This window comes from Amphiura filiformis, chromosome 2 (genome assembly GCF_039555335.1).
Source record: "Amphiura filiformis chromosome 2, Afil_fr2py, whole genome shotgun sequence".
Classification (NCBI taxonomy): Eukaryota; Metazoa; Echinodermata; class Ophiuroidea; order Amphilepidida; family Amphiuridae; genus Amphiura; species Amphiura filiformis.
In genome coordinates this window covers 80978183-81122361 of record NC_092629.1, presented here as the reverse complement: position 1 = coordinate 81122361, position 144179 = coordinate 80978183, and the positions used below count along the sequence as shown (strand labels likewise).

General features: G+C 37.2%; 6 protein-coding genes across 9 annotated transcripts in view; 4 read left to right on the top strand and 2 right to left on the bottom strand.

The window, feature by feature from the left end:
* Positions 1-1133, bottom strand: part of LOC140146683 (uncharacterized) — a 30510-nt gene extending 29377 nt beyond the window's left edge. Inside the window, exon 1 of one of the 2 annotated variants that reach the window (XM_072168556.1) lies at positions 1014-1133. The gene's annotated coding sequence lies outside the window, so the exon portion shown is untranslated. The remainder of the gene's footprint in view (positions 1-1013) is intronic. The other variant, XM_072168555.1, reaches the window with a different exon arrangement.
* A 163-nt stretch (positions 1134-1296) lies between these two features.
* Positions 1297-38662, top strand: LOC140146682 (AFG2-interacting ribosome maturation factor-like). Of its 3 annotated transcripts, XM_072168553.1 has the most exons (6): positions 1297-1422; positions 4960-5242; positions 6638-6817; positions 7708-7820; positions 8665-8762; positions 38256-38662. In XM_072168553.1, exons 2-5 carry the CDS (start codon positions 4971-4973, stop codon positions 8715-8717), a joined length of 618 nt encoding a protein of 205 aa, XP_072024654.1. In that variant the 5' UTR covers positions 1297-1422; positions 4960-4970; the 3' UTR covers positions 8718-8762; positions 38256-38662. The 3 variants fall into 3 exon arrangements, with proteins under 3 accessions (XP_072024654.1, XP_072024653.1, XP_072024655.1); XM_072168552.1 differs by lacking the exon at positions 38256-38662 and having other exon boundaries at positions 8665-9350; XM_072168554.1 differs by lacking the exons at positions 1297-1422; positions 38256-38662 and adding an exon at positions 1510-1609 and having other exon boundaries at positions 8665-9350.
* On the top strand, positions 38273-45192 carry LOC140143837 (uncharacterized). The gene is made up of 2 exons (XM_072165649.1): positions 38273-39179; positions 42531-45192. Exons 1-2 carry the CDS (start codon positions 38273-38275, stop codon positions 45185-45187), a joined length of 3564 nt encoding a protein of 1187 aa, XP_072021750.1. The 3' UTR covers positions 45188-45192.
* A 12755-nt stretch (positions 45193-57947) lies between these two features.
* LOC140146681 (L-methionine gamma-lyase-like) lies at positions 57948-119399 on the bottom strand. Its single transcript, XM_072168551.1, has 10 exons — positions 119326-119399; positions 115383-115655; positions 114130-114288; positions 111706-111840; positions 110157-110332; positions 108787-108898; positions 63833-63946; positions 63106-63240; positions 61312-61460; positions 57948-58166 (listed from the first exon to the last, which is right to left on the bottom strand). Exons 2-10 carry the CDS (start codon positions 115605-115607, stop codon positions 58088-58090), a joined length of 1284 nt encoding a protein of 427 aa, XP_072024652.1. The 5' UTR covers positions 115608-115655; positions 119326-119399; the 3' UTR covers positions 57948-58087.
* LOC140172012 (kelch-like protein 7) lies at positions 69123-103205 on the top strand. The gene is made up of 5 exons (XM_072195363.1): positions 69123-69791; positions 71921-72187; positions 74208-74487; positions 76740-76846; positions 102504-103205. Exons 1-5 carry the CDS (start codon positions 69123-69125, stop codon positions 103059-103061), a joined length of 1881 nt encoding a protein of 626 aa, XP_072051464.1. The 3' UTR covers positions 103062-103205.
* Positions 119400-119460: 61 nt separating the features above from the next.
* On the top strand, positions 119461-139418 carry LOC140146680 (L-methionine gamma-lyase-like). Its single transcript, XM_072168550.1, has 10 exons — positions 119461-119523; positions 120643-120911; positions 123436-123594; positions 124098-124232; positions 125286-125458; positions 127143-127254; positions 131351-131464; positions 133121-133255; positions 134552-134697; positions 136654-139418. The coding sequence occupies exons 2-10, from the start codon at positions 120666-120668 to the stop codon at positions 136715-136717; spliced, it is 1284 nt and encodes a 427-aa protein (XP_072024651.1). The 5' UTR covers positions 119461-119523; positions 120643-120665; the 3' UTR covers positions 136718-139418.
* Positions 139419-144179: the final 4761 nt, after the last annotated feature.

Genomic DNA, 144179 nt, shown 5'->3' with positions numbered 1-144179 from the left:
ATCGCTAGCGCTAAAATCGTACATGCACGCGTGCAGGCAGGTAGTGAAAAGCTGCATGCACAAAGGGAATGTTACATGCACTGGTGCAGGTATGCAGGCGGTAAATCGAACACTGTTTATGTACATGCGTGGGGAGGCTTGTACGTCAGCTGACGTGTTTTGGACATGTTCCGGCGTTAAAAAAGTGTCGTTTTTCTTCATGAAAAATACCAGCGATGACCAGTTTTTTGTGGGCTATTTGATTTACAGGTATGTCGGTTCGTCATAGGGTAGAAATGATAGCTGTACAAATTGTATAACATACAGTTTAACATAGGCCTAAACATTTATGGGCACAAATCGACCTTCCGTATTATGCACAAGTATGTGGAAGTGGCAGGCATACCCTGGGCCTTGTTGGCTGGCCTAAATTAAAAATCATCATGATCATGATCTTGCAATAAGCCCAATCGGCATTGGAAGTTTGCAATGCATTGTGGGACAGTTTTTGCAGTTTTAGGACACTTTGTCCTTTGACCTATCGGGAAAATTGCTGTAATTATTAATAATTTATTTATTATTGTCATAATGTTATCATTAAAAAAATATTTAAATAATTAATTCATTTAATAATAATGTTTTTTAAGTTTGTTTTTATTCTAGTAACAAGTTTTAAATTATATTTTGTACGCACAAAACCCGAATTTTCCAGATAGGCAAAGGGCAAAGTGTCCTAAAAAAACCGGAAGTTACAATAGCGATTTGATGATCAGGTAATGATGATAATTTTGTGAATATAGCAGTTTGTAAGTAAGGAATAAATTAATTCCTTAAATCAGAGAATCACAATCATGCAATAAAGCGAAAATGGGTCAAAATTCGGCACCCGTCAGTCCCGTTTACATGGTGTACAATGGTATGATAAGCTTACCTCCCGACAACACCAAATTAAATTGCAAAATTTGATCTCTTGTCATTACAATTGGCGTGATCGATGCAATTACCAAGTAAAACACATATTTGACTTCACGTACTTACGTATAAAATAAATCAAAGTAATTCCTATGAACGAATAAATGCCAAATTTCTATTACTTTTTCGAGCTGTAAAAAATTAAGATTTGTTTTCACCGCTCAGGCCAAGATAAAGGTTACTGCACATGCGCCAAATTTCCAGCTGATCTTTAAAGCAGCCAATCAGAATGCGAGTTTATGGTTTGCCCAAAAGTGATTATCAACCTCGATTTTACAGCACAGTTCAATAATACTCACAAAATCAATGTAAATCAACGGAGGTCACGTACACATCGCGAACTATGGTCAAAGGTTAACATGTGCAATGTCGATAAACAAAACATGATTTGCTGTTTACTCTGATCTGAGCTACTTTTTTGGCATGTTTATAGTCTGAAAACTGCAATTCAGTGCAACTTCACAGGTGCAGGTATGACACACACTAATGTCTTTTATCATCCATGGCAATGACCATCCATGGCATGACATGGTACACTCAAGACTGAGTGTGAGAGAGGGTTTGTGTACATAGGCATTTGTCATGTTTGCTGTTTGTAGGGCTTGATGGGCTTGAATTATATAGGCATGAGTGAATGATGATGATAATGATAGTCTTGGTAGGTATCTAGGCTATTATGAATGTTGTGTCAGAGCATTAAATCATAGGCCTATCCATTTTAATATTTTTTATTTGTGCACTTTTTCAAATGAAAATTTTGGGTTGGGTTATTTTTTAGTTTTTACTCAAGAATAGGACTACATTGTACATTGTAGACCTGTATATAAACTACGCAAAAAAAGTTTCTTTATGGATACGAAATTTACCCACTTTTAAAATCTAGCGACCAATTGTGTACGTTTGCTAAATAATCGCATGCTGGAGATTGTCCTGCGCATTTTGACACCTCAATCACTACCCTACGACACTCCTGAGAAAAGATATGAATGTTTAAGTAACACGAGGTCGCAAAATGAAAATTGCAAAGAAGCCTATTCAATGGTTTTAGAGCTGATTCACTGATCCAAGACGGTTTCATTATTCCCAATTTTAATTTAAAGCATTTTAATTGATGCATGTTGGATCATCCTTTGCTTATTGTGCAGATGAATGATCAAAGACAAAGGTGAGTGGGTACTAAGACATTTACCTTTTCAGAGATGGATTTGGAAAAGGGATTGAAAACAGGTCATGATTACAGCTGCATTCCTGGAAGCAGAAGGAATTGAGACACTTGAGTGGCCCTCCAGAAGCCCTGATCTTAACCCCTTGGAGAACCTTTGGGATCAGCACAAGAGACGAGTCAACAAGAAGATAAAGGCAGATACAATTCTGGTGGGATTGCGTCGCGTTGTTATCAACAAGTGGAACGGGGTTGAGCAAGGTAACATTCGAAGCCTCATTAGGAGCATGAGACGCCACGTGGCTGCTGTAAGGGAAGCCAACGGTGGACACACAAAGTATTGAAAGACTGGTAAAGAAAGAGATTAATCTCAAGTGAAGTTGGAAGCGGCAGTATGATGCCTGAAATGTGCTCAGCAATTAAACAACAAATGTTAACTGCATGTTTGTTGTTTTTAGTGTTCTTTTATGCTGAAAACTTGAATAGGCCTTTTTGCAATTTTCATTTTTCGACCTCGTGTTACTTTTACATTCATATCATTTCTCAGGAGTGTCGTAGAGTAGTGATTGAGGTGTCAAAATGCGCAGGACACTCACCCGCATGCAATTATTTAGCACACGTACAAAATTATTCGCTAGATTGTAATAGTGGGTAAATTTCCTAACCATAAAGAAACTTTTTTTGCGCAGTGTAGTAGGATATACAGTGCAGTGTAGTAGGCCAGTTCCAATAATTGAAACTCCCAGCTCCGACCAATAAGTGTCTGAACCAGACAGGGTCTAATTCTGCATAAAACCGGGCAACGTTATTTCTATAGATCTGCTGCGCATTCAAATTGCATTGTATTGCATCGTAATTTCATTTGTGTCTATGCTAATTATGTTTACACAACATGAACTCACGTGTTTTCAAGTAAATTCGCCGATAATACATGTAGGTGATCAAAAGCGATCGGAATGTTACAAAAGTACAGATCGCATTCAGCTTACTTCATATGAGATGATCTTTGGAAAAATACGGCATAATTTGTCTTGGTGTTTGCGGAATGCCATGCAGTAAAATATTAATACGTTGCGGCAATTCATGATTGACAGCTAACAATCGGCGTGTCCTTCGTATCCTCCACTGTCAATTTCTTATCCACTCACTAATCCTCACAAAAGCTTTGTGTTGATTACGTAATGTGTGGAGGCAAATTGCAATAAGTACAATGAAATAATGAGTAGGGCGGGCTCGAGGTGGGTTTCTTCTTCATCTTACGTAACAGTATTGTTCTCCAAAAAAACCCGGAAGCTTGTCGTTTGGAGCTCTAGCTGAAATACAGCAAGATAATGTAAGATAGTAAATGTAAACCTGTAGTTTAGCTAGAGTATCTCGAGCTAGTCTGAACTGTTTCCATATATGAAATATTGATGGCAAATTGGACAAATAGAAGCACATGGTTCTACGTGACAGCTTTTTAATGTCTATTCATGGTACGTGAATCACGCTATTGTGGACCATCCTTCTGATACTTGAGTGTTTGGACAAGCGGGACGGTCTTTTGTCTACCTTTGTAAACAAACCAGGAGGTCGAAATCGTCCTCCTCGCCGAATACGAAAGTCAGCGTAATAGTACGGCACTAGGTCGATGCGTACAAAGCAGGGGATGTGACTGTGCCACAGGTCTTGTCCTCAGAATCGGTATAGGCAATTTGTACAGAGTACCGCTAACCTGTTTGTAATACTGCAAATTACACATTTGTAATAATTTTTCACCACGAAATATGAAAACAGGTTAATTGTTATAATTATTGTCAATATTAATATTTTGCGACATTTTCATGTATAATGAAAACGATTAATACTGGAGACACCATATGGCACTTTCTACTGTCACAAACCCCTCACGGAAACATCCTGAACCCACGACCCTGGGATTAAGGCGAGCGCACTAGCGTATAGACCAAAAGAGGACTTCCCTGTCAGGTCTATAACACTAACGCACTTATACCTCTGTGACAATGCTCCCCCTCCTCGTAAGGCGCGTCCCCGGACTTCCTGGACTCACTGCCAGCCACTATATGAACGCCTAACCCTTTCCGATGGCTGGATCCGCCTGGTGTTTAAAGAAACACCAGGGACCACCGCTGCCACCATTTTTGTCACAAACCCTTCACAGAATTATCTTGTGCCTCCTCGAGCCACTTCCGGTCCTGCCGGGACTCAAACCCCCATGGCAACTTGAGAATAAGTCCTCAAACGTTCGAAATTTGTAGAACTACTAGTACAACTGGGTCCAGGCAGCTTAGAATTTGCACACAATAGTTTAATTTTTATATGCGCATTCGAGGCTTGACTGCGTGCAGCTGTCATTTTTTCGGTACATATGAAAAATTGTAACATTGTCATTTAATTTTTTGCAACACATGTTAAATAATCTGTGGATACAATGTATTTTAGTTTGTTGAGTCAACTACATGTATGATCTTTTGAAGCAAAGCTAGGTTTCTATATTTTGAACAGACTGAAATTGAGTTGAAGTGCAATTTTAACAACATTTTTGGTGTGATCTCCCGGCCGTCGCTCTTCGTGATCAGCTGTTACTAACTTCCATTGGTTTTACACAGTGTCATGCTTGATCAATCTACTAGATTTAGCTAGCTTTCTATGGACTCAAGCCTCGAAATGCAAAAATAGACACAAATTTATCGAGGGGTGTAGTACCCCCTTAAACAACATTTAATCTTTTTCCATAACATTTTGTGTTTGCTGGGAAGATGTACCCACAAATAGAATTTAATTTCAAGTGTTCTATCGAAACAGTTCAACCTAATTTCCGATTATGTTTTTGTTTCTCATTTCAGAATATTTTGCCATGCCGGCCGAGGACACCATTTATAAGCAGATGCTCAAAGCATACAAGTCTGCAGAGCAACAAATCTCACTCCTACAGGAGTCTATTCAGGAATGCCAATCATTAGTTGAGTCTCTCAGCAACTTAGCTGAACAACTCCAGTGCTGTCGCTGCGCTGCTGCTGATCATGAGAGTGTGCTTCTGCTTACGGCATACCCAGACCTCCCAGGGAGGATGGAAGTGAAACTGGTTCAGTCAATGGAAGGTATCCTGTGTAAACTGCAGGGGAAATTGTAAGCAAAAATATGTGGCCATCTTAATTTAATACATATCTCAAAGCATCCGTGCACATTAGTAAAATTACCGCTAATTTTTGTGCATTGAGTAAAATTCTTTTTTCCAATTTGTTTATCTCCAAAAGCACACTTCACATTCATAGAGTCACCAATTAAGGCTCATTTTTAATGATACTTGCAATTATAGGGACTGTCTTTTGGAATGTGCAAGGAGAGTGTTAAATAGCTCTTCTAGAGCCTTCAAGGAGAGCTGTTTAGAGCATTTACAATAGAATGCAAGGAGAGAATGGTCAGCTAAGGAGTGTCACTCTCCTCGATCAGATTTAAGGAGAGCAGTAGCAGATCACTGATTGCTCTCACTCTCCTCAAAAGACAGTCCCTGCATACATGTATGCCATGGCCAGTGGGCTATTCCAGTTGTCCCATACACCCCCTTTGGAAGACATGACCTTTATTTTCCACACAGGGAGTGTGAATTTCAAATGTAGTCACCCATCCCATTTGAAATTCACACTCCCTGTGTGGGAGATTCAAGTCATGGTCTTCCATAAGGGCTAGAGAGTGTATGGATTTCAAATGGAAAAATGTGTTTTAAGCATTTAAGGGGGTAACTACACCCCTCGATAAATTTGTGTCTATTTTTGAATTTTTCTCAAAAACTAATAACACAGTGGTAACAAAAGTTGGGTATAGGGGCAAGGAATCCAATTACTACACTGGAATTTTAGTGACCCAAAACACACGGTTCGTTATTTATGATAAGAAATAAGGTACCGCTAGGATGTACATGTACCTCATTTCCTATCATATATACTGAACCGCTTGTCTTGAGTCACTGAAATTACAGTGTAGTTATTGGATTCTTTGCCCCAATAATATACATAACCTTTGTTACCAGTAGGCAGTATGTTATTATTTTTTGAGAAAAATGCAAAAACACATTTATTACCACAGGGGTGTAGTACCCCCTTAATGGTAGAATTGTGTGATTTGAGCTTAGATTATTAATACACAGATTGGAATTTTCCATGCCTGTGCCCTCTAAGCGTACTCGAATTCAGCTGACGCCGGTACAGCGTACAGACCTGGCGACATTGCTTATCTTACGCGTGAAGTTTCTTTTGTGTACGCTCGCGCTGTTTGTGCTATTTTTGAGTTTGCTCACGCGGTACCTGACTTAGCGTTGATCCCCTGAGGCAACATGCCATGTTTCCGCGGTATGGTTTTGAGCATAGACAGGCTTATTTTGACTGAGTTTGAACCTGGGGGAGGGAAGAGAGGGAACACATTCCACATCAAATTGGAAATTTGTGTTTGCCTTACAAATCTCTTCCTACATGATCTGCATTCCTGATATATATTTTTTCTTTTAAAAATGAAAACTATTTCTAGAGAAACCCTGCAGTCTGCAAGAACCAAGTTATACTACCAGTACACACATGCCCTATCATCATATCAGAAGATAAGTCAGGAGTTTGGGGTGCAGAAGGCAACACAGAGGACTGCCACCTGGCCATCTATTGTTGATATGCTGCAGTGGCTTTGGGAAATAGACAGGCAGTATGCATCTATGTATCCTTGTTATAAATTGTATGGAAGAAAAACAAAAACCAGCAACATCAAAAAGTGAAAACAAACAATTTAAAGGAATATTTCATGATCCTAGCATTATCTTTTTATGACATATTTCATGTCGTAGATATCCACGTAAAAAGCTTTTCCGCAAAATTTCAGTTGATTGTGATTTTGCGTTTGAGAGTTATGCATGATTATGTGTACTACACTGCTCCATAGACAATGTGTTATAATTTTCTTCTGGTATATTTCACGATATCTTTGCTAAATGATTTAATCTGCAAGAAATTTTTTGTACATAAACATTATGTAGCCAGAGGTTTCCAGTGATATAAAAACTCAACTTTTTTTGAGAAAAGTGGGGGGGGGGATGATGCTGTGGATCACGAAATGCCCTTTTAAGATAAAATGCAAACAATACGAATAAAAACAAAATAAAATGAGGCAAGAACAAAGAAACATGGGGCAAAACAAGTACTTATAAACATTAAAACAATATTGAGAGCAATTAAAAGGACAAAAAAAACAGACCAGAGGTCAGAAATCCCTGGCATGTGTGACAAAGTTGGAATGGGGATACAGTTCCGGCAACCTCTTCAATTTGCATGCAATACTAATAACTTTATTTATTAATAAATAATTTATTTATTTCTTATGAAATTATTACTTATGTTTGTGAGTGCATCTAATTTCAAACTGTCCAACATCAAAAATGTTTTTAAAAATAATAGGCATTATTTACGTTTCTACTGCCTCGGATACATAATTTGGGTGTAAAGGATAGGGCATCACCCTTTTATTTCTTAAATACAATGTAGGTGCATATTTCCTATTCAACAATCACTTGTCACTTGATCCTGATTCCCTTAACCAGTTCTCCTCATCAGATGTGCCAATAGACAATGGATCCTAGATACATTATCATACGACAGGTTAGGTGAGATCCAGGCTTTACCCAGCAGGTGGAAACTTAACAGTTCAGACAAAAATTTCTTCCAAGGTATGTAAACATCTACCAAAAAGTAATTACCCCCCCCCCTTTATTACGAGACAAAACTCAAAATCTATTCATTAAATTTTAAAACTGAAATAGCAAACACAAACCCAGGTTAATTCTGCAAATTTTGATACCTCATTTGTCTTGATAGCTCAACATTTGTAGCCATGGTGACTCTTTAAAATGAATGAAAAAGATGCATTATCAAAAGTTGCACTAAAAAGCTACTCAAGTCAGTGTGCCGTTACATTCTCTACATGACTGGTCAGATGACCAGCGTTGACCAGTGACGACCAGGCACTCTCAACATTCTCAATGGGTTTCGGCAGGGCCGTAGCAAGCCATGGCATCCCCAGCCGCTCCACTTTTTGAGAAATTTGTTATGTTTTTCTTTATATCTTCATTTCAATTTGGGCATATATTTGTATTTTGGCCGCTCCACATTTGAGTTGGCCGCCCCACATTTTTCAACCTTGCTACGGCCCTGGGTTTCGGTACAACTTTTAAGTAGGCATCTTTTACATTCAAAGGGTCACCATGGCAACAAATGTTGGGCTATTAAGACAAATGAGGCATCAAAATTTGCAAAACAAAACTGGGTTTCCTTTTGCTATTTCAGTTTTAAAATTTGATGCATAGATTTTGAGTTATTCGCATCAACATCAGCGCAAGACTTCTAGGCTACTCAAATTTGGTACACTCACCACAGCACTCAAATTTGGTACACTCAAAGCGCTGCAGTGAGTGTACCCAATTTGAGTAGCGTGGAAGTCTAATTTTGCTATTTATGTGTACTGCTATGTATATATGAATATACATCAAGTATTTGTTTGCTTGCTTTTCTCAGATATTCTTGCGCATGTGTCTTTCTTCATGGCAGATGTTGCTGGTCATTCATGATTGGTGTTGGATTAACTGACAGGGAATCTATTTGCCCTCTGCACGGTACGTCATCGCAAAATGAGGTTCTACAACCTTACACACACATGCTTAATTATGGGTCAAAAAGGCGGTCTCAATTCTTATCTTTTTTATTTGACACAATTTGATATATATGTCAAATGCTAGCAAGAGTTTGCTAAATATTTTGTTAACTCTTTAATAACATTATCATACTGTAAGTGTAAAGATTCACTGATGGCACACTTGGGCTCCTTTACCATTGGGTAAATTCTGCAAACTTGTATTGCTGTATACCTTCCACTAAAAAAACATAGATGCTATTTTACCCACTTAATTTGTTACAGACATGGCCTCAGTAAGCCTTCCACAAGGCAGTAAAGTAAATCAAATTTTGTAATTTTCTCAAAAACGGCTCATTTTTGCAAGAATCTGTATACTAATTGGATTCCCTGCATCATTTCCTTTCTGAAAATATATACTTTTATATACTTATCAAGTTATCATCATTCCATTTAGCAATACAATGAAAAACAATAACTAAATTACTGCCTTAAGGGGGTACTACACCCCTCGATAAATTTGTGTCTAATTTTGCATTTTTCTCAAAAACTAATAACACGCTGGTAACAAAAATTGTGTATATTATAGGGCAAGGAATCAATTACTACACTGGAATTTCAGTGACCCAAGACAAGTGGTTCGTTATTTATGATAAGAAATAAGGTACCGCTAGGATGTACCTCTTTTCTTATCATAAATAACGAACCGCTTGTCTCGAGTCACTGAAATTCCATTTTAGTAATTGGATTCCTTGCCCCAATAATATACATAACTTTTGTTACCAGTGTGTTATTATTTTTTGAGAAAAATGCAAAAATAGTCACAAATTTACCACATGGGTGTAGTACCCCCTTAAGGAAGGCATACAGATATAATGTAGTTATATTTGCAGCAATTTATCAGTCTTTTGGTTTGTACCCCAAAATTTGCAGAATCTTACAAAAATACATGCTTTAATTAAATCCACTCCAATTGGTTCCATGCACATAGATCTGAATTGAATATGAATTCAGAGCAGTTATGTGTAATAATTTGTAGTACTCTATACATAAATTCATGCATGAATGTTCATGTATTATTTTATTATATTTTATATGTTTGTACCCATTCCAGCAAAATACTATATACTAGTCAGCCTGGCATGTTCTGTGAAATAGGTAAACCAAGCTTGAAAGATATAAAGAAAAACATAAGAAAATATAGGCTAAATTCATTGTAAAGTTCAAAACCACACCTTCAATTTTTAAAAACAAGGTTTCATAAAAAAGCAACTTTTTGTCCCTTTCTGCACATAAGTAAATCTCACCTTTTTGGAAAAATACACTTAAGGTATATTTTGCTGGAACAAGTCCAATTTCCACAATGGTTTTAACCATGGTTGAATGCAGGCTATTCTACTTGAAATCCATTCTCCTACTACAGAAGACATGACCTTAATCTTCCATACAGGGAGTGTGAATTTCAAATGGAGTTACTTAAACTTCATTTGAAATCTATACCCCCTATGTGGGAGATTAAGGCCATGTCTTCCATAGGGGGGTAGATTTCAATGGGAACAGCCCAAGATAGGGTGTAGGTGTAGTATTGAAGTGACGCACTAGACCAGCAGGATCTAATAGAACAAGCTATACTTGTTGATAGCGTCTCCACCCAAAGTCCACAGAACTATGTTGTGTGCATGGTGTGTTAAACAGCGCTGACGGATTCTCTAGCAATGGGCGTGGTCAAAGATAGCTAAATATACGCTTGGCTTGCCTTGTGGGTGTAGGTTCGTAGTTTACTGAGAGTGTGGTTTACATCGTATACCTATATAGTTAGTTGCCTTATGCACCACAATTTGAGTGGTTGGTATAGAACTATAGAGCATTTCTCATCTTCGCTGATAGAACATGATTGTGGTCTGTGTTCAAAAAATAGGCTAACAAAGCGCCACTACGGGCTGGGGAGAGCAGCTGGCCTTCATACTAAGAGAGCATTAAACAAGAGTACAAGAGTAGCAAGTTGACCACAAATATTGGAATTGGAATGAACATCATACATACATGTGATTGGCTGTATTAAAACCAATTTGATTGAATTCTTGCCCCTGCATGGTGGGGAGATGCATATAACATCTGAATTGCCAATGTTGAAGTTTTTGTTGATTATTGAATCAATCTGGATATCTAAAGACACTTAGTATCATACTACCGGACTGCATGCAGCACTTTGATCCAAGCAACATATTGGCCTTTGGTATTTTCTTGGAACTTTACTTGTTATCGTGAGATATATCCTTGCCCATTGAAAGGTAACATTGCATATATTTAATATACACTTGTATATAATAGTAAAATGATAATAAAAGTTGTAATTTTGTGCAATTCATTTCTGTGTTAAATTTTCTAAAATATATTTGCTTGTTTTCAGTCATTTCACTTTCAAGTTTTCTACTATTAAAACAACCCTTTTATGTGCATTTTTAGTTTTGCTCAAATGTTTATGCAAAAAGCATGTAATGAAAAAAAAAGTTTGTGTGATTTTAACATATTCGGGCTACAACAATTTCCAAGATTATTATTCACTTTTCCCCCAAGTTTCTATGATACAAGATGATACAAGAGGAAACAGATAATATATATATAAACATAATTGGGTTTATCCTTTGTGTATTAAGAGGGCACAAAATAATAACAGAGTTAGGACTAGGGTTAAGATTTAGGGTTAGGATAAGGGTTAGGATTTGTTTCATGCTTTATATCTCCATGATATGCGGGTGTCAACTGCAGACAAGTTTCAAAATTTGTTTTGAAAATTCAAATATTTCAGAAATGTAAATTTTCATGACCATATTCAACATGGAAAATGCATTAAAATGAGTACAAACAAGCCTAGTAATTGGTTCAGTGGCTCTTAAGATAGCGCTTGAGAATATGTATCAAAACCTGGACTTTTTATGTTGAAGCCTAAGGCTGGCATGCAGAGCATATGTACATTGTAAACATAAGTCAAAGTATAAAGAATTGAGCAGGATAATGGATGATTTTATTTTATGATTTAAAACACTATGAGCCAAAATGATAACCAATGACAAAGTTCAGTGACCTCCATTCAACAGGCATAGCATAAAAGTTGACCTCAAGTTGTTGGGTATGAGTTTTAATACCCAACATATTCAAAGGTCATTAAGTGAATGTGCAAGTATAATGGGGGTTAAAGAACTGTGTTCTGACAGATGAGCATGTTATCTAAGTGTAACTTAAATTTTCACACCATTGTCACTATGGACCACAATAGCCTCATCCCAATGGCATAGTTCAATAACCTCAATTACATAATCACAGTGCAAAATTTGACCTCAAGTTGCAGATTATGAGTTTTTGTACCCAAATTTTCAAAGGTTATTCAATGAATGTATAAATGTATTGGGGTTTAAGAACTGTGCCCCTCCCCTGATAGATGAGCATGCTGTGGATCCTAGTGTGTGCTCCAGGCAAAACTTTATTTTTCAAGGTCTCATATTGTGTTCTGCAAATGAATAGATATAAGCTTACCTCCATAGATCATCTTCAAGATATGACTGACCTCACTCTATAGAAACCACCAGGTTGAAACCCTGGGAATTTTTGAAACTATTGTCAAATTATCGGATCATTGGTTTGCAGAGAATCTTGGCTTTCTTTGCCAATATTGTGACGAACTATTATTATTCCACAAGACAAAAATGGACCCTATAGATAGTCCCAAAAGCAAGTTATATAATACCATAAGTTTTTTTTCACGATTGTCAAAATTTAGGAAATAATTATGATGTATGTGCCATTTACATCAAAGACTAACAAAATTATATATGACTATCCCATATTCAAGCAGACACAAAGTTTTTAAAATGTTAATAATATTAAATGTTGGGGTTATATAAACATCACAAAAATGTTTCAAAAACGTTCTGACATAAAAAAAAAATAAAAAAATAAAAAAAACACCACCACAAGAACAGTGTTAAACTGTCAAAACATGTTATTGCTAAATATTTTTGGAAACATTTTGTCCATACATAAAAAACATTATGTTAGAATTTTTTGCAGGAATTTTTCCAAAATGATTATATATATTTAAAAACATTCTATACGGTACTGTTTTATATACCCTTAACCCAACATTTTAAATATTTTCTGGGAACCTTCTGGGAATGTTTTCAAAAGGGTTTTTTGTTTGCTGGGATGGTACTACATGTACTTTATCCGTAACTCTCTCAGAGGACTATTGGGCTACTCCATTTTTAATCCTTAAATCTCCTATGAAAGACATGACTTCCCACACATGGAATGTAAACTCAACCCAGAAAGTATCAAAACGATTATAGATGGTCAGATATATCGGGAACTGAAATATATAGCAAAAACTTATTTAATGAACATAAGGCGCAGCTATCTCCTGCGCATTTTGATACCTCTTTTGTTGCTCTACGATATCATTTGGTCGAGTTACGGGCGCTTGAGTGGCTTCAAGTCGGATTTTGAAAGTTGCACTTAGCTCCTATTCAAGCCAAATGCGTTTGTCATGTACACACACAAACACCCCCCACACACACACAAAATCAAGACAAAGGACACCGATGTGCTCGGTTTACTTAACCATGAACTTTACTTTATATTACTCCTTCGACTTCCAACTTCAATACTTGCTACCCTTTACTTATCTCTGACTTATCTCATGAACTCTTTCTGCTGACATCTCAATACTTGGTGTGCCCACCATCCACTGTCTATCACTGCCTGTTCATTTATTGGTCACAGTACAACGCATTTGGCTTGAATAGGAACTAAGTGCAACTTTCAAAATCCGAATTGAAGCCACTCAAGCGCCCATAACTCCACCAAATGATATCGTAGAGCAACAAAAGAGGTTTCAAAATGCGCAGGAGAAAGCTGCGCTTTATATACATTAAATAAGTCTTTGCTATATATATATATTTCAGTTCCCGATATAACTGACCATCTATAATCGTTTCGATACTTTCTGGGTTGAGTTTAGATTTAAATGGAGTCACCCATTAAGGTAACCCCAATTGAAATTCACACTCCCTGTGTGGAAGATTAAGGATACGTCTTCCATAGGGGGTTTATGGATTTTACCTGGAATAGCCCAACTTGATTCACCAAAGGACTAAGTAAATTATATTGTACCTTTCCCATTAAACACATTTATGTTTTCAAAACGTTTATGGGAATAATTGCCTTAATCTGTAACTCTCCAAAGGACTAAAGTAACTAGACTTTGTCTGCAGGGGCTGGTAACCTGCCTCACTGCAGTGGGTAACTTGCTTTTTATAACTCACCATTTTTTTACTCACCATAAATTCACCCGATGAATCTGTTATTTAAGAAATGGGTAATACATTATTCTTTTCTCCCAATTAAAGTGTCCCAGACACTAAAAACATAAATAATGGGTGAGGCGTAGACAGACCTATTGTTTTAATGTTTTTAGTGCCAAGGCCCAGTGCCAAGGACACATTATTTGGGTGTAATGCTACACCCTTTATCTCTCTTCTGTTACCACAAAATTGTGGAATTTAAAGCAAAATATTGTACGCATAACGCTATGTGAATAGAGACCTCTCACATGATGTGTTTTATGAAATCACAGTCTGCGATTTTGAATAATGGGTTGCGAACTTGCGAGGGTAATAGAATTAGTAATATAGATCATTCAATGAAATTAAAATATACCTAGCCTGCATGGTAATGGGCCATATCCATGGTTCATTTGAGGACAAGAGCCTAGCTATAAGCTATAAGCATTATATTGTTGGGTACATACAAAAGCCAATAATTCCAATATTGTTAATGTGAATCAATGCTTTCCTTTGTGCTTACTCATCGGTGAAATAAGTTTGACACATCAAAAGAATATTTAGTCTAGCACAAAAGACATATTAAAAGATAAAAACAAAATTGCAACCAAATTATTAAATTTCAGTCAAAAATGATCCCAAATCTCTCTATTAGGCCCCATGACACAAGGGGAAAAGCGGTAAAACGAGCAAAATCGCTCAAAAACGCTAAGATCGCCAAAATTTTCCACAATTTCTGTTAAGTAAGCTTATAATGTGAAAAAAGAGGAGAGATTCTGCAAATAATGTGCAAATAATGTGAAATAATGTGCGATTTACCGCTTTTTCCCTTGTGACATGGGGGCTTCTTACTTGCAGATGATTTTACATGCAGAACTCAAACAGGTGATTAAACCATTGGGCTATTCCAGTTAAAATCCATACACCCCTATGGAAGACATGCCCTTAATCTTCCACACAGGGAGTGTGAATTTCAAATGAAGTTACCTGAATAGGCGATTCCATTTGATATCTACACCCTGTGTGCGTGATTGAGGTCATGACCTCCATCTAGGGGGTGTATGCATGTCAAATGGAATAGCCCATTGGCTGCAAGAGTGTGGCAGTCAAATTTCACTGTATCAGCTACACATTGTGTATGTACAGTACACAGCCAGCCTGTGGAGCAAAATATCGATTTCAATTTTTTTTTTGCGGCTTTTTTTTTTTTTTTCTCGAAAGCCCTAAGTAATATGCGCGTTCTCGTTGCGAAACTTTGATCCGAACCAATTCTAATTTTTTTGACGCCAGAGGAAAAAAAGCACTTGGAATTCAGAAAAATGCATTTGAAGTTTTAATTTTACATGGAACCCTATGCAAAATATACAAGTTGGAGTCCAAATTGAGCTATATGCTACACATTGGCTGCCTTAAGATTCCAGTGGTTAAGAATATGAGTGATTTTGAACGTTTCAAATTTCAGCCCCCACCTACCCCCCCTGCAGATTTTTTTTTTTTTTTTTTTAAAGGCGAGTGATTTCAAATGTAAAATCATGATCTGGAACAGACTTAAATATTGAAATCCTTCAAATCCTACAAAAGAAGAAATGCTGGGCTATTCCATTTGAATTCCATACTCCCCACCCGGCAAGACATCTTCCACACAGGGAGTGTGAATATCAAATGGAGTTGCCTGAATGGGTGACCATATTTGATATCTACACTCCTGTGTGCAAGATTGACGTCATGACCTCCATCTAGAGGGTGTAAGGATTTTAACTGGAACAGCCCATTAAGCATTGGCTGCATTTAACACATCGGACATACAAGGTAGGCTGGTAAATCACTGAGTGTAAGCACATTGTGTACTTTGGAACCTGTGGAGCAAATTTGATTTAAATTTCCGCTTCTTTCGAAAGCCCTAAGTAATCGCGCGTTCTCGTTATGAAACTTTGATCCGAATCAATTCTAATTTTTTGACGCCAGAGGAAAAAAGCACTTGAAATTCGGAAAAAGCCATTTAAAGTTTGAATTCTCCCATTGAACCCTGTGGTAAAGCCACATTTTGGAATTCAAATTTGGCAATATCCTATATATTGACTGCCTTAAAATTGCAGGGGTTGAAAGTATGGGCAATTTCAAACATTTTATTTTTTGACCCCCCCCCCAACCCCCCCCCCCCACCCACCCACAATGCATTTTTTCCCCTTCAAAAAATTTGGTGTATGGCGGGTGATACAGGCCCCATGACACAAGGAAAAAGCGGTAAAACGAGCAAAATCGCTCAAAAACGCTAAGATCGCCAAAATTTTCCACAATTTCTGTTAAGTAAGCTTATAATGTGAAAAAAGAGGAGAGATTCTGCAAATAATGTGCAAATAATGTGAAATAATGTGCGATTTACCGCTTTTTCCTTTGTGACATGGGGGCTTCTTACTTGCAGATGATTTTACATGCAGAACTCAAACAGGTGATTAAACCATTGGGCTATTCCAGTTAAAATCCATACACCCCTATGGAAGACATGCCTTAATCTTCCACACAGGGAGTGTGAATTTCAAATGAAGTTACCTGAATAGGCGATTCCATTTGATATCTACACCCCTGTGTGCTTGCGATTGAGGTCATGACCTCCATCTAGGGGTGTATGCATGTCAAATGGAATAGCCCATTGGCTGCAAGAGTGTGGCAGTCAAATTTCACTGTATCAGCTACACATTGTGTATGTACAGTACACAGCCAGCCTGTGGAGCAAAATATCGATTTCAATTTTTTGCGGCTTTTTTTTTTTTTTTTTTTTTTTTTATCTCGAAAGCCCTAAGTAATATGCGCGTTCTCGTTATGAAACTTTGATCCGAACCAATTCTAATTTTTTGACGCCAGAGGAAAAAAGCACTTGGAATTCCAGAAAAATGCATTTGAAGTTTTAATTTTACATGGAACCCTATGCAAAATATACAAGTTGGAGTCCAAATTGAGCTATATGCTACACATTGGCTGCCTTAAGATTCCAGTGGTTAAAAATATGAGTGATTTTGAACGTTTCAAATTTTCAGCCCCCCACCTACCCCCCTGCAGATTTTTTTTTTTTTTAAAGGCGAGTGATTTCAAATGTAAAATCATGATCTGGAACAGACTTAAATATTGAAATCCTTCAAATCCTACAAAAGAAGAAATGCTGGGCTATTCCATTTGAATTCCATACTCCCCACCGGCAAGACATCTTCCACACAGGAGTGTGAATATCAAATGGAGTTGCCTGAATGGGTGACCATATTTGATATCTACACTCCTGTGTGCAAGATTGACGCCATGACCTCCATCTAGAGGGTGTAAGGATTTTAACTGGAACAGCCCATTAAGCATTGGCTGCATTTAACACATCGGACATACAAGGTAGGCTGGTAAATCACTGAGTGTAAGCACATTGTGTACTTTGGAACCTGTGGAGCAAATTTGATTTAAATTTCCGCTTCTTTCGAAAAGCCCTAAGTAATATGCGTTCTCGTTATGAAACTTTGATCCGAATCAATTCTAATTTTTTGACGCCAGAGGAAAAAAGCACTTGAAATTCGGAAAAAGCCATTTAAAGTTTGAATTCTCCCATTGAACCCTGTGGTAAAGCCACATTTTGGAATTCAAATTTGGCAATATCCTATATATTGACTGCCTTAAAATTGCAGGGGTTGAAAGTATGGGCAATTTCAAACATTTTATTTTTTTTGACCCCCCAACACCCCCCCCCAATGCATTTTTTTCCCTTCAAAAAATTTGGTGTATGGCGGGTGATACAGGCCCCATGACACAAGGGAAAAAGCGGTAAAACGAGCAAAATCGCTCAAAAACGCTAAGATCACCAAAATTTTCCACAATTTCTGTTAAGTAAGCTTATAATGTGAAAAAAGAGGAGAGATTCTGCAAATAATGTGCAAATAATGTGAAATAATGTGCGAGTCACCGCTTATTCCGTCGGGACATGGGGGCTTCTTACTTGCAGATGATTTTACATGCAGAACTCAAACAGGTGATTAAACCATTGGGCTATTCCAGTTAAAATCCATACACCCCTATGGAAGACATGCCTTAATCTTCCACACAGGAGTGTGAATTTCAAATGAAGTTACCTGAATAGGCGATTCCATTTGATATCTACACCCTGTGTGCTTGTGATTGAGGTCATGACCTCCATCTAGGGGGTGTATGCATGTCAAATGGAATAGCCCATTGGCTGCAAGAGTGTGGCAGTCAAATTTCACTGTATCAGCTACACATTGTGTATGTACAGTACACAGCCAGCCTGTGGAGCAAAATATCGATTTCAATTTTTTATGGCTTTTTTTTTTTTTTTTTTATCTCGAAAGCCCTAAGTAATATGCGTTCTCGTTCGCTATGAAACTTTGATCCGAACCAATTCTAATTTTTTGACGCCAGAGGAAAAAAGCACTTGGAATTCCAGAAAAATGCATTTGAAGTTTTAATTTTACATGGAACCCTATGCAAAATATACAAGTTGGAGTCCAAATTGAGCTATATGCTACACATTGGCTGCCTTAAGATTCCAGTGGTTAAAAATATGAGTGATTTTGAACGTTTCAAATTTTCAGCCCCCCCACCTACCCCCCCCCTGCAGATTTTTTTTTTTTTTTTTTTTTTTTTTTAAAGGCGAGTGATTTCAAATGTAAAATCATGATCTGGAACAGACTTAAATATTGAAATCCTTCAAATCCTACAAAAGAAGAAATGCTGGGCTATTCCATTTGAATTCCATTCTCCCCTCCGGGCAGGACATCTTCCACACAGGGAGTGTGAATATCAAATGGAGTTGCCTGAATGGGTGACCATATTTGATATCTACACTCCTGTGTGCAAGATTGACGTCATGACCTCCATCTAGAGGGTGTAAGGATTTTAACTGGAACAGCCCATTAAGCATTGGCTGCATTTAACACATCGGACATACAAGGTAGGCTGGTAAATCACTGAGTGTAAGCACATTGTGTACTTTGGAACCTGTGGAGCAAATTTGATTTAAATTTCCCGCTTCTTTCGAGAGCCCTAAGTAATATGCGCGTTCTCGTTGCAATACTGTGATCCGGAATCAATTCTAATTTTTTGACGCCAGAGGAAAAAAGCACTTGAAATTCCGTTTAAAGCCATTTAAAGTTTGAATTCTCCCATTGAACCCTGTGGTAAAGCCACATTTTGGAATTCAAATTTGGCAATATCCTATATATTGACTGCCTTAAAATTGCAGGGGTTGAAAGTATGGGCAATTTCAAACATTTTATTTTTTTTTTTGACCCCCCCCCCCAACCCCCCCCCCCCCAATGCATTTTTTCCCCTTCAAAAAATTTGGTGTATGGCGGGTGATACAGCTTCTTACTTGCAGATGATTTTACATGCAGAACTCAAACAGGTGATTAAACCATTGGGCTATTCCAGTTAAAATCCATACACCCCTATGGAAGACATGCCCTTAATCTTCCACACAGGAGTGTGAATTTCAAATGAAGTTACCTGAATAGGCGATTCCATTTGATATCTACACCCCTGTGTGCGCGATTGAGGTCATGACCTCCATCTAGGGGGAGTATGCATGTCAAATGGAATAGCCCATTGGCTGCAAGAGTGTGGCAGTCAAATTTCACTGTATCAGCTACACATTGTGTATGTACAGTACACAGCCAGCCTGTGGAGCAAAATATCGATTTCAATTTTTTTTGGTTTTTTTTTTTTTTTTTTTTTTTTATCTCGAAAGCCCTAAGTAATATGCGCGTTCTTGTTGCGAAACTTTGATCTGGAACCAATTCTAATTTTTTGACGAAAGAGGAAAAAAGCACTTGGAATTCCAGAAAATGCATTTGAAGTTTTAATTTTACATGGAACCCTATGCAAAATATACAAGTTGGAGTCCAAATTGAGCTATATGCTACACATTGGCTGCCTTAAGATTCCAGTGGTTAAAAATATGAGTGATTTTGAACGTTTCAAATTTTCAGCCCCACCTACCCCCCCTGCAGATTTTTTTTTTTTTTTTTTAAAGGCGTAGTGATTTCAAATGTAAAATCATGATCTGGAACAGACTTAAATATTGAAATCCTTCAAATCCTACAAAAGAAGAAATGCTGGGCTATTCCATTTGAATTCCATACTCCCCACCCGGCAAGACATCTTCCACACAGGGAGTGTGAATATCAAATGGAGTTGCCTGAATGGGTGACCATATTTGATATCTACACTCCTGTGTGCAAGATTGACGTCATGACCTCCATCTAGAGGGTGTAAGGATTTTAACTGGAACAGCCCATTAAGCATTGGCTGCATTTAACACATCGGACATACAAGGTAGGCTGGTAAATCACTGAGTGTAAGCACATTGTGTACTTTGGAACCTGTGGAGCAAATTTGATTTAAATTTCCGCTTCTTTCGAAAGCCCTAAGTAATATCGCAGCGTTCTCGTTATGAAACTTTGATCCGAATCAATTCTAATTTTTTGACGCCAGAGGAAAAAAGCACATGAAAAACAGGAAAAAGCCATTTAAAGTTTGAATTCTCCCATTGAACCCTGTGGTAAAGCCACATTTTGGAATTCAAATTTGGCAATATCCTATATATTGACTGCCTTAAAATTGCAGGGTTGAAAGTATGGGCAATTTCAAACATTTTATTTTTTTTTGAACACCCCCCAATGCATTTTTTTCCCTTCAAAAATTTGGTGTATGGCGGTGATACAGGCCCCATGACACAAGGGAAAAAGCGGTAAAACGAGCAAAATCGCTCAAAAACGCTAAGATCGCCAAAATTTTCCACAATTTCTGTTAAGTAAGCTTATAATGTGAAAAAAGAGGAGAGATTCTGCAAATAATGTGCAAATAATGTGAAATAATATGCGATTTACCGCTTTTTCCCTTGTGACATGGGGGCTTCTTACTTGCAGATGATTTTACATGCAGAACTCAAACAGGTGATTAAACCATTGGGCTATTCCAGTTAAAATCCATACACCCCTATGGAAGACATGCCCTTAATCTTCCACACAGGGAGTGTGAATTTCAAATGAAGTTACCTGAATAGGCGATTCCATTTGATATCTACACCCCTGTGTGTGATTGAGGTCATGACCTCCATCTAGGGGTGTATGCATGTCAAATGGAATAGCCCATTGGCTGCAAGAGTGTGGCAGTCAAATTTCACTGTATCAGCTACACATTGTGTATGTACAGTACACAGCCAGCCTGTGGAGCAAAATATCGATTTCAATTTTTTGCGGCTTTTTTTTTTTTTTTTTTTTATCTCGAAAGCCCTAAGTAATATATGCGTTCTCGTTCTTAAACTTTGATCCGAACCAATTCTAATTTTTTGACGCCAGAGGAAAAAAGCACTTGGAATTCCAGAAAATGCATTTGAAGTTTTAATTTTACATGGAACCCTATGCAAAATATACAAGTTGGAGTCCAAATTGAGCTATATGCTACACATTGGCTGCCTTAAGATTCCAGTGGTTAAAAATATGAGTGATTTTGAACGTTTCAAATTTTCAGCCCCCCACCTACCCCCCTGCAGATTTTTTTTTTTTTTTTTTTTTTTAAGGCGAGTGATTTCAAATGTAAAATCATGATCTGGAACAGACTTAAATATTGAAATCCTTCAAATCCTACAAAAGAAGAAATGCTGGGCTATTCCATTTGAATTCCATACTCCCCACCCGGCAAGACATCTTCCACACAGGGAGTGTGAATATCAAATGGAGTTGCCTGAATGGGTGACCATATTTGATATCTACACTCCTGTGTGCAAGATTGACGTCATGACCTCCATCTAGAGGGTGTAAGGATTTTAACTGGAACAGCCCATTAAGCATTGGCTGCATTTAACACATCGGACATACAAGGTAGGCTGGTAAATCACTGAGTGTAAGCACATTGTGTACTTTGGAACCTGTGGAGCAAATTTGATTTAAATTTCCGCTTCTTTCAAAGCCCTAAGTAATATGCTGCGTTCTCGTATGTAAACTTTGATCCGAATCAATTCTAATTTTTTGACGCCAGAGGAAAAAAGCACTTGAAATAAAAGAAAAAGCCATTTAAAGTTTGAATTCTCCCATTGAACCCTGTGGTAAAGCCACATTTTGGAATTCAAATTTGGCAATATCCTATATATTGACTGCCTTAAAATTGCAGGGGTTGAAAGTATGGGCAATTTCAAACATTTTATTTTTTTGACCCCTCAACACCCCCCAATGCATTTTTTTTCCCTTCAAAAATTTGGTGTATGGCGGGTGATACAGCTTCTTACTTGCAGATGATTTTACATGCAGAACTCAAACAGGTGATTAAACCATTGGGCTATTCCAGTTAAAATCCATACACCCCTATGGAAGACATGCCTTAATCTTCCACACAGGGAGTGTGAATTTCAAATGAAGTTACCTGAATAGGCGATTCCATTTGATATCTACACCCCTGTGTGCGTGATTGAGGTCATGACCTCCATCTAGGGGTGTATGCATGTCAAATGGAATAGCCCATTGGCTGCAAGAGTGTGGCAGTCAAATTTCACTGTATCAGCTACACATTGTGTATGTACAGTACACAGCCAGCCTGTGGAGCAAAATATCGATTTCAATTTTTTATGGCTTTTTTTTTTTTTTTTTATCTCGAAAGCCCTAAGTAATATGCTGCGTTCTCGTTGCGAAACTTTGATCCGAACCAATTCTAATTTTTTGACGCCAGAGGAAAAAAGCACTTGGAATTCCAGAAAATGCATTTGAAGTTTTAATTTTACATGGAACCCTATGCAAAATATACAAGTTGGAGTCCAAATTGAGCTATATGCTACACATTGGCTGCCTTGAGATTCCAGTGGTTAAAAATATGAGTGATTTTGAACGTTTCAAATTTTCACCCCCCCCACCTACCCCCCTGCAGATTTTTTTTTTTTTTTTTTTAAAGGCGAGTGATTTCAAATGTAAAATCATGATCTGGAACAGACTTAAATATTGAAATCCTTCAAATCCTACAAAAAAGAAGAAATGCTGGGCTATTCCATTTGAATTCCATACTCCCAACCCGGCAAGACATCTTCCACACAGGAGTGTGAATATCAAATGGAGTTGCCTGAATGGGTGACCATATTTGATATCTACACTCCTGTGTGCAAGATTGACGTCATGACCTCCATCTAGAGGGTGTAAGGATTTTAACTGGAACAGCCATTAAGCATTGGCTGCATTTAACACATCGGACATACAAGGTAGGCTGGTAAATCACTGAGTGTAAGCACATTGTGTACTTTGGAACCTGTGGAGCAAATTTGATTTAAATTTCCGCTTCTTTCGAAAGCCCTAAGTAATATGCTGGCGTTCTCGCTATGAAACTTTGATCCGGAATCAATTCTAATTTTTTGACGCCAGAGAAAAAAAGCACTTGAAATTCCGGAAAAAGCCATTTAAAGTTTGAATTCTCCCATTGAACCCTGTGGTAAAGCCACATTTTGGAATTCAAATTTGGCAATATCCTATATATTGACTGCCTTAAAATTGCAGGGGTTGAAAGTATGGGCAATTTCAAACATTTTATTTTTTTTTGACCCCCCCAAAACCCCCCCCCCCCCAATGCATTTTTTCCCCTTCAAAAAATTTGGTGTATGGCGGGTGATACAGCTTCTTACTTGCAGATGATTTTACATGCAGAACTCAAACAGGTGATTAAACCATTGGGCTATTCCAGTTAAAATCCATACACCCCTATGGAAGACATGCCTTAATCTTCCACACAGGGAGTGTGAATTTCAAATGAAGTTACCTGAATAGGCGATTCCATTTGATATCTACACCCCTGTGTGCGTGATTGAGGTCATGACCTCCATCTAGGGGGTGTATGCATGTCAAATGGAATAGCCCATTGGCTGCAAGAGTGTGGCAGTCAAATTTCACTGTATCAGCTACACATTGTGTATGTACAGTACACAGCCAGCCTGTGGAGCAAAATATCGATTTCAATTTTTTGCGGCTTTTTTTTTTTTTTTTTTTATCTCGAAAGCCCTAAGTAATATGCGCGTTCTCGTATGAAACTTTGATCCGGAACCAATTCTAATTTTTTTTGACGCCAGAGGAAAAAAGCACTTGGAATTCCAGAAAATGCATTTGAAGTTTTAATTTTACATGGAACCCTATGCAAAATATACAAGTTGGAGTCCAAATTGAGCTATATGCTACACATTGGCTGCCTTAAGATTCCAGTGGTTAAAAATATGAGTGATTTTGAACGTTTCAAATTTTCAGCCCCCCCACCTACCCCCCTGCAGATTTTTTTTTTTTTTTTTAAGGCGAGTGATTTCAAATGTAAAATCATGATCTGGAACAGACTTAAATATTGAAATCCTTCAAATCCTACAAAAGAAGAAATGCTGGGCTATTCCATTTGAATTCCATACTCCCAACCCGGCAAGACATCTTCCACACAGGGAGTGTGAATATCAAATGGAGTTGCCTGAATGGGTGACCATATTTGATATCTACACTCCTGTGTGCAAGATTGACGTCATGACCTCCATCTAGAGGGTGTAAGGATTTTAACTGGAACAGCCCATTAAGCATTGGCTGCATTTAACACATCGGACATACAAGGTAGGCTGGTAAATCACTGAGTGTAAGCACATTGTGTACTTTGGAACCTGTGGAGCAAATTTGATTTAAATTTCCGCTTCTTTCGAAAAGCCCTAAGTAATATGCGCGTTCTCGTTGAAACTTTGATCCGAATCAATTCTAATTTTTGACGCCAGAGGAAAAAAGCACTTGAAATTCGGAAAAGCCATTTAAAGTTTGAATTCTCCCATTGAACCCTGTGGTAAAGCCACATTTTGGAATTCAAATTTGGCAATATCCTATATATTGACTGCCTTAAAATTGCAGGGGTTGAAAGTATGGGCAATTTCAAACATTTTATTTTTTTTTGACCCCCAACACCCCCCCAATGCATTTTTTCCCTTCAAAAAATTTGGTGTATGGCGGGTGATACAGCTTCTTACTTGCAGATGATTTTACATGCAGAACTCAAACAGGTGATTAAACCATTGGGCTATTCCAGTTAAAATCCATACACCCCTATGGAAGACATGCCCTTAATCTTCCACACAGGGAGTGTGAATTTCAAATGAAGTTACCTGAATAGGCGATTCCATTTGATATCTACACCCCTGTGTGCGCGCGATTGAGGTCATGACCTCCATCTAGGGGTGTATGCATGTCAAATGGAATAGCCCATTGGCAGAAAGAGTGTGGCAGTCAAATTTCACTGTATCACCTACACATTGTGTATGTACAGTACACAGCCAGCCTGTGGAGCAAAATATCGATTTCAATTTTTTGCGCTTTTTTTTTTTTTTTTTTTATCTCGAAAGCCCTAAGTAATATGCGCGTTCTCGTTATGAAACTTTGATCCGAACCAATTCTAATTTTTTGACGCCAGAGGAAAAAAAAGCACTTGGAATTCAGAAAATGCATTTGAAGTTTTAATTTTACATGGAACCCTATGCAAAATATACAAGTTGGAGTCCAAATTGAGCTATATGCTACACATTGGCTGCCTTAAGATTCCAGTGGTTAAAAATATGAGTGATTTTGAACGTTTCAAATTTTCAGCCCCCCCACCTACCCCCCCCCTGCAGATTTTTTTTTTTTTTTTTTTTTTTTAAAGGCGAGTGATTTCAAATGTAAAATCATGATCTGGAACAGACTTAAATATTGAAATCCTTCAAATCCTACAAAAGAAGAAATGCTGGGCTATTCCATTTGAATTCCATACTCCCCACCCGGCAAGACATCTTCCACACAGGGAGTGTGAATATCAAATGGAGTTGCCTGAATGGGTGACCATATTTGATATCTACACTCCTGTGTGCAAGATTGACGTCATGACCTCCATCTAGAGGGTGTAAGGATTTTAACTGGAACAGCCCATTAAGCATTGGCTGCATTTAACACATCGGACATACAAGGTAGGCTGGTAAATCACTGAGTGTAAGCACATTGTGTACTTTGGAACCTGTGGAGCAAATTTGATTTAAATTTCCGCTTCTTTCGAAAGCCCTAAGTAATATCGCGCGTTCTCGTTATGAAACTTTGATCGGAATCAATTCTAATTTTTTGACGCCAGAGGAAAAAAGCACTTGAAATTCGGAAAAAGCCATTTAAAGTTTGAATTCTCCCATTGAACCCTGTGGTAAAGCCACATTTTGGAATTCAAATTTGGCAATATCCTATATATTGACTGCCTTAAAATTGCAGGGGTTGAAAGTATGGGCAATTTCAAACATTTTATTTTTTTGCCCCCCCCCCCCAACACCCCCCCCCCCCCCCAATGCATTTTTTCCCTTCAAAAATTTGGTGTATGGCGGGTGATACAGCTTCTTACTTGCAGATGATTTTACATGCAGAACTCAAACAGGTGATTAAACCATTGGGCTATTCAGTTAAAATCCATACACCCCTATGGAAGACATGCCTTAATCTTCCACACAGGGAGTGTGAATTTCAAATGAAGTTACCTGAATAGGCGATTCCATTTGATATCTACACCCCTGTGTGTGTGATTGAGGTCATGACCTCCATCTAGGGGTGTATGCATGTCAAATGGAATAGCCCATTGGCTGCAAGAGTGTGGCAGTCAAATTTCACTGTATCAGCTACACATTGTGTATGTACAGTACACAGCCAGCCTGTGGAGCAAAATATCGATTTCAATTTTTTGCGGCTTTTTTTTTTTTTTTTTTATCTCGAAAGCCCTAAGTAATATGCGCGTTCTCGTATGAAACTTTGATCCGGAACCAATTCTAATTTTTGACGCCAGAGGAAAAAAAGCACTTGGAATTCAGAAAAATGCATTTGAAGTTTTAATTTTACATGGAACCCTATGCAAAATATACAAGTTGGAGTCTAAATTGAGCTATATGCTACACATTGGCTGCCTTAAGATTCCAGTGGTTAAAAATATGAGTGATTTTGAACGTTTCAAATTTTCAGCCCCCCCACCTACCCCCCCCCTGCAGATTTTTTTTTTTTTTTTTTTAAAGGCGAGTGATTTCAAATGTAAAATCATGATCTGGAACAGACTTAAATATTGAAATCCTTCAAATCCTACAAAAGAAGAAATGCTGGGCTATTCCATTTGAATTCCATACTCCCCACCCGGCAAGACATCTTCCACACAGGGAGTGTGAATATCAAATGGAGTTGCCTGAATGGGTGACCATATTTGATATCTACACTCCTGTGTGCAAGATTGACATCATGACCTCCATCTAGAGGGTGTAAGGATTTTAACTGGAACAGCCCATTAAGCATTGGCTGCATTTAACACATCGGACATACAAGGTAGGCTGGTAAATCACTGAGTGTAAGCACATTGTGTACTTTGGAACCTGTGGAGCAAATTTGATTTAAATTTCCGCTTCTTTCGAAAGCCCTAAGTAATATGCGCGTTCTCGCTATGAAACTTTGATCGGAATCAATTCTAATTTTTTTGACGCCAGAGGAAAAAAGCACTTGAAATTCGGAAAAAGCCATTTAAAGTTTGAATTCTCCCATTGAACCCTGTGGTAAAGCCACATTTTGGAATTCAAATTTGGCAATATCCTATATATTGACTGCCTTAAAATTGCAGGGGTTGAAAGTATGGGCAATTTCAAACATTTTATTTTTTGACCCCCCCCCAACACCCCCCCCCCCCAATGCATTTTTTCCCCTTCAAAAAATTTGGTGTATGGCGGGTGATACAGCTTCTTACTTGCAGATGATTTTACATGCAGAACTCAAACAGGTGATTAAACCATTGGGCTATTCAGTTAAAATCCATACACCCCTATGGAAGACATGCCCTTAATCTTCCACACAGGGAGTGTGAATTTCAAATGAAGTTACCTGAATAGGCGATTCCATTTGATATCTACACCCCTGTGTGTGTGATTGAGGTCATGACCTCCATCTAGGGGGTGTATGCATGTCAAATGGAATAGCCCATTGGCTGCAAGAGTGTGGCAGTCAAATTTCACTGTATCAGCTACACATTGTGTATGTACAGTACACAGCCAGCCTGTGGAGCAAAATATCGATTTCAATTTTTTGCTTTTTTTTTTTTTTTTTTTATCTCGAAAGCCCTAAGTAATATGCAGCGTTCTCGTTCGCTATGAAACTTTGATCCGAACCAATTCTAATTTTTGACGCCAGAGGAAAAAAGCACTTGGAATTCAGAAAATGCATTTGAAGTTTTAATTTTACATGGAACCCTATGCAAAATATACAAGTTGGAGTCCAAATTGAGCTATATGCTACACATTGGCTGCCTTAAGATTCCAGTGGTTAAAAATATGAGTGATTTTGAACGTTTCAAATTTTCAGCCCCCCCCACCTACCCCCCCCCCCTGCAGATTTTTTTTTTTTTTTAAAGGCGAGTGATTTCAAATGTAAAATCATGATCTGGAACAGACTTAAATATTGAAATCCTTCAAATCCTACAAAGAAGAAATGCTGGGCTATTCCATTTGAATTCCATACTCCCCACCCGGCAAGACATCTTCCACACAGGAGTGTGAATATCAAATGGAGTTGCCTGAATGGGTGACCATATTTGATATCTACACTCCTGTGTGCAAGATTGACGTCATGACCTCCATCTAGAGGGTGTAAGGATTTTAACTGGAACAGCCCATTAAGCATTGGCTGCATTTAACACATCGGACATACAAGGTAGGCTGGTAAATCACTGAGTGTAAGCACATTGTGTACTTTGGAACCTGTGGAGCAAATTTGATTTAAATTTCCCGCTTCTTTCGAAAGCCCTAAGTAATATGCGCGTGCTCGTTGCGAAACTTTGAGCCGGAATCAATTCTAATTGTTTGACGTCAGAGGAAAAAAGCACATGAAATTCAGGAAAAAAGCCATTTAAAGTTTGAATTCTCCCATTGAACCCTGTGGTAAAGCCACATTTTGGAATTCAAATTTGGCAATATCCTATATATTGACTGCCTTAAAATTGCAGGGGTTGAAAGTATGGGCAATTTCAAACATTTTATTTTTTTTGACCCCCCAACACCCCCCAATGCATTTTTTTCCCTTCAAAAAATTTGGTGTATGGCGGGTGATACAGGCCCCATGACACAAGGGAAAAAGCGGTAAAATGAGCAAAATCGCTCAAAAACGCTAAGATCGCCAAAATTTTCCACAATTTCTGTTAAGTAAGCTTATAATGTGAAAAAAGAGGAGAGATTCTGCAAATAATGTGCAAATAATGTGAAATAATGTGCGATTTACCGCTTTTTCCCTTGTGACATGGGGGCTTCTTACTTGCAGATGATTTTACATGCAGAACTCAAACAGGTGATTAAACCATTGGGCTATTCCAGTTAAAATCCATACACCCCTATGGAAGACATGCCCTTAATCTTCCACACAGGGAGTGTGAATTTCAAATGAAGTTACCTGAATAGGCGATTCCATTTGATATCTACACCCTGTAATGCGCTGATTGAGGTCATGACCTCCATCTAGGGGTGTATGCATGTCAAATGGAATAGCCCATTGGCTGCAAGAGTGTGGCAGTCAAATTTCACTGTATCAGCTACACATTGTGTATGTACAGTACACAGCCAGCCTGTGGAGCAAAATATCGATTTCAATTTTTTGCGGCTTTTTTTTTTTTTTTTTTTTTTTTTTATCTCGACAGCCCTTTGTAATATGCGCGTTCTCGTTGTGAAACTTTGATCCGGAACCAATTCTAATTTTTTGACGCCAGAGGAAAAAAGCACTTGGAATTCCAGAAAAATGCATTTGAAGTTTTAATTTTACATGGAACCCTATGCAAAATATACAAGTTGGAGTCCAAATTGAGCTATATGCTACACATTGGCTGCCTTAAGATTCCAGTGGTTAAAAATATGAGTGATTTTGAACGTTTCAAATTTTCAGCCCCCCCCACCTACCCCCCTGCAGATTTTTTTTTTTTTTTTTTAAAGGCGAGTGATTTCAAATGTAAAATCATGATCTGGAACAGACTTAAATATTGAAATCCTTCAAATCCTACAAAAGAAGAAATGCTGGGCTATTCCATTTGAATTCCATACTCCCCACCCGGCAAGACATCTTCCACACAGGGGGGTTGAACACCAAATGGAGTTGCCTGAATGGGTGACCATATTTGATATCTACACTCCTGTGTGCAAGATTGACGTCATGACCTCCATCTAGAGGGTGTAAGGATTTTAACTGGAACAGCCCATTAAGCATTGGCTGCATTTAACACATCGGACATACAAGGTAGGCTGGTAAATCACTGAGTGTAAGCACATTGTGTACTTTGGAACCTGTGGAGCAAATTTGATTTAAATTTCCGCTTCTTTCGAAAGCCCTAAGTAATATGCGCGTTCTCGTTATGAAACTTTGATCCGAATCAATTCTAATTTTTTGACGCCAGAGGAAAAAAGCACTTGAAATTCGGAAAAAGCCATTTAAAGTTTGAATTCTCCCATTGAACCCTGTGGTAAAGCCACATTTTGGAATTCAAATTTGGCAATATCCTATATATTGACTGCCTTAAAATTGCAGGGGTTGAAAGTATGGGCAATTTCAAACATTTTATTTTTTTGACCCCCCAACACCCCCCAATGCATTTTTTTCCCCTTCAAAAAATTTGGTGTATGGCGGGTGATACAGCTTCTTACTTGCAGATGATTTTACATGCAGAACTCAAACAGGTGATTAAACCATTGGGCTATTCCAGTTAAAATCCATACACCCCTATGGAAGACATGCCCTTAATCTTCCACACAGGGAGTGTGAATTTCAAATGAAGTTACCTGAATAGGCGATTCCATTTGATATCTACACCCCTGTGTGCGTGATTGAGGTCATGACCTCCATCTAGGGGTGTATGCATGTCAAATGGAATAGCCCATTGGCTGCAAGAGTGTGGCAGTCAAATTTCACTGTATCAGCTACACATTGTGTATGTACAGTACACAGCCAGCCTGTGGAGCAAAATATCGATTTCAATTTTTTGCGGCTTTTTTTTTTTTTTTTTTTTATCTCGAAAGCCCTAAGTAATATGCGCGTTCTCGTTGCTAAACTTTGTTCCGTAACCAATTCTAATTTTTTGACGCCAGAGGAAAAAAGCACTTGGAATTCAGAAAATGCATTTGAAGTTTTAATTTTACATGGAACCCTATGCAAAATATACAAGTTGGAGTCCAAATTGAGCTATATGCTACACATTGGCTGCCTTAAGATTCCAGTGGTTAAAAATATGAGTGATTTTGAGCGTTTCAAATTTTCAGCCCCCCCACCTACCCCCCCTGCAGATTTTTTTTTTTTTTTTTTTTAAAGGCGAGTGATTTCAAATGTAAAATCATGATCTGGAACAGACTTAAATATTGAAATCCTTCAAATCCTACAAAAGAAGAAATGCTGGGCTATTCCATTTGAATTCCATACTCCCAACCCGGCAAGACATCTTCTACACAGGAGTGTGAATATCAAATGGAGTTGCCTGAATGGGTGACCATATTTGATATCTACACTCCTGTGTGCAAGATTGACGTCATGACCTCCATCTAGAGGGTGTAAGGATTTTAACTGGAACAGCCCATTAAGCATTGGCTGCATTTAACACATCGGACATACAAGGTAGGCTGGTAAATCACTGAGTGTAAGCACATTGTGTACTTTGGAACCTGTGGAGCAAATTTGATTTAAATTTCCGCTTCTTTCGAAAGCCCTAAGTAATATCTTGGCGTTCTCGTTCATGAAACTTTGATCCGAATCAATTCTAATTTTTTGACGCCAGAGGAAAAAAGCACTTGAAATTCGGAAAAAGCCATTTAAAGTTTGAATTCTCCCATTGAACCCTGTGGTAAAGCCACATTTTGGAATTCAAATTTGGCATTATCCTATATATTGACTGCCTTAAAATTGCAGGGGTTGAAAGTATGGGCAATTTCAAACATTTTATTTTTTTGACCCCCCCCAACACCCCCCCAATGCATTTTTTCCCCTTCAAAAAATTTGGTGTATGGCGGGTGATACAGGCCCCATGACACAAGGGAAAAAGCGGTAAACGAGCAAAATCGCTCAAAAACGCTAAGATCGCCAAAATTTTCCACAATTTCTGTTAAGTAAGCTTATAATGTGAAAAAAGAGGAGAGATTCTGCAAATAATGTGCAAATAATGTGAAATAATGTGCGATTTACCGCTTTTTCCCTTGTGACATGGGGGCTTCTATTGCAAATCAGGATAACTGTTGAAACTTAAAATTATAGTATACAAATATTAACTGCTATGAGGGGCATGGTTAAAATTATAGGCCCTATAATTTTAACCATACCCCGAATAAAAAGTCAGTCAATATTTGTTTATATACCAAATCTTAAGATTCTTGTTATCTGTTTGGTTAAAAGCATCAATTTTGGAAAAGAAAGTAATAGTTTCAATGCGAGCGTCACAGACGATTTCTGCATAATTGTAGAACGCGAAAACATTAACGCATGCGTAATATCATTTTACGCTCTTTTAACCAATCAGATGGCGGGAATCTTTAGATGAGGTATATCAGTAGGGATCACTGTGGGTAGGGACACACAAAAGGGTTTTCAAAGGGAGGGAACTAAGGGAGGGCACATCTATACAGGTATGATAATATGGAGATAAGGAAGCAGACTCATGTTTTTTTTATGTGGGCACAAATTGGAGTGTATATTGGAATTGAAAGGTATGCTAATTAATTTCTTGTCCCCCCTCCCTCAATGTTAACCTCCCATGCTCCCACCAGGGCTCATAATTATTGCTCAGCCCCTGAAAAGTTAGTAATTTTACACATTTTCAAAAACTTGGAATTCACCATTTTTATGCTTCTATTAGAAACATCCAATTTTTAAAATCTAAAATTCCTAAGAAAGCTAAATATATAAACTCAACCCAGAAAGTATCGAAACGATTATAGATGGTCAGATATATCAGGAACTGAAATATATAGCAAAAACTTATTTAATGTATATAAAGTGCAGCTTTCTCCTGCACATTTTGATACCTCTTTTGTTGCTCTATGATATCATTTGGTCGAGTTATGGGCGCTTGAGTGTAAAGTCGGATTTTGAAAGTTGCACTTAGCTCCTATTCAAGCCAAATGCGTTTGTCATGTACACACACAAACACCCCCCACACACACACAAAATCAAGACAAAGGACACCGATGTGCTCGGTTTACTTAACCATGAACTTTACTTTATATTACTCCTTCGACTTCCAACTTCAATACTTGCTACCCTTTACTTATCTCTGACTTATCTCATGAACTCTTTCTGCTGACATCTCAATACTTGGTGTGCCCACCATCACTGTCTATCACTGCCTGGATTCGTCGTCACATGCTCTGAACAAGATGTCTTATCTTTCCTTGGTCAATGTCTCACCATTTCCTGAGCAGGATGCGCCGAAGGCTTTCTAAGGTGGTGTCAGGCTTGATTGCCTTGTTAGATTTCCTCTTAAGGCCAGTGTAATGGGAGAGAACACGGACCTTTTCGAGCATCGTTCTTTCTGAATTGTATGTCAAAAGTATATAAAACTATACATTTTTGGAAAGGAAATGAGTCAAGGAATCCCATGGTGGACGTCAGATTTGTTCAAAATCTCAAGTTTTTGAAAAAATCACAAAAATTCACTTTTTTACCCCAATTTTTTTGTGAAAACTTAAAAAAAATCTGTTCGGAGTAAAAACAATTCAGTTAGCTTTTCATTAAGAAGAGACATGAACTTAGGGAAGGTTTTTTGAAATTTGTCTCTTTTTAGAAATATTGAAAAAACATGTGAAAAAGCAATTTTGTAAGCTAAAATTGCACAGAATGGTGTATATTTTTGTTTAAAACAAATATTTAAAAATGAGAAAACCTTCCCTAGGCTTTTTGGTGTACTCTAAACGATAGTGCAAAAAGTTTACCTTTTGCTTGCATATTTTTCGAGTTATCTTGTCACAAAAATTGTGCAATATTGTCAAAAGTGAACTCTGAGAAATCGTTGTTTTAGTAAAAAAATTTCAAATTTATGCACAAAACGTCCTTATATTTTAAAACGGTAAGACTTTCACGTTTGTAAAAGCTGTATCTGGTACATGGTCTAAATATGCATCTTTTTGCACCAATAAATCTATAATGTCTGCTTTCAGTGCGCCAAAATTCAAAATAATTAAAAAATCTAAGTGGCATTTTGACTGCAAATTTTTGTTTTGTTTACACCACATTTGCTGGCGTGAACAACAAACCGAATCGCGCCTAGACTGCGTTGGACATACGGCAGCAGAGTTGCGCCGCATCACGCTAAGCGAATCGCTAGCGTAATCAAAATATTTCGCATTCGCGCATACTAAGCTGTCTTGAGCCAAATGTGACTTTTTAGAGTTGAAAAGAGTGAAACAAATCAAGCAAAAATACGAGTAAATATTAACAAGTTGTTTTTTATCAGTTTCAAGTGAAAGAATACATCTTAGTGTTGATAAATATCAAGAAATCTCAAATTCGGGCGTAAACGAATGTGTCTTCCATTACTCTGGCCTTAAGAGTATCCCACAAGTGTTCTAGTGGATTAAGGTCAGGGCTCTTTGCAGGCCAGACGAGAGTATCCACCCCCTCTGTTTCCAAGAACTCTCTGGTTAGGGCTGCAACATGTGGCGTTGTCATGCATTATGTGGAATCCATCGCCTATCTAGCTACAGCTGCAGCGTATGGTACAACTATCGGACGCAGAACTTCATTGATGTATACCTGCGCTGTTATGCCACCTCTGAGAATGATCAAGTCCGTCTTTCCATTAGCACTTATCCCAGCCCACACCATCAAGCTTCCACCTCCATAAGGTTCTTGCTCTTGAATGCACTCCTCGTCTAGCCGCTCCCCTGTATCTCTCCAGACTCTAATGCTACCATCCACCATTCGCAGGCACATTCTGCTTTCGTCAGTGAAGAGGACCTAAGCTTAGACCAAGCTCGACGATTCCATCTGCGATGTGATCTGGCGAAGGCTAGGCAGTCTTACTTGTGTCGTGGAAGTAGGCGGCTCTTCTTGACCATTCTTCTTGAGCGTAGACCCGCTGCATGCAGCCTGTTGTGTGTGACTTGATCATTCCAGTCGTTCGGCCTTTGCTGGCCTCTTCGTCTATGGACTCGGCATTTGATCTGCGGAGCTGTATCAGAAAAGAAGAAAGAAAGATGAATAAAAAAATTGTTTAATGCCATGATCATATCAATGTTAGATATTGTAAATTAACATTTAGCTGTTTCATTGCTGTTAAGATTATTGTAAATTTTCGCTGCTTGACTACAGTATTTTGGGAAAAAAGTTTGTTTGAAAGTAACCTTGTCTCACCTGTCAATGTCCTGTTTTGCATGGTGTGGTTAACGATAGACGTATCCTGGGCTGCTGAAATCACTCTCGAGCGTCGACTCCTTTGCTTGTCGTTAACATGACCCAGGGGCTATTTTAACGTGCCTCACTGTCACGTACGTGACGAGATAAAATATTCGTGCAGTGACAATTAACAATCCGAGTAGATATGCTTTAATAGTAGACAATGGTAGAGCCTTTCTTACGATCACATTCAGGTAAAAATGTCAATATTTTTATTTTTGAAACGCACTCTACTTCATCAACACTTTTATCTCATTGCACGAACGTGACAGTGAGACATGTTAAAATAGCCCCTGATATGACCATTGGTTCGGTGACAGTTATGACTGTGGACTTTACTGTTCCAACTTGCTCAGCTGTAGCTTGCACCGAAAAGCCTGCCTCTACCAAACCAACAATTCTCCCTCTTTGCATTTGACTCAATTCAGCCATCGTTGGTTACTCGGGACACCTTTCCCTGTCCTACCCTGTCAGGTAATCTGACTTCAACCTCCCATTGTTGACCATTGAGTACAATTGATGGTCATCGCAATCAATTTAGCCAACACGCGACACACATACTCATTTGAATTTGGGGGACAAAAGCAATGGTCATTTATTGGTCACAGTACAACGCATTTGGCTTGAATAGGAGCTAAGTGCAACTTTCAAAATCCAACTTGAAGCCACTCAAGTGCCCATAACTCGACCAAATGATATCGTAGAGCAACAAAAGAGGTATCAAAATGCGCAGGAGAAAGCTGCACTTTATATACATTAAATAAGTTTTTGCTATATATATATCAGTTCCCGATATATCTGACCATAAATCGTTTTGATACTTTCTGGGTTAAGTTTATGTAGAAGTTAGAACGACCAATAGCAATAGTCATACTAATACCTAATACCATATAGCAGCTTTCTGGCTTTTACAATTTGCAATTTAACATTTTGATATTAAGATAATCTCACTCATCAAGAATAACATATTTAATACTACAGGGTGTCCCAAAAAAAAGAGGCCCCTCATTGCGCCCTCTTTTTCTCCTATTTCTGACAATTTAATCAAATATATTTTGGTATGTAAAAAAAAACTTGAGTGGTTAGCTTTAATAAACCAAAACCATTTTATCAATCGGTTCATAACTTTTGAAGATATGCTCTTTTAAAGAAATGTACCCTTTTTTCACTCTGTCCACGGAGAAGGTTTGGCTACTTCAAAGATTGAAAAGGAGTACATTATACCATGCATGAATATCAAACATTCCTCAATGATAACTTTATAAAATAACTTTATTTATGGAATAGGCTTTACCGGTGGGTTTATGGGCAATGGATTTTGTTAATAGTGTCATTAATTTGTGGGTAAAATGGATGCGAATGGGACTTCTTTTGCTTTACTTGCAATTACTTATTTTTTCTTGGTTATTTATGCCTTTTTGTTTTATTATGTTTCTTACTTTCTTACTTTGTTGTTTCTTGGGTTTTTTTTTTATTTACAATATAAGTCATTTCTCTTTTTAGGATAAAAGGTAGCCCTAAAAGGCTGTTTGATTTGTCTTTGGTTCTTCTGAACTGAGTTTACTGTGCTGCTCTGCCCTCTACCTGGTTGCCTCCTTGGCGAATACAGGTTTCAGCCCCGATCCTCATTGCATCAATTGTGTTTGCGTACCGTCCTTTTTCGCCGGATACTTGCGATTGCACTCAGTAATACGTTTACGAAGATCTTAGTTTTTGTCACAAAGGAGTGTGAGGTCTGGTGATCGTGCAGGCCACTCCACAGCATGAGCCATCCCAACCACTCTGTTTGCTATCCGTGGACAGAGTGATAAACGGGTACTTTTATTCAAAAGGGCATATCTTCAAAAGTTGTGAGCCGATTGAAATAATTGTTTTGGTTTATTAAAGCTAACGATTTAAGGTTTCTTTACATACCAAAATATATTTAATCAACTTTTCAGAAATAGGAGAAAAAGAGGGCGCAATGAGGGGCCTCTTTTTTTGGGACACCCTGTAGTACTTGATTTTGATATTTCAAACCGAGACAGAAAGAAGTTGCAATGTTTTGTTGAAAAAATGGCTTGATAATCCTGATAAAATAGGGACGATGCAGTACAATTGTGACACGATCTGGTCCATGGGGGCCAAAAGAGGCATTTTTGAAAATTGAGTTACTGTAATTGTTACATTATACATACAATAGGCTATCATTTACTGAAAACACCAAAGGTCTAGCATACTTGGTTTTAAAGTTCTGAAGTTTTTTGATATCTATTTTCTTATGTATTTTATTGTTTTTTACTCCATATTTTTACCTTTATCTCAGTTTCAAATTTGCCGCCTTTGGCCCCCATGGACCAGATTGTGTCACAATTAAATCATCATGTTTATGTACCCTTTATACTTTGTTTTTATGCATGTGTTTTACTATTGCGATACTTGCAGTGGCAATTTTGCAGTATTTCTGGTGCGGCTAAATGGGCCACTCACTGCGACAAAATGTTTGAAACAAAGCTTCATAGAAATAGGCTATATGGCACCAGTATGCTGCCATATTTCCATATTTGGCTCTTAAAATTTGCCTGCCAAAAAGGCTTGATGAACTTACATTTTGACCTACTTTAAAAAGTATTATTGCTGCTCCCTATGCCCTGCCAAAAACACACATTTTACCATAGCCCCACCAAATTCTGATTCAAACTTGCATAATAATGATATTTCTTGTTTTGTATTCAGAACATACAGGTCTCATGATGATGGCAGTCCAATCATATCAGTGCCTTGTATTGTTTACGTTTGGGATGATCTTTGTAGTAGTCGCAACATCTGAGGTAAGCCGTGATACTATCGCATGTCCACAGCGGGACTTCATTCTCAGGCAGAATGATACAATTACAATTCAAACATTTGAGAATGAAACTTGTAACTTTACTGTATCCTCGTCCAATGACCAAGGAATTACTGTAAATGTTCTTCGTTTGTCCTCATGGTCTATTTATGACTACTTCAAACTACATGAAGAAGGAGCAGAATGCTTCAATCGATCTTTTGGCTGGATTGGATCTTCTGAAGAGCCATGCACGATAGTTCTTACTTGTAGCACCATGCATATCAACATGAGAGCTTCATCTATATTGGAAATAGAGGAGAGTATTTCTCCTGCAAATGGCAATGTCTTGCTTCATGATCCAACTAATCTCCATGAATCCCAAAATATAAGGTTCCATCAGTGTAAAAATGTCCAGATCTTCGATGATATTTCTCAAATTCCATATTATCTACTTAGATATTTAGAACTAGAAGAGTACAATCCATCTCTTAAGATAACTTTAACAGGTGACCCAAACTTCAATCCAGATGAACTACCTGGATTTGACCTTGGACTTCCAGGTGAAATACTTTTGGCTGAATTCCCACTATGTCCGATTGGCTGCTTTTGTTCCCTGAACTTTCAGTTATTTCTCACCGACTGCTCAGATATACCTGCCAATAAAAACACTCTGTTAGTGTATCAACCTCCTGATATGATTCTCGCGAACTCAACGGCAATAGATCTCTCCAATAGACAAGTTACTCAAGTGGAATCAAACACCTTCTCCAATCTCACAGATGTGAAGTTTTTGTTGCTGAGTGAAAACTACATTAGCACCATTGGACCAGGTATTTTTCATGGTTTACGAAACATTCATACAGTGGATTTGTCTTTTAACAAAATCTCAAGTATTGAAGCGGACTCATTCTCACAATTGTATACATTAAAACGTTTACTCTTAAATGTAAATAAGTTGATGTATATCTCACATAGCTGGTTAGATGGTCTATTCAATGTACAAGTACTGTATTTAGGCAGTAATACTATTGATGAAGTAGAAGCAAACATATTTTCTGACATGGAGAGATTACAAGTCTTGTCAATAAATGATTCTCATTTATCCCAGATTGAAAACATTCCCAATGAACTGCTTTTATTGGACCTTTCCTCAAACAATTTCACAAGTTTTCCGATGGATCTCCCAAAGAATTTGACTCACGTGTCATTTTGTAACAATCAGCTTTCTCTCCTGAACCCAACAATATTTGAGGACATGTCCACATTGACATCACTAGTCTTCTCAAACAATGATATAGTGTTCGTTCCAAATGACCCATTCAGTCATCTCTATAGCTTAAAACGCCTAAGCATATATTATAATATGATAGAGAAAATACATATCCATCTGTTCCAGAATTTGACAAAGTTAGAGATATTAGCCTTGAGTTACAATAGCATTGAATCATTGCCATCAGTGGTATTCCAAAATCTGCATTTATTGAAGGAGCTTGATCTGAATAATAATGAACTGAAGATGATTCAAATTAACCTTTTCTATGGGTTGACAAAGTTAGAGATATTACATTTGCATTACAATAGTATTGAATTATTACCATCAGGTGTATTCAGAGATTTGCAATTATTGCAAAAGCTTACCCTTACCAAACATGAATGCCTATTTGGCATTCTGTAGGTATTCGCCAAGCCCTCGAGTGCCAAGGATAGCGGTACTAGGTGGTCACTAGCACTCAGCAGCTAATGAATGCCTATAGAGCTGGTTCACAGGCATTCTGAATGCCTCACAAGAATGCTACCGAATGCCTATTTACTCATTAAGCCCTCGTTAAAGCTCAATACTATTAACTTAGGCATTCCTAAGCATTCGTAACTTAGGCATTCCGTTAATTAGGCGGTTTGCTATAGGCACTCAGTGGCATTCGGATAAGTCATAGGCATTCGGTTAAAAAAATTCTTAAGTAATAGGCATTCCACTGAAAAATTTCTAAGTATTAGGCATTCGGTTAAAAAAATTCTTAAGTAATAGTCATTCCACTGAAAAATTTCTAAGTATTAGGCATTCGGTTAAAAAATTTCTAAGTAATAGGCATTCCATTCAATTAGGCATTCTGCTAATAGCCTTGACTAGCATTCCTTAGTGGTTGACCCAAGGGTCAAGCAGGTGCATGATGGGAATATATTTCTAACTGCCATTTTGAACTGGTGTGAATGCAGAGATGATGGTTTCTTTATCCTTTCATGTTCCCAGCTTTATTATAGGCCTTATTTTTCACTCTTTACATTTGGGATGTTACATGACAATGCATATTATTTGGACAACATCATACATGTATGGGATCCATGTAGTTATCTTTGTGTACAATAATTATGCCACAATATGGATGGTGTAAGTATAGGTAAGCTTAAATATGACTAGATGTAACTTTGAATATAGGTTTTTATGCAGGCAGTTTCTTGAAATATGGAATGGTCTAGTGTTAGGAAAGAGGAGCTTAGTTAGTATTGGGGCATTATTGTTAACATTAATAACAATAGTGTACAGTTATGCCATGCACTAATCCACTAAAAAATGCACTCATATGGCGCAAGAAGAGCTCAAGCAAAGAGCAATGAAACCTCAAACAATGAAACCAAACAACAACGACAAATTACATAATTATGACGTAGCTATAATTATTTTGTGTATTTATAAAACACACTGATCCCAGTGGGCACACCTAACGTTGAAATCAGGTTGAAATTTCGACGTCGACTAGTTGAAATCGGGTTGAAATCAGGTTGTATTTGCAAATGGACTTCAACCTGATTTCAACCTCCTTAAATTTTGCATTGAAAGTTGGTTGAAACCAGGTTGAAATTTCAATGTGATTTCAACTAACCGTAAGGTTAAAATCAGGTTAGGTTGAAACTTCGATGTTGTTTCAACGTTGATACAACATCAAAATCCTAACCTGTGCCCACTGGGATGTACTCAATTTATCAGTTATCAATTTGATCATGCAATTTATGCTCTTGCTGATGCACATGGCTATATTTGAGTTAAATTTGTGCATATTTTTAATCCTTACTCTCCTAGAATTCCTACAGCAATCCCTATAGGGGTTCAAGTGCTATCTCGGGAAAATATGGGAAATCATATGGAAAAATATTTATCATGAGCCTCATTTGATCAGGAAAATGGGAAAATTAGCGGAAATTGTCTTTTTTCACTTTTGACCTAAAAATATCATAGACTCGAAAAAGACATACGCTGTACTGAACTAAAATGCCTCTGCATCTGTCACAATGGATAAAAAATGGTTCTGGGCTATTACCATGTGCGATTTTCTGCAGTGCATTATATTCCTATTTGTCACTCTCGTAGAATAATTGCTTAGCCAGCATATAGCTATATAATTATATAGTGGTTCGAGTGCCTCACCTGTAAGTGGTTGGAATACCTATAGGCGGTTGAAATGCCTATAGGCGGTTGGAATGCTTCTGAGGCGATTGGAAATTTCTTTGGCGGTTGGAGTGCTTCATAGGCAGTTGGAATGCCACTAAGTGGTTCGAGGGCCTAGCTCATTTACATATTTCGCCTCTGAGGAGGGCTTATGAACCACTTACGAACCGCTTATAGCGGTTGAGGGCTAAATAAGTGGTTCGAGTGCTAACGGTAGACGGTTGGAATGCTTCTGAGGCAGTTGGTATGCTTCCTAGCGGTTGGAATGCTTCCTAGCGGTTGGAATGCTTCCTAGGCGGTTGGAATGCTTCCCAAGCGGTTCGAATGCTTCCTAGGTGGTTTAAATGCTAGGCGGTTTGAATGCCTCCTTAGTGGTTGAATGCCTCCTTAGTGGTTCGAGTGCTTAGCTCATTTACATATTTCGCCTCTGAGGAGGGCTTATGAACCACTTATGAACCGCTATAAGCGGTTGAGGGCTAGCAAACAGGCGGTTGAGTGCTAATAACCGCCTATTAACTCAATGTTATAGTATTGGAGGCATTCACCATTTAGGCATTCATTAACGGTTCTTTACCATTCAATGGAATGCCTAGTGAGTGCTTAGGGAATGCTAGTTTTTTAGGTAAGGGTAGGCTTCACAACAACAAACTGAAGATGATTCAAACTGACCTTTTCTATGGGTTGATAAAGTTAGAGATATTAACTTTGGATTACAATAGCATTGAATCATTACCGTCAGGTGTGTTCAGAGACCTGCAATTATTGCAAGGGCTCGGTCTGAATAACAACAAACTGAAGATGATTCAAATTGACCTTTTCTATAGGCTGATTAAGTTAGAGATATTAGCTTTGGATTACAATAGCATTATATCATTACCATCAGGTGTATTCAGAGATCTGCAATTATTGCAAAACCTTGGTCTGAGTAATAACAAACTGAAGATGATTCAAACTGACCTATTCTATGGATTAAACAAGTTAGATTATATTACTTTGGCTTACAATGGCATTGAATCATTGCCATCCGGTGTATTCAGAGATCTGCAATTATTGCAAGAACTTAGGCTACACAACAACAAACTGAAGATGATTCAAATTGACCTGTTCTATGGGTTAAAGAAGTTACAGATATTAACTTTGAATCACAATAGCATTGAATCATTACCATCAGGTGTATTTAGAGATCTGCAATTATTGCAAGAGCTTCAGCTACACAACAACAAACTGAAGATGATTCAAATTGACCTATTCTATGGGTTAAAAAAGTTACAGATATTAACTTTGCATTACAATAGCATTGAATCATTACCGTCAGGTGTGTTCAGAGACCTGCAATTATTGCAAGGGCTCGGTCTGAATAACAACAAACTGAATATGATTCAAACTGACCTGTTCTATAGGTTGACAAAGTTAGAGATATTAGCTTTGGCTTACAATGGTATTGAATCATTACCATTAGGTGTGTTTAGAGATCTGCAATTATTGCAAGAGCTTGGTCTGGATAACAACAAACTGAATATGATTCAAACTGACCTTTTCTATGGGTTGATAGAGTTAGAGATATTAACTTTGGATAACAATAGCATTGAATCATTACCGTCAGGTGTGTTCCAAGATCTGCAATTATTGCAAAAGCTTTTTCTGAATAACAACAAACTGAAGATAATTCAAACTGACCTTTTTTATGGGTTGACAAAGTTACAGATATTAGATCTGAGTATCAATAGTATTGAATCATTATCATCAGGTGTATTTCAAGATCTGCAATCATTGCTGGAGCTTGGGCTGAATAACAACAGATTGAAGATGATTCAAATTGACCTTTTCTATGGGTTGACAAAGTTACAAAGACTATATCTGACTAACAATAGTATTGAAGCATTACCATCAGCTCACACATTGGGCGATCTATTCTTAAATTATCAGATGTTTAACACATCACCTCCTACTTTATTTAAAGACCTCACAAGCTTAACGGAGCTCTTCATTAGTGACAATAGTTTGACTGAAATACCATTAGAGATTTTTTACCCATCTAATGGATTACCTTTACAGATATTAGCAATAGCTTCAAACAAAATTAACAAATTGTATCCATATCAGTTTGCAAATTTGACAGATTTGAAAGTTCTGGACTTTCAGGTTAATAAATTGAATCAAATCCACAGTAAATCCCTGTTTGGTCTAACCAAATTGAAATTTCTAGGCCTTTCTAAAAATGATTTAACAAGGGTAACTAAAGCCTCTTTCACAGGAATGACTCTGCAGAATGACAGTGTCCTTGTAGTGGACAACCCTGCCACATGCTGCTTTCTTGATCCATCAAATCGATCTCAGTGTGTTCCAACAAATGAAAAATCTCCTTACTTGACATGTAAGCAGCTTCTCCCCTCTACAGGAGTTAAGTGCTGTACATGGATTTTTGGCTTTTCTGCTTTGTTTGCAAACACATTCGTTTTTATGTGGGGTTATCAGAAGATAAAGTCTAACTCACCAGGTGAAAAAGAAGTGATGCAAATTGTTTTCATCACAAATTTGGCTATAGCAGACTTACTTATAGGTTTGTATTTGTTAGTTATTGCATCAGTTGATCAATACTACAATGAATATTTTCCTTCCTATGCTAAACTTTGGAGAAACAGTTTGCTTTGCAAAGTAGCCGGGTTTCTATCTGTCTTATCAAGTGAAGCGTCCCTCCTTTTTTTAACCCTTTTAGCTGTGGATAGACTTTGGGCATTTAGAAAAATCTTCATAACACATAAGCTTTTCGGTAAAAGGACACAGGTAATGATGGCAACATTTGCTTGGATTATTGCTCTTACATTAAGCATTGTACCTGCAATATTGAATGATGATGAATTATATCAACTTTCAGATGTATGCATTGGGTTACCATTAGTAAGAAGAAAAATATACAGAATAAACTATGAAAACTTTACCACAACCTACAACACTGGTAGACTAGATGACCATTTAAAATTACGAAAAATTACAGAAATTGGCTCAAAAATAGGAAACTATTTCTCAATTGGTCTTTTTCTTGGGCTTAATTTTCTGTTATGTTTGATGATTGCAATATGTTACATACTCTTATTCTTGAAAATCTGGAAATCAGGATTTGCACTGCTTAAAACTGATATCAAAATGGCTATAAAGATGGGTGCCATCGCATTGACTGACCTCATATGTTGGTTTCCCATTGTCATCTTGGGTATTCTAGCCCAGACAGGAGTAAAGGAACTCCCCCCTGAATGGATCCCATGGATTACAGCATTTGCTCTGCCGATCAACTCCGTACTCAATCCATTTCTGTATGCTACTGTAGATCGTGTGTCAAAACATTATGTGGAACGAATACACCCAAATTGGTACAATGAAATGGAGACAATGATGTAGAGCTTGTACATTTTGTTTTATCAATATTACTTTGATGACAATGTACATTTAACCTACTAAATGTTTGTCACCTAAAGAATGAACATAATTTAGATATTGGGATTCTGTTATAGACTCCCATTTTACAACTTGAACTCAAATGACCTCTGACCTCAATATGTGACCTTCAACATTCACCATTATGAAGATCCCATAGTGCAGCTATGAACCAAGTGTGGTTGCAATGAAATTTGAACTGCTCATGTGAGCATGTTTTTCTGTTTCAGCCTATTTTACAAGTTGACCTCAAATGACCTATGACCTCAGTATACAACATTAAACACAACATTCAATGAATGTTTCCATGGTGGAGCTATGACCTATAATTGTGATATAAAATTGGATGATTTAAATCCAAATGCACAATTTATTGGTCAAGCTATGAGTTCCCATGCATAGAGTCCAGATGTGAAAGACGTTTGTTTGCAATGAGATTTGAACTGCTCATGTGAGCATGTTTTTCTGTTACAGCCTATTTTACAAGTTGACCTCAAATGACCTATGAACTCAGTATACGACATTAAACACCAACATTGAATGAAGGTTTCCATGGTGGAGCTACCGTATTGTTTCTAATAAGCACCCATGGGCCGTGACATTTAATGAAGGGTGGGCATACATTTTTACATTAAATGACCAAAATAACACCACCCATTCCAGTTTAGATGTGTCTGTTTGCAGGAGGAATGGCTTATCATCATGAAAAATGAATTTCTTATAATATCCAGTGAAACTTAGGAATCATCGAACATTCTTTTCATGTATATTTGCACTTAATAATGGTAAATTTTATTGCTTTTCAATTTTCATTTTGGAAAATTTTGGGGGTGGGCATTTAATAGACTGGGTGCTTATTAGGAACAATACGTTATATGACCTGTATAAAGTTTGAAGTTGATCTGTCTTTGCGATTAAGCTGCAGAGTGGATTAATGAAAATGTAGGCAAAATATGAAAATCAACTCATTAATATTCATAAATATACAAATAACATGACATGACATTCATAAATATGCAAATAACATGACACAAAACTATACATCAGGCCACCATATCCAATCACCAAACCAAGTTTGATATAATATTGGATGGCTGAGCATGATACCATAACATATCGGATGAGTCATAAAAATATCGGACGAGCCAACGGCGAGTTCGATATTTGTATGACGAATCCGATATGTTATGGTATCATGCGAAATAAGACATCCAATATTATCATTATTAGGTTTTCTTAACTCCTAATAACCCGGAAAACATAATAATGAAGTTGATCGGTTATTGCGTTTAAGCTGCAGAGTGGATTAATGAAAATGTAGGCAAAATCATCGGGTTCATCACATTGCATCGGGTTCATCACATTGTGACGTATCATGATTTTTGGTCATTTTTTGTAATATAGGTTTTAAATATCGTTGTCTTCAATTACGCCAAGTCCTATATATAGCTGAAAATTAAGTAATTAACCTGTAGTTACCTAGTAATTAAATAATTAAATTTGCGTATAGTATACAAAGTCGAGTGTACACAAAGTCGAAAAAGGCGCATCACATAGTGGTGTATTTACTATATGCCACTATGTGACACACTTAACGAAAAGGGCGCATCACATAGTGGCGTATCGTGATCATGAATGTGATGCTCCTTTTCCGTAAAAAGCGTATCATAAAGAGGCGTATCTTGATCACAGGATCAAGATACGCCACTATGTGATGCACCTTTTTCGTAAAAAGTGTATCACAAAGTGGCGTATAGTGGGTACGCCACTATGTGATGCACTTTTTCTATGTTTATGGCATTTTTCCGTTTCACATACCAGAGATGGTAACAAGACATTTTGTACAAGTCAAGTCTGAGTCACAAGTCCCTTTATCCAAGTCACAAGTCAAGTCATTTTGAAAAAGTTTCAAGTCAAGTCACAAGTCATGAAATCACTAGTCAAGTCACAAGTAAATCACAAGTCACTTGGCTATTCAGCAGTTTGTCATGGTTGATGGGTATTCAATATGGCGGAATTCAAATTGAATTTTGAAGTCCGATACACTATAAGAGTGCGAGTTGCTTACAATGATTACCTATAGAGACAGAAATGTAGAAACTTTCCAATATAAAACTAAAAGTGACAGTAAAATAATTACAAATGGATCGAGATTTGATCCATGTATTGAGTAGAAATTGAAAATGATTAAAAGATGTATTGAGGTGGTTCCAAGTTGAGATAATACAGTGTTGAGTAGTATAAAAGAAGTCATTTGTCAAAAGAAGTATTGTAGAAAAGTCAGAGCTATGTGACACGATCAAGGGAAATGAGTCAGATGTCACTAATATCGATTTTGAGATATTGGCAAAAAAGTGTTGAAAATTGTTATATTGTTTTCAGCAATTGATAAATTGATGTTACTTTGCAACGAAAAGTCATATCAACATGAGGTTTTCAGTTTCTGAAAGCTCTAAATGCCCTCTTTAGAAACATATGCAAAACTCATTTTCGACCAGGGTCGACATTTGACTCATTCCCCTTGATCATGTCACATATAGCCGACAAAAGTGGGAAATATCCAGATTTTGAGTATGGTAAATAATTATATAAATGTGGTGGCGATTCATTTTTATCATGAAAAAGTGTTGTATATAGAAAGAGTAAATTAACCAAGTAAGGTAAAGAGCTTGGTAGTGCATGCACTGGAAAGCATGCATTCATTATGTGTGGTGAAATTACACTACCATGCTATGTAAAATTTATTCGATATGCAAATTAAAAGAAAGAAGTATCAATTATTGCATTTTATATGCAGATACGAGCAGATAGACGTTTAATAGCAACCAATATGGACTGTATAAATATTAAGGGATAGGTGGAGAGTGAGAACAAAATCAAGTTATGTGAATAAAAGACAATCCTGATAACTGGAATGCATGAACGATGCAAAGTACAGTTTATTTGTGCTTTTATTGCACACATCAAAGGATCGTACTATAGCACAACCAACAGAGTGATACGCATTGGCGACATCGTACATAGTACGAGGGGCGGTCAATAAGTTCGTAGAACAAGGTACTTGAAAGAGTACTAGCCAATTTCTTTCAATCTCTCCCTTGAGCATGGTCAATACATACCTTAATGTACCCGTCGTAATTTTTCTTGAAACCTTCTATGTCAACAAAATGGAAGTCTTCCGATAGCTCCTTGAGCCACTCTTCAGTGAAGGCGCACCAGCATTGATCACCATCAAACCTGGTATTATGAAGGTAGGACTTAAAATTCTAAAATAGTTTTCACTAACTGAAGGCCATACCTGAACCACAATATGGTTAGTTTAATTAACTGACCCCTCTGTCGTGAATGGCAGCTAGCTTGACAAACTAAGAATAGCGTACAGGACACAATCCGAGAACAGCCACATTCCTACCATCAACCTTCTTCACACGATGGCTTGCCTCAATTTTGCTATAAAAATTGTATGATATATGCCTATAATTGTACTTTCATTTGGCAAATGATCTGTCATCAAGACTATCCCTGGATCTCAGAAACAGCGATGAAGACCTTGCACTACGGTGACCGAGTGATGATCTTCTTAGGGGTGTGAGATCCAGGTGCTTACACTAAATTCACCTATATTTCCAGTGATTAATGTATGCCTTATCACCTTTAGCCACATATAGATTAAACTTGCCTTGGTCCTCATTCTAAGTGTATAGAAGGTGTGGACCTGAATATGTCAACTGGTATCAATTTTGTAAGTGAAGATTCTGGGACCCCATCTAGAATACACCCTGGGATATACCCAAATGTTAATGGATTAATATTGAAAACACATTCATCAGAGTTGTCATATTTTGTGGCTATCTCATCTTTCTTATTTGGCTCTTTATTCATTATCAATGCCACTGTACCAGCGCGTACATCATTAGTGGTGACGTCAGCAAGTCTTTTGGACCTTGGATGATCTTCAAGGACGCTTATTCCATTCTTGAACTCTAAGAACCATTTCGTTGCTGTTGAATACCAAGGACTTCATTACCATTTACAACAACTGTACATTGTTAAAGTTTATTTGAGTTTTCACCACCGTCGGGAGAAATTTCCATGATGACCCTGTATTTATTTCTGGTAGTACCTGTGAATTCATGGAGGTAGGCTTCCTCTGAAGAGTGTCCTGCCCATATACAGTGATGCAAAAATATAATATCTTTGTAGTCATGTTTTGAAGGAACAAGCTTTCAAATGAGACCAAATTCAATACCGTGCGACAAAGTAACATACCGAGTTCTACGAACTTTTTGACCGGCCCTCGTAAATTCTAATTTTCTTTGCTTTACCTCAGTTGTTCGGCTCAAAATTAAAAGGAGACATCTGAGAGTAAAAGCTAATATTTTATGGAAAATAAATACTAATCTATTTTGTAAGGAAATATTACAATATGGCTTTAATTACAGATGGTGAATGAGGGGGAGCGGGTCGGGTATGAAACAAAACAAGTTTAACCTCATGAGAACTACCTGCCGATTGGCCAAAAAGTAGTTTTCATTATCAATTGGACCAATCAGCAACATTGTTAGAATAATTTCACAACGCAAAAAAATTGGGGTGAATTATTTGCAAAGCTCAATTATGATTGGTGATTAAAGTGAAGATATCATGTAATTGACCAATCAGAGGCAATGTTAGATTGGCATGTAGTGCTCAGGGGGTTAAAGAGCTTCATCAATCTTTTTGTTTGTTCCCTTCTGGAATACAATTGTTGCATTATTTATAAAATGTTTATTATTACCGTGTTCATTCCATTAACTGTCCTGCCCCATATAAGCGCCAAACCAGTGACTTTACAACAACCAAAATGTGATATTAGTTTATTAACTACCCATGCAAATCTGAACCATGGTCTGAAACATACACACTGATGATGACGATGGATGAATATTTTGACCCTTTTTTACGTATCGTATGCCTAAACAATGTAAAAAATAAGTACCCACCAAAAATGACTTTGTTAAGCACCGTGGGTGGTTAATGGAACGAATACAGTAATCTTTAATGTGTCATAGTACTATAGAAGTAGATGAGTAATTATGTTGGGTAATATTATGTCTGTGCCATAAGTTTTTACGATTTTTCTTATACTTTACTTGCTACTTTGTCCCAAGAAATTAATGTTCTTGGGTAATATTGTTATATATAAAATAATATAAAGGTGGTGGTTCTGTCAAATCTTCATGCAGGCCATTCAAACATCTCATTCAGTGGTTTTGTTGTTGTTGTTTTTGCCGCTGACAACAATGTAAAATAAAGTTGATTGAAAATATCATATATTGTTAGAAAATGATGTGTATCTTTTTTTTTTTGTCTGGTGTGATTATTGTAATCAAACAAACAAAAATGCATAACCAATAAACAAAAAGAATGAAAGATGGATTGGTCAATTTGGTGCCCCCCTAAGGGTGGCACCCGGGGTACGTTGCCCCCCTCTGCCCCCCGCTAGTTACTGCAAAAGTCTCTTCTAGTCCTGCTAGAAGGATATCAAATCTGTAAGCAGTCCTGCTAAGGGTTTCCCCAGCATCAAACACAAACAGTCTATAATACCAAATTTATTAATTCATTTTAAACAATTCATTGATGTTAGCACTGGGTAGTAGTAATGTTAATTCAATGCATTGAAATCGAATTGAATTGAAATGAATTTTGGGCGATTTTCATTTCAATGCATTGGAATTGAATTGGAATCGAAATGAGTGGGCTTGGGCATGAATTGAATTGGATTGGAATTGAAATCATCGTGAGCAATGAAGAATTGAATTAGATTGGAATTGAAATCATGTTGAGTCATGAAGAATGAAGTGGAATTGAAATGAAATTCAGCTTTGATTTCAATTCAGCATTTCAATTCACAAGCAGATGTCTGTGATTTCAGATCATTCCCCCTGTAAAAAGTACCCTTCCCCCGTTTTGAATTCTGATACACTTCCAGGTCTATTCACTCAAGAGACACACATTAAAAACTTTTGCCACTAATCTTAAAGCCCCTATTTTTCTCAAGCACCTAATTTTTATGCCTAAAAGTCATTGTACATTTGAACAAATTGTGAGAAAACCATTAAGGTTGGTCTGAACCCTGGAAATATGGAAACTTTCGGGCCTCATAACTTCTAAATTGTTGGTCCAAAGTATATAAAAGTATACATATTTAGAATGGCAAAGACTTGATAAGTTCATCTGTGAGGTCAAATTTGGGTCAAAATGGCACTTTTGGCCCAAATCACAAAAGTAACGGTTTTTGGCCCACTTCTTTTTCGTGCATCGTAACAAAAAAATTATTGGGCCAAAATTTTTTTTTTATTAATTTTTAAAAACTAGATCAAAATATCTAGGACCCGTGTTGCTGACTCAAGTGTTATAAAATTCATAGGCGTATATCCCGGGGGATCCCCCAAATATTTTGCCAGGGGGGTGGTCCATAGAATCATCCCCCAATGTTGACGCCTAGCACCTGAATATAGGTTTCTGACCAAATTAACCTCATATTTGCCCATTTTAGCCCCCAAAGCGCACATTTATTCCACTTTTGCACCATATTTCATCAGTTACGCTTCAAAATAGCAAAAATTTTCGCGCGCATTTGTAACATAAACCTATTATGTCGCCAAAAGGTGCTCACTATACTTCAAGACTTTTTTCCCCCCCAATGTAAAAAAGAAATCTATGCCACTGATAAAATTGGTAGTAAAATTTAAAACATGCACTGCAAAAACAGTGTCTAAATATTAAACACCATTCTAGACACCATCTTGTCCTCGATTTGTAAACATGTCTAAATACTAAACATGTTTAGTAATTTGATGCCTTGTGTTTAATAGATATTAAACACTTGATGTTTTGAAGTTTGATATTTGAGTTTAGATTTTACATTGGTTTCCAAATCAAGGACATAAAGTGTTCAATCTCTAGACACAGTTTTGGCAGTGTGCCTTTGGTCAATTAACACAAACTGCAACTGTATTGGAATTGGAATTGAATTGGAATTGAAATGAATGCTCAGAATTGAATTAAAATTGATTAGCTGTTAATTTCACTGCATTGGATTGGAATTGAATTGAAATGATTTTGAAATTGAAAAATTGAATTGAAATTGAATTGAATTAATTCTAAAGCAAGGTGGATTGAATTGGAATTGAATAGCAAGACTCCCGGTATAGAAAGAATTGAATTGGAATAGAATTGAAATCAATTTTCTGGAGTGAAATAACAATATGTAGTAGCCACTACTGCCAGTAGACAGGAAGTGTAGAAAGTTGACCTCAATGCTGTGGGTGGTCTTCCTGTGCTTTTGAATGGGGCAGCAGTAACCTTGGCCATTTTTAAGACCAAAATGTTGGATTCTTCAGATTTTTTTCTAAGTTTGTGAGAGCATAACAAGACTATCCGTCGATGGATTTTTATTTCGGTCGGAAAATATTTTTTTAATTAAGTTTTCATAACATATTAAAAAGACAGAGACCCCTGCTGTATAATAAATTAGCTAGGTTAATTGTAAGAAAACATGCAAATTTTCATGTTTTTGGCATGTTTTCCCCCAAATTGTAAAAATATTAAAATTTGAACTAACTAAAGGATGAGGATTTAGATTTGTTTTATTTGGCAAAACAGGATATTTTTTAATTCCAAAAAATTAGTGCTGTGTGTTTCTTGAATGAGGAGTAGGCCTAGGTCGAATCCAGTATAAATGGTCTCAATGCACTTGAATCTCAAACACACTCATCTGTCAGTACACAATTCTTTAACCCCAATAGGCTCCTACATGCATAACCTTTGAGTATGATGGTATAAAAACTCATAGGCCGTATGCAAACTCCCGAGTATTAGACGTATAATATTTCATGTAACATATCTACGTTATTTAATCTATTGCCATTCAATTTCCAGTAAAGTTTAAGTTCTAACGAATGTTTGATGATGTAAAATTGATAATATGTTACATATAATATCTGGTAGAAATATATTATCGATTTTACGTCATCAAACATTCGTTAGAACTTATACATTACTGGAAATTGAATGGCAATAGATTAAATATCGTAGATATGTTACATGAAATATTATACGTCTAATAAAAAGTCTGCATACGAATAAAGGTTATTGAACTGTGACATCACAGCTATACAGCAGAGAAGATGTAAAGAAAGGAGATAGATCCAGCTATCCTCAAACAAAATATGTGTGTTGCCGCTCATTCAAAAGCAATCACGCTATTTAGGTTTAACAATAAAATACAACAAAAGGGTTCGAACCCATGACGGTTGAGATACACAAGGTGCTGCTAACTAGTTTTAGGGAAAGGTCAGTGTCTGTATACCATCAATACTATGCATACCATGCATGCAGATCCTAACATCCAGTTTATTTCAAATAAAATATGACCGAAGTTCCATGGCAAATAATAATTTTGCACGCTTGGTTACGCTTTCAACCTCTACGATTTATGATACAGCCTATTTTCAATTATCAAAATATCTTTATTAGGTTTGCAGGAAATGACAGGAAAATACATAAAACAATAAAATATAGATGATCAAAAATCATCCCTTTTCTAACAAAATCCTAAAACACTCTCCTAAATATTAATATATGTTCCAAAATGGGCGGATTTTTTTGGAATCTTTTAATACAAAACTACATTTCTTTCTTATAGTATCCACGTGTGGCATCCCTTCAGAGCAACATCAGGTACTTAACACACACGTGTCATACTTTCAAGAGATTCTCTATAGAAACATTGGATATGGTTTCAATTCTGGAGTGAAAATTAATCAACCGTAGTCGGCAACACACATCACATCAAATGCTACTTTCAAGTAGATGTGTAACTACTTGAGAATAAAGGGCTATGAATAGGTGCGACAGGATTACCTACGGGATTATCTCAAGGATATAATTCCGTTCTCCCTCCTTCTTTTTCAACTTTCCTGGATACAGTAAGCATAATCTTGGATAATTGTGATGCGATCAAGCAAAATGAGTCGGATGTCAGGAATATTGATTTTGAGATATAATCAATAATAGTATTCAACTTCCTTTGTATTCTATTGTTCTAAGCAACACTTAACCCTATTCTATTACCCCCATCAATTTCGTGCCATATGGCACGAAATGGCTTAATGTGCATGTAAAAAAATTATTTACAGAAATAAGGTCTTATCTTTTGAACAGGTTTGATAATTTATCACTTCTCTATCAACAAAAAACCTTTTTTCCTAATATAACTACCATTTACACATCATAAAATAGTTTAAAATGTTGGAAACTTGCAAATTTTAACCATTTTTAGGCCAAATTTTGCCCTAAAAATAGGCCAAAAAAGTCCATAAAATTTTTTAAAATAGTCCAAAGTAACTCGGATTTCTTTTTATTTTATGTAGAAACACGGCAATGTATTTAAAACCGCATGAAAATGCCACATTGATGTACTCATACACTTCAAAAATGTAAATCAAAATATTTTTTTCATCATATTTGGCTATGGAAAATTTTGTTATTTTAGCCTCAATTATAGTAAATTTCATGCACAAAAACTGTTAATTTCTTCCATTTTCCATTCATTGAAAAAAAGGAAAAGTTACCATTTTAAGCAGTATAGCTGTCCTATCAACCTCCATTGTCGATACTTCAGGTCCAATAATTATTTCCAAGAAAATCGGTCACAATCCATTGAGCCAAATCAAAACAAACTTCCACGTGCGCAATTGTTACGATGTCAGCGCCCCTGGAAGTCAGCAGAATTCTCCTCCGTCAATCTCTATGGCACGTAATTTCATATAATCATAGGTATATACAACTTTTAAAAACATCAAATCATGCGAATATGCAATCTACATCAGATGGCTACTTTTATACATTGTCTTAAACGACTGAACATTAACAGCATTTCTAGTAGGCGGGTCAATATTATTCCACAACTTAACGCCACTATAGCTGAACGAAAATTTAAAAGACTCAATGTCAGGGTTAAATATAGGGTTAAATGGCCATATCTCTGGAACCATAAGTCTAATTACTAGTACGATGGGTTTTCCAGCAAAATAAAGCTCTGAGAATGGCTCATATAATGAGATTGGAAACTGAATTTTGATTTTGATCGACATCCGACTCATTTTGCTTGATCGCATCACAATTATCCAAATAATTCTATCGGGGTCAGTTGTGGTATACTGGATACATTCTGCTTTGTGCAGTGATGATAACACAGACTACTTCTAACAGACTATCCATCAACAGTTAAAGTTCCTGTGCTTTGTATGCTGTGAATTCTCGCATATTCATGAGGGCTGATCATTCAATTGTGCTTGTCTAACAATCATGCTAGCATTGCGTGCCCTCGCGAATACACGATAAAGCGTTGTGTCTTTGTGTTTACGTGAAAGACCGTAAAAATAAGCAGTATGTGCGTAGCAGTTTAGTCTATCGCACTTCATGGAGAGATTGGCCCTCATGAAGAGGCGATGCTGGGACTTTGACTGTTTCTGGTTAGTCTGTAGTAGTCTGTGGATGGTAACAACTCCACTGAAAAGAATATACAACACATTCAGTTTATTCAGTATTGAATGGAAATAATTTTATTAGTTCTTATTGAATATACAACATCCTGAGAATCAATATTTTGTTATAGCATGAGAACTGCCTGCCGATTGGCCAAAAAGAATATTGTGTCCAATTTTGAACCAATCAAGGAGGGTATTAATAAGATCATCTGCAAATTCAAGTTGACCATGAATAGTTTAAAGCCTAGTCATAATTGGCAATTGAAATCAGCATTTCAAGTTATCAACCAATCAGAAATGCTGTTAGATACCATCTTGTTATTTTGGTTCACTTTTGTGTGACACTATCACCTCGTTAAATTTTCCTTTATTTTCCCGGATTATTATAACACGAATAATAGGTAATTGGATTCTAATTTTAAAATATCATTGTAACTCTGCTATAGTGCTATATGTTAACAGTTAAAATCAACAAATGCCTCTCCACTTTAAGAATGGCACGTTCTCAATTATTTTCTCTTGTTTGACAAGTTTCAATTTTTTTTTAATTCAATAATTTCAGAAATGTAAATTTTCATGAACATATTTGGAATCAGCATGAAAAATGCATTCAAATGAGTACAAACAAGCCTAGTATTAATGCTCTGCATGCTAGCCATATAGGCTTCAATGTAATAAGTTTTGATATATTTTCTCAAAATATCAAGAGCTGTCTCAAGAACCACTGAACCAATACTAGGCTTGTTTGTACTCATTTTAATGCATTTTTTCATGCTGATTCCAAATATGGTCATATCAATGTACAATTCTTAAATTGTTGAATTTTAAAAGAAATTTTTAAACTTGTTGTCTGCAGTCGATACCTGCGTGGAGAGGGTTAATTGTTAATTTTACACTCATTCTCTCTCTCGGGTCTCTCTTTACTTTGTGTGATGAAAATTTGTCAAATATCTTATCATTTTCTTCATGCTCATTTACTCTCCCTCCATCTATATGTTTGTATGAGAAAACTGCAATGAGACATATTTTTTGGGTGTAAGGTAAAAAAAGGTAAAGGAGACGATCCTGTATAAACAGTGACCGGAGTGCCCATCTCTCTTTCATTGGCGATTGGGCCAGACTCCTCCATGTAATGTTGCTATAGGGGGATCGCTACACCTCCTCCACAGTGAGTCTGTTACCTTCCCAGCATTTGAAAATGCTGGGAAGAATGCCGGTACCCATTTATACACCTGGGTGGAGAGGAGTAATCACGATATAGTGCCTTACTCAAGGGCACAACACGATGGCTTCACCGGGGCTCGAACCCGCAATCTTCCGATTATGAGTCGGGTCCATTCTGCTCGGCCAACATGCTCCCAAGAATTATATCTGTGGCAATCACAGCAGTTGTACTAATTCAGTGATTATAATTTATAATTTTAGACATATTTAATTTGTTTTATACAAACAAAAAGGCAACCAAAAGGTGACAGGCAATAATTGAGAAAACAAAAAATTAGAACAAGTGGGAGTTGAAGCGCACTCAATATTTACAGTCTAGAGCTCATTTAACTGTGCCACACAGAAATACTGATAGGTAATAAAACTCAACCCATAAAGTATCGAAACGATTATAGATGGTCAGATATATCGGGAACTGAAATATATAGCAAAAACTTATTTAATGTATATAAAGTGCAGCTTTCTCCCGTGCATTTTGATACCTCTTTTGTTGCTCTACGATGTCATTTGGTCGAGTTATGGGCGCTTGAGTGGCTTTAGGTCGGATTTTTAAAGTTGCACTTAGCTCCTATTCAAGCCAAATGCATTCGTCGTGTACACACAGACACAATCTAGACAAAGGACACCGATGGGCTCTGTTTACTTAACCATGAACTTTATTTTACTCCTTCGACTTCCAACTTCAATACTTCACTTATCTCTGACTTATCTCATGAACTCTTTCTGCTGACATTTCAATACTTGGTGTGCCCACCATCACTGTCTATCACTGCCTGGATTCGTCGTCACATGCTCTGAACAACGCATTTGGAGCTAAGTGCAACTATCAAAATCCGACTTGAAGCCACTCAAGAGCCCATAACTCGACCAAATGATATCGTAGAGCAGCAAAAGAGGTATCAAAATGCGCAGAAGAAAGCTGCGCTTTATATACATTAAATAAGTTTTTGCTATATAATTCAGTTCCCGATATATCTGACCATCTATAATCGTTTCGATACTTTATGGGTTGAGTTTATAAATTCCATTTACACTTAGTCTAAAAACATACAGGCTCATCTGTAAAGAATTAGAATGGATTATGTAGAATTGGCAGCGATTGGTTTTAGTCTTCAGGGAGTTGCACTTTGTTCAAAGCTCGTGTTAAATCTGCAATCAGGTCATCTGCATCTTCAAGCCCAATACTGAAATGAGAAAACAAATGATGAAACCATTAAAGTGGATGGTCAAATTTGTTCATATTCTTTTTCTATCTTACAATGAGGCCAATCAATAACATAATCTAATCTGTTTCCAAATTTTGAGTTATTGCTCCAGCAGTTTGATATGATAAGCAAAAACATGTATAACAATTACAGAATAAATGATAGGATTTTGTCTTTTGCCTATCCAATATCGTGTCATAATGGATGGGCTGGCCAATATTTTGAGTAGTAAAAATGCCGGCGCAGCCAGCCCATCCATTATGACACGATATTGGATAGGCAAAAGACAAAATCCTATCTTTTATTCTTATTCTTATTCAGTTTTAATGTAATTTTTGCGAGAAAAACTGCCTTTTTTCAGAAAAAAATAAAGTTACTTTTGTGAGGACATCCCTGTTGTTTTAAATGAATGAAACCATCACGAACATCTAAGCCGCCGAATCGCGTTCTTAGTTCTCGCACGTGTATTACGCGAACGCATTATCGGCGATCGTTGAGGAGCAACAAGCGTGCCGCCGTTGCGTGGTGGCGCGCGCCCTGACTAATATCACTATCAACTATTGTGAGATATTATACACCAGAAAACCAATCAAATTACGTGAATTCTTTACAAGACGCACCCATTGAATAAGAATGCCTCATAGTACATACTTCTGATGGAGGTTCCCAGCAAGCACAAAACGTTTTCGAAAACATTCGGAAAAGTTTAAAAAAGGATGTCAGAAAATGTTTAAATGTCAGGTTATATAAATGGTATATAATGGGTATAAAACGTTTTCATAACATTAAAAAACCTACTGCCCAGCAAACACAAAATGTTTTACAGAAAACGTTTAAATGTCGGGTTATATAAAAGGTATAAAAACGTTTTAATAACATTAAATAACTAGAGCGGTTCTCGACTTGCGGTTCTCGACGCAAAGCGTCGGCCGCAATGCCTCCACCTTGACGCGTATCATTTTAACTGGTGCAATTTCACTAGGAACTGGCCATCTCTAGATGACAGTGTAGGTTTTTAGAAAAAGTGTAACAAATGAAAGATCCTTGACCCATTTTGTCTCATGCCCATATGACAGTTTTAAGTTATTTGACCTCAGATGACCCCTGGGTGACCCCTGATGACCCTGAAAAGACCGTCCAAAAATTTGACTCTAAATGTTGATTGTACCCACCAAGTTTCATGCCCATATGACAGTTTTAAGTTATTTGACCTCCGATGACCCCTGGGTGACCCCGGATGACCCCCAAAAGACCGTCCAAAATTTGACTCTAAATGTTGACTGTACCCACCAAGTTTCATGCCCATACGACAGTTTTAAGTTATTTGACCTCAAATGACCCCTGGGTGACCCCGGATGACCCCAAAATGACCCTCAAAAATTTGTTTCTAAATGTTTACAGTACCCACCAAGGTTCATGCCCATACGACAGTTTTAAGTTATTTGACCTCAGATGACCCCTGGGTGACCCCGGATGACCCCAAAATGACCCTCAAAAATCTGGTTCTAAATGTTTACAGTACCCACCAAGTTTCATGCCCATACGACGCTTTTTGCCAGTTTGACCTCAGATGACCCCTAGATGACCTTGGGTGACCTTGACCCACTAACCAAACCTACTGGAATTTGAAGACCGCCAATGACCATCCCTCCACCAAATTGCATCACTGTACATCTTATCAGTTCCGAGATATTGCACCCGCAAGCTCGGACGGACGGACGGACGGACAGATGGACGGACGGACGGACAACCAGGAAACATAATACCTCCGGTGGAGGCATAAAGGCATAAAAACATTTTTGAAAACTTGATACAAAACATTTTATACAGAATGTTATTTTTGGGTTGAAAAAATATTTTGCAAAAATGTTTGCCCAAAATATTTGCCATAACATTTTAAAAACGTTTTCATGACCTTTATATAACCCGACATTTAAATGTTATTAAAGTATTTTGAAAAAAAAAAACATGTCAAGAACATTTCTGCGTTTGCTGGGTGCAAATATTTTAAACATAATGTTATTTAAGTGTTAAAAAATATTTTTGCAAAAAGGTTTGCAAAAATAGTTTACAATAACGTTTTGAAAACATTTTTAAAATACTGTTGTAGTGTGTTTCCATACAAAACGTTTTAAAACATTTTCATGACCTTTATATAATCTGCCATTTTAATATTATTAAAACATTTTACCTAAACCAAAACCCAAAATATAACTTTATGGCATTAAAATATCTTGGGACAATATAAGCTTTCTTCTGATCCCAAAATCTCAGTGTTGATGAGGGGGAATAGGTGAGGGAAGGATGAGGCTGTTGATCTGGTTGTACAACTTAAATGTGTTTCCTTCTACATAATGACATCAATTAAAAAAAATCTCTAGAAATCAGTTCTTTTATTATTCAAGTAAAAAAAATGATGACCATTGTTCAAGCACACTCTGAAAATGGTCTGCAATACCTCTAATGTGAGCATGGTGAGTGGCCGTTCATTAATCCCACTGCAATGGTGCTAATAACACTGAAATACATTGCACTGGGAAAGTCTTGTACTAGACTCACAAACTTTCACAAAATTTGGTCTAAAATTGACTGCTTTCCCATTCAAAAGTACAGGAAGACCATCTTTAGCATGAAGGTTACCTTAGCAAACTTCCTGTCTACAAGCAGTAATGGTCCATGCCGCTTGGGTCATAGAAGCCGTTCCGTAAAAAGATGTTCAGTAAAATGTATTATTCCTTTCCCCACTCATTCCCTCCCATTCTCCATTCTTCCTTAGTTAAAACAACCCCAGACTTGCCTTAACCTAATCAGTCCATCACTGATACCTGTGCTCCTTCTTTCTTCATCTGTGATACCGGCCTTCCCCATATGCATCATAGATGTCTACTGTCTTATTCTTTTCTCGGAGTTCCTTCACTCATTCCCTCCCATTCTTCCTTGGCTAAAACAAAGCCAGACTTGCCTTAACCTAATCAGTCCATCACTGATACCTGTGCTCCTTTCTTCATCTGTAATACCGGTCCATGCCCCATGTGTCATAGAAGCCTGATGTTCAATAAATGTCTTATTTCTTCCCCCACTCATTCCCTCCTATTCTTCCTTGCTAAAACAACCTCAGACTTACCTAAACCTAATCAGTCCATCACTGATACCTGTACTCCTTCTTTCTTCATCTGTAATACCGGTCCATGCCCCATGTGTCATAGAAGCCGGATGTTCAATCAAACTCTCTGTTCCTCCCAAAGACACAGCAAGGTTGATAAGATACACTGACTACAATACAAGCAAATAAAGTTACTGTGAAAGTGGGGATTTTTACGAGGATGCATCAATAAATTTAAAAGTTAAAAAGTTTGAGAATGACATACATCATGTTTTGCATCTAAGCTTTTCAATTGGTCATGTGATAATGTTACTTTTTCATTTTATGCTTGAATCATAAGTGACACACTGATTTCCATCTGACCTTTATTCTATCATTTGAAGCAGGGTGCATCTTAGGGATGAAATCAAAACTCAACCACCGGTTCCTGGTGGTTCCATACATTTGAAGCCGGTTTCTATTGTTCTAAATGATGGAAAGCGGTTCAACCACCGGTCAAGTTTTGATATCGTAGGTCTTTGTGACAAAATTGGGTTTAACTATGTGCTTCTTTTTTTAATACAGTCAAATAACCCCACCAAAGTTTATACTAGAACATTCTTTGGGGTTTATAGGTAGGCTCATAGCCAGGGGTCAACCAACCCCCAATTCACCAAAAAGTCATTCTTTATTGAAAATGTCCACTTTTGGGGGCTCAAAGTCCATGTGTTAGATAGAGGTGCATTTGTTCCTGAAAGAAGTCAATTTTGAAGTCTTGCATGCCAAGCACAAAAACAAATCCTGGCTAGGCCTACAGGTCTGTGTATGAAGGGAGGAAGAGAATTCTGGAGGGACCAAAAATCTCAAGGTTTGCCAAAAAAAAAGTCCACCTATATACATGGCAACCAGGTCAACATAATAACTACCAGCAAACACACAATGTTTCACATACATTTTGAATGTTTGGTTTTATGAAGGGTATAAAAACGTTTTACTAACATTCATAAAACATTCTTCAAAACATGATGCAAAACATTCTGATAGAATGTTATTTAACTGTTGACAAAATATTTTGATAAAAAATGTTTGTCCAAAATATTGTACAATAACATTTTTAAAATGTATTCATGATCTTTATATTACCCGACATTTAAGAGGTCTGTCACTCACCTTTACACAGTATTTTTTGTGGCACCTGAGAGCACATCAGACATATCGAATTGCATTTTGAATACAAAGAACTGATATCAAATAATTTTTGATTTTATGAAATTTGTGATATAATAAAAATTTTATGAGAAATTATTATAAATTGATATTTTTGATATTTAGCAGTCCTCAAAATAAAATTAATAAATATAATGATATTTACTTAAAGTGTACGTAGCTGGGAAAGTCCGATGATCATTTGAAAATGTTGACTTTTCGTATTGAAGATGTACATTTTTTCCCCAAAAGCCCTCAAAAATTTAGGTCTTGGGGGGGGGGGGAATGTGTATCTTCTATACAAAAGGTCAAAATTTTCAACAAATCTTCGGCTTTTCCTCGCAGCTACATGCTTTAAGTACATATCAGTAGATTTATTCACTTCAAGTACTGTTAAATATGAAAAATAAACAAAAATATAAATTTTTAAAAATTTGCCATAAAATGTATTTTATATTGCCAATTTAAAAAAAATCTAAATTACTTGATATCAGAAGGACATTCCTTGTATTCAGAATGCAATTCGATATGACTAATTTGCACTCATGTCTCACAAAAAATACTGTGCAAACATTGATATCTGATCCCTTAAATGTTATTAAAACCTTTGGAATAAATTCAGGTACTCACCTCCACAAAAGTCTTTGCAGCATTTAGCCCACCTGCCACCTCAAAGACCACCATGCCTCCATAATCCTTCATCTGCTTCTTGGCAACCTCGTGCTGAGGATGGGATGGCAACCCGGGGTAGTACACACTCGTAATCTGCAGGATGAATGGGGTGTGTTCAATATATGAAGGAAGAATGTTAGTGATTCGCTATGTTTTATATGATAATCGGATACTCAAAAATTTGAACATATCTCCGTTTCAAAATCCCCGCAAAATTCAAACTTTAATCAAATGTAATTAAAATTGCCAAAGTTTTTTCAACTTTTCCGGAACCGTTAAGTCTAATTCCTAAAAATGTGACCTACAGTTGGGCAAAATTGGTAAATTTTGGGTGTAAATTTTGAAAAATATTATACATCCATACACAACCATACACCCAAATTGGTATAGAAAAAGAGCTCATTGATAATAACCGAAAACACAACCCCCAACTTTGAGGCACATGATTTGATGATTCAAACAGTGAAATACACACACACCTTCGCCACTTTCAACTCCCAATTACAGTATGTCCACAAAGTAACAAGGCGTGCGTATACAGTGTGTTAACAGTGCGTAGTACTGCGTCTCTGCTGCAATTATGCTTGCCTTCAAAGTCGGCACTATGTGTGCGTCCGTGTCTGTACTTTGTACTTCAGAGTAGACTGACTGTAGACAAAGTATTACTATTTATGTAACATGATACCTTTGGATGTTGTTCCAGGAATTGTGCAATCTTCATAGCATTACTGCAGTGTTTTCCCATTCTCACAGGTAAGGTTCGAAGTCCTCGCAGAACCAAGAAGGCATCAAATGGGGACTGAAATATAAATCATATTACTGAAAATTAATCACTGAACAAAAGACTTTATGAATTAATTCAGTGGTGGCGCCACAGGGGGAGGGGGGCATGGGGGAAAGTGCACCCAGTCAGAGCTCTTGACCCACTGTTGCCCCCCAGTAAAAACCCAAAATTAGGTCAATTTCCACTTTTACATATTTTTTGCACAAAATTTGTTGCTTTTGCCCCCTGAAATTCACCACCCCTTCCCCCCCCCAAAGAAAAAAATCTGGCACCACCACTGAATGGATTATGTAATTATGTAATACCTAAAGATTTTGTCAGAGGAAAGAAAAATGATAGAATAAGTGAAAAGGCGAACAAGTAGAGAGGGGGGGGGAGAGAAGAGACATACATAGGGAAGGAAAGGCAAACAAAGACTTGGCAAACATAAACATTTTACAGAAACCGTTGTATTAATAACATTCTAAAAACATTTTTGAGGACTAGATGCAAAACATTTGAACATAATGATATAAAGAGTTGACACAAAATGTTTGCCAAAATATATTTTACAATTCTGGTCGATTTCTGCCTGGTAGTTGGAGCTGGCCAGCCTGGATAGAGCTATCTAGGGGACCCTTTTCCCCCTACTGGAGATCAAGGTATAAAGAAGAGGAAATGAAAGTCAAAAGGTAAAATTGAAACAGAGGGAAGGAAGATCCAGAAGAGTGAAAGAATGAGAGAGAGACTAAACAGCGAGCTTAGGTTATTTTAATTTTTATAAAACGCACTTTATTTAATGCCCATGTGACCAGATGGGAGCAGACATTGTCGGACGTACGCCCGGCGGAACTTGGTCAGCGCAAGTTGCTAGGACTAGCGGTAGGCGCTGCCAGGAGTAGGTGCAGTGTGAACGATGGTCAGCGTAAGTTCCGCCAGGCGTACGTCCGACGAAAGTCAGGAGAAGCAATCTGGGTGCACCTCCACCAGGCGTTAGTTGCAATGTAAACGCAGATTACGCCTGGCACCCGGAGTAAGTTTGACCTTTATTGGAACTAAGAAATTACATATGGCATGGTTGATAAAAGGTCACAGAAACACTGAAGTGGTAGCCAATGTTTACGCCGACCAGAAGTGAATGCTTGGTGGAACTAGTCGGCGTAGTGCTAGGAGTAGGCTAGGTGTGGATACGCGGTAGGAGTAGGGAAATTATTTGTGGAATTTTGATCAATGTTAGCAAAAGTTTATGCCGGGTGTAACTCAAAATGTGAACACGACTATTTACAGCTTAAGTGGAAAAGTAATATTTGACACATCAAGTGGCCTTCCTTTGGATTTCAATGGAAAAGTGACATGTATGTCCAGATTTTTCAAGCAAATTTGTTTGTTTTTTGCAACTTCGTAGTGTTATTGTAAGAGTTTTCGTCGATAACCTTTTTCATGTTTTTCTGTTAGGAAATACTTTCAAAATTTAGTTCTTGAAAACATGAAAATTTCAGAATCTCTCAATATGTAATGAATTAGCTTTATAAACTTTTAGTAATTGCGATGATATCATTGTGTTAGCATGTTAACATTGTGGTACATCAACTGATCTCTTGGTGGTTTTGATATGGCGGTGCCCATGGGCAACATGGGCATTAAATAAAGTGACTTTTATGAAAGAGCCCAAGTGTGCTGCTAAAGAATAATACTGACAAATTATGGAAGAAAGACATGTGAGAGAATAAAACAAATGATGCAGTGTTCATGTATATGACATAATGAAATTACAACACACTGGATAACAGAAATACTGCCTTAGGAATGTCAATGATGAAAAGAAAATTATACAATTTCCCAAAAATGATGTGAATTTTGGTCTGAAATGTAAACAGAGGTAAATGAAGGTGGAAATTGCAAATTTTGGTAAAAAATTGTCATGGTATTACAAGGTCAGTAGACCATAGGGGAATTACCATCATTAATGTTATTTAAAATGAAGATAAAAAGTAAATAATTAAATAGTAAAATGTAAAAGTGTAATTCAAGGGACATGCACATAAAATGCACCAATATGAATGTGTGCTAGTCTACTAGAGCAAACTTTACTGAATTTTAACCCTAACCGAACCAAACCTCACTGCACAAAACATCTGCAAGCACAGGTACCCCACGTGACGCAATTACCTCATCATGCAAACACACATATGGGCACGCAAAGTTTGCCCGGCCAGGGTGGCAAGCAATCCATGTGCACATATCTGGAACCTGAGCGGTCTGTAGTTCAAAACCGCACCCAAGAAAAAAAGTTTTCCTTTCTTTCTTCCTTCCTTCCCCTCACCAAAAAGCCCCTGATTCAGTTAGGGTTAAGCCAATGTTTGATGTTGTAATCATCTAAATGAATTGGTAACCATGAATTTTGTTAAGGCAACAAGATGTACAGACCTGACAGTATAGCCCATATGTTGGGAGGCTCTTTCACAAAGACTAAATCACAAGTGTGTGTATGTGTGCTTGAGAAAACCTAACCTATAAGCCAAGGTTTGAGTTGTGTTATCAACTAATGGACTTATCACCATGAATTTTGTTAAGGCAGCAAAATGGGTAGACCCATAGCCCTCCCCCTTCAGTATAAATCACAGGAGTCTTTGACAAAGACTACACAAAATACACCTGTAAGTTCATGTGCTTGAGAAAGCCTGACCTAAGCCCAGGTGTTATCAGCTAATGAACTAATCACCATGAATTTTGCAACAAAATGTGCAGACCCATAGCCCCCCTCCCGTAGATCGTGAGAGTAATTGATCATCGCTGCACACCAGTCATATCTATGATTCTTACAGCTACTGAATATTACCGAGGTATATAATTCTACGATTTGCACTCTCACATGTACTCGTATATATCCTAGTATCTATGCAACCAGCATGTGCAAGAATAGTATACATTATAGTACTCTGAAGTATGTATTTTAACTCCAAAGCTATAGATGAGGTGACCTCAATGTTTATCAACAAAGGCAAGGGACTGGTATATCGATATGCTTGAGTGAACCCCATGCAACCACTACACTGTTAAATAGCCTTATTGTGATGTGGCGGGATTTTTAAAAACACAAGCCCTGAACAAAATATGATCATGCACGCGCATACTGCGGGCAAAAAACAATGGAAATTGTGATGATGCGTGCACATACTGTCAGACATTGACGTCAGAAGTCAACTCATCTACAGCATCAGACAATAGGTGCATGCACCCATGCAATCATGATGACGTAACACAGTCTAGTTCCATATTTGTTATCCATAAGCAAATGACAATATTGCATGATAATTTTCAAGTGAATATACTTTCTGGAAATTGAGATTATTTGCATAAAGCTAAACAAACAATTGCAAAAATTCCAGCATTATATGTAGTAAGATCTGATCCACTCAGGCCAAAGTCTGAAATTCTGTAATTGAGTCTATTTCTATTTCTAATTCACTTGATACCTATGGCATACATGGTTCCTAAGTTATAAACTATTTATTAATTATTTCTTCTTAAACTTTCATTGTATTGTATACGTTTGTTGCTCCTTCTTTGCCTTAAAGTCTCAAATTCATTATTGATGACTTTGGTCTGATTGGAGCATATCATGACACATATAGACCTGATACCCTGCCTGATACAGATACTGGTCCAAAGTGCAACAGGTTGAAAAATACATGTTTGAGTAAACCGTTTCCTGCTTGATATTGGCACATAGCCATGATCATGATAGCAGACTGTTCGCAGCTACTGTTCTGGACAATAATCGTGTAGTGCCAACCAAATTGCGCTGGTTTGATTTCACTCTGCTGGTTTTTGTGTTATTCAAGTTTCATTGGTACAGTTTTATTTTGTCAAGTGTGGTGTTGATGTGAGTATAGCTTGTTATTACCAAATATAATGCTACTTCTACCTATTAATAATGGAATCATTAATTATTATATATGCTAATTATTTTTTACCACTCAACATGCTCAAGATATACAGTAGAAACAAAAAATCTGTTAAAACACAATTCCTGATAACAAAAACGCTTTTCAAGTCCCAAGGATATAATTATTTTATACATTATAAAGATCATCGTGATAACATGAAATCCTGTACAAATTAAAATTAGGTCCTAGCTGACAATTTTACGTTATTGAGGTTCCAATATATAATATGAAAGACAAACAGTTTCAGACATTTAGTGTTAAATCTCTAAATAGAGTGAACTTGGCTTTCATTGATTTAAGACACAACTTATTTTGCTCTGAGCTTGTTGTCTTGTTTGCTACTGAGTTCTATCGAACTTGCCTTCAGTTTTTGACTTGAATTTGTTTTTAAACTACAGCATGTAGTTTTTGTTGTTGGCTTTTATATTTTGTTGTCTGTCCCTGAAGAAGAGCGGTTTATCTGCTGGAAACATCTGTTGTTTTTTGTCTGTTTGATTTTGTTTATCTGCTATGTGAACAGTGATTTTCATCACTTTCAGTGTACTTCTGTACTGTTTTTGTGACACTTTGGAATTTGCCATTTTTGGCCATCAAACTTTGCCTGTTTTTGTGCCTACCTACATTGGTTGTTTGATTTATCGTATCTGTGCATGTGCGCGCACAGTGATTTTCATCACTTGTTCTAGTGCACTTTTGTATTCCCATTGATTCATGTTGTTAATTTTATACAGATTTAGCAGTTCTATGGGCCTTGGAAGTGGTAATATTTGGCTATCAAACATTACCTACTTCTAATGCCTACATTTGCTGTTTTTGTCCCCCCTCTGAAGAACAGTCTAGTCTGTATTTTACTTGTTTCCCCACGTCAAGTTGGTGTACCTTGCTCTTTTTCTTTCTATCTAACATTATTTTCATGTTGTATTTAATTTCTTTCGATTTTTCAAGTTGTGTTTAAATTTCTTAATTTAATTTTGCATTTAAGGTAAGAAGTGCAAACTTTTTTTTTAAAATACAAACTACGTAAGGAAAGCTCCAAACAATTACACATGTGTTATTTGTTTTACTTTCAGTTTGTTTAACTTGAAATCAAAATCATTTGGTACCAGGCATATGTTGACTCAAATAAGACATTTAATTCTTTTATTTTATCAACACCCACTTCATTGTTAAACGTTTTTATACCCTTTATATTAAAAGTTTTCTGTGTTTACTGAGATTTTCATTTGGAACTCTGCCCATGGTTCATTTACAGAGAGTTTAAGATGGAGAGCACCAGTCAAACTTCATCAACTTCTCAAGAGGACTCGGCCTGGGAGGGCACCGCAGTACCTTCCTGGATACCAGATGACATTTTCGACCAACAAGATAACAGAGCCATCCTTCAACAACTCTTCCATGCCTTCCACGGAATGTATGAGTTGCAAAAGAAGAAGACTCTCTGTGATGTTGCCATCAAAATTCAGGACACAACCTTCCATGCCCATAAGATTGTCCTAGCAGCTACCAGCAAATATTTCCAGACCATGTTCACATCAGGTTTTCAAGAGAGTCAACAGTCTGAGGCAACTATCAAAGATGGTGAACCAGACACATTCAAGGTTCTACTAGATTTTGCGTACTCAGGTTTATTACATGTCACTAAGGATACCGTTTTAAGTATCATGGATATGGCGCATTATATTCAGTTTGACTATGCAATGGATCGGTGCATTGGTTTTGTAGAGGATGAATTTGATGCTCAAGGACTTGATGTCAAGGTAGCATTGGAGGTTCTCACCAGAGCAAATGTGTTTGGTCTTAATGATCTCAAGATAAGCTGTAAAGACTATTTGGCTAAGAATTTCAAGGCATCTGAACTGTTTGTTGCACACATGACTGCTGACCTCATGGAGGAGATGTTGGAAAGAGCTGACTTGACAGATGAAAAAGAGGTAAGTACAGCAGTATACAGGCCATATTAAAATGATTGGTACCAATCAGTTTTGATGTCTATTGAAAAGCCTATTTCATCCTCATGAAATAATCACTTTTAAATTGGGCTTATTATTTGGGATCAACCAATTGAATATATGAGTACAAAACCCACCCAAGTCCATACTTTGGCCAAATTGAGTTAAGCATGGGAAATTGTTAGGTCTATCTTATGTATAAAATCCACCCTCTACATGTGTCTATTGAGCATGTTAAAGGCAACATGGCTATACCCATGTATGATACACATTTGTTTTTTAGTTTTCTCAAATCACTTTCGATGGACTTGGGTGGGTTTTGTATTCACATACATTCAAGGCACAAAATATGATTTCTGCCTTACAGTAGAGGGGCCAGTCCCCTGAACTTTTTGCATTGTTGGGCAGATGTATTAAATGGACAAATCATAATTCAATATGTTCAGAAGAGTCTGGAGAATCTTTCCTGCCATAATGTCAAATTTGTAACCTGTGCGTTCTATTCCGTTTCTATGGCCAAGGCCATGCTATTTAATTTTGGTCATTTTTTACCCAAAAATGTTACATTTTAACTAGCTTTTTCTTTTCAAATTAAATGGAGTAGAAACTTCATATTTGTTATGCAAAATACATGGCAAGTGAATACTTTAATCTATGAACAAAATCATCACTTAATTCAATACATTTCATTTATGGGTGAAAATGCCATTTTTTGTGATTTTTGACCAAAAAATGTAATTTTTACAAGGGAATTTTTTTTTTTAAATGACTTATACATCATGGAAAGTGTATCAATTTATAAGATGGATGTTTGGATGAAAAAAGTCAATCACGACGATTTTCTGTGACCTATGGTTTTTGACCAAAATGTTTTGTATTACAAAAGTTTGAATTACACATTATATAATTGATATACAGGGCAGCTTCCATGGAAATAGCCATTTACTCCCATTTTTTGTCAATTTTACCAGGAATTTGCTCAATTTTACTGGTGAAATTTGCTTTAGAATTAGCATAAATGGCTGCTACCATGGAAACTGCATTCTCTCTGAATTCTCTTCATAGCTTAGAATTTAAAAAAAGCCATGTATATTAATAATATTAAGTGTAAAACAAACTTTTGAAATGCAAGAAGTTGCTAACTAGATGGACAGCCGTTCTCGAATGTCGCAGTTTTCAACGCACAGCGTCGACCATGATGCTTCCACCGAAGGGAGCGATGTGGCACTCAAAAGTTGATACAAAGTTTCAAGCCTCAAGGGCCGACTGAATTTGACCTCGGATGATGGCTGATGGTGACTGTACCCACCAAGTTTTATGCCCATATGACAGTTTATACTAATTTGATCTCAGATGACCTCTGGATGACCCCAAAATAACCTTTCACAAATTTGGCTCTAAATCAGTAAATGTTGGACTGTACCCACCAAGTTTCATGCCCATACGACAGTTTTTACTAATTTGACCTCTGATGACCCCTGGGTGACCCCAGATGACCTTCTAAAAATTATGTGTTGCAATCGGCGATATGATGTGTTCATTTGAAACATCTGTCCTATGAAACTGTTAAATAGAGCACTTTTGAATGCATAGCCTCTATAGACAAATCCAACAAGCCAAGTGATGGTCAGGATTAAGTCAGCAATAGCTGGGGGCCATCCACGCCAAACTAGCTTAGTGGGTTTGGATTGCGATCCAAGACGCCCACTATATCGCAAGCGCATTGGAGCACGTAGTACTTGCACTGCGTCATGGGAGTGGTAAACGCTGCACGCCTATGATACTGGCGTCGGGTAAAATGGATGGATGGCCCCCAGCTATGGCCGCCAGCGAAGTATAGGCATGTGGCTCGTCGGATTCGTCTATACTATAACCGATGACACGTTCTCAATTTTTATTTACATTATTTGCAGCCCATTGCACACTGTTTGGAATGTAGGGTATCTCTCATAAATAAGTCCCTGTTTAGCTCCTGTTTGCAGATGATTACAAATGCATCCATATATGTATCCCCAAGACTGGCCCCTGCGATACTGGTATCATGAATGTCCCTTTATCACCCTTGAACAATATGAACATTGTACATCTTTTATTTCTTCCATGATAAATAGGTATTTGATGCAACATTGGCTTGGTTAAAACATGACTGGGAACACCGGAAAAAGTTGGCACCATCTCTCTTCAGTAAAATCAGACTGGGGATAGTACCAATAGGTCATTTCTCCACGACGGTGTTCGAATCACCAGATTTGTATGCCATTCCAGAATGCAAACAGCGGATCTCTACTGTAATGAAGATGTTGGACTCCAAACTTCCGAATGACCCACCTCTATATGCCCAAGAGGCTAGCTTGTTTGCTACAAGGACAACCATGAATGTAAGTAAATGTAGAGAAGAACAAGGCCATCGTCGTCATGATAACCAGGTTAGGCCCAAGTTGTGGCATATGGCATATGAACATAATAATAATAATAAAACGGCATTTATCCACGCTTTCTGAATAGTCAGATTCCTCAAAGCGCGCCACGGGTTGATATGCTGCCAAACCCCAAAGGACAGCGCAAGTTGACCTCAATGCTGAGTGTGACAGACAACAGGCCCAGGCTGATCCGCTGCTCTTTACGAAAAGGCCTGCAACTTTTACATGTTCAGATATTGCTCTTCTGGTACATATGGGACCACTATTTTACGTGACTCTCCGAAACACAGCATGCTATGCACCCACTGTGATGTCTGCACGTTTAGGGCCACAATGAGTGGGATAGAGGATAAATGAGAAAGCTCATGATCTTACAACCTTCCCACCGATAGCCTAGCACACCAAACTACATGACCACCCTCTACCTCTAGGCTAATACTGTAGCCTTCTACAGGGTGAAATGACCACCATTTCCCTTCTCCTCTGTTCATCCGCCATGCTTTGGAGGTCGTAACTCACTGTTTTCCTACTCCTTATGCCTCATAAATGTGTACCAAAATTGCTTGCTCCCCCTTTCAACCTACCAAAAATTGCTCTCTACCCTTACCCCCTCACAATCTAGCCCAGGGCTCATATTTATTGCACTGATCGAGCCCCTAATTGTTACGCAATTCAAAATATTTAAACTGAACAAGTGTTATTCTTGCTCATAGCATTATTTGCCATTCAAAGTAGCTAAGGTAAGAAAATACAGAAAGTAAAACATAACAGAGTTGCCTCTATTGTTTTCCACTATAGTCCAATAGACTGTAACCATCGTGTATATGAAAATCATGTTAAATTGGCCATATCTGGCAGAGATACTGTACTTATAGAGCTAATCATTATAGGCTATGGAGCCATTTCAACATCACCCATATTTTGTGGGAAAAGGTCATTGAACTTTAACACAGTGGTCAAGTTCAAAGTTGCTCACACACAATAATGTGTTCATCTAGACATAAGGATTCAGAAAAAGTATAGCTTGACCTATCTATAACATTCGGTTATGGAGTTATGTGCAAACAGGTAACATTGTGACATCATAGATCAAATTTTGGCTCAATGAGCAAAAATGAAAATTGATCGAATTTTGTTGACAATGTTCTCAAACTTTTTCTTTTGCCATGAGAAATCAGAAAAAGAATAGTTTTCCCAATGTAGGATGTTTTGTTACCTTGTGGTTATCAAGCGAAATAGGACAATATCCACTAAATTGTATTGAACTCTAATTTGGCCTTGACAATTATTGTTGAGTTACTTGAATAAGAAAGCACATTTTGAGAGTTATAACTATTCTTTTTCTCATTTCTTGCAACAAGATGAATAATTTGAGACCATTTACAACAAAATCAGACCAATTTTCATTTTCGGCCAAGCGGAGCCGAAGTTAGACATATGTGACATGATCAAGGGGAATGAGTCTGCCAAATATGGCAACTTTAACATTATTTGCATGATTGCAGTTCCTATGAACTGAAATCTCTTGAACCAGTATTTTGTACCGATTTTAAAGAATACTGACAAACACTGATAGGGAAAATGCTAAACAATAAACCTAATCAGTGGTGGATCCAGGTCATTTGATAAATGGTCCCAAAATATGGGGCTGAGAAGATGTTAGGACGTAAGATCCAACAATTTTCCTAGTTGGACTGACTTTGCATCATGATACAAGGGGCACACCCTAAAATACCCCTGGATCCACTACTGCTAAAGTTATGATTTTTTTGTTGAGTAAATGTGAGTATACTGATTTTAGGGGTTGGCCGCTTTGTTTAATAGCTACTGTACTAGCATGCAATTTTAAATGAGTCTGTTTCTGGTCTCTGATAATAGACATTAATGGCCAAATTACAATGTGGTGGGCTTCTGTGCAGATATATAAATGCAATGGCTTTTCATTATTTTAATATAGTGTAAAATATTGTTTTCTTAGGCTATTCTGTGCATTGGTAAGCCTACTATATTCTATGATGCCCAAGCATCTGACTGGGTAAAACTGAAGAAATTCCCAGCTCTACCAGAGAAGGACCATGATGGTATAGACAGTTGCTGCAATGCTGAAGGAAACCTGTTTGTTGCAAGAGGATTGAATTACCAATATTGCACGCTAAAGCATCCCCGGTTTCTTATGTTTGACTATGTCAATAACAGGTGGACGACTCTAGCTCCAATACTGCGAAGAAGAGACGCTACTATACTTATTTACATGAAGGGTAAGACTCAAATAAAAAAAAATCACTCTAGTATGAAAAATGTGAGAATTACCTAGCAAACACAAAAATATTTTTAAAATGTTATGAACATAATTATTACACATTTTGGTTTTATTCAAAATGTTTTAATAACATTTAAATGTCAGGATATATGAAGGCATGAACATGTTTTAAATTGATATGTATGAAAAAACACTACAGCAAAACATTTTTTAAATGTTAATTTTTGGCAATATAGGCGTAGATCCCCCAATATTTTGCCAGGGGGGATGGTCCATACAATCATTCGCCCCAATGTTGACGCCTGTATGTGGGTTTCTGACCAAATTAACCTCATATTTGGCCATTTTAGCCTCAAAAGTGCCCATTTTTGTGCACTTCGCGCGAATATATTCCACGTTTGTACCATATTTCGTCATTTTTGCTTCAATAAGTCAAAGGTTTCCGCGCGCGAACAAAATACGCCTAAGATAATACGCCTAACCTTGACGTCTAAGATGCAATCTTAGACGTCTAAGATGCAAACAGCCAATCATCTAAAGCGCATTTGATTATTGACCAATGAAATCTCAGACGCCTAAGATTTTACACACCTAAGATTTCTTACATGTCTAAGATTGATCTTTTAGTGATGGACGGTATCACCAATGTGATAGCTTGCCTAGCTCACAAAGCACCTTGGAAGACTACTAGCAGCTCGTATTACAGATACCATGTGCAGTGATTGAGCATAAAGTACGGCGGGATAATCAGTTCAGTTCAGTTTATATCTAGGCCGGGGGGGCACTTCAATATGAAATGGATATAAGTGTAGGGCTGGCACTTTCGCAGTTAGGGGCATTCGGTGAGAGCAAAATGTCAAGAATATGGGGTCATTGGATGAGAGTATGTTTTTTGGCATTCAGTGAGAGCAAAATGTACAAAATATGGGGTCATTGGTGATTAAGATATGGATCATTTGGATCTAAATTAGGGGGGCATTTGGTGAACAGAATATGACCTTATTAAACTGGGGTCTTTGGGCATGTTGGGTGAGAGCAAAAAGAAGCCTAGAAAATTGAATTTTTAGTTCTGAATGGTTTCAAAAAGTAACAAAGTCAGTGATAGATGACTCAATGCTGTTATTAATGGAAATAAAAGGGTCTTCTGGTGACAGATCTAAAAGGAAAAATATGGGGTCTTTGGGTGAGAAAGCATGTGCTCATAAAAATATATGGGGTCTTTGGGTGAGAGCAATGCTGAAAAGGGGGGTCTTAACAGCCCTACATAAGCGTCATCTCCAAAGTTGGAGTGCTCCCCCCCCCCCCCGGATCTAGGCCTGAGTTTCGAATATTTTATTCACTATTATCAGGGAAGTGCCATTATAATCCGGCAGAATTATGGCTAATCGCCGCCCCATTTTGTATCAGGTATCGGTAGTAGATGAGTTTGACCAAATAAAACGACCGCCAACCATGCCAACACAGCCTGCAACATCATGTACAGGGTCTGACCAACAACAACAGGTACCAGTGAGAGCATCTCTACAGCGTCAGTTGTACATTTTGATCGAATTTGCGATACCGTCCATTACTAGTCATGGTCAAATGGTCAATCTTGGACGTCTACAGAAAAATCTTAGGCGTGTAAAATCTTAGGCGTCTAAGATTTCATTGGTCAATAATTGAATATGCCTAAGATGGTTGGTTGTTTGGGATTTCTAGTCCTGTCATTCGTTGATTTAAATCTACCGCGAAAAAAAGAATGCATCTTAGATGCCTAAGGTCAGGCGTATTATCTTAGGCGTATTTTGAAGGTATCCGCCATCCATACATTTGTGCCATGAACTTTTTTGGACGCTAAAAGGTGCTGGATTCACTGTACTTCAAGAAATATTTTCCAACCCCATCCCCCCAATGTCAAAAAGAAATCTACACCACTGTTTGGCAAAGATTTTTGCAAAATATTTTCTCAACTCAAGTTTTCACAAATGTTTTTGAAACGTTATTATAACGTTTTTATACCTTATATGACCCAACAATAAAACATTTTCTATATAACATTTTGGGGTGTTTTTTTCCAAGAGGTACTATAGTTCAAAAATGTAGGATGGCACAGAAACATATCATGATTAACAATTTGATGCACACATCCAACTGAATATGTTGCAGCAGGCCTACACTTTTTTTTATATCAAATAAATTATTTATTATGATCCATGGACAAATTAAATCACTACAAAATGTTGTTTCTTGTTTGTTTCCCTTACACAGGTATGGTTTATGCCATTGGTGGAAAATCATATAATACTGATAAATGTGAGGTGTTCAGTATCAGGAACAACAGTTGGAAGAAACTACCATGTCTGTCTAACTCTGATGTAGGTGACCCTTTTATAAACATTTCATACACTCTTCAATAGTGAGACCCAATCAGAGCAAGCGTTAGAAAAATCCAAACCATGCATTGATTGTGTCTAATTGCACTCTGCGTACTACACGCAGTGTTTCGCGTGAGTTCGCGTCGCGTAGGATTGATTCATTTTTCGGGTGGGTTGATGCATTTATATTTGGTTCTATTTTCCAATATTTTTAGTGATAATTTTGTTATAAAAAAAGTAAAAATCATGTGTTTTTTCTTCTCGTGTATGAAATAGGTTAATGTTCGGGGCTTGTGCATTAGACGCATCAACATCAGCGCGCGTGCATTATTTTGTCTAATTTCTCTCCCAACCAGTAATACACGTTCATTAACCTATAATTGTTCAATTCATAATAGACTCAACATAGAAAATAGAAGACAGAATGGGCTATTCCAGATAAAACATGCACCCCCCCCCTATAGAGGGCAACGGAAATCCAGATTTTTTGGTGGTCTTTGGGGCTCGGAATTCCAGCCTATTCTACTTATGTTGTTCCAAATTCCAGCCTATTTTGCCTATGCTTGGCGCAAAATTTCCAGATCATTAGGTGAAGGCGCCGTGATTAATGTTAGCTTTGGCCAATGCTCTCTTGAGAAACTTTGATGGATGCCTGTAATTGACTGCTGACAGGTAAAGCATGCAGAGTATAAACAATCAATTCTAGACCCTGGACCCTGCCCCGGGACCCTGCACCGTGACATGAAACACGTGGCGCACAGATTAAGTTTCAACATGTCGTGTCACCGATCAAACTGCAGTGTTCACCACCATGCATACACTGTGTGTGTATGTGCAATATGATATCTGTGATCAAACCAGGCAAGCTAGGTCCAAGGTTTTATGCATGCACAACAGATGACCCCAAATTTCCTGTGATGGAATATTCCTACAGTGCATGATTTGTTTACCCACAGAGATGTACCTATACACGTGATACATCCACTGTGATTTTTTTTTTTTTGTTTTAAAAAAGGCACGAGGTAACTTAAAATAATTATTAATTACTTTTTTTTTTACTTTGAAGCGAATCAAAGTTATTATTATATTGCAATTATGGTTGATTTTATACATTGATAATAATGCAGAGGGGTTCTTTGTTTGTTCAGCATCATAGTTAATTTAGGATGATCACATTTATATGAGTAGCAAATTAATGTAATTAAAATGTCATTTAATAGAGACAATGTCAAATAAATATCAAATAGGCCTAATTAAATATTTTGCAATTCTCAATTTTGGGAGGGGGGAAACAGTAAACTCAAAACCAATTATTTGTGAAGTAAAGGGCCTTAAGATTTTGTTCTAGCGGGCAAAACCAAGTGAAATCTCACCGGGTTATCAACAGTGTATGCATTGTGTATGTGTATACCAAATAGAGTGCCCGTGACCTTCTCCGTTGTCCACTATGTATTCAGGCGGTTAGTCTCGTAGTGCGAGAAAGGGGTGCAAGCTATCGTATTTATGAACATCATGACCGAATTAAAATTCGCGGTAAAATTCGAGACCACACCCTTTCATTTGCTCGGCTTATGCAACCATGGCAACTTTTCCGGTGCCTTCATTGTAAAAGGGGAGCGATGCGATAGTTGTAGCTGCGCAGAAAGGGCAGAAATGAATTGAACAAGTTATTATTACAACAATACGAGAAAGGGGAGCGGGATCGTGCTAGCCCTATCATAGCTAAAGCATCTAACTATGAACTATAATTTCTATGTTAAAATTTTAACCTTGTCAGTTTAATTTGATGTAGGCCTTAAAGTCTTTCATTTTCCTGTATGTTAATATAATAATAAAAAGGATACAAACTTCATATGCAAAGGGGAGCGAAAAAGGGATGCGACTTTAAATTTGTGTCTTTATAGCTGTAGTGAAAATTAATGTACAGAAGAAACTGCAGTTAACAGAAAGTGGTGCGAGAAAGGGGGTGCGAGCTATGAACATCATGACCGAACTAGAATTCAGCGGTAAAATCCGAGACCACAGCCTTTCATTTGCTCCAGACCTATACGGTGCTAAGTGTCGTATTCATGTCCCTTCATGGTAATAGAAAGGGGAGCGAGAAAGGGATGCGGACTTACCCGATAGTTGTAGCTGTACAGAAAAGGGACTCCTTGATGAATTGAACAAGATGTCACCAGAACCATTTAAGAAAGGGGAGCGGGTTCGCGCTAGCCCTATCATGTGGACTTAATATACAAAGGGGAGCGAGAAATGGATGCGACTTTAAATTTGTGTCTTTGTAGCTGTAGTGAAAATTAATGTACAGAAGAAACTGCAGTTCACAGAAAGTGGTGCGAGAAAGGGGTGCGAGCTATCGTATTTATGAACATCATGACCGAACTAGAATTCCGCGGTAAAATTCGAGACCACACCCTTTCATTTGCTTCCGGCTTATGCAACCATGGCAACTTTTCCGGTGCCTTCATTGTAAAAGGGGAGCGATGCGATAGTTGTAGCTGTGCAGAAAGGGCACAAATGAATTGAACAAGTTATTACAACAATAAGAGAAAGGGGAGCGGGATCGTGCTAGCCCTATCATAGCTAAAGCATCTAACTATGAACTATAATTTCTATGTTAAAATTTTAACCTTGTAAGTTTAATTTGATGTAGGCCTTAATTTGATGTAGTCCTGTATGTTAATATAATAATAAAAAGGATACGAACTTCATATACAAAGTGGAGCGAAAAAGGGATGCGACTTAAAATGTGTGTCTTTGTAGCTGTATAGTGAAAATTAATGTACAGAAGAAACTGCAGTTAACAGAAAGTGGTGCGAGAAAGGGGTGCGAGCTATCGTATTTATGAACATCATGACCGAACTAGAATTCCGCGGTAAAATCCGAGACCACAGCCTTTCATTTGCTCCAGACCTATACAACCATTACAACCGGTGCTAAGTGTCGTATTCATGTCCCTTCATGGTAATAGAAAGGGGAGCGAGAAAGGGATGCGGACTTACCCGATAGTTGTAGCTGTACAGAAAAGGGACTCCTTGATGAATTGAACAAGATGTCACCAGAACCATTTAAGAAAGGGGTGCGGGTTCGCGCTAGACCTACCATAGCTTAATTATGAACTAGATGTTCCATGTTAAAATTGAACCGTGTCAGTTTAATTTTTATGTAGGCCTATAACGCCTTTCATTTCCATATATGTTAGAAAGGATATAGACTTAATATACAAAGGGGAGCGAGAAAGGGATGCGACTTTAAATTTGTGTCTTTGTAGCTATAAAGAAAAGTCATCCATAATTTGTACTGAATAAACTGCAGCTTAGTAACAGAAAGTGGTGCGAGAAAGGGGTGCGAGCTTAACAGTATCGTATCTATCACGACTGAACATCATGACCGATCTAAAAATTCGGCATAAAAATCCGAGACCGCACCCTTTTATTGTTGCAGGCCTATGCAACTTATCCGCTGCTATAAGTGTCGTATTCATAGTAATAGAAAGGGGAGCGAGAAAGGGATGCGGACTTAGCCGATAGTTGTAGCTGAACAGAATGGGTACCAATGAATTGAACAAGTTATTATTACAACAATACGAGAGGGGGCGGGATCGTGCTAGCCCTATCATAGCTAGAGCATCTAACTATGAACAAGAATTTCTATGTTAAAGGATTTGTCTTAATAAATATATACAAATGGATGGAAGCGAGAAAGGGTGCGACTCTTTAAATTTAAATTTGTGTCTTTGTAGCTGTAGTGAAAATTGATGTACAGAAGAAACTGCAGTTAACAGAAAGTGGTGCGAGAAAAGGGTGCGAGCTATCGTATCATGACCGAACTAGAAGTCGGTGGTAAAATCCGAAATCACACCCTTTCATTTGCTCCACCCTTTCATTTGCTCCAGCCCTATGCAACCATGGCAACTTTTCCGGTGCTAAGTGTCGTATTAATTCATGTCCCTCCATGGTAATAGAAAGGGGGGGCGGGAAAGGGATGCGGACTTACCCGATAGTTGTAGCTGTACAGAAAAGGGACTCCTTGATGAATTGAACAAGATGTCACCAGAACCATTTAAGAAAGGGGAGCGGGTTCGCGCTAGCCCTATCATAGCTTAACTATGAACTAGATTTTCCGTGTTAAAATTTAACTGTGTCAATTTAATTTGATGCAGGCCTAAATACCTTTCATTTCCCTGTATGTTAATATCATAATAGAAAGGACATGGACTTAATGTACAAAGGGGAGCGTGAAAGGGATGCGACTTTTAATTTGTGTCTTTGTAGCTGTAGTGAAAATTAATGTACAGAAGAAACTGCAGTTAACAGAAAGTGGTGCGAGAAAGGCGTGCGAGCTATCGTATTTATGAACATCATGACCGAACTAAGTGTCGAAGCTAAGTGTCGTATTCATGTCCCTTCATGGTAATAGAAAGGGGAGCGAGAAAGGGATGCGGACTTACCCGATAGTTGTAGTTGTACAGAAAAGGAACTCCTTGATGAATTGAACAAGATGTCACCAGAACCATCTAAGAAAGGGGTGCGGGTACGCGCTAGCCCTATCATAGCTTAACTATGATTATCCATGTTAAAATTGCACCGTGTCAGTTTAATTTGATGTAGGCCTATAACGCTTTTCATTTCCATATATGTTAGAAAGGATATAGACTTAATATACAAAGGGGAGCGAGAAAGGGATGCGACTTTAAATTTGTGTCTTTGTAGCTGTAAAGAAAGGTCATCCATAATTTGTGCTGAATAAAGGCTGCAGCTTAGTAACAGAAAGTGGTGCGAGAAAGGGGTGCGAGCTTAACAGTATCGTATCTATCACGTCTATGAACATCATGACCGATCTAAAAATTCGGCATAAAAATCCGAGACCGCACCCTTTTTTTGTTGCAGGCCTATGCAACTTATCCGCTGCTAAGTGTCGTATTCATGGTAATAGAAAGGGGAGCGAGAAAGGGATGCGGACTTAGCCGATAGTTAAGTTGTAGCTGAACAGAATGGGTACCAATGAATTGAACAAGTTATTATTACAACAATACGAGAAAGGGGAGCGGGATCGTGCTAGCCCTATCATAGCTAGAGCATCTAACTATGAACAAGAATTTCTATGTTAAAGGATTTGTCTTAATAAATATATACAAATGGATGGAAGCGAGAAAGGGATGCGAATTTAAATTTAAATTTGTGTCTTTGTAGCTGCAGTGAAAATTGATGTACAGAAGAAACTGCAGTTCACAGAAAGTGGTGCGAGAAAAGGGTGCGAGCTATTGTATCATGACCGAACTAGAATTCGGCGGTAAAATCCGAAACCACGCCCTTTCATTTGCTCCTCCCTTTCATTTGCTCCAGCCCTATGCAACCATGGCAAATTTTCTGGTGCTAAGTGTTGTATTAATTCATGTCCCTCCATGGTAATAGAAAGGGGGCGAGAAAGGGATGCGGACTTACCCGATAGTCATGATAGATGTAGCTGTACAGAAAAGGGACTCCTTGATGAATTGAACAAGATGTCCCCAGAACCATTTAAGAAAGGTGAGCGGGTTCGCGCTAGCCCTATCATAGCTTAACTATGAACTAGATTTTCCGTGTTAAAATATAACTGTGTCAGTTTAATTTGATGCAGGCCTAAATACCTTTAATGGTAATAGAAAGGGGGCGAGAAAGGGATGCGGACTTACCCGATAGTTGTAGCTGTACAGAAAAGGGACTCCTTGATGAATTGAACAAGATGTCACAGAACCATTTAAGAAAGGGAAGCGAGTTCGTGCTAGCCCTATCATAGCTTAACTATGAACTAGATTTTCCATGTTAAAATTCAACCGTGTCAGTTTAATTTGATGTAGGCCTATGTACCTTTCATTTTCCTGTATTTAATATCATAATAGAAAGGATACGAACTTAATACAAAGGGGAGCGAGAAAGCGATGAGACTTAAATGTGTGTCTTTGTAGCTGTAAAGAAAAGTCACCCATAATTTGTACTGTACTGAAAAACTGCAGCTAACAGAAAGTGGTGCGAGAAAGGGGTGCGAGCTATAGTATCGTATCATGAACATCATGACCGATCTAGAAATTCCGCATTAAAACCCGAGACCGCACCCTTTTATTTGTTGCAGGCATATATACAACTTATCCGCTGGTAAGTGTCGTATTCATGGTATAGAAAGTGGAGGGACAAAGCGGATGCGGACTTAGCCGATAGTTGTTGTAGCTGTACCAATGAATTGAACAAGTTATTATTACAACAATACGAGAAAGGGGGCGGGATCGTGCTAGCCAGAGCATCTAACTATGAACTATAATTTCCATGTTAAAATTTAACGTGTCAGTTCAGTTAATTTGATGTAGGCCTAAGCCTTTCATTTCCATGTTAATACCATAATAGAAAGGATGTGGACTTAATATACAAAGGGGAGCGAGAAAGGGATGTGACTTTAAATTTGTGCCTTTGTAGCTGTAGTACAGAAGGAACTGTTAACAGAAAGTGGATATGATGACGCCATCGAAAATTTGAATCACTGTGCGTTTTAATGCAAATTTGATTAGAAGCCCGTAAATATCCACTACAAACACTAATGTTGTGAAATAACATATATACATTCCAAATTCGGAGGTTCGAACTTGTACCAGGGTTTTTTGAAATATTGAACTTAACTTTCTACAAGAGTCTGCGTATAGAACCGGGAAGTTTAAAATGCAGAGCAGGGTTTTTTGGAAACTCAGGCCTAAACATGACGAAAAGTGAAATCGCCTTGATAGAGATTTTCATTTGTTATTAATTTATCATGATAAAGTGAGCATGGTGAGATCAGATTAAAATCCAAACCCAGCTACACGTTAGTACAATAATTTGTGAAGTACTCGGATCAAAATCGATAAAATAAGGAAATAGTAAACGATTTTGCCTAGCAAATTTCAATGAAAAATCAGCCCGGAGAAAAAGGCCGTCATACTTTTGGCCCGAAATATTTCCATAAAAACTAAAAGTTCTGCAATTTTTTGGAGCTCCGTTTTTCAATGAGAAATTATTCAAACATACGCCTATAGGACATTATAAATAAAGATAATTTAATGTAAAAAACAAATAGGCCTATCTAGCACGGGTCACAAATTTCAAAATCATTCCTTGCCATTTAAATTAAATAACGTGACTTCATAAGCACCATTGCCACTTGTATTTGTTCTCTAATTTCTTATTTAAATTAGTTTAATCTAGTCTCACTTTATAAATTCAGAAAAATTATAATCTATGTTAAGGCGATTTCACTAGTTACGAGGTTTGAATAAATGATTATGTGTGATAATACGTGTATGTCATAATCGTATAATAGGAATATGAATAAATTGTAACCCTGTACCACGTGTATAGCTATATCTTTGTGGGTAAACTAAGCAAGCATGCCTTGTTCATGCTGTAGGAATATTCCATCATAGCGGTCATCTGTTGTGCATGCGCAAAACCTTGGCCCTTCCATGCGTTTAATCACCGTATCACATTGCACAGTGCGCAAATCCTTGGACCTTGCTTGTGTGGTTTGATCACAGATATCATATTGCACAGCACCATGCATGGCATGCATGGTTGTGCACACTGCAGTTTGATGAGTGAAACCATATGGTGAAACTTAATCTGTGTGCCACGGGTTTCATGTCACGGATACTGACAGAACAGGGTCAGATTCATTAGAGGCCATTAAATCCCACCCGGGAAAGCCGGGTAGGCCAAAGCTAACATTAAACACGGCGCCTCCACCTAATGTTTTTCCACCATTTTGTTAGTCTGAAGGCATAGAGGGTTTTGGAATTCCAGGTTTATTGTGTTTATCCTTGGTTGGATTTCCAGACTTTTTTGCCTCTGGTCAATAAAATAATCCATATTTTTGTCCATTGAGGTGCTGGAATTCCAGATGGTTTTGTTAGTAATTTGTCGGGATTTCCAGTCTTTTGTGCAAATAGATATCAGGAATTCCATTCTCTTCCAGGTTAATGCAATTTGTCATTATGTATGTGCATAATGTATGTTGGGGCGTTTTTTCCCCCCCCCCCCACAAGTTGGTGGTACTAGTAGTTATAATCATCATGATTGACAGCCCAAGTGACCATGACAACCAACATTCTTCAGTTCTTGTTGAGTAAGCCCTAATTATTAGTAGGAAAGAAAAAGAGGGTACACCAACTTGACGGAAAACAAGTCGGAGGGTGGCGAATCAGACCCCGCCCCTGCTCAGTTGGCAGATATGTTGTGACAAAATTTACAATTTGCATCTCCCTTTTGGCCTATTTTAGACCAAATTGACGCGCTTTGCGCGCAATCTTGGTAAAGCCATTTGAGTGAGTAGATCTGCGACAATCATGTTGCCTTGCCCACAGGACCATCAAAAGGTAAATCCGGCCACATACCAGGTATATGATATACACATTTTAGGCTATTCCAGTTGAAAGACATACACCCTGTATGGAAGACATTACTTTAGTCTCTCACACAGGGGTGTAGATTCAGTGATGAAGTCACCCCCAAGAAAATGGTTGCCCTGAAAATAAGCTGTTTCTTTACTCAATTAATGAGAGTTTCATTGAGTAAAGAAACAGTTTAAAGAAAGTGCACTATCTTAAGTTAATGAAAACAAGTTCACAGAAAGCAAGCACACTTCGCGAGGGGTTTATTTTTGCGGATTTCGCGAATGGAGTTACATCAACGAAATTAACACCTCGCGAATATATATAATAATATATTGCAAGCATAGGGCAAAACTAAGCATCGCGAAAATAACAATTGCAAAAATGTCTCTGTAACTCCAAATCGCGACAATAACTATACGCGAAAATTACCACTTGAACAGTAATTTAGTACGAGCAGAGAAACTCTCTGGACTGACCTTTCACAAGTTCAACAAAAGTCAATACTATTACGTAATTGTTTGTTCATGGGACATTGCACACAGATAGTGCACACACACTTCATCCATGCAGTACAAAGTGTTATCTGTTTCCAAATTTACTGTGTGCTTTATTTTAGCAGATTTGGGTAGCTACCGTATTAATAAACTGAGGGAATATATTATTCTGTGTATTAAAACAAATCAACCCATCGTGGCTTGGGGTTTTAATAACAGGTTTAATTTCGGAATTGATTGATTTTCAATGATGGATACAAATTTTAAGTTTAGCATCATTTTTTGTTAATATTTTGTTAAGTTTTATAAAATGTTGAAAATTAAAAAAAAATTAATAGTATCAAAGGCTACGAAAAAACCCTTCTCTACAGGGCCAACCGACCCGAATTTGTGTTTTGAGAATTTAAAAAAAACACATTTATTTTGCTTAAATCATAGAAAATATGTTGGTATTAAAAAATTCTTCAGATTTTGGTGATATTTTAGGGTAATTTCAAGATAGCCTCTCTCTAGAAATACAAGTACAAACAACACCCGACCCTATACTTGAAGTTGAAAGGTCCGCCGTAGTAGAATAGGGTGGGTTTTTCTTTTTGTCGCCAAAAATACTATAAATAACATGACACCAAAACAGAAATTTTGACAATAATAGTTTTTTTCTGATCATTTTAATGTAAATTTTGACCAAAGTATCAGCAAATTATGATATAGCGAGATTACACATAAATATAAAATTTGAAAGAGGGACTCTAAATATACATTTAAAAATCCAAAAGCATAAATCAAGAAGTGCATGTTACCGGTATTACTATTATTAAAAATGATTTATATTAAATGATGCTCCCCGTCTAAAAAAATCCGGACATTGAGTTTTTTTACATGTTTTGCATTTGGAAAATGTTCCATTACAAACCAAATGTCAGACGAATTCGTCTCTATGGATTGTCTGAGTTGATAACATCTGAGGGATAGGCCTATATGAATCCAATATCGTACTATCTAAAACTACTGTTCTTTGAATGGAACAAAATGCAGATGTTCAATCGAAATACATGTGAAGATGAGCTCATCTTCTCTGATGTTATGCAAAATATGGTAATATCAAATATCATCCATTTTATTGTTTTATTATTTTATTATTCACGGGATGTGATTAATTAGCATATTATAAATTTGATGAGGAATTTAAATATTTATATGCCATTGGGTTTTGTGTATAGAAAATGAAAGAAAAAAACTTTGATTGATAATGTCATTAAAATATTAAGATACCCTGCATCTCGTTTCTACTACTCATTATAATGATCATTAAAGTTTTGCCTACAATGTTCTTTATAGCACATCTAAAATTCTCCTGCATGCTGAGTGAACATAAAAAGGTTGAATAACACATGGAGATTAAAAAAACGTAAGTAAACAAAATCAAACGAAACTGGTAATTTGCACAACCTAAACCACAGAGCAGTACATGCATGTATTAAACAGAACAAGATCTTGTTCATGGTTGTTTGTTTAACCATGGATATTAATTATGCTCTTCAAACACATTAAAGGTTCCATGACTTGGCAAACAAAGATAATGAAAATAAAAGCACAGGGCACTTTGTGTCTTGTGGGAAAGATTTAAAAAAAGTTAGACACACTTGTGTTTATAATACATGCAGTCTTCACAGTCACTCCAGGCTGTTTTGGATGGGGGGGGTCTGCTTGATCAGCAAAAGAGATATTTCTCCCATCTTCTGGTATTACAGTAAAGCTATCATTTGCTGCATATTTTGCTCAAATTTGCACTTCTTACATGATTGTAATTGCCCAATGCTATCTGAAATACCATGTAAAGGACTAAGCCTCCAAAGTAAAATTTAGAGGTTTTATAATAAAACTGGGATCCCCCCAAGCTCCACAGTTAAGCGGCTAAGTCGGTTTTATACTTTTTACCTCATTATTTTCGCTTAGTTAAAACTGAGACTAGTAAACCTGAGACTGTTGGTTTACTAGTCTCAGGTTAAAATGATCAGAAGACCCCCTTGACAGTAGACTATGCCATAGTCGAATTTTATTAAAAAATATGTTATTATTAGTCATGATGAACCCATTTCGTTGAATACAAAATTATACTGATGTTTATTAAAATTAAAGTATTCAATAGTAAAATGGTCATAAAGAGTTAAAAATATCAGATAATTAGTGACAATAAAAGTAACTGAATGCAACATTATCTTGCATAATTATAATGGCTCACTTTAAGGTTAAATACAATTGATTTTCAAGGCTTGATTCCAGAGGGGCGTAAGTTAATAATGGAAACAGCCATGCAGAAAAGAATGAACTCATGCGTACAATAGTGTATCAATCTGAACTAGGGCCACGGACAAACCGCGTGCTCGTGAGTCATCCTATAGGCCCTATGTTGCAGGGATAGGGAGGGGGCGACCATGATAGGACCATATGGGCAGAGGTGGGGGGGGGGGGTGATTGGGGGCAGCCGCTTTCGGCGCTTTTCCGTCGGCTCTTCTAAATTTTCAATTTTCAAAATTACCCTGGATGATAGGCCTATCTATCTTCTATAGGCTATAATAGGCCTAGTAGGCCTATTTATACCCTGATTATGCAATATATAGGCCTATAACAATAACTACAACTACAACAACAATAACAAAACCAACAACTAATATTTTGTTATAAACTAATTTTAGCCTATTAGACTAGTAGCCTAGATGTTTATTAAAATTAAAGTATTCAATAGTAAAATGGTCATAAAGAGTTAAAAATATCAGATAATTAGTGACAATAAAAGTAACTGAATGCAACATTATCTTGCATAATTATAATGGCTCACTTTAAGGTTAAATACAATTGATTTTCAAGGCTTGATTCCAGAGGGGCATAAGTTAATAATGGAAACAGCCATGCAGAAAAGAATGAACTCATGCGTACAATAGTGTATCAATCTGAACTAGGGCCACGGACAAACAGCTGCTCGTGAGTCATCCTATAGGCCCTATGTTGCAGGGATAGGGAGGGGGCGACCATGATAGGACCATATGGGCTGATGGGGGGGGGGTTGATTGTGTGCAGCCGTTTTCGGCAATTTTCCTTTGGATTTTCTAAATTTTCAATTTTCAAAATTACCCTGGATGATAGGCCTATCTATCTTCTATAGGCTATAATAGGCCTAGTAGGCCTATTTATACCCTGATTATGCAATATATAGGCCTATAACAATAACTACAACTACAACAACAATAACAAAACCAACAACTAATATTTTGTTATAAACTAATTTTAGCCTATTAGACTAGTAGCCTATAGCCTAAAAATTCCTGAATTATATAATGAAGAAAAAAAACGGGCAAAAACAATCAATCGCTGCAGTCAGAATGAAAGAAACGAAAAAAAAAAAAGAAAAAAAAGTGAGAGAAAAATAAAATAAAATAAATGGAATGGACCACATAGGGACTCGAACACGTACCAAAGTTTTCCAGCTCAAAACTATAGTATTATATAGTCGAACGTGAGACCGACGCGCTAACCGATTGAGCCACTGGGGTATACATGAAATTGATCGATCTCAAACTGACTATTATGGAATAGTCATAGTAGTGCATAACAGGCTCTTATGATAAACAAGCTCATTACCGCTGTAAATGTCGGAGGTATCGATGGCGAAAAACCTCGTTTTTGCAAAAGTAGCTTAAATTTGGAGTGAAATTCAAATGGTAAAGTGGCGACAGACATTTGAGAAATAATGTAGGCAGTTAGAAATCAAAATTAACGTTCCACAATCCAGATATCGATAATGTAACATAACAGTGTTTTGTGCTACAAGATTCTCGAAAATTTTTCCCCAAAACTTTGGTCGATTTGTAGTACAATACAAAAAAGGAGAAAACAATCACTCGGTGTGGTTTTATACGGAGCGAACATTTGAAAAAAACTGCATGGAACGCGTTTTTGATCTTGTGAACATGTTGCGTAAAAATGATTTAAACGAAGGATTTTCAAACGGATTCTAAAAATTTGTATAAACACACAAAAATAATGTAAAGATACATCCATGCACCAACATTTGACTCACTGCGATATTTGATTGCTGAGAAAACGCGGTTTTAGAGAACAACTTTATACGTCTTTTATACGCTTTTTTATACGTTTCTTCGTGTAACCTTAATACTGAACAATTCTGATTTTGGAAGTTCCAGTTTATTGATAGCGAACCCCGAAAATCATGGAAGCTAACAGAGGAGTGCGGTGACTGAAAAGATCAGATACAGATGTGAAAATCTATCAGTTGCACACAAATCAATATAAATCATAGTTTTATGCTTAAATGTAATGGCCAGAGTATGCAAAATGGGCAAGTGGACTACGGAGAAGTCTACCTTGACAGATAAAGTATTACTAGTACCGTAGCAGTAATATTATGTAATCATAGTAAATTTTGACAAAAAGAAGAACAAAATTAAAATTTTACCAAAATCGTACATTATGTCTTTTATAATCTCCAAAATAGGAAAGATAAATGGTCTATGATAAAACCAAATTTATCGAACGTAATCAAAACAATAAAATTATTATTTGGCCAAAACAACAACAACAACTCTGTCCCTGCCCCTTTGAGGGATTCTGATTTTCGCCAGCTAAGAGCTGGCTATCTAATTCGGAGATCGTCTTTGTTTGCTAAAGAGATTACGGGGTGCTAGCATTGGTTTGAATTACTTTGCGGAACTTTTTATGGTGAAAATATATATGTAAGACCTGTTATTCGATTTGTAAGAAAAAGAAAGTATGCTTTGCCGTTTCAACGAATGAAAGCAGTGAGAATTTCAAAAGTTATGGTTTGAAGGAAATATAACATTAAAAGTTATATATATGCCAGGCCTATAATAGTTTCCACAGCATATCAACGAAAGAAAATGATAGTATCCTTGTTATCAGGCGTTCTTAGATTTACATTTGCAGACCTCCTGGAGATCAACACAGCATGAGATGTGAGTGTATTGATAATAACATGATTAAAACCTTTATGGGCCTAAAAGTCAAAGTAAAAATATCGTATATCCTGTATCGTTTTATGGATAAAAATGACTCAAAATGTCATTTATGAAATAATTGATATCTTAAACATCAGTTTTGTCTTTTCAACAGGAAAAATTCGATGTAATTTCAAGGCCTATTTTTGATATGGGTACAATTGATATACATGTAGGCCTATTGAACAATATCAGTCTTTATACATTTTATAATGTGCTATGTATAAATTGCGAATTAATATATAAATTAATATAACATTAATGTGCATGTATAAGGCAAGAGGATGGCAGTTTTAGCCAATTAACTAAAAACTGCAGTGTATTTCTTTATATTAATAATGAGCTAAGGGTGGCCTAAAAGGCAGAAAAGACAAAAAGACAGAACAATTTGGAGTAATTAATTAAAGAGTTGACAGGAAGTTATAGGAGTTAATGTTTGGTTTTTCTGTGTGCATGTTCTTATCATTGATGGTTTGGAGCAGGCGGCGAATGGCATGATAGAGCCGGCAGCTTGAGAAACGTATGGCATTTTCCAAATACTCGGTTAGTTTTGTGGGGTTCATTATCGAACCCCCATGGTTTTAGCTTGTATTTATATTATTTATTAACATTTCTTGCATAAAAGTGGAAAATTAAAGTTAACATATTGGCAATACAATTTGCTTCCTCCTCTTAATGATCAATTTTGCATTGTAGAAAAAAATAAAAATGAAAAAGTTCTCCCCTTTTTTAAGTTTTTTTCTGTCAGTGTCGTTTTTAGCTGTGGGCCTACTATGGAGTGCAGCCTGTAGTGTATCTTACTGACTTGCTTTTAATACTGACTTTCTAATTTTATAATATATAGTTACCCCTTTGGCTCTAAAATCATAATTGCAAGACTCTGAATTTGTAAAGCTATGTAGACCCTACCGAATACTGGCCACTCGTCCTTTATACCGTATTTAAATAAAAGTCTCCCCTCCATAAAGTACCACGGGCAATTCAAAAATAATACCATAACACATGTGATATGCTGAGGAAGCCTGATTACCTTTTTAAAATAGCTGAGTGGGAGGGTTTTCAATGAAATATTTTTCATGTCAGTGAAATGATGCCATTTGCCCCACATCTCATATGCACAGTTTATCCCTTACATACCCTGTGTCTTGAATAGCTATATAGCCCAACCCTGTGGTTAAGAGGCTAGGAAATAATTCCTAATATCTCATACCCTAGTTTGTATGCCTTTATCTAATCTTGCCCCACATGACAACTTACTATTTAGCCCTTAAACCCAGCAAAGAGTCTGCTCAGTGTAGGAATTTTTTAGCCTTTTTTTAATAAATATGTTTGCAATTGGCTTATAGCCATCACATGCTGACAATGCACATAACTGATTGGTTAATCAAACTAGCAAGTCATGGTCAGGCCTAATCACAAAGTAAACATATCATCTGTAAATAAAACTATGCAGCAGGCGACTTACTTCAGAAAAGGTTCAATATAACTACATTGCATAAAACTAAGTCCATTATCTATAGTTAATTGGTCAAATGTTTATTGACTCTTGTAATAACCCATGTGTAGTAACCTGTATAATATTAGTGTTCATAAAAGCAGGACTATGAGACAAATATCCCTGACCCTGACAAAAACTAGCAAGAGCAAATGGCTGTGTAATTTGTTTACTTTAGTAATAAGGCATCTTGCATACATGTACAATTTTCATTTTATTTTATTTATTTTATTTATTTATTAGACTTTATACTTAGTAGTTTATAGCCAAATTTGTTTCCTGGAGGTGGCTTAATAAAATTCCTTTAAAAAAGGAATGGGGCGCCCAATGTGAGCTTGGTCGTGATGTATTGAAGTTCATGGTGTTTAGATTTGGTATTATTATCTCATGAAACCGGGTGACACCTCATTGTAGAAATCAGACCTGTTGATAGGGTGTAAGAGGGGCTAGCCTTTTCCAGTCACGAATTGGGCCAGAAAGTTTTGCTACTTTGCAACGCATAATAAAACCCTAAATGCAAAATGAGATCCTGTAGTGTAGGTGGCTTCGAGGTGGCTTAAAAACTAAATGCAAAATGAGGTTTAAAAAATATTGTTTTTCAGAGTCAAGACACAGGTATCATTATTAAGCCTCATATCACTTATTTATTGTCGAATAAGTGCAGAGTAGGTTAGATATGAATATTAAATGTTAGACCAAAGTAGCTCAAAGTATATGTACTATACACCTGATCCGTGAACTTATCTTTTTTATATTCAAATTCTTGTTTGTGTAAAAACTGAAGCATCATAATGTGTAAAAGAATATTTGAATATTAACTGTACATCATATATAGCGATTCGTGATACCCAATCATGCTTCAGTTTATGTGGTTTAGGAAGCAGAGAATTTATTTCAATTTTATATACGCCAAAATATTTTCTGAATAATAAAATTAACACTGAATTGATGGCGGAAATTTTATGTAAAATTTACGTAGGTCCCCACTAAAGATTACTGTTTCGTCTTTATGGGAATTTAATCTTTTAATATCTGAAAGAACTTTGGGGACCTACGTGGACTATGAATCCAGACCGTCTTACAAGAAAAATGGTAGGCTAGGCTCCCTACCTTGCAGGGCACGTGGATGAACGAAATGAATTGTGTATGTATCATAGGCCCCTCGTATTGTTTGTATGCGCCTGAGAATTCAACAATATTAATAGGCCTAATGGTAGCTCTACACATTAATGTTTTTAAGCAGATAAAATTCCAAAATATGGTACATGATGCAGTCATGTCTACAGTGGAATTCACCACTACCTTTGCAGGACTTAAACCCAATTAAAAGCTATTAAACCAAGATAACACTCATTGAAAACAGCTCAACTGATTAAATCATATCTTCTCTGGTTAAATACACACAACATATGTTTCTGCTTTACATGTACAATGGAGCAATGAGCTGGTATTATAGTTTCAGTTGGGTGAACGATTATAAAGCTAACGCTAGAGAACAATTCTGTGTGGGCTTTTGTTTACGAAATGAGACAATACTCTGCTTATTGTTAACCAGCGTTCTTGAAAATGAGAAGCATGGTGGTTTGCAGACTTAACACTGGTTGGAAATAATTTCTTCATATTTTTGGTGTTATCTGTCGTTTACATATCCTTCCTAAAACACCAAAGTACGAATATTTCCAAACATCTAAATTAGCTAAAAATTTAGGACATGTTACAAAACTATATTTTCTAGAATTGGCGGTTATTTTTCACACACCGGCGTTAACTAGGCAATTACCCATACTTCTAACGTACGCTATTTGTAGAGGTTACGCGTCAATGGTAAGAGCACTGTGTATTGTGTATAGGAAAATGGACAGTCATAGGGCCTGCACTTTGGCTCGACATTTGAAAGGGGCGTGAATTCATTTTTGGATACGCCCCTATTATAATTAGGTAATACTCGACTCACACACATTCCCTATTATGTATATACATGTACCACATGTAGTAAATCTGTATGCTTTATCTGTATTGTGCCGTTCTTAAGCAAATAGTTAAACACGATTTTATCAAACATTATAACAATAGCTCTTTTACAGTGTGCAATCATCCCGGGCAATAATTTGGCAATAATAGAGGATGTGCGTGAAATTATCGATTGGCTCCATACAAAGGATTTGAACCGGTGTCCTTCACCGTAATCATGGCGCAATGCAGTGCATTCAATCAAACGTTGTCGTCAACCTATTTGATCGTATAGTGCATTAAATTTGTTATGTGTGTGAGATGTCGCGGTAGATTGCAATAGCTTGTAATCATGCTTTTGTTGAATGAATTTGAGTACTCCGCCATATTTACGGTATGCTACGTCATCATCTAGGTGATTATTTGCATTGTATGTCTTGAATACGCTGGCGAAGTTGTGTAATAATCGGACTAATGCTATAACAGTAGGTGAATACAAGTATTGAATATAGGCCTATCGCGTTGCAAAGCCCAGTTCAGTGATCCCAGCGAAAGTGAAAAAAAAAAAATCAAATTGTTACTTTTATAAAAATTTTAATGAAAAAATTGGCAAAAACCCAAGAAAAGCGGCAGTATCGACGAAGTTGAAGCCCCATTCAAATAGGCCTACATGTAGCTAATTTATATACTGTCTGTAATTACAGATTCACGTAAATGCATTATTTTTGTCTTAAATAGGCCTACACGGCTTTTGGCTGAACCACTAGCAGAAGACACCAAATTGATGTTTTATGACCTTTGACATTCTTTTGTGGCGAGTGACATGGTCAGTTCAATTCACGCCGAGTGTCCTTGACAGGTTTGACTCTGCTTCAGTGGTCATGAAAGAATTCAAAAGATAACCTCTGCCCCAACAATCCCAAGCAATTGTCTGAAACTGCTTTTCGGATGATGTATCATAAGAACTCAGTCGTCAAATGATGATAGTCATATAATGACCAAAAGATTATTACTGACTACTATATCATTGAAGACTGAGTTCGCAGTACAAAATCTGAATTTTGATGATTTTAACGATCGTCCGGATGAAAAAATCACTGAATGGGCCGTTAGTTCCCTCCTCTCCTTACCTTGGCAATATGAATCAAAGAAAAAAAAAAAAAAAAAGAAAACAAGAAAAAAAAAAGACAAAGAAAAGAAACAATAAAAGAAAAACAAATATGAAAAGTTCGAACAATATTTGGTTTATAAAATTAATGTGACCGTGATGAGGCTCGAACTCACCACCTTCCGATTTAAAGTTCGAAGCGCTCGTGAACAAAACTCTGATGCCTTACCAAGGGAGCTGTGCTCCTGAGATACGAAATATAAAATAAAATAATGCACTGTATACCTGCTTGTGTCGGTAATTGATTTGCTCATATTCCATAAGGCTGAGTTCACATAGAAGTATACGGTATACGGTATTCACTATACGAAATACGCTCATTTGATCAGGCTGAGTTCATATAGGAGTATACTATGTGAACTCAGCCCGATCGAATGAGCTGATATTCAATAGCGAATAATAAGCAGTATGTCAGTTTACCCATTTTCTTCGTCTTATCAAATGCTTGTAACTTTACTTCTTGAGGTCACATTGCATTCAATGAGGTGTCATAATGTGCAGAATTAGATAGTGCATCTATTAAAAAATGAATTTACCCACATATGGTTTAGGTTTTTAAAACTAGGACGGTATACGCTGCACTAAAATCGAACATGCACGATTCCCACTATACTATACCATACGCAGGTATACGGCCTTTTCGAATAGCTCTTATGTGACCCGGTACTATGAAATTACCTTGCTCGATTTTAGCTATCCGCGTGCACCTGCAAAACGTGCATCGTATACCCGAATAGTATACTTCTATGCGATCGTCGAGTTTATGTGACCGGTACTATGAAATTGCCTTGCTCGATTTGAGCTATACGCGTGCACCTGCAAAACGTGCACCGTATACCCGAATAGTATACTTCTATGTGAACGCAGCCTAAGGCTATTCCATAGTACCGGGTCACATAGGATACAATCCCATAGAAGTATACTATTCGGCATACGGTGCACGCTTTTGCAGGTGCATGCGATAGCTTAAATCGGGCAAGGTAATTTCATAGTACCGGTCACATAGGCACTATTCGAAAAGGCCGATACCTGCGATAGTATAGTATAGTATAGTGGGAATCGTATGTGCGTTCGATTTTAGTGCAGCGATACCGTCCCTAATTTTAAAACTAAACCATATGTGGGTAAATTCATTTTTTGTAATAGATGCACTATCTAAATCTGCACATTATGACACCTCATTCAATGCAATGTGACCTCAAGAAGTAAAGTTACAAGCATTTGATTAGACGAAGAAAATTGGTAAACTGACCTACAATGTGTATCATGCTAAGCTATTAGCTATATTTAAATACGCTCATTTGACCAGGCTGAGTTCACATAGTATACTCCTATATGAACTCAGCCTGATCGAATGAGCGTATTTCGTATAGCGAATACCGTATACCGTATACTTCTATGTGAACTCAGCCTAATGGTACAGTGCAACAGAGCAAAAATGCCCATAATTTAAAAGCTATATAATTTATGAACAATATACACTACACATAAAAATACTAATACAAGGGCATTTCAACATAAGAATCCAAACAATTAAGTACCAACATGCACATCTTTGTCCTTATATCACATTTAAAAAAAAAAAAAAATGTTATCAAACCTCTACTGTGATTGGCAGCTGCACAAGGCATCTCTTTGATAGCTGATAATGGCCATCCATTCAGCAAGTGGCTACTAACTGACCTTGACAGGCTTGAATGAGCACTGTCATCTGCTACAAAACCATCACACTCTAGGTTTGACAATGGAGTGAAAGACTATTATTATTGATTAGGCGCGGATTTTAAAAGTACAGCTCCTATGCGTGTATAGCAAAAAAAATTGGAATAGAATGTTTGGAGTCATGTAACTAAAATACTAAATGCATTCTGCAAAATGTGCTCTATCTGACCAATTTATAAAGCATTTAATTAGCTTTAATTTGACACATTGTTTGACATGTTTGGAATTATGGTAAATCATTAAATAAAATATTTATTAATTAATCAATTATGTCAATTAATTAAAAATTTAATGCAAATATGCATATTTTCTCTGACAGAATTGTAGGATTTGACAAGAGCCATTTTTCTTGTAAGTTTGATTCTTATAACATACCGGTATCGTATTGCCCCATTATAGTTACAGAAAAAAAAATACGCGTGCAGGACACACGCACACCACACACACACACACACCTCTTTGCTTTACCTCACTTGTTCTGCTCAAAATTAAAAGGGGACATATCTGACAGTAAAAGCTTACATTTTATGGAAATTATGTTTAACTATTTGTTTAAACAGCACAAAACAGATAAAGCAAAATTACTATACATAGGACTATACATGTACGGTATGCCAGGGACTGTTTAAGAATATATCATTAGATTTATGATATATACTTCGAGGACTGTTATATATCAAAAATGTGAAAAATATCAAATTTTAATAATTTGTCATAAAATTTGTATTATATCATAAATTTCAATGAAATTTATTTGATATCAGAAAGACATTCTTCGTATTCAGAATGCAATTCGATATGTCTGATGTGCTCTCATGTCCCACAAAAAATACTATCTAAACGCTCAAAACGCTCATTCCAGATCCCTTAAAGTCATAATGTACGATCTTATAATATGAATTTGGTTAATTTTTTTCAAACCTGATTTTTTAGCATATTTGTAATGTTTACAACTTGCACCTAAATGGAATCAGCCAAATTGCTTGTGTTTGTAGGTAAATAGAGCAAAGTTAGACATAAATTCATAATGTCCTCCCATAGAACTGCGTGTTAAACGGCCAAAATAACAAGCAGTGTTTCTTTCACTTTACCTTATTATTTCAGCTCAAAATTAACAGAAACCATTCCCGATAATTATTACTAGTATTATTTCAGCATTTTGAGTATATAATGACAAATTTAAAATTTGAAGGAAATCGTACATTAAGTCTCTAATTTGGTTAATTTTCTTTGTCTTTTTTTTTCTTTTCTTGTTTTATTTATTTTTCTTTGATTTATATTGCCAGGGTAAGGAGAGGAGGGAACTAAAGGAATATTCAGTGATTTTTTGATTTTTTTTCATCCCGACGGTCGTAAAAATCATTAAAATTCAGATTTTGTATGCTTGACTGCGGAACTTGGTCTTCAATGATAGTCAGTAATTTTTATATTTTGGACATTACTATGACTATCATTTGAGGACTGAGTTCTTATGATCCGAGGAGCAGTTTCAGACAATTGCTTGGGATTATTGGGGCAGAGGTTATCTTTTGAATTCTTTCATGACCACTGAAGCATAGTCAAACCTGTCAAGGACACTCGGCGTGAATTGAAAGACCATGTCACTCGCCACAAAAGAATGTCAAAGGTCATAAAACACCAATTTGGTCATTTGGTGTCTTCTGCTATCTAAAGGCCTTACATGGCTGATTTTGTACCTTTCGTCATTGTCATAGATGTGCTAACAAAGCTTGCTAGTGCAGTGGTTCAGCCGAAAGCCGTGTGTCTAAGGCAAAAAATAATGCATTTACGTGAGTCTGTAATTTATATACCGGTACTGACAGTATATAGATTAGCTACATGTATTTGAATGGGGCTTCAACTTCGTCAATACTGTCGTTTTCCTGTTTTGTTTTTTTCTTTTTGTTTTTCATTAAAAAAATTTATAAACGTAACAATTTGATTTTTTTTTTTCACTTTCGCTGGGATCACTGAATGGGACTTTGTAGCGCGGATTATTCAAAACTTGTTTTTACCTACTGCTATATATATAGTATTAATCCGATTATTACATAACTTTGCCAGCGTATTCAAGACATAGGTTATGTAAGGGATAAACTGTACATGGGTATAGAGGCCCTGCATGCTTTTATTGATTGGCTCCAAACAAAGGATTTGAAAAGTGTCCTTCACCGTAATCACGGCGCAGTAGCCTACAGTCCATTCAATCAAATGTTGTCAGTGTGCGAGACGAACGATGTATACATCTGGAGGTCACATCATCACTTATCATGCTTATTGTAAAAAGTTTGTCCAATGCATATACTGTGTGTAGGCCTATTGTTCCCGGGTATTGTCAATGCAATCAAGCAAACAGGTATAAATATTTTGAAAAGGCCGCTATAGTATATTCACATGGGTGTCTTGAATGGCCAATCATATGGGACATAATCAAATTGCAGTGACTGCTTCCTTTGTTACCACATGTCAGTCATCTTGTGATTATTGGACCATGTAAACCTGCAAAAAACGAGCCAAAGTGCAGGCCCTATGAACTGCAGTATGACATTTTCTGTCTTTGCTTGTCACGCGGTATGTTGAAGTAATGAAGTAATTGAAGTTGTGATTATATGTTCAAATTTTCAAGATGGCCCCAACAAGTCAGTTGGCCGAGCGGTAAACAGGGTACAGGCGCTGGTAATATGTCGATACTGTATACATGATAGCGGTGCAGCGGGGGTTCGAGCCCCACCTCTGCCGAACTAAATTTTTTGCGAAGATTTTGTTTTTATAGGCCTATTTGTTTAAAAAAAGCATCACACTCACTCCCACAGCCCACACCCCCACACACAACGCATGCGCATCACAGTATAGACATATGATATCCCTATTATCATTGATTAAATATTTTGAGCTCAAAATGTAGAAATATACACTTTGAGCTCATCTTATAATAATAGCTATAACAGGGCAAGGAAAGAACTAGGTCACTTTATTATTACTTGATTCATGTCGTATTTTATTCATAGGCTACATGTCGTATGTATACGGACGTTGAAACTTTAAAAAGTAACAGTCCCCAACGAATTTAGATATGAGCTCTTTGATGTCCACTCCCCAATCAGGGAATTCCCTTTTAACAAAGGAGCACCTGCGTAGTACAAGGTACTGCAGCAAGGTTGCACCCGTTCTACTTGATGTGGCTTCATGTATTTATCATGCAGCCTTTTATAAATATATCTATTTCATTCAAATACAGGTATGTATTTAATATAAAAACAACATTTGAGGCTTTAAGTATTTTAGTCTCAGCTCAAACCAAAGTAAGAAAGTTTGAATTCTTATGTACCGAGCGTTAAGCCTAATGGCTATTATGGCTCCTTTGCCTTGGGGTAAATTTCATGTACAAAGAGAGAGCTACCTCCTCTAAAAATCACACAAGAATTAAGGGTGTGTGCATGCCCTTATTTGCTGGTGGGAATTTTGTGGGAGGGCGCTTTAAGTTTGTGTCTAAAATACCAGTTATATCAAAGGGGCCCATAGCGCCATTAGGCTTAACGTTCTGACGGACTTCCATTGACAATACAACAATATTCGTGTTGTAAAGTAGGGTAAAAAGATCTAGGCCTCAAGAAAGAAAGAACAGGAATAAATAAAGAATAATTAAGGACATAAAGAAAGAATTTTGCCCTAATGATTTTTTAGAAAAAGCTGAAGCAAGAAACTGAGTTTCACAATACAATCCTTTTATAGTTGAAATGTGTGCTGCCGACAGAGTATCGTCTCTTTGCGTGGTTCAGTTCATGGACCTGAAGACCCGGTTTAACAAGAATGTTAAAATTATGTTACGCCAATCAAACATTTTTAGGCCTAATTGTTATTGAAAACCTGTAAGGAGAACAGCAACCCTTCACAAAAGAGAAGCTTAATTTTAGTGGTTACCTAGGATACCAACACCAGTGGCGTGCGCCAAAGGGGACAGGGGATGTGCCCCCCCTTTTGTCAAAAAGTTCGGGAAATAATGCACCCAATCGGGAAACTGGGGAATTAGTTATTAAATTTTAAAACAGTCGGAGAATCGAGACCCTGAACCAGACTTTGAAAACCTAAATGACGTTACTGCTAGGCCCGTGCAGACGCAGGATTTTTTTTTGGGGTGCTGATTTTGAAAAAGTGGACTTTTTTCCAAAGGGGCGATTTTGTGAAATGTGGACTTTTCCCCAAATTTGGACCTTTTTGACCAAAAAACATAAAAACCTGATTTTTTTTGCTCGCACGCCATAAATGCTTCAATTTTGGGACTTTTTGTATCCTTTTGCAAATTTGGGGAGGTGCAGTCGCACCCCCGCCCCCCCCCCCCCCCTGGCGTACGGGCCTGGTTACTGCCAAACACACGTGGTGGTGGGCCTATATTAGGCCTATACATGTAAAACATCATAGATGACTTGGAATAAATGCAGATAAAGCAAATATAATGTAACCTTTACAACAATAAACACCTATACACGCCTAAAATAACTCTAAAAACCCTAACATGGAATTCAAGACTTTTTGGTAGTCAATTGAAAAATTCCAACTTATTTGTGTAATTTTAGATACCCTCTATAGAGGCGATGGAATTCAGATTTTTTTGGTAAGTCAATTGAAAATTCCAACTTTTTTTTGATATTTTTTAAAAACCCTCTATACCCCTCAATGGAATTCCAGACTTTTTTGCTAGTCAATTGAAAAATTCCAACATTTTATTTGGGTATCTTTAGAAACCCTCTATAGAGGGCAATGGAATTCCAGATTTTTTTTGGTAAGTCAATTGAAAATTCCAACTTTTTTTTGACAATTTTTAAAAACCCTCTATACCCTCCATGGATTTCCAGATTTTACATGCACTAAACAGGGCCGGAAATCCAGGTTTCTTCCTCCAGTATGCTTTGGAATTCCAGACATTTTAGAAAAAAAAAAAAATTTGCCCTCTATAGGGGGGGTGCATGTTTTATCTGGAATAGCCCAATGGTGTACACTGCAGTTAGGCAGCGAACCTATACACTAAGTGTATTTTCCGTGAAATGACTGGCGCACGATTTTGTGAATTAATTTACCAGTGTATATAAGTTAGGACTTCACTGACACACAAAGTATGCTATTTGTTTTCCAATATTTTAAAACTCATAATGAATCCAATTTAATTATTTTATCATTATTATTTTGTGGATCTAATATTTTCACACACTTGGATTCATCAAAACATAATAATGATCGCTATTGTATTTGACACCTTCACAAAAAATAAATCCACTTTTTACCAAAATTTCAAAACTATATTGACACACATAAAATTAATACACTTTCTGACTTTCAGGGAAGAAAAACTTTTTTGTGTATAATGTGAATCGAACTAAAACAAACTCTTTTTTTCTTTGACAGCTGAAGCTGAGTCCATCATCCTGTATTGCACACAATGGCATGATTGTTATCTATGCTACAGCTGCTCAACAAGTTGGCACAATGGCAGATTACTGCCTAGAGATGTATAATCCAGCAACAAAGTCATGGTCGAACCTCAAAACTGTGCGGCACCCTGTGACATCCAGTGTATGCGGTCTGGTGGTGCATGGTGGGAAGTGTTATCGAGTTATCGGTGGGGAATGCAAGTGCACAGATGAAATGTGCATGTGGCATAAAATCAATGTTCACGAGCTTGTGATTGACTATACAGAAGGTAGCGCTTCAATCGGTGAGCCACAGGACCAGACCGCGCTAATGGCCCAGGAGCTTCCACAATCTTTCAAGAATCGTGGCTTCATGATCAATGGCGAGCTGTTTGTGTCCATCAACAAACACTTTCACAAGATTGGAGTCACTAGCAGTGATCAACTTGAAGAGATAGCTGAACGGTATGCAGGCTTGAGCAAGCTTGATGAGGAATCCTATCCTTCAAGTCTTACAACCACCTTTATGTTTGACAAGTCTATGTGGCTTTAAGGGAAGGGGTATGAACGTTTGGACAGTATTTATTGTGGGACATTAGAGCACATCAGGCATATCGAATTGCATTCTGAATATGAAGAATGGCCTTCTGATATCAAATAATTTTGATTTTTTGAAATTTGCAATGTAATACACATTTTATGGCAAATCATTAAACATTGATATTTTTGATATTTAACAGTACTCAAAGTAAACTTGATAAATCTGATGATTTCTACCTAAAGTGTATGTAGGTGGGATGAAAAGCCGACGATCAATTGAAAATTTTGACCTTTCATTATTGAAGATATGGATTTTTTTCCCAAAACACCAAAAAAAAATTAGGTCTTTTTGGGAAAAAAATCCATATCTTCAATATGAAAGGTCAAAATTTTCAATTGATCGTCCGCTTTTCCTCCCAGCTACATACACTTTAAGACTATATCATTAAATTTATAAAATATACTTGAGGACTGTTATATCTCCAAATGTGAAAAATATCAAATTTTAATAATTTGTCATAAAATTTGTATATATATCGTGAATTTCATAAAATGAAAATTATTTGATATCAGAAAGACATTCTTCGTATTCAGAATGCAATTCGATAGGTCTGATGTGCTCTCATATGTCCCACAAAAAATGCTGTTGAAACGCTCAAAACGCTCATTCCAGTTCCCTTAAGGCGAGTCAGAAGGGAACATGATCTAGCGGTATTTGAACTCAATGTTGATACAATTAAAGCAAACACACTCACACACAAGAAGAATGTAATGAATTCTATAAAGGAGACCCCAAGTCTTAATATTGTGCCCCATGGGCATATATCTTGAGAGAAGAAAAACTCCCAAAACAGTTTAAAATTGCAAAGCGCGAAAAATTAATCGCACAAAAATTTCCACTTTAGTCCTGAAATTCACCTGATCCTACACTGAAATCACCTTTTCCGATTAGCTGGCCCGGCCCTACCACAGGGCCTTTTTTTCCACACTATATACTCCGAGACACCATGCTATATCCTGAGAACTGCTAAAAACCAAGTGACAGCTCACAACACACTAACCGTTAGTGGGGACAGCGGTAAGTTTGGTTTAGCAGTTCTTCTCGGGGTATAGCATGTAAAAAAAGAAAAAGCAAAACAGGCCCTGTGGTAGGGCTACGATTAGCAGAGCAACTTTAAAAACAATATACAACTCTCTATTTTATGATTTTTAAATAATTGTAAGTCTTAAATTTGTTTCATGTTTTGACTTCATTAATTCCTTAGCCAAATGACATTTGGCTAAGGTCTGTTTCTGTCAGGTTCTGATTCTTTCTTTCTTCTACCAATCGTATAATGAGCCATCATAGCCATATGCGTTTGTCAATTTTGACGAAATTTGATTATTTGGACCATTGGGGGGTGCCACAAATGTCACATGAAAATGTCTGGCGCAAATGTCATCTCAAGGTCATTATAGCCCAAAACGTTGTTTTTCACTTAAAATGCTACTCCTTCCCCATATTACATAGCACTGTGACATGACTTGCACACATGCATAATGCATATAGCCAATGTCTAAAAGTTTTACACAGAATTGGGGTCAAAGGTCATTTAGGGGTCATTTCCGGTATGTAACCAAATACCTTAAATCGGCCATCATAGGCATATTCTTTCTGCCACATGTTGACCATAGTTGGTCACTAGGACCATTGGGTGGTGCCACAAATGTCATGTGATCACTTGTGGTCAAAGTTCATCCACTTACGGTCAATGGTCAAAAACGTAATTTTCACTAAAATTGACTATCCCCCCCCCCCCCCCCGATAGATTTGCACACATTATGTCATCCATACAGCAAAGATATAAAGTCCCTACAAGCCCATTGTGGTTCAATGAGCCATGTATTATTGGGCTGATCATTCCACATTATGTGTACTTTAAAGTATACCTTAGTAAGAATAGCTAAACAAGCTTCACAAAGCCTTCCAAGGACATATCTGTGTATTTGAGCTAGGTCCTGTTTTTCTATCAAATTCTTCTTCTTTCTTTCTTTCTGTACCAAATACTTTCAAAATGCTGCTGCTCCCGTAAATTACATAGTAGGCCTACAATGTCGTCGCCACCATAAAGCATAGGTTGGTGGTATAAATGTCACATGAACAACTCTAGGTCAAAGGTCATAAAAAGATCAACATCACTGGCTAAGGGCAGTGCTCTGTGAGCACAATGTCTAGTTTATTTTTGGTAATTTTGGATTGTTTTTAGTTGTATTTCAGTGCTTTCATGCTTTATACTTTTTGTTCAATCAGTTTTGATATTGAATTTATTTGTTTTTGATATTAAATTAATTATTTAGTTTGATATTTGGTGTAATCAAATTTTTAAAATATTAACTATTAGCAATTGGTACATAGACAGATTTTTTGGTGTTTTATATTTCAATGCTTATTGGGTCTCCCACATTGATTTGTTATTCTTTATGTTTTATGTGCGTAGTATTAATAGTATTTTAAACATGTTGTTGTAAAGTTTTTCTCTAAATTTGAGATTTTAATATTGTGTATTAGAATGAATGCTCGAATGTATACATGTAATATTTTCAAAACCTTTTTGAATAATTATGTAAATGTATTGATCCCTGGCCTCAAGAACAGATGATTAGTTGTGTTTTTAACTGATTGAGTGTCCACAAGTTAAAGAAGATAATTAAAACAATATCAAAATAAGTACATGTATTATGGCTTCACATCCAACTGTATGTCACCTGTGAGCAGTCTATAATATCGAATTGATTAATTTGAATTAAACAATTCATCGAGTGGCCATGGGCAGCGCCATTAGACATGTTACAAGACTACCAAGTGACAGGGGATGGACCGTACCCACACAATTGAATAGGCACTTTTTTGATAATTTTCATCAAGGTTACTCAAAACTTACCTAGCTAATTTATTATACATCAGGGGTCTCTGCCTTTTTAATATGTTATGAAAAACTTAATTTTAAAAATATCTACCGACGGAAATAAAAATCCATCGACGGATAGTCTTGTTATGCTCTCACAAACTTAGAAAAAAATTTGAAAAATCCAAAATTTTGGTTTAAAACATGCCCAAGATTACTGCTGTCCCATTCAAAAGTACAGGAAGACCACCTACAGCGTTGAGGTCAACTTTCTAGACTTCCTGTCTACTGGCAGTAATGGCTACTACCCAGTGCTAACATCAATGAATTGTTTAATTCGAATTAATCAATTCGATATTATAGACTGGTGAGCCCATTTTAATAGCAGAAGTGGTGGTTGACCTGTTTTCATTGCTCCAAAACAATAGCACATGGTTAAAAAAAATTGCTGGTTATGTCAACTCTGAAAAATCCTTAAGAAAGGCTAATGAAAGTCGATTTTGAGTTTCCGGTCACACGCCCTCACTTCATTTTCTGACTCTCGCTTTGTGCGTGAATTTTCAATACAATACATAACAATTTCACATCTTAAAACGTTGATTTTACAACTTTACCAAGTTACATTCATGATATTTCATGTTTGTAATAATGACCTTTGGTGACCTTTACTTTTTCAGCAGCGCCCTCTATTTTTACCAAAATGTGGGATAGGTCTTTTTTATATTGAGCCCGTCAACTGTGATTTTCTAAAAATAACAATAAAAATAGGGAAGGCGGTCCCAGATAGGTCGTCCAAAGATATGGCTAGTGAACATTTGTGATGCGATCAAGCAAAATGAGTCTGATGTCGATCAAAATCAAAATTTTTAATCTTTCTAAATGAGCTATTCTCTGAGCTTTATTTTGCTAAAAAACCCATCATAATATTTAATAGACTTATGATGGGGGTTATGACCATTTTAGTGTTGCTCAGAACAATCAAATACAAAGGAAGTTATAATACTATTATCGGTTATATCTCAAAATCAATATTCCCGACATCCGACTCATTTTCCTTGATTGCATCAATCTGTGCATTTTGAGTGGAAAATCAATATCAAAACATCCATTTTGCTACCGACCGTGGCATTACGTTTCACTACCTGAAGAGAATTGGTCAACAATTGAATTCCCTCCTGAGATTGGTATCTGTCAATGAATTGACCAGATCCCCAAGCTGTCATTATAGCTAGATACAATTTGATACAAGGGGTGTATGTGTGTTCTATATAAATCTAAATAACTGATTTGTCAACTGTGATAACTGACCTCTCCCTGAAATTAGTAGCCTGATTTCCCCGATATAAATCATATCATATGTAGTATTTGTTTTATTACACCAAACATTGACAATGAGCTGGGGAAGAGGTTGTCATATAGACGAATCCAATTCCACACATTCCTATACCTTAATGGCTGCCAAAGTTGGGGTCCCCGTCGGCTCAATCTCACCTAAAATGTGAAAAATTGCGGCCTTGGAGGGTATTTTAAACTGCATTTTATCACCCGTGTTACACGTAGACAAAAGAATGATGACAGTTTACAACACAAATGAATCTAACATCAATTTTTAAGCGGCTTTTTGGTGTTGCGGGGACCCTAAGATGGCCGACCAAATCCTGACCATGACTTGGCTCGTTGGATTCGTCTGTAGATAGGAAAAACTATTGCATGGGGAAAAGGCTTTATCTATATCATTTGTAACTGGCCAATAAAGTGGCATGATTTGCTATATGTAATGTGGTGTAAAAATATTTGTACACAATTTTAGCCTCAATCACTATTTTTTTCCCATGTCAAAAAGCAAAAAATGAGCAAGTTTTAATGTGGGCATATACCCATGTGGTTATGGCCTCCTATTTTATCTATGGATGTGGACATCACATGGTAATAAATATGATGTGATTAATGATGAAATGTTAAATGATGAACAAGAAAAATGTTCAAACATTTTGCTCATTCATATTATTGTACAGGTATATATTTTGCTCAAAGATATTACACAGGAGAAGGCATACTCCATAAAGGCTCATCCATACTTCTATGGGAATTGTACCATATTGGATTTTTAAGACAAGTAATAACATTAATATGCTTATCAGAAACTGAAATTGGGTGATTTTATTGCAAATATCATTTGAAGGTGTGTCAGTGTAGTCATGTTTGTTCACCTAAAAAAAATTGAATTTCATTGTCTATACCATTTATCACCCTAATGTGGCAGTGATGTCCAAGCAGTGAGACAGGTGTTTCGTGCGGACATCAGATGCAGTACCTATCCTGAACTTTGAGCGAACACTAGCTGTGCCCAATGAAATGTGCACTGACATCACTGCCACATCAGGGTGGAAACTGCTATAGATTGGGGAATAATAAAGTTGCACCTTGAAGATTTGTATACATGGGTACAGAGTGCAAATCATGCACTTTCAAAAAATTGCTTTTAAAATGTATTGAGATATATGTGTCATTTCATGAAGATGTTTTGTAACACTCTTCACATCATAACTCAAGAACCACAAGAGCTACAAATATGTAACTGTGATATTTAAATTCTTCATCAAGCCCAATTCAAAATTACCACAACAATTTTCTCCAGTGGTCATAATATTCACATGATGCCACGTTCAACCATGGAGGTATATAATATATATACCTCCATGGTTCAACCAATTACAGCAGTTAATGACTCTAACTGCCCTTATATGCAACCATGTGCAGTTCTACAAAAATTTAATTATGTTGCGCTCTTATATGCATACATGTATGTAGCCCTGAAGGGCGTGCCTTCTCCATTGTAATACATTGACATACCATGCAAGTCCCCAGCTGTCTGTAGAGTCGTGTAATTTTTTGCAAGACATCCGAGTCTTTACAAGATGCACATCCTCCTAACAAGTCACTATGTCCACCCAAATATTTAGTGCTAGTAAAGAACATCATAATATAATAAACATGGGGTCTGTCTTCTCCAGTGTAATTCATTACCATACAAATACCCAGCTGCCTGTAGAGTCGTGTAATTTTTTGCAAGACATCCGAGTCTTTTCAAGATGCACATCCTCCCAACAAATCACTATGTCCACCCAAATATTTAGTGCTTACGGAAAATAATCATCATCACAATAAACGGTAATTTTTCTTTTGACTGTATCGTAGTAAAAGAAGTTATAGAAATAAATGACTCATACAAATAGTTATGGAATTGGATTAGGTGGGGGATCAGGACCAGGGAGCAATTTCCCCACTTTTGTCAAGTTTGACCGGGGGGTGAGGTTTCTTTTTGATGTCAATTTCTATCCAATTTGGAATAGTGGAATTTCCAGTTATTTATCCTCCGCATTCCATATATGTGACCCCTCAGCACAACTGAGCCTAAAGTCGCCAATCATCATTTTTGAGATATTCAACCAAAATATTCTGCTTGAAATTAGCTTTAAAATGATGTATATCATGTCTATAGTACTTGACATTTAAGTAGTGAAAAATCAATAAAACAGTCAATAAATTCTTTGTTTCCTATTGTTTATTGTTAAGTTCGATGGAGCATATCTCAATAGTGGCACTGGCGACATCCGGGCTCAGTTGTGGAGGATGGTCACATATGGCACCGCCACTGATTACAAGAGCATTCTGCGTAGTACTTTACCTCATTTCAGGTATAATTTCGACAGCCAAATTGACGAAAAATGACAATGACAGTTGATATTTGCATACTAGGCATCAGTCGAAGTTTAGTAGTATCTAAAAACTACATAGTACAACCGATTTACTCTGAGCAGCATTAGGCCAGGGCTATTATAATAGTGTGTCATGTCTCAAGTTGAGAGTAATTCCATGTTGGGTATTGCAGTGGCAGATTCGAATCGTGCTTGTATACACACATGTAGGAGAGTGATTTGTCTGTATGCTATAGCGACACCACCACATAGGCATACTCATTCGAATCTGCCACAACAAAATCCAACATAGCATTACTCTCAACTTGAGATGAGACACACTATAGACAAACACCTGCAAACCAATCAGAATGGATTTACGATTGGAAGAGGCCACATACTTGCACGATGTCCAAGGTTGATTGAAGGGATGAGGGAAAAGAATCTGCCTGCAATAATCACATTTATAGACTTCAATAAAGCCTTTGACACAATCGATTGAGACAAGATGCTAAAAAGACTTACCAGCTATGAAAAGCGATGTCAATGCCAAGCTTCAAAGGCTGCTGTAGGTAGGGTGTACCAAATGTTGAGTCGACAATACTGAGTGCTCCAGCGGGTGCTTCCTTGGTAATCTGAGCAAGTTCTGCTAAGTCCATAACCGCAAGCTTAGGATTAGTTGGTGTTTCACCATAAATCACCTTTGAATACAGAAAGAAAAAGAGATTTATTATTGCAAAAATAAGCCAAGGTTTTATATAGTGCCATACCGTAAGACAGCATTTGGGGCAAAGGGTAGGCCTATATGCAGACAGCCGTATATGTGATGTGATCAAGCAAAATGAGTTGGATGATTGGAATATTGATTTTGAGATATAACCAATAATAGTGTTCAAATTCCTTTGTATTTTATTGTTCTGAGCAACATTAAAATGGCCATATCTCTGGAACCATAAGTCTAATTATGATTGAGTTTTGAACAAAATAAAGCTCTAAAAATGGCCCATTTAACAAAATTGAAAACTGAGTTTTGATTTTGATTTTGATTGACGTCAGATTCATTGTGCTTGATCGCATTACATATCAGGAGATATTCCAAGAGAGGGGAGGGGGAAGAATTGCAAAATCACCCCACTAACTCAGTCCCATAATAATCTTATCACAACAAATGCTTACAGAAGCATACACATATTTGAAATTTTAATGATATAACATGGCCACATAATGTTTATAAAATTACGGGTGCTCAGAAAAAGTGGCTCCAGACCAGCCAAAGGGGAGAGGTGGTCTGGGCACACATAATAAGGAGTATGGAGTATGGCTGTGAAGCGCTGTGATGTGTGCATGGTGTCGCATTTGTGCAATGTAGGGAGGTGCCTCTCCCCAATAATCTGAACTTTTTTGGAAAATGAAGGTCCAAGACATTTGGTGCACATTTTTCTTGACCAACTGGTAGGATTCTACCAAATTTGCAGTCTTAATCTTCTTAATGGGAAATTGGCCATTTTAACACCACCAAAATTCACTCTGATGTATCAAAATAATGTAAAATTCCAAATTGTACTTTTGCAATTCTCCCAGTAGTCATTTTAGGAGCAGATCAATTTGGAAGACTCGCATCCCCTGCGCACATTGCTCAAAACAAATACGCCACTGAACATACAGGACCAAATTTTGACAGTGTTAATCTCCTAGATTTCAGCTGTTAATGCCTAGATCTAGATATGCTTGACATTGCAAAAAAAACATGGAAAATGGATATCGTTACAACCCACTCTGACAACTGACCCTTGATATGCCCCTGAGGCACATTAGGGGCGAAAAATGGTCTATTCTTGTTGAAATCCATACACCCTATGGAAGAAATGCCCTTAGTCTCTCACACAGGGAGTATGAATTTCAAATAGGGTTACCTAAATGTGTGCCGCCATTTGAAATCTACACCCCTTGTATGGAAGATGAAGGTCATGTCTTCCACAGGGGTGTATGGATTTTAATTGGAGTAGCCCAATGTCCTTGCTTGGGATGGGATCACACAATTGCATACAAGTGATATGAGCATTTCCTAAAATACCTTTGTGTTGATCTTGATAGCTTTCCTGTATGCCTCCATATTGCAAGCTTCCACAAACGTGATTTCAACACCGTAGTTTGGTAAAAAATCCTTGATGAAGTTATAGGAGCCAGCATACACAGGATCTGGAGCAATCTGATGAATAAGAAGGAAAATGTTATTTTGTCGTCTGCATCACATATAAAGGGCTGCCTTGTGTGATTTTTTTTATTATTGTCATCATATTGTAAGGAGATACAACGTAAATTGACTTTTTTTTGTAATATATTAATTTTCAGGTATTATCACAAGATTATTACAATCACATGTCCATACATAAATATAATAATGAGATGAGCGTTTTGCAGAGTTCTCAAATTTAGCTGCAAATGTAATTTCAAATCAAACATGAGGCAGCCATAACACATACAACTTTCTTGCACTCAGATGACGAATTACAGTGGTAATTTCAATTGAATGAACACAGTCTGATGATTGTTGGGATTACCTGAATGGGTGATTATATTTAAATCAACACCCCCTATGCAGGAGATTGAGGTCATGTCTTCCATAGGGGGTGTATGGATTTCAACTTGGAATTGCTTATTTACACTGAAAATCTAGTGGCCCCAGAAATCAATTTTCAAATTAATATGAACAGTTTGAAAATTTTAATGTTATACTGGTCCAGATCAAGGTGACACTTTCCTAGACTTGCAAATCGTTAACATGCAATGTCATTAAAAAGCTGAGGATAATAGATTAGTATTGACTCCATTATGTAGACTTTCATACCAAATGCTTCAAAACACACCCCACTGCTGGTTGATCACCAGTAGAGAAGATTTTTTTTCCACAACTTTATTCCCTGTACTTGAGTCCAGTGGGAGGAGAAAAACATACAAAATGACCACCGAACCCCTTCACAAAATTTGAAAAGTATGCAATATATTTGTATATATCTAGTTTTTATTAGTATAGATAAAGTTCCATTTAGCCATATCAAAATTGGAGAAACATTTCTCAATTTCTTGATATAGACAGCTTACTTTTAAAGTCATTTAAGTTAGGTTGCAATTCATTGATTTTTGCCCAATATAAATAATATTTACCATAATAAAAAACCCTTTTAAAGGGTTAAGCAGCGCCAAGGATTTATCATATAAATAGGGGCCTATTGGTCCAATAATCATAATCATATACCAAAATCGCTGAAAAGGTACGGTACCCTAAAACCCTGGCATATCCCAGTATACCTCCAACCAGGAGACCCCCACGTGTGTGTATGATCATGAGAATAATTGAATATATCTGATAACATTGCTTTTCCTTGTGTTTATTTACTCCCGTCCTCTATCAAAGTATAATCATGACATGACATGAACTGGCGGCACGATAAAATAACATTTTCAACCTAGTTCATAAGCCCCGTCATGAGCACCCCTATACATCAATCATCCGAAGATTGAAGAATGCTTTGCCAATCGATATCCAAGGCATTTGTTTCCTATAGGTCTAATTGACAACATTTTATGCAGAAAAAGTTTATTTAGCACTTAATCGCTAACATGCATGACCACATTATTATTGTCCGACTCCAATTTGTTTATTCCACTGAATACTGTGTGAACTACATCTAGGCCTATACTCACACGCAAAATACGGGAGTTTTGAGAGATAAGACTGTTTATATCAACTGACCATGCTGACGATCAACATAAAAATGATGACGTAACAGCTGTTGCTCAGTCGCTGAGTATGCGTTGAGGCATATCACCTATCGTATGCAAGTCATTTCGGGCGCTGCTTCAAAAAATTAAAAAGTTAAATCTGCCTTTCTTCCTATTTGATGCCAAACAGAATCTCCTGTTCTGAAAATGATATATCAAGATTCAAAATAAATCTTTCAACATCGTATTTTGTTCCAAAATTGATGAGAAAAATTACAATTCCAAAAATTTCAGTAGAGAAGATATCTTACCCTTCCCAGAATCCTTTGCAACATGACACATTTCATCATATGACACTCCCATTACTTTGTTTTTATTTTGAAATTAGACTGGTTAAACATGGGTCGATAGTCGCAAATCAATATATTTTGCGACATCTGCATGTGCTCTGTTCACTGAGATACATTTTGTCACTATAGACCCATGTTGCACTACAAATCAGTCAAGGAATGAAAATGAGAGAAATGCATTATGGAAGTGCAAGATATCTTATCTGGGTTGGCAGCAGTTTATATAAAGTATTCCCCATACACTGAACATGTAAAATATTTAATTTGGATCCTCCCACTTGGATACACCCCCAAGGATTTTTACAAAGGCAAATCTTTTTTAGGGTACACATACTTTGAAAATCTCTGGTCTCCCCATGTACCATGATGTACTATGAAACTTGAGTGGCCCGACCCCCTCCCTGGCCCCATACCAATTCACTTACAATATGATCTCCTGCTTTGAGGATAGCAAGGAGACTTGTCGTACAAGCTGACATACCACTTGGAAACATCAACGCACCTGCACCGCCCTCTAGAGTGTTGATTGCGTGTGCTGCCGATTCACATGAATGATTGCCATACCGAGGATAAAAGTACCCATCCTGTAATGAAATATGAAAATAATCAATAACCCCAGTGGGTGTAGGAAAAGAGAGGAATGCAATATTTTTTTTCAATGCTAATTTAATGTGCTAAAGCTAAAGAATTGGAACCCCAGATTGGAACATGATTTCCAAATATGGGTCTTCAGAACTGCTGGAGAGCCTGAAAAAGGGACCTTTGCCTGCTGCACATACCTGTACCACCTAATAATTGGGGGGGGTTGACTCATTAAATACAAAAAATAACAATCATGCAGAACATAATGAAATACATTTTTGGCACCAATTTGTCAAAGCTAGGTCTTTCCTAGTTAAATTATTTACAACATCAACAATCTGGCAAAAACATTTAGGCTAGGGTGATTTCTCTTCTAGCCTACCCTGGTATAGCAAAGGTATAATTGAAATAATTGGATAGAGCAAGGGTCAAAAACCTGTATATTTTTAATGCTAAAATATTTAGATGGATTCATCTAATAGTTCTCAAGGCTTTCTAAAGTTTTTGAAGGGTTAAAATACAAAAAAAAGGGTTTAAAAATTTTGTAGAACAAAATTTCTTTCTGGTTTAGTAGTAATTTGCAAAATAATGAATTATTTTCAGATTTTACATCTCAAACGCGGCACAAAATTCATAACGCGGGCGGTGGACGCTAAACTCAGAATCAAGTTTGAAGTGCCTAAAATCAAATACTTCTAGAACATTTGCAGTCAAGTTGGCTCAATCGATAAGGCGTTTGACTATGGTGCAAGAGGTTGCGGGTTTGAACCCTAGCGGTAGTTAGTACACTCTCGTGTAAAAATTGAGTTAGCTTGAAATTCCCCTGGACAAGGAACTTACTGCTAATTGTCTCGTTGTAACCCGTACGAAACTCGGGGAGCTGATCCTGGCTGCAGAGGTTAATTGCGGAATGTATAGGGTGTGCGCTTCTTAGCAGCAAGCTCTTGCGTTTTTTAATGGTTTATGGAATGACCTGGGCCATAGTGGTCAGCAACGACATGTAAAGTGTGCAGGAGGCTTGTGAATCAACGTCTAGGCATTGTGCCTATGCGTAGTGCACTATAAATCACTGTGCTTTTTTTTTTTCAATCCTTACCAATAGAGACTTGGAAAAATCGTCTACTTCATTAAACCTATGCACAGCAGACACACTAATAGAGGGTATTATAGGAGTACCCAGCTGGCCTTCTTTGCCCTTAAGTTTAGGCTTGGATGAAACAGCTAAGGTGTCCAAACTTGTTCCTTCACGAAAAATTCTCTCGTCTTCTTGGCGCCGATCATGTAAATTGCCTGTAACATGGTTGCTTTGTTTTTCTGCCATGTTGAATCATTCAAAGGCTGCCTGCCGTATTGAATTTACTACTGGTATCTGCATCAAGAAATAAATAAATAAATAATAAGTCCCTCTTAATTACATATACCGGGTAGGCCGACATATGCAAAGTTTAAGTTGCAACCAGTGGCGTAGATGGCCTGGAATTATGACTTATATAAGCTTGCAGAATCAGTATTATAAAGTCAGTGGCGGGGGCATGGGGGCCGGGGGGAAACCCCCTCAGGCCCAGTCAGAACTCGGCCCCTATTGCCCAAAAACTAAAAATAACGAAAAACACAACTTTTTTTCATCAATTTTATGCAAAATTTGTTGATTTTGCCCCAAATTAACTTTGCCCCCTAAAAAAAAAAAATCCTGGCACCGCCACAGGCACTGATTAAAGGAGGATTTCGTGATCCTATCATCCTCTTTTTATGACATTTTTCAGTACATATCCACGAAAAAACCTATTCCCAAAATTTCAGTTGATTCCGATTTTTGCGTTTGCGAGTTATGCATGATTATGTGTATTACTCTGCTCCATAGACAATGGCATGCATTGTAATTTTGTTCTGGTGCACCAGAACGAAATTCAAATTTCACGATATCTTTGCAAAACGAATTAATCTGCAAGAAATATTTTGTACATAAGGTCGTGCGTTTTAAGGTTGCCTCCTTTCGCGTTACATGGTGATTTTTGCTTTCGCGACATGATTTTACCTTTACAAATTCATATTTGCTGAAGTATACCCCCTATGGTAGTAAAAGTATACATTTTCTGAAAGGAAATTGCCCAAGGAATCCAAATATGCACTCAGAATTAACACTAGGTGTAAGTTAAAAGGTAACATTGACTGAAATGTGATTTTTTTTATATTTTTAGTCATTCAATGTTTTTTACAATAACATTTTCTGTGGTAACCCTATAGCAAAAATAATGCCATTTTCTTGCAGAGCACACTTAGGCCCTTACAACAATATAAAATTGCATGGGGTTCATGATTCACCCAAAATTAATATTTCCATCCCAATTTGGTGCAAAATTATAATCGGAAATTTAAGGGCTGGGGTATGAACGTTTGGACAGTATTTATTTTGGGACATTAGAACACATCAGACATATCGAATTGGATTCTGAATACGAAGAATGTCATTCTGATATCAAATAATTTAGATTTTTTGAAATTCGCAATTTAATACACATTTTATTGCAAATCATTAAAAATTGATATTTTTGATATTTAACAGTACTTGAAGTAAACTTTATAAATCTGATGATTTATACTTAAAAGTGTATGTAGGTGGGATGAAAAGCCGACGATCAATTGAAAATTTGGGCGTATTTTCAGTATTGAATATATGGATTTTTTCCCAAAAACACCAAAAAAATTAGGTCTTTTGGGAAAAAATCCATATCTTCAATACTGAAAGGTCAAAATTTTCAATTGACCGTCGGCTTTTCCTCCCAGCTACATACACTTTAAGAATATATCATTAGATTTATATAATTTACTTTCGAGGACTGTTATATATCAAAAATTTGAAAAATATCAAATTTTTATAATTTGTCATAAAATTTGTATTATATCGTGATTTTCAAAAATGAAAATTATTTGATATCAGAAAGACATGCTTCGTATTCAGAATGCAATTCGATAGGTCTGAGGTGCTCTCATGTCCCACAAATAATACTGTCGAAACGCAATAAACGCTCATTCTAGATCCCTTAATCTTCTCACAGAGTCCATGAATATAAGTGTTTTAATTGCCCATTATCACCCAAAAACCTATCTATTTATGTCAGACTAAGTACTATTACACATTCCAACATGCTTTTGTGGCAGCAAGAATCACTGAAACAAGTCATCATAATTTACTTAAAAAACATTAACATACCTGATAAACTTGCGTTTACCGCGTAATTAAATGTGTCAATTGCAATGCATCTAAAAGATAGGCCTACATTACATGAAATTTATCTATGTCCCATGAAAACAGCCTGATTCTTTCAAACATGCATACACAAATATTAGAATTTTAACTTCATAGATTATGTAAAAAGTATCTAAAGAATGCAATTGCACACATAACATCCACATGGTCCATGCAGGTTGTGCCCGGGAGGTTGTGTCCGATGGCATGTTTTTATGCCATATGATACACAGTCTTTAGGTATCATCAATTGGCTTTAGGATTGGCTTTGTTAATGTAGTGATGTGGATTGCCTGAATGTTGTGCAGATAGTACTTTTTTAGCAGGATACTGATCTTCCGAAGTCCAAATTGATCAGTCTTCATTTTCATGGATTTACTGATTAGCATCATGCTGTCGACATTAATTGACTTAAAATAAACAAAAAAGTGACACTCTTACTGGAAAGTATATATTGGCCCAACAGTTAACATTATTTGGCTTTTTAAAATAAAATAAATCAATATGGACATGAAATATTATTTTAAAAATAATTTTTCCTACCGATTTGCAAGTTTATAATTGTCACAAAATCACTATTTAATTATTATTTTCTTTATTATCACACAGTTTGTCCATACTATACATTCATTTACCTACTTGTCAATCATAAAATAATAAAGTAGAATCTATATGTTAGCTTTCTTTTGGTACCAAATTTATAGCCATACCGGTACACTAAGATTTGACAAAAATATCAATGTTTCTGCAAAAACAGTACTAAAAATGACAATTTCCCATAAAGTTTGTACAAGCGGCGCCGCCACCGCCGGCACCGCCACCGCCTCCACCAGGGCTGTCAACTTTTTGGAATTGCTTGGCGTGAGACAGAGGCGTACCGGGATTTGCCGACTACAATGTTCATTTTGACCCGTGATTATTTGAGCCACGGCCATCGCGAATCTGAAAAGCGGGAGGGGGGGGGGGGTAGTGACAACAATTTATTTTGACGATGCGTGAGATTTAACTCATTTTAAAGCTTTTTGCGTGAGATTTACTACATAGGCGTGAGATTATACTACCTTGTCGTGAGACCGTGAGAAACTGACCCAATGCGTGAGACTCACGGCCAATGCGTGAGAGTTGACAGCCCTGGCCTCCACTCCTGTACTTCAAGGTTCAAACAGACATATCTTTACTTCTGGATGGACTATGGCAATGCCACTTTGCAGGAATATGACATAACGATACAGCTTTCAAATGAGACCATATGCATTAATTGATCTAGCTTTTGTAATTATGAAAATATATGAGATTAACTGCAGCTTGATACCAAAAAGCGTAACATCTCCACCCTTTTTGGGTGGCGAGTTTAAAACGCGTGACCATAAACATTACGTAGCCAGAGGTTTCCAGTGATATAAAAATCTCAACCTTTTTTGAGAAAAGTGGGGGATGAGGCTGTGGATCACGAAATGCCCCTTTAAATTATAAAGTGAGTGATACACAAATATAAATTGAGAATATACACAAAATATAAAGTGAGTGATCAATTTTTAGTAGTTAACTTTAATATACAAACACGAAAACACATCACATATTAAAACTATTCTTATTTACTTCACAGATCATTAATTTTTATATCATGATTTTAGAAAAGCTTACACTTGCAGAATCACTCAGTGCAATAGAATCAGTGTCGGGGTGAGTGAGTGAGTGTGATCAACTTTACAGTTTACTTCCATGCTTTATTATATATTATATACACACAAAAACACATATCACATAATATATTATAATAGTTATAGCTTACCAAGCAATGAATTCGTTTGTCATACTAATATCTGCTGTCTGTCTAAATCAATGTAAATATTCAGTTGAATAAATATCTAATTCTGTATGGGAAGATAGCCAGCTGGGATGACCAAGAGTATTGACCACGGGCTGTGTTTAGCTTATCAAAACAAACTGTGCCAAACGAAGACAAACGTAAACACGAATACATTTTACAGTAAGTATTTTGTTTTAAATTCAGTATTAAATTAAAGTTGCAAGTTAGCAAAAATTTGTAAACCATAAAATTAGGTAATGCAGTAACCGTTGGCCATGAGGGCATTACTTAGAACAATTGTCAATTGGAAAACAGACTCTTTTAAAATATCAATAATTCGCTACGGTAAGCTTAAAAAATTCTGACTGATCAAATATTCCATAACTTATAACTACCATGACTACAGGGCATGCATGGTCATCCAGTAGCCTAGATTCAGTTCTCACACTACTGATTGTATATGTCCGAGATTGCAAATCTGTCAATGGAATTCACTGACCTGTACCGAGATAGTCCAGTACTACTAGTACTGGTTCTGGTTCTGGTTCTGGTTCTGGTAAGCCGACGTTGTGCTAAAAGCATATATTAAAGTCAACTTGACCGATGAGCTCGCATGGAGATGTGCAGAAAAAATTACTGGCAGTAGGGAGTTGTTGTAGTGTTGAAGCAGAAGCAGAAGAACCACTGCAGGCCTGTAATACCCCTGGTTGGCCCCCATCGCACGCAAGAGGCCAAAAAAGTCCCCCTTTTTGACCCCAAAAAAGATGCAAATAAGATTAATGATAAATAGTGCCTTCGGTGTTCAACTTTGCTTTAAAATGAATATGGTTCTACATGCCATCAAACAACCATGGGACATGGCATAAAAAGATATTTAACACTTCTGGAAATGTTTTAAGTTGATACTATGATAAAGTTAAATCAGCACCCTGTACAAATGGGACCCAAGTTGTCAACATTTTTTGGTAGATCATTTTCAGGGTGGGGGAAATGCTGAGACTCAGTTTCCATTAAAAAAATATTGCAAGGTTTTAGGTTCATTCGCTGAGGGCAGCACATATGATTACATCAAATCAATTAATATTTTTGTCTTAATCAAGCTGCACTGTAAAACACATTTTTATCCAAAAGTTAAAAAAGAAACCAATGAGTTGCTCCCTCACTTGGTGTTTAAAAGTCACTTATTTAAAGGAGATTTTTGTTTGTTTTTTGTTTCCTATTAAACCATCTCCTTTTCTTCCCTGGTGACTTTCTTGCTGAGACCAGTTTTGCTCTGTCTTTTTTATTTATTTTGTAAAGTATACAGAATACCTTGATACACCATGAGTGCTGACAAATCCAAAGCGACAACCCAGTCCCACTTCAAAGTTGGATTTGGGGATTTTGACTTAGTTCGAAGGCAAGAGGACGTCCATGACTACCTGGAAGGAACAACACTTGAGACTCTTGCTGTCACTGCTCAACCAAAGTTGAAAGGTCACCATCTTACCCGACCAGTGGTACCATCCATAAGTGTAGGAACAACTTTTGAGATCAACAAAGTTGACGAATACATGCAATGCTTGTCGGTGAGTTTAGCAGTACATATCAATATTGACCGATCAATTAGCTAATCAGTTCACAATCAAACAATGAATCAGTCACAAACAATTAAGTTGATTGATTGATATTTGACCTGTTGGTAGCAAAACCAATCTGTAATTATCTTAAGGGATCTGGAATGAGCGTTTTGAGTGTTTCGACAGTATTTTTTGTGGGACATGAGAGCACATTAGACAAATCGAATTGCATTCTGAATACGAAGAATGTGTTTCTGATATCAAATTATTTTACATTTTTTTTAAATTCACGATATACAAATTTTATGACAAATTATTAAAATTTGATATTTTTCACATTTTTGATACATGTATATAACAGTCCTCGAAGTAAATTTTATAAATCTAATGATATATTTGTCAAGTGTATGTAGCTGGGAGGAAAAGCCGACGATCAATTGAAAAAGACCTAATTTTTTTTGGTGTTTTGGGAAAAAAATCCATATCTTCAATACGAAAGGTCAAAATTTTCAATTGATCGTCGGCATTTCATCCCATCTACATACACTTTTATAAATCATCAGATTTCTAAAGTTTACTTCGAGTACTGTTAAATATAAAAAAATGTCAATTTTTAATCATAAACTGTGTATTACATTGCGAATTTCATAAAAATCAAAATTATTTGATATCAGAAGGACATTCTTCGTATTCAAAATGCAATTCGATATGTCTGATGTACTCTAATGTCCCACAATAAATACTGTCCAAACGTTCATACCCCATCCATCCCTTAATTGTATCAATAATGAATTGATGATCTACCTCGCAATGGGCTATTCCATTTGAAATCTTCATACCCTGTGGAAGATTTAAGAAATGTCTCCCATGGAGGGGTATGGTTTTCAAATAGAATTGGCGATGGTTAATTATTTTGAAGTCAACTTTCAAATAATACATTAGTCCAGCCCTATCAAGTGTTTATTTTAAAGCAACCTGACTGCTATAAATTCAGGTGAAACTTCTAGCCTCTTTTTTACATACATACATTGTAGGCCTATATGATGCTATTATGTAAAACAAATAAGGCTACACATAGATGTTTTTACAGTTCCTAAAATATTTATTTAAGTTGATTTATTTCAAAAAGCATTAGGATGGAAGTTGAGGATATCATATACAAATAACACAACTTCTAAGTTCCCCCTAATACTTTTGAAAATAAGTCGGACAATATTTTACGAAATGTAAAAAGGTGTGTATAGCCCTGTTTGTTTTACCCCTGTGGACCAATTTATAGCGTCACACATCATTGCGTTCAGTCACAATGGTCAATTATGTAAGAAAAGAGGCCGTTTCAAAAGTTGCACCTGAGCCCATAGCAGTCAGGTTTTTTGTATTTAGGGATTCAATCATGTGTCACCGTTGTTCATCATCGAGTAACAAGCTAAAGATCGCCTAATTCACACGATTATTTCATGCGGAATGACCAGTTTAGTCATTGTCACTAAACACAAGAAGATCGATGCTTTCCTGATGATAGCAGCAAAAGAACTACAGAATAAAAGAGCAGTATTTAACCGCTTCCTCCAAAATAATGAAAACATCATGTAGCGAACATAAGTTCCAAGTATGGCAAATTTCTGACGCGTAGCGCGTATACGCGCTTCCAATAACTTGCGTTCGCGTATACGCTACTGGCAAATTGTGGATTCATCACGAGCCTGTAAAAAGTATAGGAAAAATTGTTGAACAAACACATGAATAGGCCTGGCCTGCTGAATTGTTTGAGAGTTGACTCCTATGGACTCAAATGCAACTTTTAACACAGTTTAAAACGGTCTCTTTTTTACATAATGAACCATTGTGACTGAACGCAATGACGTGTGACACTATAATTTGTTCCATAGGTGTAAAACAAATAAGGCTACACATGTCTTTTTACAAGTTTGCATTTTGTCAAATATTTTTCGATTTATTTAAAAAAGTATTTAGGGGGAACTTACAATTTGTGCTATGGGCTCAGGTGCAACTTTTAAAACGACCTCTTTTCTTACATAATTAACCATTGTGACTGAACGCAATGATGTGTGACGCTATAAATTGGTCCGGATGGGTAAAACAAACAGGGCTATACATATCTTTTTAAAATTTTACATTTTATAAAATATTTTTTGACTTATTATAAAAAGTATTAGGGGGAACTTAGAAGTTGTGTTACCTGTATGTTTATGCATGTGAATCAACAACGCCTTAGGTAGGATTTGAAGGTTTGGGTATGTAAACTAAAAAACCTGGATATGTGTACAAAGTATATAGGCCATAAGGTTTGGGTGTGTAAACTCAAAAACCTGGATATGTGTACAAAGTATAGGCCATGTGGGCAAAAACTGGGTGTGTATTTAAACTAGATGTGTAAAGCACTCCCTATACACGGCTGGCTGTATAAGTCATTGGAATTAATGTAGCACCGGAAAATGCACTTTATATCATGCACTCATACATTTGTATTGTATACAACCTTTATTTATTCTGTATCAAAATTTCTTTTCAGGAAGGATATATTTATGGTAGACTAGGTAATCATTCAACAGAGTCAGCAGCGCATGCTATAAATCTTCTAGAGGGCGGTGCAGGAGCGTTGATGTTCTCTAGCGGTATGGCAGCCATTACTACGACACTACTTGGAATGCTCCAAGCTGGGGACCATGCTGTAAGTTGAGCTAGAATTAACCCACCAGGGGATCTTATGTTGGATTGGGTAGGGATAAAGTTGTCTCAAATCCCTAGGGGTGTACATCTGGGATTCTAAATACAAATACCCCAAAAATATAGAAAACTTACTAATGTTTTATTATTTCTGTTCAATTCGGAAAATTTACTTGAGAAACCGGGTATCAACTAAATTGGCTGTAATTTAAGTTGTTCCTCGTTATGCAAATGAGACTGTTTACGCTCCGTAGCTTTTACACTGAGATTTCGTCACTTGCTCTTTGGTACATGTGTGCTCCTTATTTCACATGCCCAGGTTTCTACACAGGTGAATGATCATGAAAAGAGTCTAGCGCATGACTATGACTATTTGGTGTGGACTAAATATCACATAAGTGTACTCTGGTAATGTAAAGACCAAATGAGGTCCAGGAACTATGCCAATATTGGACATGTGGCATGTGAATTGTAAACAATAAATTTGCTTCTTTCTTTTTGGTGAAGATTTTCCCAGATCCTGTGTATGCTGGTACCTACACCATTGCAAAGAATACATTACCAAAATATGGCATTGAAGTAACTCAGGTAGAGGCTTGTAATGTTGAGGCTTACAGGAAAGCCATTAAGCCTAACACTAAGGTAAGCAGAGTCTGACACTGACAGGGAGCATTGGAGGGGAGGGAAGGAAGGAGACAGGGGGAGGGGACAAAATATAGCATTTAAGTAACTCAGGTAGAGGCATGTAATGTTGAGGCTTATAGGAAAGCCATTAAGCCTAACACTAAGGTAAGCAGAGTCTGACACTGACAGGGAGCATTGGAGGGGAGGGAAGGAAGGAGACAGGGGGAGGGGACAAAATATAGCATTTAAGTAACTCAGGTAGAGGCATGTAATGTTGAGGCTTATAGGAAAGCCATCAAGACAAACACTAAGGTAAGCAGTGCTTGGAAGGGAGCAATGGGGCAGAGGGCAAGGGGGAAGAGGAAAAGGGAGAAGAGGGCAACGGGGAAGAGGGCAAGGGGAAAGAGGGCAAGGATGAAGATGGGAAGGAATTGTGCACATTTACATAGATATGTAGTGTACTGGCATGGGGGTGAGGGTAAGGGGGAAAGAGAAGAGATAGGGAAGGAAGCATGCACATTGACATAGACATGTAGTGTGGAAGGGGCATGGGGAGAGGGTAAAGGGAAATATAGGAAAGAAGGAATCATTCACATTGACATAGACATGTACCAGTCAATAGACTTATCAGGAGAAATATTGCACCCAGAGACTCCTATTTTGCAGAAACCCTTTTTTATTTTTTTCACCAAATTATCTTGTTTCATCATCTGTCACCTCATAATGCCTGGGAGGTAGGCAAGGGGACAATGGAGGGATCTCTTATTGAAGTAGACATCCTCCCTGTAAAAAGACCTTATCATCAGAATAAATCTCACAGCCAATGAATGACTTCTGTTGTAAACCCTTGCAGTGACCCTTCTAATTTGTCCACCGAATAAAGTTGTTACTACTCGGTCTATTCATATAGAAATTAGTTTTTTGATGTATGGCATACAAAAAAGGAGTGTAGTATTCAAAATGGATAAAACTATGATAAGAAAAGACTTGAACCACTTGTGTTTACCATACTTCTTTTTTTAAGGCTAATGTAACACTATTAAATATTAATGGTTTTCCTATATATCTTAGGTTCTATATGGCGAAACCCCAACCAATCCTAGATTACAAGTTCTGGATCTGGATGCCTTTGTCCAAGTTGCCAAGACTATTCCTGGATGTATCACCATGGTAGATTCAACATTTGCTTCACCAACGCTGCAGAGAACACTTCAACATGGAGTGGACATAGTCTTGCATAGTTGGTAGGTACGGCTGGTGTGTAAACCAGCGGTGGTGTAGCTGGGGTGGCGGGGGGGAGGGTGGATTAGGTGGGAATTAAGCCCCCCTTTTTAGGTACAGCTGCTGTTCACTGGTGTATAACCAGCAGTGGTTTAACTGGGGTGGTGGGGAGGATGGCAAACCCCAACACCCCACCCCTCCCCCACCCAACCACATTTGATTTCAGGTATGTGTGAAGCATATAGTACAGGGATGTGCCACTCCATTGGTTAGTTTTGTCACAAATATGGGTCTGATTTTGTGCTGAAAAATCCATAGACATGCGTCTGTGTATTGAGAAAATGCCAAATAATCTGAAAAGTTTGAAAAAGGAATATATGTATGTAGTTAGAGCAAAATCCTTAGAGATGAGTATTACTTATCAATGGAAAATGACCCAACTGTGTTATGATTCAATATCTCAGTCGCACAATCCAATCCAAAACACAGGGTTCAGTTCTGCAAGTCACTCAGTTCAGCTCCAGTTTCTCTAAAACCACTCATTTCAGCATTTGCCAGTTGTAGCTTAGTCTGGGAGTTTAACATGCTCACGCTCCAGCACCTTTAGACCATCAGTTGGCAGTGTGTTGAGACTCCCAAGTCTACATGCACCACATAAATTTTAGCATGCCCCAGACTTGTTAAAAGACCTGCAGTTCAGTTTAGGAGACCTGTAAGGTACATATAGTTCAACATACTACATACTAGTTTCTTAAGACCCCATTGCAGCATTTTCAAGTTTTCAAGACCCACAGTCCAGCCAACCTGGTCATACCGGTTATAGTTGTATTTTTTGTTTGACAACATTATTTATATTCACTGCTTTGCCCTTACTGCCTAGTGTTACAACAGATAGCCCCATGGGTCACTAACAGCAAAATTATTAACCTCAAACAAAAACTATTTTGATTGGTTATGTAATGTAATGTAATGAGCCAATCATTTTGAGTGGTTACTAATGTAATTGACCAATCAGGCGATCTGTTAGAAAGGCAGTAGTGTTCATGGGGTCAACTCCATCCTCAATTTGTTCCAAGCCGGTTCATTCTATGACCTTGATTACAAATTTTTAAACACTTGAGAATGTTCCTGCAATCTTATTAGTTCTTACCCGTGTGATATGCCACGATATAACACGGGTCAACCCATCTGCATCGACGCGATATGCATACTCGCTCTATGAACCAATCAGAGACGCATAGCAACAATTGAACTGTTTGATTTTAAGCCCCAGGTAATTCCTTGTAAAATGTAGGATTTAATTTGATTAATATTTGTAATACTTACGATATTTTTATTTGAATTGAAATGTTTAAGAATGAGAATAAAGGTTTTGTTTTTAGCCGCCGTCGTGCATCTATCGTCTCATATAACACAGGCAACATCATTATTTTTGGCTTAAAACAACTCTTCTTTCACCTCGTTGTTTTACTTTAAAAAATAATGATGTTGCCCTTGTTATATAAGACGACAGATGAACTCCAGTGGCTATAAACAATACCTTTATTCTAAATATTCATGAAAATCTATCACTTTCCTTAACTTTGTAGGAGATTGAAAGTTTGATCTACAAGTTTTCCCCAAAGTGATATAATCGGAGAAAGCTCCCCCCTAAAAAAAAAAAGCTTGCTCATTCTGCCACTAACATGTGTTCATTTTGTCGTACAGTACCAAGTACATTGGTGGACATAGTGATGTTACAGCAGGGGTCATGTGTTCATCCAATCCAGACTTGGCATTCAATATAGGGGAATTCCAAAAACAGATGGGCAGTATATTGGTAAGTTTTTTACAGCGAAAGTTCTTTCAACTTCTTGAGGATGGACCAATTGAGGGGAGCTTGAGCCCAGGCCTGTAACCAGAGGAGGGGGAAGGGGTGGATGACCCCCCCAAATCACCAAATGGCAAAAAAGTCCCCTTTCTTACCTAAAAAGTCCCATTTGCGAATGTAGGGAGCAAAAAAATAGAGGTTTTTTAGCCCTTTTTAGTCAATAAAGGACCAAATTTTGAAAAAAAAAATCTGCTTTCTCAAAATCCCCCTCCAGTCCACTTTTTCAAAATCAGCGCCCCCCCCCCCCAATAAATCCTGGTTACGGGCCTGCTTGAGCCCCCTGAAATCATGAACCATTGGTACATTGCAGGTACCATATTAATCAAATTAGCACAAATCTGCCATGTGCTTCTTCCTTGGTCTTCTTCAGTCCAAATATAACCTAATTGTGGCCCATTTTAAGCATTAATATTGCAAATTTTCACACAAACTTGTCTGAGTAATTCTGTAATTTCGCAGTGATGCCACTGAAATGCTATTAGCGTAACAAGCTTGATGTGACAAGAACACTCACTGGTGAAATCATGTTATTTTGTCTGTACATTCACAACCCCATAGCGAAAACCTGGCTACACCCACAGCCAATTTTATGTGACTCAAAACCTTGATTGAATTATCTATTTGTGATGTTTCATGAAGGTTTTTTGATTTATTTTGAAATAAGGGTGGTGTGAACTATTACATATAAATGGCCAGAACTCAGCAGCACAAAGATGCATGACCATTCGCAGCTGTATGGATTTTTACATCTCTAGACTCAGCGGACTTATGTCCATTAGCTGCTGTATGAATGATTGCAGGGCCCAGAACTCAGTGGCACAAAGACTTATGTCCATTAGCTGCTGGATGAATGATTGCATAGATGGCCCAGAACTCAGTGGCACAAAGACTTATGTCCATTAGCTGCTGTATGAATGATTGCATAGATGGCCCAGAACTTGGTGGCACAAAGACTCTGTCCATTAGCTGCTGTATAAGTGATTGCATAGATTGCCCAGAACTCAGTGGCACAAAGACTTATGTCTATTAGCTGCTGTATGAATGAGTGCATAGATGGCCCAGAACTCAGTGACACAAAGACTTATGTCCATTAGCTGCTGTATGAATGAGTGCATAGATGGCTCAGAACTCAGTGACACAAAGACTTATGTCCATTAGCTGTTGTATGAATGATTGCATAGATGGCCCAGAACTCAGTGACACAAAGACTTATGTCCATTAGCTGCTGTATGAATGAGTACATAGATGGCCCAGAACTCAGTGACACAAAGACTTATGTCCATTAGCTGCTGTATGAATGATTGCATAGATGGCCCAGAACTCAGTGACACAAAGACTTATGTCCATTAGCTGCTGTATGAATGAGTGCATAGATGGCTCAGAACTCAGTGGCACAAAGACTTATGTCCATTAGCTGCTGTATGAATGAGTGCATAGATGGCCCAGAACTCAGTGGCACAAAGACTTATGTCCATTAGCTGCTGTATGAATGAGTGCATAGATGGCCCAGAACTCAGTGACACAAAGACTTATGTCCATTAGCTGCTGTATGAATGAGTGCATAGATGGCCCAGAACTCAGTGGCACAAAGACTTATGTCCGTTAGCTGCTGTATGAATGATTGCATAGATGGCTCAGAACTCGGTGACACAAAGACTGTGTCCATTAGCTGCTGTATATAAGTGATTGCATAGATTGCCCAGAACTCAGTGGCACAAAGACTTATGTCCATTAGCTGCTGTATGAATGAGTGCATAGATGGCCCAGAACTCAGTGGCACAAAGACTTATGTCCATTAGCTGCTGTATGAATGAGTGCATAGATGGCCCAGAACTCAGTGGCACAAAGACTTATGTCCATTAGCTGCTGTATGAATGAGTGCATAGATGGCTCAGAACTCAGTGGCACAAAGACTTATGTCCATTAGCTGCTGTATGAATGATTGCATAGATGGCTCAGAACTCAGTGGCACAAAGACTTATGTCCATTAGCTGCTGTATGAATGATTGCATAGATGGCCCAGAACTTGGTGGCACAAAGACTCTGTCCATTAGCTGCTGTATAAGTGATTGCATAGATTGCCCAGAACTCAGTGGCACAAAGACTTATGTCTATTAGCTGCTGTATGAATGAGTGCATAGATGGCCCAGAACTCAGTGACACAAAGACTTATGTCCATTAGCTGCTGTATGAATGAGTGCATAGATGGCTCAGAACTCAGTGACACAAAGACTTATGTCCATTAGCTGTTGTATGAATGATTGCATAGATGGCCCAGAACTCAGTGACACAAAGACTTATGTCCATTAGCTGCTGTATGAATGAGTACATAGATGGCCCAGAACTCAGTGACACAAAGACTTATGTCCATTAGCTGCTGTATGAATGAGTGCATAGATGGCTCAGAACTCAGTGATACAAAGACTTATGTCCATTAGCTGCTGTATGAATGAGTGCATAGATGGCTCAGAACTCAGTGGCACAAAGACTTATGTCCATTAGCTGCTGTATGAATGAGTGCATAGATGGCCCAGAACTCAGTGGCACAAAGACTTATGTCCATTAGCTACTGTATGAATGATTGCATAGATGGCCCAGAACTTGGTGGCACAAAGACTCTGTCCATTAGCTGCTGCTGTATAAGTGATTGCATAGATTGCCCAGAACTCAGTGGCACAAAGACTTATGTCTATTAGCTGCTGTATGAATGAGTGCATAGATGGCCCAGAACTCAGTGACACAAAGACTTATGTCCATTAGCTGCTGTATGAATGAGTGCATAGATGGCTCAGAACTCAGTGACACAAAGACTTATGTCCATTAGCTGCTGTATGAATGATTGCATAGATGGCCCAGAACTCAGTGACACAAAGACTTATGTCCATTAGCTGCTGTATGAATGAGTACATAGATGGCCCAGAACTCAGTGACACAAAGACTTATGTCCATTAGCTGCTGTATGAATGAGTGCATAGATGGCTCAGAACTCAGTGATACAAAGACTTATGTCCATTAGCTGCTGTATGAATGAGTGCATAGATGGCTCAGAACTCAGTGGCACAAAGACTTATGTCCATTAGCTGCTGTATGAATGAGTGCATAGATGGCCCAGAACTCAGTGACACAAAGACTTATGTCCATTAGCTACTGTATGAATGATTGCATAGATGGCCCAATACTCAGTGACACAAAGACTTATGTCCATTAGCTGCTGTATGAATGAGTGCATAGATGGCTCAGAACTCAGTGGCACAAAGACTTATGTCCATTAGCTGCTGTATGAATGAGTGCATAGATGGCCCAGAACTCAGTGGCACAAAGACTTATGTCCATTAGCTGCTGTATGAATGAGTGCATAGATGGCCCAGAACTCAGTGACACAAAGACTTATGTCCATTAGCTGCTGTATGAATGAGTGCATAGATGGCCCAGAACTCAGTGGCACAAAGACTTATGTCCGTTAGCTGCTGTATGAATGATTGCATAGATGGCTCAGAACTCGGTGACACAAAGACTGTGTCCATTAGCTGCTGTATATAAGTGATTGCATAGATTGCCCAGAACTCAGTGGCACAAAGACTTATGTCCATTAGCTGCTGTATGAATGAGTGCGTAGATGGCCCAGAACTCAGTGGCACAAAGACTTATGTCCATTAGCTGCTGTATGAATGAGTGCATAGATGGCCCAGAACTCAGTGACACAAAGACTTATGTCCATTAGCTGCTGTATGAATGAGTGCATAGATGGCCCAGAACTCAGTGGCACAAAGACTTATGTCCATTAGCTGCTGTATGAATGAGTGCATAGATGGCTCAGAACTCAGTGGCACAAAGACTTATGTCCATTAGCTGCTGTATGAATGATTGCATAGATGGCTCAGAACTCAGTGGCACAAAGACTTATGTCCATTAGCTGCTGTATGAATGATTGCATAGATGGCCCAGAACTCAGCGGCCCAAAGACTTATGTCAATTAGTTGCCTTATGAATTATTGCATCTAGATGACCCACCACTAATCATCTTCATTTTTTTTTTTTTTTTCAGTCACCCTTTGATGCCTTCTTAGTCCTACGAGGGATTCGTACCATGCCATTGCGGATGGAGAAACATTCCAAGAATGCTATGAAAATTGCACAGTTCCTGGAACAACATCCTAAGGTATGTTATTCTTAAGGGATCCAAAATGAGCGTTTATTGCGTTTCGACAGTATTTTTTGTGGGACATGAGAGCACCTCAGACCTATCGAATTGTATTCTGAATACGAAGCATGTCTTTCTGATATCAAATAATATTCGTTTTTTAAAAATCACAATATAATACAAATTTTATGACAAATTATAAAAATTTGATATTTGTCAAATTTTTGATATATAACAGTCCTCGAAGTAAATTATATCAATCTAATGATATATTCTTAAAGTTTATGTAGCAGGGAGGAAAAGCCGACGGTCAATTGAAAATTTTGACCTTTCATATTGAAGATATGGATTTTTTTCCCCAAAAGACCTAATTTTTTTTGGTGTTTTGGGAAAAAATCCATATCTTCAATCTGAAAAGGTCAAAATTTTCAATTGATCAGGCTTTTCATCCCACCTACATACACTTTAAGTATAAATCATCAGATTTATAAAATTTACTTCAAGTACTGTTAAATATCAAAAATATCAATTTTAATGATTTGCCATAAAATGTGTATTAAATTGCGTAATTTCAAAAATCAAAATTATTTGATATCAGAATGACATTCTTCGTATTCAGAATGCAATTCGATATGTCTGATGTGCTCCAATGTCCCAAAATAAATACTGTCCAAACGTTCATACCCCAGCCCTTAAGTTCTTACTAGTTTTAGTTTTACAAAAAAATGCACAGGGCTACATATTACTCTTCTGAGGAATGTTAGGAGAGCTGTTAGGGGAGTGATTGTTCATAATCTTGAACTCAACTTCCTCCTTCCTTTCTTTGCAGTGTCAGCATCTGGGTCAGATGAATTATAACAGTATTTATATTAAAGAAAGAGTAATATCTCTTAGTTGTAGCTTGATATCATTATTTTTTATTCAAAAATATTTTTTATTTCAACAGGTAGCTTCTTAGAATGGTTTACGCAACAGAACAAAACTTTTAAAATCTTATAATAATCCTCAATCCAAACCATAGGTGATGTCCATTCTTCAACACTCTAAAGGCAGATTTGTTCTCTCATTTTACTGAGTATCTTTGTACAGAGATCTAAAAAATGTATTTGTCCAAGTCCTGAAAATTGCTGAAATGTTGTCAAAATTTTTTAGTTATACTGTTGTGACCCACCCCAAATTCAATTATTCAATAATTAACACATAAAGCCAGTCAAGGATAGTGTCCCCACCTGTCACTCCCCTAATCTAATAGTGTGATGCAACAAACCCCTCAAGCAGCCTTGCTCAGACCACTCCCAGGGCTCTCAAATTCCCCTCTAATCCCCTTCTCCTTGATCATTTGGTCACTAATTTGCATAATGCCATATAAGGGCTTAGATCATTGCACAAGTTTTTCCATGTGGTCAGTCTTGATCCTGGTATGAAACATGTAACACACAGTCTTGATGTCTTCTTGTACAACACCTATATACGCTTAAATAAATGAATGAACTGACAAGATCATCTATCTAGTGTATTCTTGAGTCTACAAATAAATAGTGTTCAGAAGAGCACAACAATACTAAAAAAAATATATATCATGATATTTTTTATTTATGGCCCCAGATCCATGTTTCCAAATAAATCCGGTAAAAAATCATCTTTCTTTTGTCATTTATATTCACTTCCTCACAGGTCAGCCATGTGTACTACCCCGGGTTGCCATCCCATCCTCAGCATGAGGTTGCCAAGAAACAGATGAAAGATTATGGAGGTATGGTGGTCTTTGAGATGGCAGGTGGAATAGAGGCTTCTAAACGATTTGTTGAGGTGAGTAACGGTGGCAATACAGGGTGAAGTCAGGGTGTTAGATAGCCACCCATCATTTTGGACAGGCAGTTTGCACCTGGGAATAATACTTGAATAAGTTCTGAGAACTCAAAACAAGACCAGACAAATAAATCAAAGTTATAGCAATAAGTATTTGAACTGACTGAACCCCCAGAAGTGGCAGAGGTCTGGTTTACATGTATGTTTTCAGGATCAAATTTTGGACAAACAGTTTGGGTTTAAATGGTAGCCACCTGTAAAATCCTGGATGATGTAAATTGACAGTCATCCATCTGACTTGCTCCCATAATGGTAAAAGGTTTGTGCCTATGTTTAGAGACTGGAATGCCCATCTCTCTTAAAAAGTGACTTGGGCCAGACCAGGGGTTGCGCTAGGATAAAGAAGATAAAGAAGATTGATTGAAGTTGCGTTTTCCGTGATTTTGCACATGTTTATTTCTTTTCATTTTCACACAAAGGGGTTTTCTGGTGTGTAACATTTTGGGGAATTCCCATTCTGAGTGTCATGTTATCCATGCCAAATACTAGTTTACACACACGGTTGCAAAACAGCGTAGTCTAGTGAGATCAATCTCACTAAGCCGCACATGGAGGGTGGTCTAGAAAGATTGATCTCACCAAACTAAACAAACAATGCAACTTTACAACAAGAATTGTGTTCAGGAGATGTCCAATTCATTCAAGTGAAATTATGATGAATTCTGCATCGTGTGTGCATGCAGGTAATATCATGAATATGGATACTATTTTACAGTTGCAGAACTCATCACCATTGTCAATTACTAAAACATAAATCTTTAAGAAACCCCCTTATTCTTAGATAATCGGGGGTTAAGAGGTTTCCCTAACTGCTCACTTTCAGACCCTAGTGCGACCCCTGGGCATTAGCGCCAATCTGTGTTGAAATGTGGGAGGGACATTCAGCCTGAATTGTGAAAAGTGACTGAAAAGAACAAAAAATGGGTCACTTTGCCAATAGGTGGAGGGGACACATCCCCCTGCCCCCTCAGGATTGACACCCATGCCCCTGGGCCAGACTCTTCTGTGCACAATGTTGCTGAGAGGTCTGCTAGACCTTGCGCACAAATCTGTTTATAACCAGAACCTATTTAAACCTGAATAAAGTGCAGCAAACTAGTTGAAGTGCCAAAGACACAATACATTGAGTACAATGATGACCAGTGCCCCCACCCCCCTCCCCCTGGAACTTAAATGATTGTACACATTAATCTGTATCGCATTCTTGATTCATTTCTGGTTTCTATATTCTTCCAGTCTCTGAAGCTGATTCTACTTGCAGTCTCATTAGGCTGCACAGAGAGTTTGATAGAACATGCTGCGACTATGACCCATGGACCATATCTAATGAGTGACCAGGAGAGAAGGGATGGCGGTATATCAGATGGATTAATAAGATTTAGGTAGGTTTTTTGCTCAGTGGGGGAACATATCGGGCCTGTATACCCTTTGAAGTTTGATTGCACAGAGTTGGACTATGACCCATGGACCATATCTAATGAGTGACCAGGAGAGAAGGGATGGCGGTATCTCAGATGGATTAATAAGATTTAGGTAGGTTTTTTGCTCAGTGGGGGAACATATCGGGCCTGTATACCCTTTGAAGTTTGATTGCACAGAGTTGGACTATGACCCATGGACCATATCTAATGAGTGACCAGGAGAGAAGGGATGGCGGTATCTCAGATGGATTAATAAGATTTAGGTAGGTTTTTTGCTCAGTGGGGGAACATATCGGGCCTGTATACCCTTTGAAGTTTGATTGCACAGAGTTGGACTATGACCCATGGACCATATCTAATGAGTGACCAGGAGAGAAGGGATGGTGGTATATCAGATGGATTAATAAGATTTAGGTAGGTTTCTTACTCAGTAGGGGAACATATCGGGCCTGTATACCCTTTGAAGTTTGATTGCACAGAGTTGGACTTTGACCCATGGACCATATCTAATGAGTGACCAGGAGAGGAGGGATGGTGGTATCTCAGATGGATTGATAAGATTTAGGTAGGTTTTTTGCTCAGTGGGGGAACATAGGGCTGGTATACCCTTTGCCCAGAGTTGAATACAGTACACTGCGCCTATGCCCCATGGACCATATCTAATGAGTGACCAGGAGAGAAGGGATGGCGGTATCTCAGATGGATTGATAAGATTTAGGTAGGTTTCATGCTCAGTGGAGGAACATATCGGGCCTGTATAACCTTTGAAGTTGGATTGCACAGAGTTGAACTATGACCCATGGGCCATATCTAATGAGTGACCAGGAGAGGAGGGATGGCGGTATATCAGATGGATTGATAAGATTTAGGTAGTTTTTTTACTCAGTGGGGGAACATAGGGCCTGTATACCCTTTGCCCAGAGTTGAATACAGTACACTGCGACTATGATTCATGAGTGATCAGGAGCGAAGAGACAACAGTATGATAAGATTGAGGTAGGCAGTGGCGGCACCAATTACAAGGGGGGCATGGGGGAAATGCCCTCCAGCCAGAACTCTTTCCCCTGTTTCCCCCAGTAAAACCCAAAATTACAAAAATTCCAATTTTGTGGCAATTTCCCCCCTGAAATTCACTATGCCCTTCCCCCAAAAAAAAGAATTCCTGGCACCGCCACTGGAGGTAGGTTTCTTGTTCAGTGAGGGAACAGATGCCTCTACCTTTTAAAGTTGGGTTGCATAGAGTTGAATAAAGCATGCTGTGACTATGACCAATCGGGGTATTGGGAAGAGGGCACTCATGTTTCACAGTCTACACATGCATGACCAAAAAACATGAATTAAGGATCCTTTTCAGAGAATGAATGCGAATCGCAAATCCCATTTTGGGGGTCAAAAATGCCTTTTTTTTTCAAGAAAAAGGGATGTTTTTAAACTTCTAGTTGATACGTTTAAGGTTCATTTTAATGATCCCACTATTTCACAAAGTGTGTTTTCATACTGTGTTTTCTCAGCTCAGCATCACCCAAACATACATGTAAATATTAGAAAATTATAAACAAAAATTTAAGGGTTTATTTTATCAAAAGGGTGGTACCTTTCAGATAAAAATCCTGCTTAGAGTATCTTTCAGGTACAATATCCTGTTTAGTGGGTAAAATATATTTGTTGCAAAACTGTGCTAAAGGGGTTTAGGGTTGTTTTTTTGCTCCAAGGAGCAAAATCTGTTCGGGTATGTTTTGAAAATCTCTGGTCACGCATGTGTACACTGTGAAACATAAGTTTCTAGGGGCTCTTCTTGAGAAGACCAGCAGAGTTTTCTGCAGCTCTTAACATCATTTCAAAAGACAGTGTATGATACTAGTATACTTCAGATTTTATTCACATCTAATTCTAGTTGAATCTTGTTTTACATTTCAGTGTTGGAATAGAAGATGCTGATGATCTCATCAAGGACCTAACTCAAGCTTTAGAGAAGGCTTAGCTCAATAAAAGTCTCAACACAAAATTTCACCTTAATTTTGGGCTAACCCTAATTCCCCAAGCATTTTTTGGCGACTGGAAGGGAAATAAGAAAGGAACAAAGAGAGAAAAGAAACAAAGAAGTTTGTTGATCCTGTCTGGGTTCGCCACAAGACCCCTTGCATGCCAAGCACTAGGTCGCCGACTGGTAGCCACAGGTCTTTTGCTGGCCCGGCCAACGAAAGTGTGCCTAGGGTGATTGTATTGTCACATCAGTGCATATGTCATATAGTATTTTGTAGACCTGAGCGTGTTAGGGTTAAAATAGTACATTTGGAAATTCTATTTTCATTAACTTTGGTAAAAACTCTGAATTGACTCTCAAACAACTATCTGCAATGTCCCAATGCATTCATATGATTATGTAGAGTTGCGATACAAATCATGATCAATATGCAAACGCTGTTTTTGTATTTTGTATGTACTTATATACTTTGTATCAGATACAATTGTAATTGCTAATTCCAGAAAAATACACCACTATTTTTGGGGGATTAAAACATTTTTTATCAAGTTCTGCCAAAGAGAAAATTCACAATGTTACTAATTTATTGAAAAAAAGAGCCAAAAACATGCATTTTTAACATGTTTTCGGCTCTAACTTTCACGTTTTGTATTACTCTAAATTAAATGATGAGTTATAAGAATGAAACATGTCTACTCCAAATATTACAATGCATGAATTGAAATTAAACCAAATTTGGCTAAATAGTGGAATTTAACTTTCACTGTCATTTAGTATTAAACATGCTAAATGAATAATTAAAGGTTGAGCTGTGTTTCACTGGGCAGAAGTTGATAACATTTTTTTAATCTCAAAAAATTAGTGTTGTATTTTTGTTGGAATGGGGAGTAGGTAGGCAAAATAAACAAAGATTCAAAATTATGCTGAAAATTAAAACAAAACAAACAATATTATTTTAAAAATAAAACAAAAATAGATAAGCACACAAAAGCTTAATACACCCCCATACTTTTTCTGAAACCTTAAATAATTCATCCTTTCTGTAAAAAAGACGGATCAACTTTGGCATTTCCATAGCAACTGCCTGATGACCAGTTGTTGTTTTTAAGATGAATAAATAGACTGAATATGCTCCCTAATTAGGCTATTTGTTAACGAGATGACCTTTGAAGCCATTTATTTACCATTGACATCATCTGTTTTGTTGTCTTTAATTTATGTATATGTAGTAGTGGTAATTTCCAGTAATTTTTTAACCTGCAACTTTTTTAAATATACTGCTTGTTTTTGATTTTGCCAATCAATTTTTCTACCAAAGTTATGAATTTGAGTCATCCATTGTTGATTTCCCACTGCTTATAAAAAGAGCATAAAAGTGAAAATTAAGAAAAAGTGTAAAAATGTCATCTTATACAGTATTTGAAATTGAAAAGGGGATGATGTATAATTATGCATCTGTCAGTTGCAGTCCCTGCCCCCGGGACCCGGGGCAAGCTGGGACTTGGGCAGAGACATAATTTTGGAAACTGTTACTGCAGGAGCCGCGTGGCACACTGGTTAATACTTTCTTGTACGTCACAGGGAAAATCCCTGCCCCATAACCTTGGGGCAGCCGCCGGAAAGATCACAAAACATGCATGAATTCTGAGACTCAAATCATAATATCAAAGAACATGGATTCCCCTTTGTAAATGGATAGAACAGATGCATTAGCCTACATCCCTGTATAAGTCCCGGCTAAGTCCCCACTATTGCCCAGGTCCTGGGGGCAGGGATTGCAATTGACAGGTGTATTAAGGTTTTGGTTGTTTTTGTTTTCAATTTATAATGGTAGGGAGATATAAGAAAGCATAGTGACTTGTTATTTATATTATGTTATGAATATATCTGAAATCTGTCTTTGTAATTTGAATCTTTGTTAGAAATATGATATACATGTACAAGAATATTAACATAAATAGTCACTCGATAGTCGTTTCACAGTGCTCAATACCAATTTTTAACAAGGTAGAGCTAATTTAACAAGAATATTACATATATTATGACATATTGTAGCATGTGGGGGCTATATGACTATTGGGCTATTCCAGGTGTAATCATTATATCCCTTATTGATCCACCAGTCCTAATTCAACTGCTACGCCATTTTGTTCAGCCATGCTTAATAGTTTCGAGATCAGGGCCGAAGGACTCGGGCTGGAGCTTACAGTCTTTCAGAGAGGCTGAGAAATCCATACACTCCCTATGGAAGACATGGTGAGTGACCTTAATCTCCCACATGGGGCGTAGATTTAAAATGGAGTCAACCATTCAGGTAACCCCATTTGAAATTTGCACTCCCTGTGTGGAAGATTAAGGGGTATACACCAATAGAGGGTGCATGGATGCCCAAAACTTTGATGTTCAGGCAAGTCCAATATAATATTGTACATTATGGCTTAAAGATGCTCTGTTGGAAACTGTTTATCAACACAAAGAGCTATGTAGTTAATTCAAAATTAGTGAGCTTTAACAGTCCTAGCAGGATGTCTTTATCAAAGGCAAAGTGGCACGACAACACACAAACAAATATTTATATTTTATACTTGCTGCATTTTCTGAAATTGATACTGTATTCTTCTGAAATTTATATTGTATTCTGAAATTTATTTTATAGTCAATGCACTGTATGCATGAATAAAGATCTTTTTAAACAGAATTATAGTGTCAGAATTTCTAATTCCTGGGGTCCATTTCACTCAATTATATGAAGCTTCGAAAGTCTTTGAAACCGTTCGTAACTTACGACGAAGTTCCATTTCACTAAACTTACTTACGAACGGTACCCTTCGTAATAGGGATTTACTACAAGGACCCTTCATGAAGTTACGTCTAGTATTGAGTATTGGTAACTTTACGAACGGTTACTTGAGTTATGAAGGGTTAATAGTTCAGTGAAATGGACCCCTTGTTGTGATTTTGTTAAAAAGGACATTCAGATATCCATCAGTCCTATAGACCACTTGACATGTGACGTCATTGCCCGGCAGTATGATTCCGATTTAAGGCAATTTTCATTGTTCTTTGCCCAGTGTACGTGCGCATCATATTTTATTCATGGCACATGCATTTTAAATCCATTGAACAGTGTAGCGGTTCGTGCAGACATATCAATAGACCGGTCCATCGCCTTTGTTGATAAACAATGATGTCAAGTGGTCTATACTACACTATTTCTCACACATCAGTTTTTTAGCTTTTAGAATATTTATTATCGTATAGATGAGGTGACCTCAATGTTTATCAACAAAGGCAAGGGACTGGTATCATCTTTATGCTTGAATGAACCCCATGCAACCACTACACTGTTTAATAGTCTTATTGTGATGTGGCGGGAGTTTTAAAAACACGAGCCCTGAACAAAATATGATCTTGTGCGCATACTGCCAGGCAAAAACAATGGAAATTGTGATGATGCGTGCGCATACTGTCAGGCATTGACGTCAGAAGTCACATCATCTATAGTAACTAACCCATATTTGCCACTTGCATGGTCCTGCCATATGTGAAGACTGTTTATAGTGACCGTATACGGAAAGATTATACTGCAATAACAATTGATTTCGCATGCGCAGTACTTATACGCTAATATGCGATAAATAAGGAGTAATCTGGCTCACTATAAACACCCTCACAGAGTCTTGACTTGGTAATAGACATGAAAGGAAGAATGACCTTACACAATGTTAGATGACTGGTTCAATTCCCATTCATGTATGCTGCCAGATTCAGAGGCTCTCCTTGTATGGTGGAACCGTGCAATGGGTGAGAGATGAACATTCCAGAAACATACAGCACTAATTTTTGTAATTAAAATATTATCCTGTTTTGCCAAATTAAACATAGCAAAATCCTAATCCTTAAGTTAGTTTAACTGGCAATAAAGTCAAATTTTAATACTTGGAATTTGATTGAGGGGAATAGGCCACAAACATGCAATTTTATTTGCATGTTTTTTGACAACTTTGAGTATAGGCTAAGAGTTAGCTCAAAACGTTAATATTTTATGTTATTTTTGATTGCTGTTATGATAAAGATTACAAAATATGTTTTCCAAAAATTAAAATGCAGAACTTGTAATTAGTCTTTGTACAAGTCTTAGAGCTTGATTGTCCCAGCATATGAAAAACGCATGTTTTTGGCCCTTATTTCCCAAGTTGACCCAATATTAAAATTTGACTTTCATTGCCAGTTAGAACTAACTAAAGGATTAGGATATAGTTATTTTTCATTTGGCAAAACAGGATAGTTTTTTTAATCCAAAACAATTAGTGCTGTATTTTTCTACAATAGGGAGTAAAGTATGCTGAGGCTTGTGGATCAACGTTTAAGCATTGTGCCTGTACGTAGCGCGCTATACATCACTGCGCTTTTTTCAAGAGAGACAAATCTTAATTTTATATTCCCAGCATTAGTAATTCCATGCCAATCCAAAATGGGTTTGGAATGGAAGTATCAGAACCAATCAATGTTCTCCCTCAGCAGGGCTCGAAAAAATGTTAATTTCCCGGGAAGCAAGCCAAATTATCCACAATTTGTAGCATGTTTTTATATGTATTAAGACACAATTTCCCTCCAAATACCAGAATTTCCCTCCAAACACCAACATTTCCTGGGAATGAGCTTCCCAAATTCCCCACTTTTTCGAGACATTTTATCAAGGTGATGCCCAGGGGGTATTAGGTAGAGAGGCGCCACTTAAAATCTGAAAGTAGACCCATCAACATACCAATTTTTATCATTATTATGTTTTGATGGATCCAAGTTGTGATAATATTGGATCCAAAACATAATAATGATAAAATTGATGTTTTACGTAATATTTATTGGTCTCGCTATGAGTTTTAAAATATTGGACTCGACTACGTCTCGGTCCAATATTTTAAAACTCATAGCTCGACCAATAAATATGGGCTCAACGGATCCAATTTTATATCAGAATTGGACCCCGGGATTTGGACCTTATTAGTATACCAAAAGTCACAAAATTTGGCCAAATTTAACATAAATTGTCGGAAGTTTTTACAACTTTTCCCCAAATTTTGGGTAAAAGTGTAAAATTTTGGTTACACAGTAACGGCAAAAATAGGCTATTTTTCGGGAAAATTACCCAAATGGCCGAAAACACAACCCATGTTTGCAGCACATCTCCGTACATGGATAATAATTTATATTGACTCTAGGATCCACAACAAGCTCATCTATCAGGGGCAGTTCTTTAACTAGACCCTCCCTCGGGTCCATGGAGAACGACTGGTAATGTAGATTACATAGCATTAAAAATCAACCCAATACAATCGGCGTGGGGAGCGGTCACTGAATTTTAGCGTTCAATGTAGGAGGTGTGATTAGTGTAGTGGCATCAATTTTGTAGAAAGAGGAATTGGTTTTGGGCGCTGGGAAGTGGTTTTGGTCGCTGTGTATTTAGAATCGGGGTGGGGTGGGGGGGTGAAGGACTATGGCATATTTTGATAGGCTTTTGATTATGTAATTATGTATCGGTCCATTATCCAGGCCGGACCGAACCGAGACTGTGGGACAGTCTATTCTTTAACCCCAATACAGTTGTACATTCATTGAATGACCTTTGAAAATTTGGGTACAAAAACTCATACTCTACAACTTGAGGTCAAATTTTGCACTTTGGTTGTTTAATTGAGGTTAGTGAATTATGCCATTGGGATGAGGCCATTGTGGTCCATAGTGTGAGTAGCCCTCTGGAAAAAGGGTCTCTGATATACCAAAAGTGGCAACAATCTTCCATAACTCACAAATCTAAATTATGGGGTTGATAATGGCAGTTTCTGTCATTTTCATCTAGACCTAAATAAAACACAAAGACTAAACAACAAAAACACAATGACAAAATGTTGTAAAATTATTTCATTTTTCATCATTTTTATTTAATTAGGTACTTACATTGTACCATACATAGTGTTCTCAAATATAATCAACTGCAATTGAGAGGACCCAGCATTGGTCCATTTTACATTAAATTTTCTCTGAGTACTTTTTAAAATTTATTCATACAATCAATAAAATACATTGTTGGTTTATATAATAAACCTATGACAATTGGAAATATATCAGACTTTTATTTCCTTCATATACTTGGACCAGCACTGAAAAAAAATTTTAAAATATTTTGCAAATATTTTAAATTAGAATCATAAACAAAACTTAATGAACATAATATGGTCATTGTACACTACTCAAAAAAAGTAAAGAACCAGAACATGGCATGCAGCTTCTCCTTTCTGTTCTCATGGTCAGGGCCATTACAAAAGGGGAAGGATATGGTGGGTGAGGCAACCCCAATTATTAGATTTGTCGGCAAAATCATAGGATTGTCAGCAAATTACAATGAGTCATATAAAAATTAAGGGGTTGTTGCAGACTGTTGTTATCACAATATTGTATAGTAGTTATTAATGAAAATAAAATTACAGAAGAAAATGTTTGATCAGGAAAATTTTGATCTGATTTTTTACAATTCACAATTTTGTTAGGCCAAAAATATGTCCATCTGCAAAATATCCTGTACACCCCCGTCCAACTGATTGATCTAGAGACGGCCATGCTCATGATGCTGATTTAAGTGTTTTTCAGGGCTATGGCAATTCAGAACTCGGTAGTACAAGTGTTTTGTTACCTGACCCAGTGACCATAAACTGAATAAAATGACAGTTTGTCTGATTTACAATATAAATGCTTTTTTTTTTTTCAAATGCTAAAAAAAAGTGATCCTTTACATATTTTGAGTAGTGTAGTATTCACTTGGATGGAACTGCAAGTGTCTGTGTCATGTGGGTGGCAAAATAGGTTCTGGGTGATAATTTTCTCAAAAGTTGTCTCAAAATTAATAGCCAGTGTAAAGGAATTTGTTTCAACACATTAGAACTGAAATTTGTTACTTTTTTTCACTTATTTTTGCTTCAAAAGTGGAAAGCCAGGCATGAGAATAGCTTTTTTGGCCCGAAAAATTGAATTCAGACTAGTAAAAGGCCCAAAACAGGTTTAAAAAAAATGCCTAAAATTAGACAACAGAATAGCCTTAATTCAGGCTTTAGCCCAAAAATTATCATGCCTGCAGTTTAATTGATACATACATCCAGAGCCTAAACCTGGGAACAGTTTCAAATGTTTAGCTTGTCTAAAATTTGCTATCAGGCTTTCTCATCGACTTTCCTTACTAAAAAACATTTTCACTTTGTCAATGTTAAGCACTACACATAACTGATCAAGTTATCTCCACCGTAATCGTGTACAGCATGTATGCTTCAAAAAACTTCCTGATAATATAGCTCAAAATAGTTGCATATCTTAGCAATCAGTTTCCATTGGATGTACATGTATATTATGTATAATGACTTTCTCCATAAAAACCATTTATACAAACCAGTTCAAAAACTTTTCACAA

What these genes read in the sequence shown, in the direction of transcription:
- LOC140172012 (XM_072195363.1), top strand. Translation starts at nt 69,123, where the DNA reads ATGGAGAGCACCAGTCAAACTTCATCAACTTCTCAAGAGGACTCGGCC. An exon ending in ACTTGACAGATGAAAAAGAG is followed by an intron (nt 69,792 to 71,920) that starts GTAAGTACAGCA and finishes CATGATAAATAG; the next exon opens with GTATTTGATGCAACATTGGC. An exon ending in CATGTCTGTCTAACTCTGAT is followed by an intron (nt 76,847 to 102,503) that starts GTAGGTGACCCT and finishes TTTCTTTGACAG; the next exon opens with CTGAAGCTGAGTCCATCATC.
- LOC140143837 (XM_072165649.1), top strand. Translation starts at nt 38,273, where the DNA reads ATGATGGCAGTCCAATCATATCAGTGCCTTGTATTGTTTACGTTTGGG. An exon ending in CATTAGCACCATTGGACCAG is followed by an intron (nt 39,180 to 42,530) that starts GTATTTTTCATG and finishes CATTACCGTCAG; the next exon opens with GTGTGTTCAGAGACCTGCAA.
- LOC140146681 (XM_072168551.1), bottom strand. Translation starts at nt 115,607, where the DNA reads ATGGCAGAAAAACAAAGCAACCATGTTACAGGCAATTTACATGATCGG. An exon ending in TCCTGGAACAACATCCAAAG is followed by an intron (nt 63,241 to 63,832) that starts GTATCATGTTAC and finishes TTCATCCTGCAG; the next exon opens with ATTACGAGTGTGTACTACCC. An exon ending in CTGCAAAGACTTTTGTGGAG is followed by an intron (nt 61,461 to 63,105) that starts GTGAGTACCTGA and finishes CTTGTATTGTAG; the next exon opens with TCAGTGTATCTTATCAACCT.
- LOC140146680 (XM_072168550.1), top strand. Translation starts at nt 120,666, where the DNA reads ATGAGTGCTGACAAATCCAAAGCGACAACCCAGTCCCACTTCAAAGTT. An exon ending in AACAGATGGGCAGTATATTG is followed by an intron (nt 127,255 to 131,350) that starts GTAAGTTTTTTA and finishes TTTTTTTTTCAG; the next exon opens with TCACCCTTTGATGCCTTCTT. An exon ending in CTTCTAAACGATTTGTTGAG is followed by an intron (nt 133,256 to 134,551) that starts GTGAGTAACGGT and finishes ATATTCTTCCAG; the next exon opens with TCTCTGAAGCTGATTCTACT.
- LOC140146682 (XM_072168553.1), top strand. Translation starts at nt 4,971, where the DNA reads ATGCCGGCCGAGGACACCATTTATAAGCAGATGCTCAAAGCATACAAG. An exon ending in GACAGGCAGTATGCATCTAT is followed by an intron (nt 6,818 to 7,707) that starts GTATCCTTGTTA and finishes TCTCCTCATCAG; the next exon opens with ATGTGCCAATAGACAATGGA. An exon ending in AGACAAAAATTTCTTCCAAG is followed by an intron (nt 7,821 to 8,664) that starts GTATGTAAACAT and finishes TGCTTTTCTCAG; the next exon opens with ATATTCTTGCGCATGTGTCT.